Source organism: Erythranthe guttata, chromosome 4, assembly GCF_056151865.1.
Source record: "Erythranthe guttata isolate IM_541 chromosome 4, IM_541, whole genome shotgun sequence".
Lineage (NCBI taxonomy): Eukaryota > Viridiplantae > Streptophyta > Magnoliopsida > Lamiales > Phrymaceae > Erythranthe > Erythranthe guttata.
The window spans coordinates 13,318,710-13,462,888 of record NC_142536.1 but is presented as its reverse complement, the minus strand read 5'-3'; the positions used below and the strand labels follow the sequence as shown (position 1 = coordinate 13,462,888).

The window sequence follows — 144,179 nt, the reverse complement described above, 5'->3', positions numbered from 1 at the left end:
TGCACTACAGAGAAAAGATGAGCTGGGGTCTTGGCATATTGTTTGTTGATGGCGAATTGGTTGGTGAACCGGGTCGACAACCGAGCAAATGTGTCAATGGACCCTATGGGTAGGGAGTTGAACCAATTCATTGCCCTCTTGGAGAGAGTGGTGCGGAACATCTTGCACATCGCAACATCTGTTGGGCCATATAAATCCGCCATGGCACTGAATTTCTCTATATGTTCCTGTGGGTCGGTGGTCCCTTCAAATTGAGGTAACCCTGAGATCTTTACTCCTTGAGGTAATACCTCGTTGAGAATATCTATGGTGAAGGGACTGCGTCTTGTTGGGAGAGGCATTCTCTCACCCATTTGATTATTTGGTTGAGAGAAAAGGTTTTGGCGAGACATTCGGCTGTTTACCTCGCCTTCTCCCTCATTAAAGAGAGGGATTCTCGGTGGTGATGCATTCCCCCGTAGGGGTGAGCGTCGACGTTGTTGTCTGGGTTGTGCTCCTCTGTGATTAGTAGATAGCTGCACTCGGGACCGTGGGTCCGACGTAGATGAGGAGACACTTATTTGATTCTGGATCGGCGGTGGGGCCACTGGTGGTACTATAGGTGGAGCTTGTGCTGGTATCGCATTGGGAGCGTTTGCTCCCATCGTGGCGATATATTGAGTTACGGCCTCCGTGGCGGCGCGAGTAGAAGCTTCCGCTATCATACATTGGAGTGCGTCCTCGGTTATCTGAACCGTTCGAGGAGCAGGGAGTGGTGGATCGGCGAGTGGTGGGTCCCGAGGGGGGATCACCTGAACCTCGCGAGGTGGATCTGCAGTACGTGGAGGAGCTGGCTCCGTGGCACGTGGAGGAAGTTGCTCCGCGGCGCGTGGAGGAGGTGGGATGCCAGATCCTCCACGAGCGGGGAGGTTATTAGCTGTGTCGTTTTCTCTTCGAGCTGACGCCTCAAGAGGATCTTGTTGGCTACGTGATCTGGTTTGCATCGTTCCCACAGACGGCGCCAAAATGATGATGCTAAAGTGTAGCTCACCTAGGGGGTATGAAAAAATGAGTTGGGAGAGCAAAGCGGATCAGTAACTGGATAACTCGATGATTCTGAGATCCCTACAAAATAAACACACGTGAACTAAGCCGGGGGTTGATCCGGCGGAAACCCCTCCGACGCTCAAGTCAGATGTATGGATCGTAGAGAGAGTAGAGAGAATAAACTCGTGGTCGATTATCAATAATGAGAACGTACCTTTTCGAATGAGTAAAACACTTATTTATATATCGTTGAATGGGTTGGGCTTACTTTGTTGGGCCCAAGCCTTATTTTGAAGGAGTTTGGGCTTTCGTGTAATGGGCCCACTTGTATGTGATTGGGGTTTCGTGTATTGGGCCTAATTATTAGATAAATTTGAGGGCCCATTGGGCCGGCCCATTTAGGTATATCATGTGTCATCAATAAAAGTTATTATGTTATAACTAATTTTATTGATGATGGAAGATCTCAATTTCTGGGCATGCCTTTTTGCTTCAAATGGTGTCAATATTATCAACCATTGACATATAATGGAATCTAAATTTATGGCATACCTTTTGGTATCGAACTGTATGGATGCCTCATCATCTATTGTTTTTGCCAGCGAATAATGAAGCATCCACACAATCTGAACCATGTCAAGCTTCAAAATATATGATTGAGCAAGAATATGTTGTAATTAGTTAAGAACAATATTGTTGAATTCATTAAGATATCACAATCAATTGTACATAAAGTCAACATGTTTCATGTTGAAGTTAGATTTTACACTCAATATGTTTACTTTACGTGAATCTTTTGTTTATAATTAATTATATTTGTGCTTTAATTGATTATTTTTTGTGTTTTATAGGTGAAAAACGAGAATTAAGAGTCCATCAAGGAAAAAAATCAAAAATAAAGGAAAAAGTTGCAAATAAGAAAATAAATCAAATTGGAAGAAGAATCTCGTCACAGCTTTGGCAGTGTCCACCATTTCGAGCACATCTCTCTCATACGAACTCCACATCACCTGATTCTAGCGGCATTCGAAAGCTAGGTTCAAGGGCTACAATTCTTTTTTCACGCAACTTTCCAACATTCAGACTCCAACATGGTCAAACTCAAATAACAGATCCTGGCGGGGGAAAGTGGCGGAAATTGATTCCTATTAGGTTTTCACTACTTCCTTATCAAAAAAAGCGTATAAAAGCAACAAGTCTCTATACCATAAGCACGAAAATTTTTACACCACAAAACTCGAAGAACAAAGATCGAAAACTCAAGCATAGTATTTCTCTTATTTCTTTTATTAATTGTATTTTGTTTATCATAACAATTACGAGTAGCTAAACTCTTTATTCCTAGGATTTTATTCGGACACTATGTGGAATTTGTGAACCTAATTCTATGATTTTATGCAAGTATTAATTTTTTATTATATCTTCTACTTGATTTATTAAGTGCATGAACTTGATCAACTTATGTGCTTTATTGTTAGATTTGAATGCATGAATCGAAAGATCGGTTTAACAATAAGAACTGTGGTAGACGAGCTTTTCTGGTGTTACCATAGGAATATAGTTAACTTGTTAGGTAGCTGATGATGCTAGAGTTAGATCACCTTAGAGAGTTGAGATATGATGAGCCGGAAGAGCAGAGTGGATCACTGGCTCACGAGCTTGATGACCTTGAGATACATGCGATCATAGAACACGTGAACTAGGCCGGGGGTTGATCCGGCGGAAACCCCTCCGACGCTCAAGTCAGACGTGCGGATAGTGGAAATAGTCCAGAGAATACAGTTAATAGTATTGCTCAGATAATAGGACGTACCTTAAGGAATGAGTTCAAACGTTTATTTATAGCTTAGTTGAGATTGTTGGGCCCAAACCTTATTTGAAGGTGATTGGGCCTTGATGATAGTGATCTTCAATATTGGGCTCGTGGCCCAGTATGTAAATAAATTGTAAGCCCATTGGGTTGTCCCAATTGGGCATATCAGTAGCCAATATTGAGATTTGTTCTTAATGTTTTGTTCTTGATTGAATTGCGTAGAAATACATTAATTTAGTCTAGAATAATAGAATTATAATACTCGCGGAAGCGGGTTATGATTGAATTAGCATCTCAAGTTAGTAATCAAAATTATTTGCTTGCATAATTGAAGGGAATTGGGGGATCGATAATCACATGCGGGAAGATAAAATCCTAGGCTCGTTTAATTTGATTAATCTTCGTGCTATTTGCTTACTTATTTTTTCTTGCTTTTTATTTTTTTATTTTTTATTTTGGTTTAATTTAGTTAATCCTAGACCCATGATGTGAGACGGGCAAAAACGACGGCGAAGCGGCGCACATGGACAACAACGGCGTTTTTCACTCGTTGATGCGGGGGTGGTGATCTGGATATAGTTGCGGGGTTTGGCGGCGGCGTTAGCGGTGGTCTAGGTGGTTGTGGATATTTTGGAGGACGTGATGGTGGTGGTGGCGCTGATGGTGGTGCAGGTGTAGGGCCGAGTGGTGTTAACAAGGCTGGTGGTGGAGTAATGGTGGCAGATCTAGGGTTTTTGTGCAGAGCACAACGCCGGCAGAGGAAGTTCACGCAGGTTAATCGACTACGTGTCATAGTCGATTAGGGTTAATCGACTGTACTTTTTTTTAATTCATTTTTGGATTTATATTTATTGATTCATTTTTTAGCCACATGTAGTTGGACTTGGGGCATTGTTGTGGTGTATTTTTGCTCTGTCATTGTCAATCCACCATCCAATTTGTATAAAACAATTATATTTTTTGTATATTTGTTTAAAAAAGAGTTGATTTTTTCATTTTTTGGTAGTTGTGTTTTGTTATTTTTGCGGTTGGTTGTTTGGATTCTTTTTTGTTGAATCGTATTGAATTTCATCGACAAGTTGCGGTTGTTTTTGTTATATTTAATATTCAATGATTTTAGTAGTCTGTTGCTTAATCAATTGTACATTCGTTGATAGTCGATTAATATACGCGACATCGAAAAAAACAATTAAAATAACGAGAAAAAAAAAATTAAAAAGAAAATTATATAATAAATGTTAAAAAAAGTTGTTAATAAAATAATAATAAAAATAGAAAATAAAAACAAACATTAATTTAAAAATTAAAAGGAAACGAAAATGGGGATAAAAGTAGTGGTAAAAAGATAGTGGAAGGACAATTTTAGGATTAGAAAAAGGCTGCAGATATTTGCAAGACGAAAATTACTAAGTGCAAGACCTTAGTTCATGCAAGACCAAAATATAAATAAATTTACTAAGATCAACACTGGAAATTACAAATATAACCCCAATAATATTTTAGATATTATTAATTTAAATTAAGCTAATTGCTATTGCAAGACCAAAAAAAAAATACAAAAAAAAAATTAAAAAAAAAGGAAAAAAGAGAGGGAACTCACTCACCCAACAAAACACCAACATCTTCTTCTTCACCCTCATTTTACACATTTTTTTCCACAAAAAAATCTTCCATATTCTCCAAAACTCTTATCACATAAAACCCTCAAATCTTACTAAAACTTGAAAAGAAAGACATTATGGATACACAAGACATAAATATGGAGGATTCTAAGGTCGAAGAACACACAGAGGTAAGAAATATTGTACTTTGTGATCGTTTTTCTCGTTTTTCGCACCTCATTTCACGTACAAAAAATTCGACATGTACAGGTCGAAATATCCGCTTAATATCGACACAGTAGTGTCGAAAATTTCAACATAATTCGACACTCCTTAACTGTCGAATTATATTGAAATTTTCGACATTATGGTGTCGATATTAAGCGCATATTTCGACGCTGGTCTGTCGAAAATTTGCCAAAAAATCGACAAGTACAGGTCGTTTTTTTTTTTAAATCGCAACTCCTTCAACAATAGTGCTACAATCGAACCCTAGAATCATCAACTATGTTCTAAAATGACTTGAATTCATTATTCTAACAATAAAATCATGTTTATCATATTGATTTCTCAAAAAAAAGTTAATTCAAAAAGTAATTTCCTTACTTGCTTTTCGTGAGATTGTTGTGGCGGGGTTGGGGCAACAACGGACTTCAACGGCGACGGGGAGGTGGTGGACTTCAACGGCGACGGGGCGACGGGGCGACGACGACGGGGCGACGGCGACGGGGCGACGATTGAGTGATGCAATTGATTTTTTTGTTTTCTTCTTCCCTTCTTCCCTCCTCGTTTTTCAATTCTCAATTCAATTTCTTTTTTCTTTCTTTTTTTATTAATTTTTCTTTTTTAAATTGGTCTTGCAAAAGGAAATTAATAAAATAATTTTTATTTTGTTTGTATTTTATTAAGGTTATTATAGTCTTTTTATACTGAATTTAATAAAAAAAATTAATTTGGTCTTGCCCTAAGTAATTTTCGTCTTGCAAATAGTCGCTGCCTTAGAAAAAATGTGAAAGGAACATCAGTTTATCTAAAATACTGAAATATGAATTATATTTCTCTCTCTATTAATGAAAGGTTTGAGAGAATTTTCTCAAAGAACCCCAACTGTATTTGGTGAGTTCAACTTAAAAAATATGGGCGAATGGCAAATAGGCCCATCACATGGGACTTAAATGCACATTGGTCCAGAAAAAAAAAAAACAGTCTATCAAATAAACCCATCCCCATATTTTTAGTCTAAAGTACCCTCCATAATATAATTCTTATCAATTCCATCCATTATGCTCTAACTTCCTTAATATTACACATTAACCCCTGATTTAAACAAATATAACACATTAACCCCCAAAATAATAATTTTTTGAAAAAATATTTTTTTTTTCAGAAAACAATTTTTTTTCTGAATTTTTTTTTCCTGCCAGATTCCGGCGTTGACTTTTTTTTTTTTTTGAAATTTTTTTTCCGGCCGGTTAACCACCGTTGACCGCCGGTCTCCGGCGTTGACTTTTTTTTTCGAATTTTTTTTTTCGAATTAATATTACTATCTTGGTTACTAAATTACTGTCTCAGCAGTAATATTACTGTTTGGGACAGTAATATTATGAATATTATTTTCCCGAACATTAATATTATTAATATTACTGTCTGAGATAGTTAAAATACTGTTGGAGACAGTAATTTAGCAGTCAAGATAGTAATATTAATTAAAATAATCGTTTTTAAGAAAAAAATATTCAAAAAAAAAGTCAATTAAATGTTAAATTACTGTCTCCGACAGTTAAATAACTGCTGGAGGCAATAATGTAGCAGCCAAGACAGTAATATTAATTAAAAATATTATTTTAAGAAAAAAAAAGTCTATTAACAGTTAAATTACTGTCTTCGACAGTTAAATAATTGCTGGAGACAGTAATTTAGCAACGAATACAGTAATATTAATTAAAATATTTAAAAAAAATTCAATTAACAGTTAAATTACTGTCTCCGACAGTTAAATAACTGCTGGAGACAGTAATTTAGCAGACAAGACAGTAATATTAATTAAAATATTTTTTAAGGAAAAAATAGGTCAATTAACAGTTAAATTACTGTCTCAGACAGTTAAATAACTATTGGAGACAGTAATTTAGTAGCCAAGACAGTAATATTACTCCATCCGTTCCTAAATAAGTGTCTCTTTTCACTTTTCACAAAAATTAAGAAATTCAATAAATGTAGCTTGATTTTAGGAAAATCACATAAAAATGACTAAAACAACCTTTAACAATTAATGATTTATAAGGGAAAATTAATGTTTAGAGATGTATTAATAAGGTTAAAACATGAAAAATGCATTTAATGCAGTATTATAAATCTAAAGTGACAGATAATATGGAACAAAAATATATTTAAAAAGAGTTTAAAAAGAGACAGTTATTGTGGAACAGATGGAGTAATTAAAATATTAAATATATATATATATATATATATATACATATATATATATATATATATACATATATATATATATATACATATATATATATATATATACATATATATATATATATATATATATATACATATATATATATATATATATACATATATATATATATATATATATATATATATATATATATATATATATATATACATATATATATATATATACATATATATACATATATATATATATATATATATATATATATATATATATATATATATATTGATACGGGCCAGTTTGACAAATAACGAATAAGCGTAAGCCCATTAGGATAAGCCCAGCATGATAAGCCCATGATGAAGAGTCCATGATGACTTAGCTCGAAGTTATGGGCGAGGTCGCTGAATTGTGCAAACCTCGGGAACTACATGGGAATACAATTAACTCGCCTGTCCAATACCAAAACGAGGTAAGGCGGGCCCAGGGCAATACAGGCCCAAGATATGTGACTTGAGGGTAAGGAAAAACCCTAAAAAGGGAAAGCCTTGGAGGCCAAGGCTTCTTCATCTATAAATAGGAGAAGGCATTATATTCTTACACACATGCTGCTTACGTATTTTTCATAAATCTACTCTAAAAACCCTATACTAACTTGATCGTCGGAGCTTTCCCGCCGAGAACCCCTCCCGGCGTTGCATGTCTCTCCACCGGAATCCGGACCAGAATCTAAGGAGCTCGAGAAGAAGTCCCACGGACCAAATCATATATATATATATATATAAGTCAACGCCGGAGACCTCCGGCGGTCAATGGCGGCTGACCGGCGGTGTCTGGTGGTGGCGGGTCAAAATTGAGGTCAAAATTAAAATTAAGGTTAAAATTGGTTAATTGATGAAATTGGGCTAAGTTGGAGTGTGGTGTAAATCATGAAATTGGAGTTGAATTGGGTTTCAATGAATTGGGGTAATTTTGGTATATATAAAAGGATTTTCCTTATTTGCAAAAAAGTTTGAATGTGGTGGATTTATTTGAAAGGCAAAAAAATTGAATGTCCCTCTTTTAATTAAGTGCAGTTGTCATGAGCCTGTTTGCCATTTGCTCATAAAACTAGTAATTCACCCGTGCGATGCACGGGATTAATTTTTTCAAAAAAAATATTTTGGATAAAATAAAACGAACGAAAATTTTGAACAGTTGACATACATGTAAATGATACCCAAAAAAAATGTTTTATTGAATCAAAATATTCATTTGTTTGTGATTTACCTTCATATTCGCTGAAAATCTTTTGTGCACACAACATTGCTCGTAATTTTAGTTATATCGCCCGATTCTGAGTTGATAAATATATTTATCTCAACTCTACTTTTAACACTGGACATTGTGGCGTACAATTGCCTATCCACCCTAATATTAACACTAATATTACACTAACAACAACTACTACTACTAATACTAAAACCAACATTGATAATACTAATACCTATACTAATATTAATACTAAAACCAACACTAATAATACTAATATTATTACTAATCCTAATATTAATACGATGATTAATACTAATAGTCTAATACTAATATTAATATCAACACTAATATTAATAATAATAATACGCCACTTCTAATACGAATATTTAATGTTTAAACTAATACGCCAATACTAATAGTCTAAGACTAATACTAATACTAATACTAATACTAATACTAATACTAATACTAATACTAATACTAATATTAATACTAATACTAATACTAATACTAATGTTAATGCTAATGTTAATGTTAATGCTAATACGCCAAGACTAATATGAATTTGAATACTAATAATGATAATAATAATAATTATATTGGTATTGATATTGATACTGATATTAATATTGATACGAATACTGATACACATACACATATTGATGCCGATACTGATACTAATACTATTATTAATATTAATACCAATACTAATACCAATACTAATACTAATACTAATAGTCATACCAATACTCATACCAATACTCATATAGATATAGATATTGATACATATATTGATACTCATACTCATACTGATATTGATACTACTGATACTCATATTAATACTAATACTAATACTAATACTAATACTAATACTAATACTCATACTAATATTGATGCCGATGGTGATACTAACATTGATGCTCATACTAATACTAATATTGATATTAATATTGATACTAATACTAATACTAATACTAATACTAATACTAATACTAATACTAACATTAATACTAATACTAATACTAATACTAATACTAATACTAATACTAATACTAATACTAATACTAATACTAATACTAATACTAATACTAATACTAATACTAATACTAATACTAATACTAATACTAATACTAATACTAATACTAATATTAATACTAATACTAATACTAATCCTAATGCTAATACTAATACTAATACTAATACTAATACTAATACTAATACTGATATTGATATTGATATTGATATTGATATCGATACTGATATTGATATTATTATGATATTGATACTGATATTATACTGATACTTATACTGATACTGATACTGATACGAATACTGATACTGATATTTATACCCATACTTATACTTGTACTCATATTCATACCCATACTCATATTCATTCTCATACTCATACTCATACTCATACTCATACTCATACTCATAGTGATATTGATATTGTAATTAATATTGATACTAATATTGATACTAATACTAATACTAATACTAATACTAATACTAATACTAATACTAATACTAATACTAATACTAATAATAATACTAATACTAATACTAATACTAATACTAATATTAATACTAATACTAATACTAATACTAATACTAATACTAATACTCATAGAGATCTTCCTCAAATTTCAGTTTGCAATCTCAACAAATCCGTAATCGAGACCTACTTCATAAAAATCAATCTCGTAATATTGTAAGTCGATTTCTTTTCATTGGAATATCAAACCATTTTGTTTTAGGGAAATAGATAATTTCTCTAAAATGTTTTTTAATGATCCAAAGAATACACACGCATAATGTCCTCGTTGGATTGACAACATCCATTTTCACATATGTATATTTTACTATCTATTTCGCACATTATTTTTAATGTGTTTTTTCCTTCCCTGATCAATGTAGAATTTTTGCTATATAATTTATATATTTCTCTAGTTAGTATAGATTTTTCTGCAAGAGCAGTACTTCTAAATTCTAATATGCTTGCACAAGCAATTATTCCTATTTCAAGACATACAAAATCAAACATTGTCACAAATACATCTAGGCACAATGTTGCTAATATATCATAATATTGGAATTAATGTGAATGAAGAAGAGTGAATCTAATGTCATGTACATAAAGATTCAAAAGATTAATAGCAAAAAAATATTATGAACGTACAAACTAATAATATTTTACGTAAATATTAAAAAAATGATAAAAATAAAAGAATTATTACGATACGTACAAATTAATATTGTAACATGAAAATATAAAAACTAAAGAAGATTTATTTAAATATATTCAACAAATCATATAAGAATCTCTATTACAAATAACGAAATACATACATGAGTTACTTTAGTATTTTTTTATTATATTATCACATTCATTAAACTCAACTTCTTCTTCATCGAAACTAAACTTACAATTGTTGAATGTATAATCAAAGATGGAAAAACAGAAGTAAACGTTTTTAAAATCCATCCATATAATATATCTAAATCATATCTTTGCATTCTACACAACGCCACAATGCTTCTCTCTTGCGGACGTCGCCGCATATAACACACATGATGTTATCCATGGATCTGAAAATTAAAAGGAAAGCAAAACAATGATTCGTTAGATTATTATACGCATACATAATAAACGTATAACGTAATAAATATTTGACGATAAATAAAATGCTTCAAAGCGAGCATGCACTTCAATTACAAAACATATTGATCGCATTATGAAATTACAAAACATAAATATGACAAAAAAAAGTTTTAAGGTGAGGGAGGACCTTGGTTTAGCATGATAATAACAAAATGTGTTGATAAAGAATGAGATAAATGAGTTTGTGTTGATGGTATTTATACTTAATTTTCACATACTAAATAAGTTAATAAAATAACTTTAAGCAAACAATATATTTTATTATTTTTTGTGTTACTCGGTTAGAACAAATCAAACAAATTCAAACAATTAGAATTAATAAGAATCCGAAATTATTGAGATGCATAATAAATAAATGCGATTGTTAGGGGTTACTAAAAAAATATTCAAATCACATGTATTGATTTGATAATAACATTAAATAGTAATGTATTAAACATAATCAGAAATAACATAATCAAGGAAACATAACAAAAATAACCAAACAGTCAAATCAATTAATCTACCTCGTAAAAATTGGCTAATGGATATAACAATTAAATTAAAGATACGAAAGCATGACTTTTAAAATATTACCATTTTTACGTGTTTATTAGGTACAAAATATTATGCTCATAATTTATTTAGCATAATACACACATTGATTTGATACAGTAATAAATAAAAACCTAAATAATATCAATTTGTATATAACAAAGACAAACATAAAAAAAAAAAAAACAAATAAAATCAAGTGATCAGTCATATCCTTAAAATTAATACTTTTAATAAGAATATCAAACAAATCAATTCAAGTCATTAATCATATCCTTAAAATCAATATTTTTCATAAGAATATTAAACAAATCAAATCAAATTATTATTTTATATTAACGTAAGACATTATTTTTTTTCTTCTAAATATAAGTTGATAAGCAAAATAATCATTACAAAAATTAAATAAATAAAGTAATTTATATAATTAAAAATTATTAAAATAATTAATTCGTAAATAAATGTAATAAAAAATAAAAATCTAGTTAATAATGCATTTTATTAACTAAATAATTCATTAAATACTTAATGGAATAATATTGAAATATATTACTTATATATATACCATTTATTAAATTATTTATGACAATTTAAATATATTTCATTCCATTAATTGACATATTACTATTCCATTAATATTTGTATAATTTCCTAAGATTGAGTGTCTAAAAAGGACAACTCGATACTATATTTCATTCCATTAATTGACATATTACCATTCCATTAATATGATAATGCATTAATAAAATAAATTAATGTAAAATTATAAAACAATATAATTACTATAATGAATTAGTGATGATATATTAGTACTCAACATTTCAATGTAGTTAAGTGAAACAAATCAAGAAAAAAAGACGAAAACAATAAGTTTCCAAAACAAAAAACGAACAGGTGATCCAACTTTACACAAATTAAAAAATGAAATATATAAAATTTTAAATAGCGAAATTGCATATATAACCATATAATAAATGAGCTTGATGAAACAATATTAAAAATAATTACAGACATATATAAAGAATAGAAAATTGTTAATTACGTACATATCATGTTTTACATTTATCACTTCGATGACGGTCTTTTAAGGAATGAAAAAAATGAGTATTTTTTCTCGCACAATTCATATGAGATTCACGAAATTCTTTCTATTCCTTTGACGCAACTGATGTAGTCACACATAGCACATAGGTCGATGTTATCCATAATATCTACAAAAATAACATGAACAAACAACAAATAACATGTTAGACTAAATACATGTATATGTGTAAATAACCATTACACACATTCATTATATCAAAATAATAAAATAAAGAACATGTAAAACTATGAATATATGAACAACAAAAAAATACAACATTTCCTTTTTGCAGCCATTTCGGGCATGACCTATTTTTTTTATTTTTATGTGAGTGTAAAATTCGGGTAGAGAGTATGAGTGGGTAAAATGGATTGAAATAAGGGGTATTTATACTTGGGTTTTATAAAATAAAAAAGTAAATAGTAAGTTATTATGGAAATACACATTTAATGTTATAATTTTAACCAATTATTGTTGATTAGATATTTCCATGAATTAATTAACTATATGAATCAAAACCAATCAACTTAAATAGGTAAGAAATCAAATTATATGACATAAAATTGGGGAATTGATTGATAATTTATAGTAAAAAAACATTTGAATTCAAAATTTGGAATCCGAAAATATAGATTTCAAAATTTAAATGTTTAGTTATTAATATTTATAAAATTAAATTAATACATATACATTAAGTTGGCAAAATATTTAAACAAAAAAAAAATCCATGTATGGTGATTAATTAATTTATTGGTATATTCATTTGAATTATTAATGATTTGTAAAAATAATAATTATTAGTATTATTATTATTTTTGAATATTATTATTAAAAAAAACTAAATTCGAAAATATATATCATCAAAAAATAAGTGCTCTGTTTTAAAAAAAAGACATTCGACAAATATATTTCATAAAATTAAATTAAAACGTGCGATAAAAACAATTAATTAACCGTGTATAAGTAATTAAATATAATTGTGATTATTTTGCAATTAAAAAATAGTGTGTAAAATATGATATAAACAATCGAATACTCGTTAAAAAATTGAGTGTTCTGAATTTTTTAAAAAGAACAGGCGAAAAATATAGTTCAGAAAATTAAAATTATAAAACAATATAATATTTTTAGAAATGATAGGATATTAAATTCTTGAAATATTATATATAAATATGTGGTAATTAATAAATGATTGTGTAAATGTGAAATAGGAAAGAACTTAAAAACATACCTAAATAAAAATGTCACATAATCAATTGAAGAATCCACCTCATCAATTGAACTCCAACTAAGCAATTTTGATAAATGACATCATCATTTGCCACATGTCAATCATTGAGGGCATAGATCCTCTTTTTATATTATATATAGATATTGGTAGGAAGAAAAAAAAAAAAAAATCAAACTCAAATCGTGAAAGGAAGGAAGTCAAGAGTAAATTTGTCTATGCGTTCTTTCAGAGCACCATGTCCACATTTTATTACAAGCAACAAGGTTTTCTCCATAATTAGTAAGTTTTTCTCCACAATTATGAAGAACATCAACTTAAAAAATGACTCAAAATAAATTATACTATCATGAAATTATAATAATAACATTTTTCAGCCACCTGATTAAAACTTACTTTACAAATAAAAAAATTAAAAAAAATAAAATAAACAAGTTGGGACATTCGGTATAATTGGGGGGTGGCTTGATTTCAAAATGGAGGAGTGAGTAGGTGCAAAGATCCGAGTTTGGAATATAGTTCAATTCTCTTTCTTCTCTCTATCTTTCAACACTCACTGCAACAGATCTCTACACATTCATTCATTCATTCATTCATTGTTCATACGGCGGAAGAAAGGGTAAAATTTCTATGCCCTAATTTTCTTCATTTTGTATGATTTTTCTATCAATCAATCACCTTTCCCGATTCTGTCTGGTTAATGCGTATCTCTATACATTGATGGAAATATTTCAGTTTTGTTGGATTTGTTTCAGGGATTACATGTAGTTGTGCTGAATTATTTCATTTGAATTGGGCTTATTTGTATGTTAATGTTAATTTGATTGTTCGACAATTTTACACCTTACAAATGTGATTTAGCTGCTTTCAAAATATAAGAGTATAGTATATTTGGATGTTCTGACCAAAATAATTTAAGGTGTGATTGTGGGTTTGTAGATGTTTGGTGTAACATTGCCCCAACTGCTTTATCTCCTGTTATTAAAACTGACCTCTTTGTGATAGCAGACTGCAATAACTATTAGGCACCGTTTGGTTGGCAAGATAAGATTAAATAGTCTAATGAAATCCAATTATTTTATTGGAGCTCGCGACGTCCAACAAAAAAAACACACTAGAAGGCAAGATAAGTCAAGATAAGCCATGATTACATAATTTTGGCGGGTCGAACCGGCAATTTATTGGGGATACCAAACATCAAATTAAGTCGAACTATTTAGTTAATCTTAGCTTATCTTGGCAACCAAACGGGGCCTTACTATTTTGAATTAAATATTAGAAGTTTCCTTCGTGTGAGTGATTTCCTTTTGGAAAGCTCTTTTGCTTAGTTAGCTCCCATCTCTATCGTCTAGTAATGGTTACCTCTTTGTTTTAAAAGAATATCATGTAAATAAGATCGACATACTGCATGTATATGTGCTGCATGGTCGTGTATACACAGTTTTGCATACTTACCCTTCTGATTATGCGGATGTTTGTGATTGTTGATTTTCGAACAATCTACTCCAAATATTTTGCTTGGTTTTGGATCTCGATTGTAGAGTAGTTCGTTTGATTTATAATCGTTGCAAATAAGTATTTGTTGAGCAAGTTCATGTTCGGAGTTTGGTGGTGTGCAACTGAAGCTTAACCAAGATCGTGTAATACATGCTTTACTTTGTTTACGAACAAAATTTGATTCTTGTCCACTAATTTTCATGTTAAGTTCTCAATGGCAATAAAACCTTCTATACGTGCGTGAATATAAATCCTCACGTATATTAGTAACTTGCATTTACATAAAAAAAATTCATTCATTGGTTTTTGATGATTGTGTTTGTGGTTTGTGCATGTGCATTCAGTCCCGATACGTAAAGAGCAGATAATTTGATGGAGGGCTTGACGATTGCACAAATCAAATTGAAACCGATACACTCTTTTTCTAGGCAACATAATAATACGATCAATATTCCTTCACTCGGTCCGAAAATTACGAGGAAAGTGTTGTTTAGTCCAGCTAGGGTTATGCGGATTCCAAAATCATTTAATTCAGTTTCTGCTTCTGTTCAACCATTGGAGGCGGGCCGTTTTGACAACACCTTACCTTCCAAAGGTACGTCTTCTCTTATGTGCCTTACGTTCATCATTTATCTCAGATTATTACCATATAATAACACCAGGTGGAATATATGTTTGAATAAATTGTATTTTTTTCTTCTTGTACATGCTGCTGCTTACGTTATTTGTTTTTTATTTTTATTTTTCATTAAAGAGGTGCTCGAGGTGTGGGGAAACGCCGATGCTGTATGCTTTGATGTGGATAGTACGGTGTGCTTGGACGAGGGGATTGATGAGCTGGCAGAGTTTTGTGGAGCTGGACAGGCTGTCGCGGAATGGACTGCAAGGTCTAATGAACATTTGATTTATTTATATTTATATTTTTATTCAGTTTCTGTTACATTTGTACGTCATTTTAATTTGTTCTGTCTGACAGGGCAATGAATGGTTCAGTTCCTTTCGAGCAAGCCTTAGCCGCAAGATTATCTCTATTTAATCCATCTCTTTCCCAGGTGCAGGAGTTCCTTGAGAAGAGACCTCCGAGGTACAAAACTTTTTTTATGTTTGTATTTTTTCATATTTATTTTTACTACAACAAAGAGATTTTTCATCGGTCATTAGTTTCATATTGACTGCTTTCTATGTATGTATGTATTTCGAGGAAGTAGTATTAGAATATGATATTTGGGCATCTCATTCATTAAGTCTTCATGAGATGGTCATCACTACAAGGGTTTTAAATAATTTTCTACATTGAAGCATATGAAAATCATTTTGAAAACTATTAGAGAAACCGAGTATTTCTTTTTCTTTTTATTTTTATTTTCTTGACATGGTTGGCTTTTTTTTTTTTTTTTTTTTTTAATAGACTTTCTCCGGGAATTGATGTATTGGTTAATAAGCTGAAGGAGAAGAACAAGATTGTGTATCTGGTTTCTGGAGGTTTTCGTCAAATGATAAATGTAAGCTGCTTAGTTTGAAAGTCTTCTATTCATGATTGCTTGTAGTTTTATGTTCATGAAAGCCGTATGTGCAATATGTATTAATGGAATCTGAGAAAATAAAGTGATAAATACATTAATGATGAAAGACAAAGAATACGAACAAAGTGCCGTACATATTTTAAACAGAAAAGATGAAGAATACGAATGAAGAGCCGTACATGTCGCTTTGTGCAATTTGGCAATCATGGTAACCATTATGTGTTAACTTCGTGCTCTACTATTCGGTGAATAGAAACAATTTTAAATACAATGCATGTATAGATTATGGTTCAAGCTCCTAATTTTGAATACATATATCTATTTATATTTGAAGCCCATTGCGTCAATTCTTGGTATACCGCTGGAGAACATATATGCCAATCAACTTTTATTTAAAAGCTCTGGGGATTTCTCGGGATTCGATACTAACGAGCCGACTTCAAGAAGTGGAGGGAAAGCCATTGCCGTTCAACAGATTAGGAAGGTCAGACTACTGTCATTATCATTTATATTTATCTTGATTTTGTAAAAAACAAAAAAAATTATTAATTTTTATTTCCAGGCTAAAGGGTTCAAGTCCTTAGTGATGATTGGAGATGGTGCAACTGATCTTGAGGTGAGAATTATTCATCTTCCTTTGTTGGATAAATTTTGTGTTACGCATTTCTGTTTAGGTCAACAAAAATCGACTCTTCTAGCTATTTTGTGTAGTTTGCGCTCGGTAGATTTTTCTTTAAGTTGATGGATTTCTGTTTCTTCTCTCTCATAATAATTACGGTACAGGCTCGTCAGCCAGGTGGAGCTGACTTGTTCGTATGCTACGGCGGAGTTCAGCTTCGAGAGCCCGTTGCAGCTAAAGCCGATTGGCTCGTCTACAATTTCAAAGACTTGATCAATTCGTTGGACTAGATTTTCTGCCCTGAGTTTCCTCATTGATTTTTTTTCCTTCCATTCTTGCATAATTTCGTGCATTTTTTTTTCGTGTATAAGTTCAGTCTGATGAGAGTACTGAATTTGTTTGTTTCGTGCATAAGTTCGGTCCGTAACAAGGAATCTAGCTAATTTGATTACAGTCTGATTCGGCGGCTGTAACGGATAAGAAATATAGTAAATTCCTCTTTTGCCCCTGCATATTGGAGTTTGTTTTTCTTTTTTTAAGAATTATAAAACTTTAATTTCGAAATTATTGAATTTGCTATATTAAAGAAATAGTTTTCTCCAATGAATAATAGCTTTTTTAAGAATATTGAACACCTTTTAATCTAGGGGCTTTTGTGCATAAGTCCCCAACCAAGCATCTTTATTATTCTAGGTTTAGGGGCTATATCTCTTTCACCAATAAGCCCATTCCTTTAATATTTATTATAAATAAAGGAAATATTCATGTATATGTCAATATTACCCTCAACTATTTATACCCAATTCTTAATTGTAACCCTAATTTAATCAATTTTGTCCACAAAAGTTCAATTTTGACTTTTTTGGAGCATACTTTAATATACTCAAATTTCATCCTTAACTTAATTTAATCTCAATTTGACCCCAAAATTCACAAATTATTCATTTTTGACCCAAAACCTTTTTCTCTTTAAAAAAAAAAAATTCAATTTTTTTTTTTTTGCCACTTTTCAATATTTTTTTTCTCTTTTTTCTTTTCTTTTCTTCCGGATTTTTTCGCCGGTTTCCGGCGGTCTCCAACGTTGACTTTTTTTAGTGTTTTTTTAAGTTTTTTTTTTCTTTTGTTTTTTTTTACGTCCGCCGCTAAACGTTGGCCGTAATTGTGCTGTCACTGACAGTAAATTAACGTAATTATACTATAATGACAGTTAATTAACGTAATTGTATTGCCATTGACAATACATTTATGTAATTGTGCTGCCATTGACAGTAAATTAATGTAATATTATTATTTTTTATTTTTTGTTGTTTTTTTTATTTTGTTTGATTTGTTGACAAGTCAACGTAATTATATTATTGTCGTTGACAGTAAAATAATTGTAAATACAATAATATTACTGTCAACAACATCAATATTATTATTTTTTTTGGGTTTTTTGTTTTGTTTGAGTCATTCATGGAGTAACGTAATAATATTACTGTCTATTATTGTGATATTACTGTAAACACAATAATATTACTGTGGTTGACGGTAATATTACTGTTGTTGTTATAGTAATATTGTTGTCAACCACATCAATATTATTATTTTGTAAGGATTTTTTGTTTGTTTGAGTTATTCACGGAGTAACGTAACAATATTACTGTCTATTATTGTAATATTATTGTGGTTGACGGTAATATTACTGTTGTTATAGTAATATTACTGTCACTCACAGTAATATTAATTCTTTTGGTTTTTTATTATGTTTACATTTGTTGAACGGTTAACATAGTAATATTACTCTATTACACAATAATAATGAGTTTTGTTGTGTTAATATTACTGTGCTAGAGATTAATATAGCAATATTACTGTGTTAAACTGTAGTTTAGTTAATTTTACTGTGTTTAACAATAATATTGTTAATATTACTGTCAATCACATCAATATTGTTGTTTAAATGAAAAAAAAAGTTACAGAAAGAAAGAAAAGAAGAAAAAAAAAATCGAAAAAAATAATAATATTGATGTGGTTGACAGCAATATTACTATAATAATAGTAATATTACCGTCAACCACAGTAATATTATTGTGTTTACAGTAATATTACAATAATAGACAGTAATATTATTACGTTACTCCGTGAATAACTCAAACAAAACAAAAAACCCAAAAAATGATAATATTGATGTTGTTGACAATAATATTATTGTGTTTACAGTTATTTTACTGTCAACGACCGTAATATAATTACATTGACTTATCAACAAATCAAACAAAATAAAAAAAATAACAAAAAATAATATTACGTTAATTTACTGTCAACGGCAGCACAATTACATAAATGTATTGTCAACGGCAGTACAATTACGTTAATTAACTGTCATTGACAGTATAATTACGTTAATTTACTATCAGTGACAACACAATTACGGTTAACGTTTAGCGGCAGACGTAAAAAAAAAAAAAAAAACCCAACAAAAAAAAATCAACGCCGGAGATCGCCGGAAACAGGCGAAAAAAATCCGGAAGAAAAGAAAAGAAAAAAAGAAAAAAAAAAAGTCAACGCCAAAAACCGGCGAAAAAATCCGAAAGAAAAAAAAAACAAAAATAAATTTTTTTTTTGAAAAGTCAACGCCGAAATCTGGCAGCAAAAATTGTTTTTTTTGATAAAAAAAAATTTTGGGTCAAAATTGAATAATTTGGGAAATTCTCAAATTGAGATTAAATTAAGTTAAGGATGAAATTGGAGCATATTAAAGTATGCTCCAAGAAAAAGTCAAAATTGAATTTTTGTGGTTAAAATTTGATTTTTGTGGACAAAATTGATTAAATTGGGGTTATAATTAAGAATTGAGTATAAATGCTTGAGGGTAATATTGGCATATACATGAATGTTTCTTTTATTTATAATAAATATTAAGGCCGAATGGCAAAAAGGCCCATTACATGGGACTTAAATGCATTTTGATCCACAAAAAAAACAGTCTTTCAATTAAATTTATACTCATGTCTTTAGTCTAAAATACCCTCAATAATATAATTCTTATCAATTCCACCCATTATGCTCTAATTTCCTTAATATTACACATTGACCCCAGATTTAAAAAAATATATCACATTAACCCCCAATTTTTTTTTTCAGAAAATAAATTTTTTTTCGGAAATATTTTTTTTCCGGTCAGATTCCGGCGACATTTTTTTTTTTTTGAAAACTTTTTTTTTTCTTGAAATTTTTTTCCGGCCGGTCAACCACCGTTGACCGCCGGTCTCCGGCGTTGACTTTTTTTTTTTAATTTTTTGAATTTTTTTTCTTAGTAAAATTTTTTAATTAATATTACTGTATTGGCTACTAAATTACTGTCTTAGACAGTAATATTAATGTTTGGGACAGTAATATTTTGAATATTATTTTCCCGAACAATAATATTGTTAATATTATTGTCTAAGACAGTTAAATTACTGTTGGAGACAGTAATTTAGCAGTCAAGGCAGTAATATTAATTAAAATAATTTTTTTTTAAGAAAAAAAAAACAAAAAGTCAATTAACAGTTAAATTACTGTCTCCGACAGTTAAATAACTGCTGGAGACAATAATTTAGCAACGAATACAGTAATATTAATTAAAAATATTTCATTGAAGAATAAAAAAATCAATTAACAGTTAAATTATTGTCTCCGACAGTTAAATAACTGCTGGAGACAGTAATTTAGCAATGAATACATTAATATTAATTAAAAATATTTTTTTAAGAATAAAAAAGTTAATTAACAGTTAAATTACTGTCTCCGATAGTTAAATAACTGATGGAGACAGTAATTTAGCAACGAATACAGTAATATTAATTAAAAATATTTTTTTAAGAATAAAAAAGTCAATTAACAGTTAAATTACTGTCTCCGACAGTTAAATAACTGCTGGAGATAGTAATTTAGCAACGAATACAGTAATATTAATTAAAATATTTTTGAAGAAAAAAAAAAGTCAATTAACAGTCAAATTACTGTCTCCGACAGTTAAATAACTGCCGGAGACAGTAATTTAGCAGCCAAGACAGTAATATTAATTAAAATATTTTTTTTAAGAAAAAACATAATTATAAAAAATAAAAAAAAAAATAGTCAACGCCGGAGACCCGGCGGTCAACGGCAGTTGACTGGCCGGAAAAAAAATTATAGGGAAAAAGAAAATATCAAAAAAAAAAAAAAAAAAAAAGAAAGTCAACGCCGACGGTCTCCAGTGGTGGCGGGTCAAAATTGGGGTCAAAATTGAAATTATGGTTAAAATTGGTTAATTGATGAAATTGGGCTAAATTGGGGTGTAACTCATGAAATTGGAGTTGAATTGAGTTTCAATGAATTGGGGGTAATTTTGGTATATATAAAGGGATTTTCCTTATTTGCAAATAAGTTTGAATGAGCTGAATTTATTTGAAAAACAAAAAAGTTGGATGTCCCTCTTTTAATTAAGTGTCCTTGTCATGGGCCTATTTGCCATTTGCCCAAATATTAAATGGATGAACTTATTGGTGAAAGATATATAGCCCCTAAACCTAGAATAATAAGCATACTTGGTTGGAGACTTATGCACAAAAACCATTTATGAATAAGTGCCCATTGATGGGCTTATTTGTAATGACCTCTTTAATCTACTACTCCATTAGGAGTCTCTACTCCATTAGGAGTCTCTTTGTATCATAAAAAAAAAAAAAAAAAAAAATCACTTGCCAATTTTATCAACTCACAATAAAAAACCTCGTATTATATATACATGGTATTATTACACATAATAATCATTTATTTTCAATAATTATGGAGCTTAGAATAATTAATATATTCCTCCATAAATTTCTTCTAGGATGTTAGTAGAGAAAGAACGTATTCAAACATGGAGTCCATGCAGAAGTATACAATGAAGAAATCGGCGAAGAGGGCGAGGATAACTATGTCATTCGGATTCCAGTGCAATAAATGCCAAAGGCATACGGACAAAGATGAAAAACCTTGGTGTTTCAAAAGAGGAATCGGAATGGACTCAAGTGTCGAAGTTGAAATTTACCGATTTGAATTTTGGTGCCAATGTTGTCAAACTGACTTTTCGATCGTTACAGATCCTGGCAGATATGATTATGTTCTAGAATCGGGTGCAACTTTCGTTGCTAAAAGGTTTCATAAATTGCGATATGATGTATAATTTATATTTAGCTTTTATTTTGTTCTCACTCCAGATGAGAAGATTTATTATGTTTCTGAATTTCAATTAATTTTTTAATAGCAATTTTTCTTTTTTTGTAATTATGGTGATTACTGTTTTTAATAGCAGGTTTATTTTATTTTATTTTTTCCATGATTCTACGTACCGGTGTCGAATGCTTTGTCAATTGTATTAGCTTTAGAACTCTAAAAAATTCCATTGCAATGTACTACAAAATTTTGGGGGATTTTAGTCATTCTTTGAAATTTCATAAAAGAAATTCAAATTCTGTCTACTTTCAATTTTTGAAATTTTGGGACTTAGAAACTTGTTTCGACAATATTCGATGAACAACAACAATTATTCGAATGACCAATCTAGATTACAATTTTGAGTTAAAAATTAGTTATTCGGATTTTATTTTTTATATTTCTAAAGTTTTTGTGTTTCGTGTTGTTGAAAAAGTTCCGTGTTTCATCAGCACGAAACAATAAAACAAAAGAATACTAAACTTATGCACAAATTTCGTGTTGAGCACTAAACCCTGGTTTTTTTTTTGAAGTTTATAGTTCGTTCTCTAGAGCACAACTTAATTCTATTTTGCACCCTTAAAATGTGGTATTTTGTTACTTTGAACCTTGAGTAAATTATTCACAATGCACTCTGAATTGAGTATTCAAAAGTTGATGATGGTATTTTAATTTTTATTGATTTTTTTTATTTTTATGGTGCATAACAAATTAATTTATTATTTTCTTACCCAACATAATTTGAAGCGTACAAAATGCGAAAAAACAAAATCCACAATGAATTACAGAAAAATATATATTTTCTTACAAAAAACTATATTTGTAACTAAATTATTTGATTGATGAATTTTTTTATTGTAATTAGTGAAAATATTTGGTAGAAATAGTTGGAAGAAAATATAATTTTCAAATAACTTGATACCTAAATAGGTGAAGGGTATTTTTTGTTCTTTTTGTTCTTTTTGTTTTCCGCAAACTATATTTTGTGAAAAAAAAGTAGTTTAATATGTTTATAAGATGTATTTTTATTTTTGCACTTTGTAATTTCGAAAGGATTAATGAACAAAAAAACATCAATTTGACATTTGGCATCCTAAAAATACCACTGAAAATCTGAAATATACACTTCCATCTGTTTTTTCCTTTTTTTTTTTGTTTTTCTCTTTTTTTTTTGTTTATAATCTGAAAATATACACTTCCATCTGTTTTTTCTTTTTTTTTTTTAATCGAAAGTGTAAATATTACAAATAAAAAATACTCGTAGACAATTACAACAGGCATATAAGCCACAAAGCTAAAATCGCATAAACAAACGTAAAACAAAACGAAATGGGGTTAACCCCCAAAACAACCATCATCAGCGAACCATAAAACCCTCATCAAGCCGCGTGCATTAGTCTTCTGGGTAGCCCTCCTCCGCGCGTAGTAACCAGTTCCGGGTAATGGACAAACATTGCCGAGTAGACGTGTGTTTGTATCTTCTTCGTTAGCTCACTCGTGTAGTCTGGATTTGATCAAATCTGCACTTGTTTCCCAAATGTGGTAAACCAAACTAGCCAGCACACATCTTTGCACCTTACTTTGATACGATTGTCCATGGACATCCTTCTTGAGCCATTTAAGTGCCGCATCTAAGGTGGTCTGCCGCCTAGCAATCCCTAACCAAACCCTAATCCGATCCCACACTTTACTCGACAAGCTGCATCGAAAGAAAAGATTCTTTCTGTTTTCATCAACAACACCACATAACACACATTTGGAGTTGAGGAGAAGATATCCGGTCCACCGTGTGGATGCAATCAAGGGCTGCCATCCAAAGGATAAACGAATGCTTTGGATTCATCGACGTAGCCCAATAGTAGTTCACCCCAAGGCTGTATCGGGGCCTTCACCCTCACCCAATCGTAAACCTTACCCACGTTGAGTTCGCCCAGCTCCGTAAAAGTATTCAGCTTGGCAATAAGTATCGGAATCTAGATAGTTTGATTATAGTCACATACAATAAAACTAGCTCGGTAAATTTGAACCGTAGATCAACACATAATCACGCAGACTCATCTGTATGCATGTTTTATAGTATTGAATTTGTTTGTTTCGTGCATATATAAGTACGGTCCATAACAAGGAATCTAGCTAGTTTGATTATAATCAGATTTGGCGGCCGTATCGGATACGAAATATAGTAAATTACTATTTTGCCCTGCGTATTTTTCTTCTTTTTAAGAATAATTATAAAACTTAAATTTTGAAATTATTGAATTTGCTATACTAAAGAATTTTTTTCCTCCACGGACTAATAGTATTTTTAGGAATATTGAACACCTAGATTTCTTCTAGGGTTTTAGTAGAGAAAGAACGTATTCGAACATGGAGACCATGCAGACGAAGAAATCGGCGAAGAGGGTAAGGATGACTATGCCGTTCGGATTCCAATGCAATAAATGCCAAAGGCATACGGACAAAGGTGAAAAACTTTAGTGTTTCAAAAGAGCAATCGGAATCGACTCAACTTTCGAAGTCGAAATTTACCGATTTGAATTTTGGTGCCAATGTTGTCGAAGTGACTTTTCGATCGTTAGGGATCCTGGCAGATACGATTACGTTCTTGAACCGGGTGCCACTTTCGTTGCCAAAAGGTTTCATAAAGTGCGATATGATGTATAATTTATATTTAGCTTTTATTTTGTTTTCACTTTAGATGAGAAGCTTTATTATGTATTTGAACTTTCAATTAATTTTTTAATAGTAATTTTTGGTGATTAATGTTTTTAATAGCATTTTTTTTTATCATGATTCTATGTAGTACTAGTGTCGAATTCTTGTCACTTGTATTAGCTTTAGAACTCTAAATAATTCCATAACAATATACTTATCATTGTTATTTATGTCAAAATTTACTACAAAATTTTGCGGGATTTTAGTTGTTCTTTGAAATTTCATAAAAAAAATTAGATTCTCTCTACTTTCAATTATGGAAATTTAGACACACTTTAATTTGAAACTTGTTTGGATAATATTTGAAGAACAATAACAATTATTTGATAAGCAATAATTAATAAACTCTCTTAAATAATATTTTTTTCCGATCCCGATTCGGGGATAACGTGTGAAATTAATCATTCGCTAAATTTATAAGATAATACACATTCAAAATTTTTAAGAAGCCTTATATAAATTACATAGTACAATACATATTTTATAGATCTATGAAGGCTTAACAAAATATGATATAATTATGGCTTGTTTCTTGTTGAAGTTCACATCACCAACAATCATACTATAGTTGCTTTAAAAACTTCCGTTCGAGAAACGGACTCTATATATAGTACATTGAACTAATGGTACAATGAACAATATATATACGTAAAAAAATTATAAAAAATGTATTTGTTGGAAATAATAATAAAAATAATTTAATAAATTAATATGTTATTAATTAGTGTATAAATTAATAATTATCAATTTACCGATAACTTAATATTTCGCTAAATTAATAAGATTTTGATGGTTGCAACTATATTAATTTATAGTGGTTTAGCTTGTAGATTACATTTTGAGGTAAAAATTAATTGTTCGGATTCTTTTTTTTTTCTAAAAATTTATGTGTTTCGTGTTGTTGAAAAAGTTTCGTGATTCAACAACACGAACAAAAAAAAGCAATAGAACACTAAACTTATGCACAAAATTCGTGTTGTGTAGAACAAAACCCTGATTTTTTTAATATCACTTTGCATCCTTAAAATGTGACATTTTAGCACTTTGCACCTTAAAAAAATGAATAGTATGTTATACTATCAAAACTCAATTATCTGAAATATTTCACGACTTTTAATTTTTCTCTTTCAACAATGAGACTTTTCATTTTTCTTTTTCCGCGTATGTAACCTGTTTATTTCTATTTATTAGGTTGGATGTAAAGCATTTTAATGTTCTTTTGATTATGATAAACGAACTAAAATTTGATGTTATTATTATATAATTAGTAAGAGTTAATTTGTCAAGTAATATTTCCCAGAACAATTCATTGAAGTACATATTTTATATAAACATTTATTAACTCAAACTATTATCCCAAGAACACATAAAATTGATTAAATAATTTAATTTCAATTTTATATCTCCTCATCATCAAAATACTTTATATTCTTCTAAAAATATATCCAGTTTTTAATAATTTAACTTTTATGCCCCCATTGTATTTTATATATCTAGAGTGATCAAACGATTTCTATTTATTTAATGCATGTTATAAGCGCTGCTTAAAAAAATGCACGTTACAAAAAAAAATAGTTTATTTATGTACGCCTATTCCTGTTCCTACTAGGGGTGGTAAACGAGCCGAGCCGATCTCGTGAGCTCGACGAGCCGACTCGTAAAAAGCTCGAACTCGGACTCGAGGTTTTCGAGCTCGAGCCGGTTTTTAGTTGTTCACGAGCTCGCGAGCCGGATTTATTATTTTTTTTTATTTTTTTTTTATTTTTTTTTATTTTTATATGTTATTTTTATTAAATAATGTAAAATAATATAAAATATTATAGAAATAAATACAAATATTAAAAATATATATAATTACAATTTAGTTTTTATTTTGTATTTTTTTAAAATAATTTTTAATAATAAAATAATAATTAAAAAAATATTTAAAAAAAAAATAGAGCTTGGGCTCGAGCTCGAGCTCAAGCTCGACAAAATTGTCACGAGCTCGAGCTCGAGCCAAAAAAAAGAGGAACTTGACGAGCTCGAGCTCGACAAAATAGACTCGAGCTCGAGCTCGAGCCAGCCAAAAGAGGCGAGCTCGACTCGAGCTCGGCTCGTTCACACCCCTAGTTCCTACACATATTTAAGGTTACTTATATGCTACACCTGGTCAATGTTACATCGGGTGGATGTTTACTGTTGACCTACACTAATTAATTTATATGTGTGTATTTATGTGCTTATAGATGATAAATATCTAGTAGTGTATTATTTTAGAAGACTTCTAATAATTTTTTTTTGGTACTACAACAATTGACAAGGTCCAATTCTTCTAAGCACAACTCATATTCTTTTCTTTTATTTGTTGCTTATAAGAAAACTTCATGTTTTTCATCTGCTTAATTAACAAAGTTCAAACAAAGGCAATTCAACTTTGGGTTGCTAGTTATTAAACTAAGCAATATAATGACTCGTTAGCACGTTCAATTAAATATGGGTTCGTACTATACTACACCGGCTAAACTTGTAGGAAAATGCATAAAATCTAATAATTCATATATGGGGTCCTCAAGTTAGAATACTTATCTGAGTAAACTGCAAAAACTACGCCTGTGTAATCTCGAAATAACAAAAACCCCCATTTGATAAATAAACTAGCAAAAACCTCCTCTGTGAAATTATTTAAATAGCAAAAACCCCCCTATGGAACTATTTGAGGGTTGACTTGATATAAAAAGACACTAATACCCATGGAGTCTTGCAATTAATAAATTCTTATATTTTATAAATATTTTAATTATTTTATTTAAACAATAATCAATTTAGTTGTTTACTATTTTTTTTAATTTCTAAACAAACAAATTAAAAAGAATAAATATACATATAATATGTATATATATAAATACATTTTGAGGGACAATTTTGTCATGTCTAAAAAATCAGCTAGGGAGATTCTTCCTTTGACTAAATTTCACAGGGGGGTTTTTGCTAGTTTATTTATCACAGGGGGTTTCTGCTATTTCGAGATAACACAAGGGTGGTATTTGCAGTTTACTCTACTTACCTACATATCCATATGTTAAACCTAATCTTCATAGTAGTTTGCAAATTAATTCAAATTCTTAAGACGAAAACAAAAAAAAAGTCGCACAAAATTTTGCAAATTATTAATTATTTTAAACTATTGCGATGAAAATAAATTAAACATTGCAAATATTTGTTATAAAAAAACAAATGCGACATCTTGTAGAATAATCGTCGCACACTATTGCGACAATTGAATTGATTTGTCGCAAATGCTCACAAAATTCTTTTACCTGCTCTAGTGCGACGATATTTGCGAAGCAATTTTTTATCGTCACAATTCTATTTATGGATTATTATATTTTCGGTATTTTAAACGTCGCAAAATTGAAACAAATCCATTGTAGTCGCAAAAAAAAAAAAAAACAATTGCTTGAAATACATTTGGGTTTAGTGGTATTAACTTCAAAACACAATAATATGGATTTAATTTGGTCTAAATAACCTTCATATGCTTGATTTAAATAAGGGTGCATTTTTTTTTCCGTGAGCTTGAAACCAAAACTTGAGGTATTTAACAAAACTTGTACCAAAAGACGAAATCCCTCATCTCCAAGGTTCTCTATACCTTGGCCTGATAAATATTAGATGGATGAATGTAAATCATAATAATTCAACGGGGATAATTGGCATTTTGCACGATCGAATTACAAGTGTTTGGCACTTAGAACCATTAAATTGCAAAATTAGCATAATGCACCCTCTAATTATAGTATCCTTGGCAAAGTGCACCCTAATTCAATTTTTAGCTTAAAATGTGACCGGCAACCTGTTTGTGATATTAAAGTGGGGGCAGATTTCTCTTTCATGCATTCATTACTCACCAACACCAGAAACCCGCAAAAAGAAATTGCATCTGCATTATAGAAGAGTTGTCGGATATTGGAGATATTTATATTAAATGAAATATTATATTAATAGCTTAAACTTTTGGTTGTGATGGTCATTCAACATGGTATTAGAGTCAGACCAAATCAAAGGTCATGCGTTCGAATCCTACCACCACCCATTTCAAATATTTAAAGTGCAAGGTTTCAAACGAAAATCGTCTGCCGTGGCCTTAGTATGATTTCCATGTAGATAAAAACCTAACAAATTCACATGCATTGTAGAATGAGTGAGATGGAAATTATAGTTCGCCACAATTAGGTGTTTGTTGTATTGACTACCGTGCAAAACTTGCATTGTAGTTAATTACACTTATCATTTTTCTATTTATTTCATCAAATACTAATTAAATTTTTACATTTTCTATATATGTGGTGTTTGGAGTTGATGCTCTTTTCATCAAATGGCTATCTCGGATATACTTTGTCCAAAGTTTTTGATTTGGGTTGAAAAACAATCTTTAAGCCACACTGCTCAAGAACCATTTTTCGAACCACCAAAAAAGAAAAGAAAATTTACAATTGTTATCTTAAGTCCAAACATGCAAGTATTAGAGGGAGAACATGTTCACAATTAGAATACATAACAGAAATCAGCTCCCCATTATAACAATAATATATATGGAATTATTATCAGATATTGCGTACGGATTTTTTTTTGTTTTTTTTTAGTTTTCTTAACTTTTTTTAAGTATCAGTTTTATTAATCTTATTAATCGACTACGAAACATAGTTGTTTTAATAAATTCTTTGATTTAAAAAAAAAAATTAACTTTTTTTCATTTTTTTAGTTCTTTTTTTTTTCTCTATTGGATATATTAATCGACTATGAAGCATAGTCGATTAAGAATTTGATTACTAAAAATAACAAATCACTAAGCACAAAAAATGCAAAATCAACTATATTTTACAAAAACAAAAAAATATACAAACATTATAATTGATTTATACAATTGGAATCAATAAACAAAAAATCCAAAATAAAAACAAAAACAAAAATTGGAGTCGATTAACCTTAATCGACTACTGAATATAGTCGATTAACCTTTAATCGACTATTGAACTCGTACATAGTCCATTAAGGGTTCAGTCTGCGTAAATTTCTCTATCCATGCTGTCTTCCGTCCGATCTAAAAAAAAAAACTCTAGATCTGTCTCCCTATGCCGCCGCAATATCACACCATCCCATAATCATTGCAACTTTATCCCATACCTTACGACTTCATCCCACCCACAACCCTTGAACCCAGACAAACCATTTTTCCTTCTGCAGATCACGGAAACTTGAATTTTCTTCGAGTTTCCGTGCTCCAGAAAACGGGAGCTTCAAAAAAAAAAAAATTCAAAATTTTGTTAGATCTAATCCTAAACATGTGTTTTTACCTAAATTGGAAATAAAACTAATTAAAAATAGTAGGATATTGAAAATTTACCGGAATCGAGCCGCGTTTGCTACGGTTTCAAAGTCGAAAAAATTTACGAAATTCAAATTTCTAGAGAGAGTTTGGGAATAGGAGAGAGAAATTAAGAAAAAAAATTAAATGAAAAAGATTCCGCTGCAAATAAGCCAATCTATCTATATATATATAAAAAGACAATACCTTACCTCATCTTCTGACACGTGGCAACTTAGGGTTTCTAACCCTAGGGTAAGTTTTATAATTTTTATTACTTTTGGGTGCCAAAATGAAAACCCAATATTTCATCTCCCCTAAATTCTATCTGCCGTTTTTTTTCCCCTAAATTCTATCTGCAGTTTTTCATTGTCATCTCTAAATTTCTTCTAACTGCCGATTGAAATCAGTTTTTCATCCGTTTTTCCCATCGATTTAATAACTTCTCATCTCCAATTTCATGTCTCATCTCTATATCAACACAAATCTTTCAACAATTATTACTTCCTACAAAATTGAAGCTCTTGCTTTCCACAAAATTGAAGCCCTAAAATTCACTGGACAAAAGTTCAAAAAAAATCGTCCGGGAGTCAGATTGAAGAACCCATTGCTGCCAACGAGAGCCACTGCCGACGGATTAAATTTCAAGTAAGGAATTTTTATTCCACAATTTTTTCTATAACCTGTATAAGTGCTTAAATTATTAAAAGTAATAACTGGGACACGTGAATTATTCCTTCAATGTTTGGCCTAGCAAAGAGCCTCAATTCATGTATTTTCTCTTTTTCTGAAGCATGTGTTGTTTGTTTAATTTTTTTTTACTTTTTATGGTAATATGATTCAAGAGAGAGGGCCGTCAAAAGGGAAAGATGTTTTTCGTTTTCTTGGTCGATAGAATGTGAGGGAATTGTTTCCCCCCGTCTTTGCTGTATCTCCATCTCATAGCCGATTTCCAAAATCAATTTATTTGTACTCCACGTTGGTTTTTTTGATCAGATTGTTCGAAGTTATCAAATTAAAAGTTGTTCCGTACTATATAACAATATCGTACAAAAATAATATCAGATTTGAATGAAGCATGTGTTGTTTGTTTATTTCTATTTTAATTTTTATGGTAATATGATTCAAGAGAAGGGGCCGTCAATAGGTGAAGATGTTTTTCGTTTTCTTGGTCGATAGAATGTGAGGGAATTGTTTTCCCCTGTCTTTACTGTATTTATTTGTACTCCACGTTGTCATATAATTGATGCCGTTTTTTCGTGCAGATTGTTCGAAGTTACCAAATTAAAAGTTGTTTCGTACTATATAAAAATGTCTTACAAAAATAATATCAGATTTGAATGGAGCATATAGACTGATTTTCTATTCCATATATCATGTAGATATGGCGCCGCAAGTAACATTTTTCAATGATATAACACCGGACCGCTTTAACTGGAAAGTGGTGGCTCGGGTCATTCGACTTTGGAAAGTTCCTAGCAAGATCGACCATACTATTATTAATAGTATTGATATGATCTTAGTCGATGGGCAGGTCATTATTTTTTTACAAAATTTATTTCTCTTATGGCTATTTAAATTTTGTTTATCGGCCTATTGATATTGTGGCATATATTTTTTCAGGGAGGAAAAATTCATGCGTCTATAAAAAAGACTCAATTGAACAATTTTTATAATATTGTAAAAGAAGGTAATACTTATGTCTTTCAGAATATTTTGGTAGTTCCGAACGATGGGAAGTACAGGGCTACTCGCAATGCTCACAAGATCATATTTATAAAAACTACTCGCGTAACTAATTGCAAAGCCGAGAATATTCCAGGCGTCACTTATGACTTTACAAATTTTCTTGACATCATTACTGACGGGGATGACACATGGCTTATTGGTAAAATATTTTTAAAATATTAAAAAATGTGTTTTCTTAATTTATTATACAAACATTGCAATATTTTTTATGCATATACTTTTTTTTCTTTCAGATGTTATTGGACATGTTATAGAAAGAGATGAAGTGAAAGATATTAACAAAAGTGGACACATCCACAAGATACTAGAGATCACTCTTCAAGACTTATCGTGAGTATTTTTAGATTATATACAGTAAATTCAATTGATGCTGAATGGTTTCGTATTTATGATCTTCTAATTTATGTCATGTGGTTCTCAGAGAGAACCTAATAAAATGCACTCTATGGGACCAATACGCCGATCAAATGGCTTCGCATATTAGTAATCAAAACTCTGCTGACCCAGTCATCATTATTCTGGAGATGTGTTTGGTCAAAAATTTTAATGGTAATTCCTATATTTAATTACATTTAAATATTGCATTAAAGTTTCACTTCATTTGATTAATTCACATATTTATTTTATTTTGTAGGTCAAAATAGTATTTCTAATGCTTTCCACAACTCAAGATTGTTGATAAATGAAAACTCCGAGGAACATAGGGCGTACAGAGAAAAGTTAGTTCGTTTGAAACTACCATTTTTATATAATTCTTACTAAATCATGTTATAATGTACATTGCAATTTGTTCTTCACTATTTGTACGTATATACAGACTCATTAGGCAAGATGGCACATTTACACAATCAGTCAGCGTGTCATCAAATCATCGATCGACGGGGATTGCGGATGATTTGTTGCTAACGAAGCAAATGACGATAAATAATTTGAGAGATTGCACTACTGTAAGTAAATTATTTCTCCTCGACTTATTTTACAAATTTAACAAAACTAATTGTAAATTATATTTTTAGGAACGCGCTGTTGTTGTACTTGCCAAGGTAATTGATATCGATCCTGATACCAAATGGTGGTATGATGCCTGTCCGAAATGTTTCAGAAAGGTAGAGCAAACAAGCACACAATTTTGTTGCCCAAAATGTCCTAAGGATGTTGATCCAATCCCACGGTAATTTAAATAAATGAACTGATTTTTTTTAATTTTTTTTTAAAGTATTTATTATAGCATTATTATTATAATTTATTATATATATATTATTTATAGAAAAACTCAGTTTGTCAGCACTTGAACTATTTTAGCACTTGAACAATTTAAAATAGGTGCAAGTATTACTCTTAGTAGCAAAAAGTCTTCCATAATTCATTATTTTTTTCCAAATTATCGGAAGAAAGTAATTAAAATATTTTCTATATTTCATTATTTTTTTCCAAAACGGGCTAAGGATGTTCATCCAATCCCACGGTAATTTAATTTTCTATAATGGGAGTAGCCCTATAAGTATAAGTATGGTGTTTCACAAGTACATACATACAGGTATAGGCTTCAAGTACTGGTATTTGACACTACCGGATGCACTAAGTTTGTCATGTTTGACAAATTTGTTAGTAAAATCGTGGGCAAATCAGCGACCGAACTTATTGGTGACGTGCATAAGGTAATATAAAAACCACATTCATATGGAATGCTGAATTACTTCTATTTATATTTAATTATCAAAAAATCATTGATCATTGCATTTTGGTAGGATAATTTGACCGATACAATTCCTAAAGAATTTGATGCCATCATCAACAAAGAATTTCTGTTCAAAGTCGAAATCAGTGCGATGAACATATCAAAAAGTTGGTCAGTTTATACTGTAAAAACAATGACGGGTGAACAAGAACTTATTCGACGGTTTCGAGCTATGCATTCTATCGAGGTATAAGTCCACAAATATAATTTATATGTTGCATCATTTAATTATATTAATTTTTGTTAACTACAGGAATTTGTTGATGAGGATGATCACTCATCCGACAACAATGCTCAACAGCAAGGCGACAATTTGGATGTAAGAGTTGTTTATAACTCAAGTATTATTTTCATTTATACACAAGTTAATGAAATCTACCTTCCTCCAATAATATTTGTAGGATTTTGTCGAACCCGATGATGAGACGACACCAATCAGTAAATTACGTGGTAAAGGACTTGGCAACAGCAACTTAAATGTAAGAATTATTTACAACACAACAATTATTTCTATCATTTATATACATATCAATAACATCTACCATCCTTTAATGAATTTTGTAGGATTTCACCGATCCTCATGATAAGACGACACCAACCATTAAATTGCGTGGTAAAGGACTTGGTGTAGAAGCTACGTCTTCTAATTTATCCGATGATGAAACTACAAAAATGTCAACTACCAAGTCATATAAGAGGATCAAAACGGAGAAACCATGACATAATGGTCTAGCACATTATTGTATTGTTGGCGGCAATACAATAACATTAACTATTGTGCTGTTTTCACTTGAAGAACACCTTTCTCTGGGTGTATGTTTCAAGATTTTTATTTATGTGGTTGCTATGTTAATTTTACTTATGTTGTTTTCCTAGATTTTTAGAATGCAGCTGCCACTTCTTTAAGACTTGCAATAGGTGGTTGCTATATACTTTGCATTTTATTGTTGAAGATATTTATGTTTTTTTTAATTATTCCACATGGCTCCACGTAAGCTCTGCTTCTTCATTTTAAACATTACATTTCATAACTTCCATTCAATCATAAAAAGCTATTTCCTGTATCTCTTACTTACTGCTAAAATGGGGATCCCATCCTTTGTACAAGTGTGCCAATCTTTCTTTTTGTAATTATTTGCAAGGATTTATGAGATTTTCCTGAACTATTTCTTCAATTTGGTAATGCTATAATAAATGCGTACAAACAAAAAAATATAAAAAATCAGTTCATTTAATAAAATATTTTATTGTATAAAAAATAATAACAATTTTTGTATTACAAATCCTAAAAACTTCCTCTCACCCCATCTCCCACTACAAACTGACATCTCCCACGTCATATACGTCCATTAACTAAAATTAACCTCTCATATCAATAAATTAATCAAACTCCTTTCCTTGCCTATATATATTGCAAGGAACACTTCAATCTCAAATCAAACAACACAGGTCATTTGCGTGCACTTTCCCTTCATCTATTCCCGTTAATTGCAGTATCTCTTTCTCTCACTTTTCCCTAAATTACAAAAAAGTATTCTCTAATAAACTACTATTTTTGTAGTCATACATTTCATTGAACAAAGATATTTATTTATTTTTTATACTTCATTTTGCAGGTGGAAAATTACATGTTTAGGATGCATATATCAATGGATACTGACTTATGCACACTTATTGGTGTCTTTTCCCTTTTTGCAATCTTTGTTTTGTTATTTTTCTGCTTCAATCGAATTTTCAGTGGTTGCTCTTGCAAGTGTAAGTCTACCCCTCTTCTTCAATCCATTGACGGTGGAAACCATAGCGATCATATGGAGGAGTCTAACGGATCAATGATCGATGTCTGCATGCACTGCGGGCATCATGGGCCAAAGAATGAATTGTTATGTTGCGCTACATGTCACTACACAACTATGCACCCAAGATGTATTTGTGGCAAACAGTCCAACGAATTTAATATTAATTTCTCTGATGCTTGGGTCTGCCGGGAATGCGCTATTAACATTGCAACTTTTTATCAACTCTTCTAATTGGTGGAAATGTATTTGATTCTTGATTTGTTAGTAATAATTATTATATTACTATTTTCGTCATTTTTCCTTTCATCGACAATGTTACTATTTACTACTACATTATTATTTATATTACATCGTCAAATACACTATTGAGATATGATTTTTTGTGCTAATATCTGTTTCCACACGATTTCGAGGTATTCCAAAATGAAATGGATTTGAAATGGATTTTTTGTGCCGATTTTGAGGTATTCCGAAATTGAAATGGATTTTTTGGAACGAAAATTGAAACCTATTTTTAACTTTCGAAAAAAATTGGAAAATTTTCGAATAAGGTATTTCCGATTCATTCCGTCCAGTTTCCACCCCTAATATATATATATATATATATATATATATATTGAAAAAAAACAACAAAATCAAGTACTACATAACATAATTATTTTTCTATTAAATGATTGAACTTTTGCACCGTTTATAAATCTAAAAAATTATCTTAATAATGGATAACCACACTGTTTTAAAAACCATAAAAACTCATGCAGTTGGCAAAAAACCACTTACATACAACGTTTCCCACATTTGAATATAGTTGCATCTTTGTACTACTCCCACATGATATACGGTTACTAATTAATCATATCTCACAAAATCAACACCCTGCTTTATGTATATCTGTTTTCACTTAGAATTGTTCTTTCTATTCCTATTGGTGTCAATTAATTGTCTCAACATAATATACTAAAGTATATATTACAACTGAATCAGATGCTCGGCTTGAATCCAATTACTGAAAGTGCGTACCGTATTAGAATTGCTATTCTTCACTTCATCAATTCCTGAAGAAAAATTTCATCTTCTTCATCAATAGATGATAAGTTAAGGTATACTTCAAATAAATTTCATAGTCTAAAATCTTCTATACTGATGAACACTACGTTTGATTAATTTCAACAATGAATTGAAAATTCTCTGTCAATCCATATAATGTATAGTTCTGAGTCTCCTGTATAACATTTTCTTTCATAAATTATGAATTATTTATTTATTGTTATACAGTTAATGGATGAATCATCATCTGAAAAAATAAATTCCAAAAAGAGACAATATCCTTCAAGTTCCAATTGTCACCTGGAGGATGTAGACCCATTAATATATCGAAGACATTCCTTAAGAGACAACACAATATCTTGGTCCACAGTGAAAGAACAAACATTAGGTGAATGCACGCTAAACCGCCAATATGATATTTTAGGTATTCTTTTTTCTTTTTTTACAGCATGGCCTTTTCATTTGTTGTTATATTGTTTAAATATTAAAACTACGTTTATTATACTTCCATCTTCATACCCAGTAATTTTCGTATTTTATTTGTTTATAAGATTTCGAAGCAGATGAAAGTTGTGCACTTACTACCGGGTCACGTTATAATCGAAATGTTGGAATCAACAAAGTTGATCAAGATATACCGCCAGGTATTTAATTTCATAAATTGAGGAATGAGTGTGATGATTTATATAAAAAAAATATTAATAATCGATGTAATTAGCACATATATTTGTTTTTTACTAATTAAAATATATAACAATTTTTTTTAATAACTGTGAATTGTTTTTACAGCTACCGTGTGTGATTTATTTTATTCAAAGACTGCAAGATTGAACAGGAAACAATCGATGCATAATAAGAGGTCGTTCGAAAAAAAAGCCGGTAAAAAGTTAATTTTAAGACTTGCATTATCACCTAAATAAGATCTCTTATCATCCATGTTATATTTTCGTGGTTAAGGTGTCCTATCGTATATAATTTGCAGGCACTGCATCTTCCTTACTTGAGAAATGCAATAAGGTCGGTACAGCAAGGTCGAAATGCAACAATAAATATAAAAGTGGAGAGTACATTGTCAGCAACAAAACATTTGCAAAGTTAAAAGGGAAAATGCCAATGGACAACGAAGACAATCAATTCATTGGCATTCCCACAAAAAAAAGACCCTCCTTCCAAAAGATGAATACATCTGTTAGTAGGAGCATATTAGTATCTGAAGGCAAGTTTCAAAATTATTTTTCTGCATATTCATATACCACTTATTTTATGTCTTAATCATTTCTATTTGTATGTATACCAGATGGTACCAGACATCACCATGATATTAATTCTGGTGGCAGCGAAATTCCAAATATTTCATCAGATTCATATTATGAATCCAATAGAAGGTACATTTCTGATATTTATATAAAAAAATACATGATTGTTCAATATATTTAAGTATTAAATCAAATTTTAATTGTAATATTATTCTGTTATTCTATTATGTTTTTTGTATATTCAGTAATATTAGGAATTCTCTATGCAGTAGAAAGGGTAAATCCAATAGTAGAAAAATGATACAGTCTTCTTTGCATAACTTACATTTGGAATCTTCACCAAGCATTTTGGTCGACGAGGATTTAAGTACAATAAGAGAAATTACTTCGGATAGTGGAGGTAATCACTACTGTTTCAAACTTCATTTTTTACGTAAAATTGCTCGATTAGTACATGAGGAAATAGTCAACTTACATGAAAAATACCTTTCTTTGTATAGATTCTGAATATGTTTCAAACGACGACGCAAGTGATGATTCAGCTGATTATAATGGTAACAGTTTTTTTAATTTTAAACCATATTAGTATAACTTATTTAAACTAAATCTGTAACTAAATTTAGTATCAATTTAATTGGTATAAATATAAATTGCAGGTTACGATGATCTTGGAGATCAGTCATTTGTTTGTGAATCATGTGGTGCAATGATGTGGTATGGCGAAAGGCTTGACAAACACAAAAATGCATCAAAGCCAAAATTTTCGCTTTGTTGTATGGATGGTAAAGTTCAATTGCCTAACTTTAAAGAACCCCCAGCTTTATTGTCAAATTTATTGTTTGGAAGAGATAGACGGAGTAGACATTTCCAAGATAACATCAGATCTTACAATATGATGTTTTCGTTTACCTCTCTCGGTGGAAGAATAGAGACATCTATAAATAACGGGGCAGGTCCATATACTTTTCTTCTCCACGGTCAAAATTATCATTTGCTCGGAAGTTTATTGCCGGAGGAAGGTGCAAGGCCTAAATTTGCTCAATTGTACATTTTTGACACAGAAAATGAAGTACAAAATAGAATTAACGCCGTTAGGTATGAGATTATATTTGCTTATACATCTATTTTCAATATTTATTTTACACTAATATAAACTAATTATTAATTAATGGTATTTCAGGTCTCGAAATAATTCACATGATTTAGATCCAACAATTGTGTCTTCTTTAAAAGATATGATTGATAATTCCAACATACTTGCTCGATCATACAGAGCTGCTCGAGATCGTATTTGCATAAATAGAGAGCAAGGAGTAAAATTGAAATTGGTAAAGAGCCGAAGCACTGATGGTCGTACATACAATCTTCCAAATGCCAGTGAAATAGCAGCTCTTATTGTAGGAGACTTTGACAATCAAGAAGGGGTTAGGGACATTGTAGTACAGACACAATCCAAGAAGCTTCAACGTATTAGTGAATTGCATCCTCTTTATCTGCCATTACAATACCCCTTAATCTTTCCTTACGGGGAAGATGGATATAGAGAGGACATTCCTTTGAGGGAAACTTCAAGAAGTAATAGCAGAAAGCGAAAATATGTAACTATGAGACAATACTTTGCATACAAAATCCAGAAAAGAATTGGAGACAGCCCAGTACTCTTGAATTCAAAGAAATTATTTCAGCAACTTAATGTGGATGCATTTTCAATGGTTGAATCCCAGAGATTAAATTTCATAAGGCTTAACCAAGCTCAACTAAGGGTTGATAAGTACAGGAGCATTGAAGAAATGGTTGGAAGTGGAGATAATGATGGCAGATCAGTTGGTACACGAATTATTATTCCAGCTACATTTACAAATGGCCCAAGATATATGTTCAACAACTTCATGGACGCACTACAAATATGTAATTGGATCGGGTTTCCATCATTGTTTATAACTATAACATGCAATCCAAAGTGGCCCGAAATACAAAGAGTGTTGCAAGATACGAGTTTGCGCCCAGAAGATCGACCTGATGTTATTTGTCGAATTTTCAAGATGAAGCTTGACAGTTTGATTGCAGATTTGAAGAAAGGACATATTTTCGGACGAATTAAATCATGTAAGTACCAAAATAATATTGATTTCACACATTCAAATATTTTCCAGATAACATAATGTTATCTTTTATTTACTTATGGTTCAATATGCCACATCATAATTGCATGTTACAAAACTGATATTAATTTCTTTATAAATGTTAAATGCAGATGTTTGTACAATTGAATTTCAAAAGCGCGGACTGCCACATGCGCATATACTACTTTGGCTGCATAATGACGACAAACCCAATTGCTCCGAAGATATTGATCGAATTATAAGTGCGGAAATTCCTGACAAATTTTCTGATAGAAAAATGTATAAATTGGTCAAGAAATACATGATTCACGGTCCGTGTGGTCAAGCTAATATGAAGTCTCCATGCATGAATAATGGTGTTTGCTCAAAACAATTTCCGAAGAGGTTTGTTCAACGTACGGAGGCTGGTGAAGATGGTTATCATTCATACAAGAGAAGGGACAATGGGAGGACTGTTACGAAGAAGAATGTTGTACTAGACAACGGTTTTGTGGTCCCGTATAACCGTGATCTATTGCTGAAATACAGAGCTCACATCAACATTGAGTTGTGCAACCAGAATAAGTCCATCAAATATCTGTTCAAGTACGTCAATAAGGGGCATGATAGGGTTACAGTTGCATTTCATAAGTCTCAAAACACACATGGTGGTCCAGATATTCATGATGAGATAAAGATGTATTATGACTGCAGGTAATAATAATAATAATAATAATAATAATAATAATAATAATAATAATAATAATAATAATAATAATAATAATAATAATAATAATAATAATAATAATAATAATAATAATAATAATAATAATAATAATAATAATAATAATAATAATAATAATAATAATAATAATAATAATAATAATAATAATAATAATAATAATAATAATAATAATAATAATAATAATAATAATAATAATGGGTGTTTACATGGGTGTGTATAATAATAATAATAGTAATAATAATAATAATAATAATGATAATAATAATAATAATAATAATAATAATAATAATAATAATAATAATAATAATAATAATAATAATAATAATAATAATAATATTATTATTATTATTATTATTATTATTATTATTATTATTATTGTTATTATTATTATTATTATTATTATTTTATTATTATTATTATTATTATTATTTTATTATTATTATTATTATTATTATTATTATTATTATTATTATTATTATTATTATTATTATTATTATTATTATTATTATTATTATTATTATTATTATTGTTATTATTATTATTATTATTATTATTATTATTATCATTATTATTATTATTATTATTGTTATTATTATTATTATTATTATTATTATTATTATTATTATTATTATTATTATTATTATTATTATTATTATTACTACTATTATTATTATTATTATTAATTAACATCGAGTACACTATTCAAAACTATTATTGGTGTAGGTACCTATCGGCTTGCGAGGCCAGTTGGAGGTTATTTGGATTTGATATTCACTATAGAGACCCGGTTGTAGTGCGATTGAGTTTTCATCTGCCTGACTGTCAAACAGTTGTCTTCAATGATAACCAACCTTTACATAATGTGCTGAACAAACCATCTGCTAAACAAACAATGTTCTTAGCTTGGTTTGAAGCAAATAAGACGTATTCAGAAGCTAGAGATATTAAGTATGCAGATTTTCCACAACAATTCGTGTACAATGAAAACTCCTTGAGGTGGCAGCCTAGAAAAAGAGGGTTTGCAATTGGGAGAATTAGAAGTGTTCCCCCAGGAAAGGGAGAAGACTACTACCTAAGACTGCTACTTAATATTCAAAAAGGTTGCACAAGCTTTGAAGATATCAGAACTGTGAATAACTACATTTACCCAACATTTAGAGATGCATGCTATGTATTGGGATTATTAGATGATGATAAAGAGTACATAGATGCTATCAAAGAAGCAAGTATATGGGCAAACGGTGCTTACATCCGAAGGTTATTTGTTGTCCTGTTGATTTCAAATAGTTTAACCAGACCAGAACATGTTTGGGAAAGCTGTTGGTCAGATTTGTCGGATGATATTGCATACAAACACCAACAACGTCATAATAATCCAGGTATCTCATTTTTTAAATGTCCTATGTATAATATTTTCATTTGTTCAATAATTTAATTTTAACTTCTATTTTTTTTTACAAGCACACACCCTTGATAAAATATTATCATCTCTTCATAAACGCAGATTTGACTTTATCAGACGACAGCTTGAAAAATTATGCTTTACTTGATATTGAGAAAATCATGCAAAGCAACGGTAAGAGTTTACGTAATTATGACTCTATGCCGCTTCCAATTGAATCGTTGTTAAATGAAAGTGGAAATAGGTTAGTACTCGATGAACTAGAGTATGATGTGTTTGCAATGCGTGACGAACTTGCAAAGTATCTCTCTACTATCACCACAGAGCAGAAAAAAGTTTATGATACAATCATGTCTGCTGTAACAAACAAGAGTGGTGGAATGTATTTTTTGTATGGTCATGGTGGGACAGGAAAGACATTTATATGGAAAACATTATCTGCTGCGATTCGTTCCAGAGGAGAAATTGTTATTAATGTTGCATCAAGTGGTATTGCATCCCTACTACTTCCCGGCGGTAGAACAGCTCATTCTAGATTTGGACTCCCAATAATTGTGCATGAGGGTTCCACTTGCAGCATCAGTCAACAAAGTCCACAGGCAGAGTTATTGATGAAAGCAAATCTTATTATATGGGATGAAGCGCCAATGATGCATAGATATTGTTTCGAAGCACTAGATAGCACCATGAGATCTATCTTACAGTCGGACGAACCTTTTGGTGGTAAGGTGGTCGTTCTTGGAGGGGATTTTAGGCAAGTTTTGCCGGTTATTTTAAAAGCATCCAGACAAGATATTGTTCATGCCACGATCAATTCATCACCTTTGTGGAAAAATTGTAAAGTCCTAACGTTACACAAGAATATGAGACTTCAATCTTCTGCTTCTTCCTCTACTGTAGAGGAAATAAAGGAATTTGCAGATTGGATATTAAAAATTGGTAATGGTGAGGTTGGAGAGGAAAATGATGGTGAAGTTTCAATTGAAATTCCACATGATATGTTAATTCATGATTCGGACGACCCCTTTTCAGAGTTGTTGCAGTTTGTTTATCCAGATTTCTTAAGTAATATTTTTACTCCAAATTACTTTCAAGGTAGGGCAATTCTTGGACCGACTAATGAAAGTGTGGATTTTATTAATGATTATTTGTCGTCACTCATCCCTGGAGAAGAGAAGGAATATTTAAGCTCAGATAGTATTTGCAAAGATGAGGCAACTTCTGAAGTTAACGCGGAAATTTATTCAGCAGAATTCCTCAATACCATAAAATGCTCCGGACTTCCTTCACATAAGTTGAGATTAAAAATTGGGGTTCCGGTTATGCTCATAAGAAATATTGATCAAGCTAGAGGATTGTGCAATGGAACTAGGCTTCAAGTTACTCAAATGGGAACCCACGTTATTAACTGTAAGATTCTTTCTGGTAAACATGTTGGTGATATGGTATTCATTCCTCGAATGACTTTGATACCTTCAAATTGCACATTGCCAATCAAATTTCAACGACGACAATTTCCGGTGATTGTTTCATTTGGCATGACGATTAACAAAAGTCAAGGACAAACACTTTCACATGTCGGACTATACCTTCCACGCCCTGTTTTCAGCCACGGACAATTATATGTGGCATTATCTAGAGTAAAAAGTAGGTCTGGCATTAAAATACTCATCTCCTCTGAATCGGGAGAACTATGCAATATCACTAATAATGTTGTGTACAAAGAAGTGTTTCAACGAATTTGAGGTACATATTTATTAACATCACATTTTCAAACAATATGGTATCTTTTTTATTATTTTATTAATACATTTCATGCACGTACAGGTCTATTGCCAATAAGTACTCTCCAACATACATTCTCCCAAGGTAATTTACTAAAAATATTTTTTGGTGGATGTTACTTTAATAGTAATGGTTGATTTGAACCCAAAATTTATTATCATTGTGATGTTATTTTTATTGATGATGTAGGTGCATTGAAGAAGTGTTGTATCATTTGGTTAGAACAATATATGTATTTTAAGTGTACCATATAAGTATTTATATTACTTCATATAACTTTCTAATATCATTGAAAAATGTTCATCATATTTGTTTCACGACCACTACTAATATTCACTCCATATATATATATATATATATATATATATATATATATATATATATATATATATATATATATATATATATATATATATATATATATATATATATATATATATATATATATATATATTCACAATAAAAAAACCATATTTTTTTTTAAATTTGTTAGAATTATTTTTTCTCTATGTATTCGATTATGTGTTACAATATGACAAAACAATTATCATAATATTCACCGTGCATCGCACGGGTGTATTACTAGTTTTAAATAAAAGTCCCGCTGCAAATAGCAACACCCTAAAAATATCAAAAAAGAAATGGAAAAGACATTCTCCAATTTACATCGCTGTTCTTGTAATCTCACCAAATAATACATATACATATTTTAGTACCTTTTTAATATCGTTAAATCCCCAAACGTGGCTGTAGCCCCATTCCTCTTTCCCTTTTTCACTTGTTGGTGTGGTTCGGTGGGAAAAATATGGGTCCCTTGTGCCTTTCAGTTGGGCTTAAAATCTTGAAAGTAAATGGAGGGTTTCTGTGTGATTTGATTCTTCTTGATTCTTTTTAAAGACTTCATTTTTTTCTGGTAAGTTTTGAAGATTTGACGGAGTCCTCATTTGGGCTTTCGGCGTCAAAATTGAGGACTAAGGGTTTTTTGAATTTTCGCTGTTTAGCCACAGTGTCCTTGTTTGATAATTTCTGGGTTTTCTTCTCTTGATTGGTTCATAAGAATTTTGCGCGGTTGGGCTACCAATTTTTATCGAAGGTGGGGATTTGTTTGATTCTTGAATTGAATTGAATGCTGAGGTGGCGGTTTCCGATTGTCTAGGTTGACTGGTTTCTTGATTTAGTGTATTTTTTTTGAATCTTTTAAGCACTCAATCCGTAAAGGATTGGGATGCAACTGAAGTTTTCTTTGTTCAGCGGATTTGAAAATGGATGTTTGGGTTGTAGCTGCAGCTGCTGGTGCTGGATATGTAGCTCAACGTTTGAAGAATCTTAGCAAGGGCAAACGGTTAGATTCGTTCCCCGATAATCTTAATCTTGTCAAACCCGAGTCCTCAAGTGTTCGACAAAATGTCAAGGAGAAGAGCTCTCCACTTGTTGGGGTGTTTTCGAGGAAACAAATTGTGGAAGAAAGAGAAAACGAACAGCCTTGTGAAGAAGAAGCTGGTTGTTCGGCTGCAGAGAAGACCTCAATTAGTGGATACGAAGACGAAACTTTGGTGACGGTGGACATCTTCGGGAACGGGATGAATTCGAGTTCTTTATCGGGATTTTTGAGTAGCGAAGATTTTCGAGGGGATTGGGAGCATAGAGTACCTTCGGATGTCGACGAAGTTTTTACTAGTAATTCATTGCGTCGTACTTCTTCGAGTGAAGTGGGATTTTCGTACGGTTTTGGGAGGAATAGAAGTAGCCTTAGGTGTAGACGAGTTAACAGCGAAGCAATTAAGCCACAAACTTCTCTTGAAAGTTGTCTTATGGCTCAGTTATACGACCAACATGCCAAATTTGAAGAGTACACTTATTCTTCTCTCCATCGATTAAAGAAACCATCACTTAGGCCGTTTATCGTGACTGATGGAAGCAGAATAATCAGCTCACCCCCTCGTGAATTCAACGGGCCCACTGGAAAAGGGGAATGCAAGTTGCGGGACGATATATATTCGCAAGAGAATAATACTGTACTTGGTGTTCCAAAACTGCCTAATGTCGTATCGGGTAGAAACAAAAATGAGCAGGTTTTGAGAAGAAACGGCTCTACCGAAATGGCCCGTAGAAATCAGAATAGCCCTCAAGGTGGTACTATCTAAACTCGTTTTTTCGAAATAATTTTTGTCATTGAGCATTATGCAAGGAAATATGTGGTTAGGCGAGTAAGATAAGAAGACTTGTTATTGCATAAGCATTACCAGATATTTCCATTATAATATATATTTTTTTTTGTGATGTGTTTGTTTTAAATGATCGAAACTGATTAAGTAAACTTACTAGTCCATCTCGTTGTCTTTACCATTTGGGAACGTTTAGGCATGCAATCTTGTTTAGAAGAAACATAGAAATCTTATCGTACTTTCACAATGGAAAAGAATCTGATTTTCTTTTATTTTCTATAATGTATAGTTGCCGAATGCAGAGTATTACAGATAATCGTAACTAAAAAACTGTTTTGCCACTAGAAAGAATAAAAAATATTTCTTTGCCTTCAGTTCCTTTGCATTGTCACGAATGAATGTCGTTAATTTTTTTTCTTTTCTTGATTTTTAATCCGGGCCGTTGTCGACTTTTTTCAGGAATATCCGACAGGGCTCTTATTTTCAATCTTGGATTGACAATGGGCATAGTCTCTTCTGTGATGGCGAATAAGCAAGAAATGGGAAAGCTGAATAAGTTGTTGAAGCAGACCGAGAATCTGGTACAGGATTTGCAAGAGGAAATCGAAATGAAAGATTCACTAACTGTCAAGGAGATTGCTGTCGAGGATTACGAATCAAAGGATGTGCACACTGATCATCGGTACTTTGACAATGACGTACTTGCTATATCCAGTGGACGCGATTATTGTGAAGAATATAAGAATCAGAAGAACGAAGAGGAATCTTTAAGTAAAATCGAAGCGGAGCTCGAAGCTGAATTAGAGAGGTTGGAATCGACCATCAACTCATCCAGATTGGAAGCAAAATTGTCCAAACTAAACGAGGTAAGCATACTTAACTCCTGCTTGCTTCATTTTGGAAAGTTGAATAATCAGGTTAATGTGCGTCACTTTTGTTATATATATATATATATTGTAATCTACCTTTTGCCGGGTTAAAATCTGTTGAAGGGAAGGAACTATATGTTCTTGTGTGCTTTAGTAGATCTTTGATGCTTAGAATTAAAGAAGATATAACACGTGAAAACAGACTTTCAAGAAAAGCATGTGGATTTTTGTGTGCTCGTCTGATTAATATATTTAACACTCCTAATTATTACCAGCAATGTCTGAACTTTCTGTCCAGACAATAGTAAAAACAATTCTTTGTATCTGTTAATGTAAAATACAAGCTGATATAATGTTTGTTGATAATGCATTTTAAGTTAGCCTATATCTTTAGAGGTGAGACTGTTATATTGACGGCCTCTATTTAACTGTGTTATTGCAGCTGGATCCAGATTCGATGTCCGATCGTTATGAAGGGGAGTTGAGATATGACTTGTTTGGTGCCAAAAAAACTGAGAACCGGGCTTATGGTGAAAGTGGTAGCAGCACACCTCGTTCGGTCAACTACGCAGTCTCCCCAAGAGAGCTGAGTCTGCGGTTACATGAAGTCATCCAAACGAGACTCGAAGAACGCATAAAGGAACTCGAGACAGCATTGGAGAACAGCCAGAGGAAGGACAAATACGTGGAATCTGAGGAGAATATACCCTCGGAGAACAAAACACAAACTTGTTCCACTCAAGAAAGCCCGATTACTTCACGAGATGGAGGAGAAGAAGAATTTGTGAGCCACCCCGTTGTTATCAATTTATCGGGGGAGGCTCTATCGGCGTATAACGAGGCGTATGAAGAGATGATGAAAGAGTCCGAGTCAGATGAAGAGGATTTGCAATTAGGGTTTGGGAATGGAGAAACGGGGTTTGATGGAAGAATGGAAGAAGAAGAAGATGTTTGTACGAATGATGTGATTGGTTGGAGCAGCAGTGCGGATGAGAGTGAAGACGATGAGGTGGAGAGGATGTTGATACGGCAAATTGTGGAGAAAGCTAAACAAGGCTCTCCTGCTGTTTTGAAAGCTCATAGGGAATTGTTATTTTCAGCTCATGCAAATTGAACATTCTAATTATTATTAATTCAAAACGGAAAAGAAAAAAAAAACAATAAACGAAAAACGAAAAAGAAGGGCGATTTTGCAAAAAGTTTGAGAGTATCTGGGGGTTATAGTTTGCTACTTGTTGTGGTTTCTTCTTCTCTATTCAAGATTGTTGAGTCAGGTGCTATTTCTTGTCGTACAAAAATCGAATAAAGTAAATTTGAAGTAGTGGTAGCTAGTAAAATCGAATGGTAAGATGTTTACCATTCATATACACACAAATACACACACCCACATTGGTGTGTGTAGATCAACGGTGAAAAATCACCCGATGTAGCATTCCTGATGTAGCATAGAAATAACCCAACAACCACAATGATTATTACTTTGCGCAATTAAATTTAATCCACTTCATTTTAACTAATCACTAACCAATTATCTAAAGTTCTCACTTTCCATCTCATCTCCTTCCCTCGTAAGAAGTTCCTCCATTTCCGCCAATTTATTCCTCCACTCTCGAATCTCCGTAGCACCCCTCATTTTCCGAGCCAACTCCATAATCCCACGTGGTGAACCCCCGTGGTATCTCACCACGCACTTCGCAATTTCCCGCACTTGCGGAGCAAGTGCACTAATCGCCTCTCGTCCGAATCTCTCTTCGAACAATTTCCAAGCCTCGTCATCTTCCAACACCGTCAATTCGAACATCTCTTGACAACCAATTATATTACACACTCTCCAAGATCGACTCGTAATTATCACTCGACAAAATCCACTTGCTCGAACAAGCGGAACTCCCGCACTCTCCAAATCTACATCTTCCCTCACATCATCCAATATGAGTACAACGACGCCTTTCTTTTGCATTAGCGCTCGATTCAATTCAACCGCTCTTTTGTCTTCGTCTTTCTTGTCCGTAAGTGTTAGCCCTATGGCTATGGCTATATCATCTTGGAGACCCTTTATGCTCAATTCTCGAGAAACTTTGACCCAATAAACGCAATCTTCAGCTCGTTCTAAAAGTATCCGATTATGGATATGCTTAGCCAAATTTGTCTTGCCCACTCCACTCACCCCGTAAATCCCGATAATCGGGACTTTTTCAACCACCAAGCATTCCCAAATCCTCCCGAAAATTTTCTCAACCGACTCACCGAAGAGCTCACTTGTCACCAATGGCTCCCCACTAGTTTCATTACAAGCATCGAATACAAGTCCATCAAAGTGTCGACTTTGCTCCACGAGCATTTCCACTTTCGCGTTCAATTTTTCGACGCTGCGAATACGCTTTACGATTTCTCCTCGTTGTATTCCGTTCTCTAACGCAAGAATACCCGTTTGATTTTCTTGCACCAACTGAAGCCATTTTTCCACTTCCCGTTTTCTTTTCTTTCGCCCTTGTTGCTCTTCGTTTTTGATTCGTGTCTCGATATCGGATGCCCTGTAGCTCAATGTTAATGAATTTTTTTTCAGATCTTGTAATTTGTTATCGAAATCGATGCACGCTCGCCCGGTTTCTACAGCATGATCTGCCGACTTATTTAGCCCAATGGTTACAACTTTATCGGCAAAATTCTTTGCTACCTCCATTGCCTTTGAGGAAACTGATTCTGCTACATTCTTTAGTGTTTCAAACATTATTTACTGTTTCTAACTTTCTTCCCTGCATAAATATTAAGCCCAAAAAAAAAAGAGAAAAAAAAAACGATTATGATTGGCTAAGACAATAATAACTGAAGGTGCTTTAATATTCAGACAAACTATGAAGAGGAAAAATACAGATTCAGTTACACCTGTTAATTGTTATCAACGGGTTCATTCAATTCAATTATTAAACTAAACAAAAAATCTATGTTGTTTCCGTAAACACAGCAGAACTCTGGATTGTGGTTTTTAGGGTTCAGAAAATAAAGATTTATGATTTATTCAGAATTGAATTACCTGGATATGATGCAAGTGTTGGGGGAAGCTTTGAGCTGTAAATTGTGCCTTCAAATTTGAGAAACTGAGATAGAATTATTATATATGAGTTGAAAATGGAGGGCATTTAATTATAAAGAAGAAGAAGAAAATACTACAATTTCCCGGAAGGAGACAAATTAAAAATGTCTGTTTCACTTTTTCATGTTGAAAATACTATTCCCTTTCCTGGAAGTAGACATGGGCATGGCCCAGTTTTGGGCCCGGAACCAGCCCGTTGACGGCTCAAACCGGCCTGTTGACCGGGTGAACCGGCCCGGACCCGTGAACCGGCCCATCCTACCTGGGATGGGCCCGGTTCTAAGAAATGGTGAACCGTGAACGGGTGAACCGGCCGTTATTTACTTTTTTTGAATCCCCTCCAAATTTTTCCTATAAATACCCTCATACCCCAACCCAATTTCTCACCAATTCACTCACAATTCTCTCTACTTATTCAATATCAAAGTTTAGTAAAGTTCAATTCTCTCTTTAGTTTTTGCATTCTCGAATTTCTTATCGGTTCTTAGTCAAAAAAAAAAAAAAAAAATTTCTTTTGCATTTTCGAATTTCTCTTCAATTGTTAGTAAAAAAAAAAATTTAAGTTAAATTAAGTTCAAGTATTTTCATTTATTTCGTTTTCCTTTTTCTATTTAAAAGTATTTCTTTTAATTTAATTATTCATCAAATATTTCAAAAAACAAAAAAAAAAAATTAAAAAAAAAATTCAAAATTTCCAGGCCGACCCGTGCATATTACCGGCCGGTTCAGGTTCCGGAAATGTGAACCGTGAACCGGCCTGTGGCCGTGTCTACCTAGAAGTAGACACGGCCACGGGCCGGGTTTGACCCGAACCCGACCCGAACGGGTCGGTTTCGGGTCCCGAAAGTAAATTGTGCCTTCAAATTTGAGAAACTGAGATAGAATTATTATATATGAGTTGAAAATGGAGGGCATTTAATTATAAAGAAGAAGAAGAAAATACTACAATTTCCCGGAAGGAGACAAATTAAAAATGTCTGTTTCACTTTTTCATGTTGAAAATACTATTCCCTTTCCTGGAAGTAGACATGGGCATGGCCCAGTTTTGGGCCCGGAACCGGCCCGTTGACGGCTCAAACCGGCCTGTTGACCGGGTGAACCGGCCCGGACCCGTGAACCGGCCCATCCTACCTGGGATGGGCCCGGTTCTAAGAAATGGTGAACCGTGAACGGGTGAACCGGCCGTTATTTACTTTTTTTGAATCCCCTCCAAATTTTTCCTATAAATACCCTCATACCCCAACCCAATTTCTCACCAATTCACTCACAATTCTCTCTACTTATTCAATATCAAAGTTTAGTAAAGTTCAATTCTCTCTTTAGTTTTTGCATTCTCGAATTTCTTATCGGTTCTTAGTCAAAAAAAAAAAAAAAAAAATTTCTTTTGCATTTTCGAATTTCTCTTCAATTGTTAGTAAAAAAAAAAATTTAAGTTAAATTAAGTTCAAGTATTTTCATTTATTTCGTTTTCCTTTTTCTATTTAAAAGTATTTCTTTTAATTTAATTATTCATCAAATATTTCAAAAAACAAAAAAAAAAAAATTAAAAAAAAAATTCAAAATTTCCAGGCCGACCCGTGCATATTACCGGCCGGTTCAGGTTCCGGAAATGTGAACCGGCCTGTGGCCGTGTCTACCTAGAAGTAGACACGGCCACGGGCCGGGTTTGACCCGAACCCGACCCGGACGGGTCGGTTTCGGGTCCCAACCCGAGGGCCCAACCCGGGAACCGAGTTTTAATACAGCTTTTTTATTCAAAAATGGGCCCAACCCGGGAACCGAGTTTTAATACAGCTTTTTTATTCAAAAATGGGCTAGAGGGATTCGATCTCAGGGCAAATTGGAAAGATTGGGCATATCTTTCCACTGGGCCAAACACAACATTTGATAATATTTAGGCAATAAATATATATAATATAAACTCCGGTAAAATGATTTAATTGGCATGTAAATATGTTAAATAAATTATTAATTTTCTTATTAATTATTAGTAAATATGTTTAATTAAATTATTAGCAAATGCAAACTTTAAATATATATATATATATATATATATATATATATATATAAAAGCACGGTTCAATACTTCAAAACATCCATTATTAATTACTATATCAACATAATCTCCACTATTGAAAAATATATAGGATTGAATCAATTCAATATTTATTCAAATGAGTATACTTAATACAAACTCACTTTTGTTATTAAAATCTATAGTGTGAAAAAATCGAATGAAAAATTAAATAATATGTTTATTTAAAAAAAAATAGATTATAACTCATTTCAATGAATTTAAATCGATTAACCTCAATTGTTGACAAGCACTTATTAATATTATTGAGTATTTTATCATAAGATAATTATTTAAAAATATAAATGATGTTTATTTTAACAAAATAGATTATATCTCAATTCAATTAATTTTCTTACTTTAAAAATAATATTATATATGACTACTATATTCAAAATATTATAATGTAATTTCTCTTTTAATAATTGGTTTAATTTGTAAAAATCGTAAGAATTAAATTGTAGATCATATGATTTAATCCTTTTTTTACATATACATTTTATTCAAATATTAGAATTGAATCGTAAGATTTAAATGGATTAAGCTCAAGTTCTTTCAATTTATTTTAATTTTTTTATTAGATTATATTTGTTAATAATTTAATTAAAATTCTTTAATAATTATGAATATGATAATTAATAATCCATTAAACATTATTTTTATAATCGTTTTACACTATCTGTTATTGTTATTTATATTTCTTGCAAGTAATTTCACAAACAATTTCCTTGTCTCACTGGTTTGGATTTGCATATACATGTGAAGGGAACTAGAGTTCGAACCCCATTCCAAACGGTTCGGACCCGGCCTGACCCGCACATAGGTGAGTGTTGGAATTTTTATTAAAAGAAAATTATTTTAGTGTGAATGAAAATTATTTTGTAAATGTGTCTAGACATCCATTTAAAATGAAAAGGTGTTGTGCGTTGTCAAATGAAATTTTTCATGGGATTGTCTTGTCATGTCACACCCTTTTAACATGTACAAACAAAACTCCCATTAATCATTATAAATATACAATTCAATTCCATAATTTTATTGAGGGAATTGCTTTTTGCGGTTTGAAAATTGCTATTTGCGGTTTCTAATAAAACCCCCCAAAAAAACTCTTTATTTCACTAGAACCCCAAAACTTTCCAAAAAAAACCAAAAACACCCCCCAAAACGCGTAAACGCCCATCTTGGGCGTTCGAACATTTTTTTGCGAAAAAAAAAGCCCTACAAATTGATTTGTAGGGCTTTTTAACATGAAATTGGTTCCGTAATCGACCTACCCAATGCATGTTACACATAAAAGAGTCGAAATTACATCAAAAAATCGAAGCCCAACCCTTCTTCAAGCTTGATTTCGAATTTTCGATTTTTTTTTTTTTTTTTTTTGCTATTTGCAGTTTTGGGGGGTTTTTTGATATTTTTAAAAGTTCTGGGGGGTTTTGTTATAAACCGCGAATAGCAATTTTGTGACCGCAAATAGCATTTTCTTTTTATTGAATGGAATTATTCTTTCTTTAGTCCGGAAATATTTTTTTGTAGAATATTTTCTTTCGTATTCGATTCGAGAGTTTGAGACATAAAGTAACGTTCGTATTTCGAGTTTAGCCCTTGTATCTTGAGAGACGATTGTCAAATAACCGTAAGCACTGTAGCAGGTCAATTTCGTCTTAAGGAAAGAGTTTACTCGGCTTGACAAATCTTTTCGTATTTTTTCACAAACTAATTTGTACAACCATTTTGCTAAATTCACTACCGTTTTATACACCGAGAACAACAATCTTAAGACGAAATTTTATGTAATTTAGTAAATTGAATTTTCTGCACACATTGGTAAATGAAATATGTGTAAACGAAATGGAGAAAAAGATGATCGGCCAAAAATCAAGAGTTACATAATCAAATTGGCCGGAAAAACAAAAGTTACAGGGAAATGAAAATATCCAATGAAATGGAACCACATGTATATCTTCGTACAAGAACATTCTGCTTCAAAGAAATACATGAAACAAAGAAAAAGAACTTTATACTAGTGAGAATCAAATCCGTACATAACTAGAAGATTACAGAATTGCAGTTATTTTCGATATATGAAAACTTTAAATCTATGACATTGATTAAGTAAGAATCATGCATCCATCTGTAAAGTACCAACGTGCCCAAGAATCGTGCAGAAAATCAGTGCATAAACGAGAAAGCGCATTAGCGAGAAAGACGTATCTTGAGGATTCCCATTTAGAAGCAACGTTGAGGAGAGCTTGGGACAAATTGGAGACGGAAATTCCTCTACGCCAACGTGCATCAACTACATTTTCCTAAAAAAAATTCGGCCATTTCATCTTCAACCGGAATTTCTTTGAAAGCGGGGTTTCCTGCATTTTCACCTTGAGTGATCTTCAAAGCCATGCCTCTTACTAGATTGTGCATCTTCACGCAATCCTCACCCTCCGTCTTTTCCAGTAAGCAAACATTCACTAATTTATCGAGTATCGAGTGGGCCTCATCGACTTGTTCGGTCTTGCACTTTGTTTTGTCCACCAAATCCTCGGAAATGAATTTTCTAACTAGTTCCTCTCTTTCAATTCGGTGACCTTTCGGATACAAAGAGCAATACAAGAAACAACGTTGTAGTGGTGTGTGACCGTTACTTGTTCCTCGCATTTGACGCTTCGGATCCAGTGCATCAAAACTATATCCAAGTACTTTAAGAACCTCGTCTCCCAATATTTCATCTTGTCCCATAATAACGCATTTCTCGAGTTTTGCCGACGCGTTCCTCCACGCGTGAATGGCATTCTCGCCCCTCATGCTCTTAGCTAGAGCGATTATCCCAAGAGGCAAACCGTCGCACAATTTCACCATGGACTTTGCAATTTCTTCCACTTTCGGATCCAATTTTGTTTTTCGCCCCAACGCTTGGGTGAATAACTCACATGCTTCATCCATATCTAGTGGCTTCACTCCAATAACTTGTTGGCAATCCATTTCATGACAAACTTTCATGGATCGAGTTGTGATAACCACCCGGCAACCCGCCAGACGTGACAAATCTCCGATCTTGTCCATGCTTATAAATTCCCACACGTCATCCAATATCAACACAATGTTTGTTGTTTTCTGGGACAAGGCGAGTTTCAATCTAGCCGCTCTTTTGTCTTCATCGAACTCATTCTCGAGATCCAAACCTACCGCATGGGCTATTCTATCTTGTAACGTCATTATACTGAACTTTCGAGAGACCGTGACCCAAATAACACATTCTTGACCGGATCTTTCTAGAAGCCGGTTGTGAATGTGCTTCATCAAAGCCGTCTTGCCCACACCACCCATACCGTAAATCCCGACACTTGCCACTCGATCTTCCACCAATAACTTCAATATTTTACTCAAAATGTCGCCATAGGTGTGACCTACAAGCTTAGTTTCGGCAAACGGCGCCTCCTTAGTCTGGTAAACATCGAGCACGAGTTCACCAAAATGTATACACTGCTGAACATGTGTGTCGAGTCTTTCGTTCAGCTTCTTCGCTCGATCCCCACCTAGGAAAATTTGAGCAAATCCTTGTGTTTGTACTTCACTGTGCAGTTCGCGAAGTTCACTTCTAATTAGTTCCACACCGGACAACCAGTTGGCAACTTCTCGTTTTCTTTTCTTTTTACCCAATAGCTCCGCATTCTTGATGTGATCCTCGAAATCCGATGCTTTAGCATGCAATAAGTAGACTTTTGCTTGCAGAGAGTTTAAAATGGACTTGAGTTCGACTATGGTCTTTATCTCGTCCCCTGCGTAACCTACGATCTTCTCCCCGACCGTTGTTACGATGGACGCCATAAGCTGGTTTAACATCGCTGCAGTTTCACCAAACAACATTTAATGTCAGGATTCATATAGCTTAGTATGATTTATTTTGGAGATTGGGGTATATTGGCTGACATGTACTATTTTCGTGAATAATTTGAATATATGTCGTGCTTGATATTGAGTACCGTACGGACACATAAAATTGGGGTATAAATTTTGTATGGGAAAAATTACACTTTTCGTCCTTCAAGTTTACCTCGATTTCACATTTGGTGCCCCCATGTTCACACACAAAAAAAAAATTATATTTAATCCCTCTTGTTTCAATAATTTAATATTTTTGGTCATTTTCTGTAACTACTAACGGAATCAAGCTTGTGTTTATCCCTGTCTTAACAGTAATAGAAAATTGGCGGACATGACCAAAAGTGTCAAATTGTTGAAATATGAGGGACCGAATGTGTATTTTGTGAACACGAGGGACTAAATGTGAAACCAGTGCAAATTTGAGGCATAAAAATTGTAATTTTCCCGTGTTGTATATGTGTGTGTCAAAATACATTTTACCAAACTACACTTACTTTTCTTTACAAACTCCAGTTTAAAATAGGGAAAAATACAGTTCTCGTCCTTCAAGTTTGCATCGATTTCACATTCGGTCCCCCATTTTTACAAAAAAACATATTTAGTCCATCATGTTTCAAATTCAACATTATTAGTCATTTCCATCAATTTTTCATTCCTCCAACAGAATCAAATGTGTTATCATCGTTGTCTTAACTGACGAACTAACGGTAAATTGACAGAAATGACCGAAAGTTAAATTATTGAAATATGAAGGACCAAATGTAAATCATTGAGGGATGAAAACTTTAATTTTCCCGTTTAAAAATATAATGTATATGAGGGTAATATACTCCTCCTTTCCTTTCCAACATAATGAACAACACTTGCAATGGAAAATCCGAGTTCGTTCAACAGAAAGGAGGAAACTCCCAATTCCTGTATCCAAACACCCATGAGATCTATCAAATCCAATTTTTTTTAATTCAAATTCTTTAATCCAATCTTCCTTTAAGTGAGCTTATTATGCCATTAATTAGAAGAAAAAAAAAAAGAACAGAAGGAACACAAATGGATAGGGAAAAAGAAGACAAAGTGCAAACTCAGAGAATATATTAATTAGAATTGGGAGAACAGAAATGGAAGAAATTATGGACTCACCTTAAATCTCGTTTATAGCTCTATTCCACAAGCACAGAGGATTTTAGAGTTTGGTTTTGATAGTTGACTTCCAAACACAAATTGCGGACTACATTCCAAGAGTGGTTAAAGTGGAGACAAAAATAATAATTTTGAGACACTTTTCCACTTTAATTATTTTAATATTTTCAAAACCAAACCCTCTCGATCAACTTTCAACACAATTTAACTCAAAAATTCAATAATTAACATAATGAAATTTCAAGATTTTGTGTAGATCCACATGAAATATTGCCATGTTTCTATGCATTGCTACACGAAATTTTGACGATATTTATGTTGTCCTTTTGATCTCGTGTGTAACAACACAAAAATCTACCTTTATTTCACGTAATATAACACGGAATTAATTCAGGTTTTCCTGGTGTTCCACACGAAAGAATACGATTTTTTTTTTCTCTTTAGTTATTCTTTATTTTAATTATATTTATCTGAGTAGATGAAGAAATATACATAAATGTTGATAGAGAAGATATGGATACGTTCGATTTACATGATTATAGTCTTTTAAGATCGTCCCATAATTCTAGCCCAACTATTACATATTAATTTCAAATTAAGTAGGTAAAGTCAAATACTTATTCAAGTTAGATTATTAGGCTGGTTGCAAACAGATCCTTCTGACCCTGCTTTATTCTCCAAGCTAAGAAGTCCACCTTCACTTACTTTTGCATCTTCAAGTAGTATTCTTCTTTTCTTGTGAACTGACAGCTCTGCATTCTTCGTTGGTTTCTCAATTACATTAACTTTTCTATATGCATCGACTAGAACTTCACTAAAATGTGTACTTTCCTCAACAAGTGTTTCTACTCTTTGATTCAGTTGTTCAATATTTTCCATATTTTCCTCTAATCCTTGAGACTTCACTTCGTTGTCCAGTTCAAGAAATTCAGTTTCGAGTTTCTGTACCTCCACCAACCAATTCGCAACTGTAACAGACGAGTCACCGGAAGTGATTGTGCTATCCAAATCGTGAGATGACAGTGGCGGTGGTGGTGGTGAAGAAGATTTCTCTTTATCATCATCAAAAGAGTTGATGAATGAAAAAAGTGTGTCATCTATTGTTGCGGCAGCGTCTATGATGACGGAAGAAGAATCCTCCGGTGTTGCGGCAACAACATCCATGTTTATTTGATCGGATGACTTGAGAAAATCGTTGCATGAGTGTTGACCAAAGCATGTTATCCTGAAAAGAGGTGGATCATCTTGAATCTTTTGCACTTGTTTCGTAGCTAGGCATCCTTCAACATATCTGCGGGCACACCTGAAGTAGTTTCTGCATTTCCTTTCTTCATTAATTAGCATTTACGTACACATAATATTAAGTGTAAATTACGGCCACCCTTGAGGTAAGGTATAATTACCAAAAAAACCCCTTTTGTTTGCATAATTACAATCACCCGCAAATATATATTGTCTTATACGTCCACTCTTATGAAATTTACCTAGGGATGCTCATTTGCCCGGTAAACCGATCGAATTGAACCGAACGAAAATTCGTACATGTCGATTACCGAACCGTTAATTCGGTTAAACTAAAGATCATTAAAAAAAATTAGAAAAAAATAACAAAAAAATAATATTTTTAATAAAAAATTGGTAATTCAGTTATTTATCGAACCAAAAACTATACGGTATGAAATTTTGGCATACCCCGCAATTTCTGTACAATTTTACCGAATAAACGCCCCTAAATTTATCAACAGGAGGGATTTTTTTTTAAAGATAATACATAGTTGGAGAAGGGTGCTTGTAACTATGCAAACATGAGTCGTTTTTTTTTCCTAATTTGACCTTACCTCAGGTGGTGGTCGTAATTTGCCATAATATTAAAGCTAGCTGTTATATTTGTATTATAAACTATATAAACCTACAATACAATCGAACAAGAATATGATTTTGAGCTAATAGCACAGACCCCCCTATGTTATTTTTAATTGGTGAAAAACACCTCGTATTAAAAATATTAGCAAGAAACCCCCTATATTGTGTTTTTCAAAGCACACCAACCCCTATTTCGAAATTGAATGTTGACTTATATGAAATGACTGAAATACCGTTACAAAATAAATATTAAAAACAGAAAACATAAAAAAAAATTCGAAAATTTGGCGGTGGAGGGTCAGGGTGTCTGGGAGGAGACGTGTGGTGGAAGGAAATGGTAGCGGCGGCGGCGTGAAGAAGAATTTTGTGGGAGACATGTTTTTTCTCTCTGTTTGGAGGTGGATGCTTGACGAGGTGATTGGCGGTGGTGATTTTTATGGGGGAAAAAATAATTTTGGGGAAGAAAGTAATTTTTCTCTCTCGTCTTCTTCTTTTTCCTTTTTTTCGTGTTATTTTTCTTTATTTAAGAAGTTTTAAAAATTGCAATTTGATCCAAAGTTTTGTATTATTTATATTTAAATCAAATAGGATTTTCCTTTTTCTTTTTACAAAAAAATCAGAGGGTATTTTCAAATTTTCAAGTAAAAAAACACACTCCTAGTCGCACGATTCGCGTACGATGAGTTGTTAAGGTTTTTTTTGGCTTTGACTTATTATCATAAGGGGGTCTTTGCTAATTATTTTAACACGATGGAGTTTTTAGCAATTAAAGATTACACAGGGGTAGATTTTGCAAAAAACCCATATGATTTTATCTAAAATTTCAAGAATATATATGGGACTAATACATTTAGTATACCTGGGGTGTTTGGAACCAAGGACGGTTTTTTGTCCAAATTTCTTCCATGCATGACCGTCGTCCTCAAGAAAAGCAGTGACCTTGCATTGTCCCGTATTCTTCCTACGCCATAATTTTGGAATCTTGATTTCCCGTTGAACAGCTGAGGCTTTAGCAATCAACGACTCCACGTTTCTTTGCAGAGAATCTAATGTGGACTTGAAATCCTTTATCCTCGACAAGGTGTTAGCTGCTTGTTGCACCAGCTGATTCTCTAAATTAACGAAAAACGAGTCTTCAATTTCAAGACAAGGTTGCAAGTCCTCCAGTGTAGTACTGTTAGTGTTGTGTGCATCGTAATCTGCCAACTGCTCCCCCGACATGGAGTAAGAGGATTCCATACTTGCCTTGTCCAGCATTTTAACACCTAAAAACAACTGCTCCCCCGACACACCTAACAAGAAATTCTTCATCAAATTAAATACAAAGCAGAAAAGAAAGATATTCAGCACTCACTCATTCATACATACATACATACTTTCAGTAAAATTATTTATATATCGTTTCTAATTTCATTGATTAAATTTAGCACAGGAGGCATTCGAAACCTCCTTCAAAGTTTACATGATGATACTAAGACGGAGAACACAATGTATTAAATGCTAACCCCAATACCCGAATCCTTCCGTCTGACTTGGCGACTATTGCCTAATAAACGTTATCATCTTTCCCTAAGAAGAAGGATTGGTTCATTGTGGGCACCAGGTCCGGGTACGCTACCTTAACAGGCCGTTGAGTTACCATGATTTACATTCCTCCATCAATCCTTGTCGGGCCAAGGGATGGAGGCCCTGGGGGCGAGGGAATTCGCCTTTTTGGTGCAAGGGTGTTGTTTGTTTGCTACTAATAAAAGTTATCAGTTACATCTGAACAAGTGGAGGGTCTTAGCCTAACCTCCAAAAGTTGTATGGGCTTTTGGTTCCAAAAAAAGGTTCATGGAGGTTGTTTGGATTGAGTTATTTAACAAGAGATTTCAAATCCATAGCTCTCATATTTAGTAGTTTTTTAAGCAATTACCCGGATTTCAAATTATTTCACATTTGGAATCATTTCAAATCATTCCAAATTTGGATTCATTTCGAATCCTTCAATCCAAGCGCAGTCTTAGGTCTTTAAGTTCTAAAGAAAGAGTTGAGATTGCTTAGGTTCAATATACGATCGGGTAGAATTAGTTCATACTAACACATCTAAGGAATATGATAGACTTGTAACAAAATAAGTCCATGTTTGTCAAACTTTTCAAAGAAAAATTTCCTAAATAATTTCAATATTTATATTTTTTTCCTTCGGACACAATCTGACAAATATTTTCCACTGAAAACAAACAAACACCACTTAATTTTCGAACTCTCTTAGTATTGTATATGTTTCAAACATGTTGACATGATTTGATTGAAGATTATAATTCAAATCAAACCAAAAGAAATACGATGGACATGTAGATCTATTTTCTCAAAAATGTTTGTTTACCCATTTTCAAATTAATTTAAAATTCAATTCTCTCAGTTTTATTTACATCCAAGTCCCTTTTACCGATTTAAATTTGTTATCCAAACACAACATCATTTTAAATTCCCTCATTTCATAAAACACACACACACGCGCACATATATATATATATATATATATATATATATATATATATATATATATATATTAAAGACCTGCAATTATATATATATGTACTGGGTAAATCCGGCAAACAAATTTCAGGTATACTTTTCATTCAAGCAAAATTGCACAAAGTACAAAACAAATATTGATAATATATGAATGAATAAGAAGGAAAGAGAAGATAAATGCATAGATGAAGAACATGGAGCAGCGATGAAAGAAGGAATTGACTCACCTGCAGAAATCTCCTTAATTTATATATAATAATAGCTATTCCTCAAAATAATGAATGTTTGGTTTTGTATTCTGATCAATCTCTGATGGTGGTTGAACATTGACTTCATAAATCAAATGTGTAAGTTGACCAAATAGTTATTAGGTGGGACTACGTTAATCCAATTAATGGAGGATGCACGAAACTGCTTAGAAACTCACGACCAATTAGAGTTATTTTATTATATTATTTTTTTAAATTGAATTTTTAAAAGCTATCTAGTCATATCTTGTCTTTTATATATAAAATTATATAAATGTAAGAAACACTAAAAGTGACATATTTGTAATCTATATCTTATATATATAAAAGAAAGAAACGCTGGGCAACCCTAAAAAATCCTAATGGTATTTCTGTAATTAAATATTTTTAATATTTTTTTCTCTACTAATTTCTAAGTATAATTTTTAAAAATTATCAAAATTAAAACTAAATCATGAAGAACCCTATCTAAAGGTACTTTTGTAATTATTTATTTTCAATATTTTTTGTCTACTACTTTACTAACTATAATTTTCAACAATTATCAATCTCCTATTTTTCATCACTATATCTCAAATCTTTAGAGATAAAGATAGAAATTTTATTAATCTATATATTTGGATTATAAATCTTAATATGTCAGATTTAAAAAAAAATATAATGTTATATAAAATATGAATAATAATACATTATTAAATTTTACTATGTTAGTATACTACATTTTCTTATTATGTATTAAATTTTCAATTGATTATTTTTTTTCACTTTTGGTTCGATATAGTTCCTCGAGATACAATGAATCGAAAAACAGAGGATGAAAATAGGATCGTATTGTCGAACAGGCCTGCACAACGTATTTTTCCAATCAGAAGAATATACAATAGATGCTGAAATGGTGAAATACCATATATATACGTCAAATTACTAGTACAATGAGATTGCTAGAGAAATACCTCAGTCATAACTGTAGAACTAGTTCCTCCATTGACAAATTCGTTGTAAGGAAAATGAAGCACAGTTTGAGCACACATGTTAGGGTCGACCGGAATATTCTCTCTGAATTTAACCTTCTGAAGTTCTTCAAAAGATTAGGTGTTTTTCAAGTCAACAGAATCTTTTCTCATCTTTAGAGAAGATGGTCCCCATATATAATCCGTTTGAGCAACAATCCCAGCACTCGACTTATCATTAGACTCAATTTCCAACATTAAATTATATATTTCCTTATCAACTTCACTACACGTCGCCCCATATGAAGACAAAAGCAGATAGACCAATTCTCTACAATTTATACCCTCCTCATCTCCAACATTTGCTTCTTCTCTTTGCTGCACGTAGATCTGAAAAAGTACTCTGACAAGCTTAATAAGTTCCAGCAAATTTAGATCTGGCTCACTTGTTGATTTCTTGTTTTTGAAGTACAAGGAATCTAGATTAGTACAAGGAATAACGAGAGATGTCATAATGCTACGCATAGGTGTGAAAACCAGCCCAAACTGAGTCGAATCGAGCGATTGGTTAGCAGAATGAATGGACTGTGCAAACTTCGAATGAGCGAGCAAAAGCTGGATTACTGAAATGCATGAAAATTTCCCACGAGATAAAGAAGTTAGAACAGTTCGCAGCATCTTCAGAGTCACGGAATCTTCGAACCTATAGAGAAGAAACGATTTCACGAGCTGTTCTGTGAAGGGAAGAGAATCCAATTTGATAAGACAATTTTGAATCTCTGTAGTCAATTCCGACACATTGTGCATTACAAAGAATTCCAAAAACCTAAACAACGAAAGATTCTCCCCATCAATATTCCCCGAGTAGGCATTATTTTCTGGAAACTTCTTCACAATCAACATCCAGGTACTGATCAACATTCTAAGAAACTGGATTCTTGACTTCTCTAAAGGCGGAGATTCACTTCCATTACAGTCGAAAAATAATAGTATCCTACAAAAGTTGATATACGCAACAACTTTGTTCACAAACTCTAAAGGCTGTTTAAGCGAACGAAGTCCAGTCTCACCACAACAGCAGTCAAAAATATCATCTGCATTAGAGGGGCACACTTGATTAAATAGACTCAACCTCCAATCAAGCTTCGATATATCTTCGTTCGATGCCAGATGATCTCGTGCAATAAGGATTGCCTTTCCTAGAAGACTGTCTGAGAAAAGATTTGAAAATTCTTCTCTTGATGCAGTCAAGAGTTTATCAAGTCTAATCTCGAAAATACTACTAGAGACAAAGATCTTCCACTTAGAGAAACCACCAAAGAGTAAACGACCGTACACCGAAAGTATAACTTGAAATGGCTTGGAGGACTGTCCCTCAAATCTTTAGAGATAAAGATAGAAATTTTATTAATCTATATATTTGGATTATAAATCTTAATATGTCAGATTTAAAAAAAAATATAATGTTATATAAAATATGAATAATAATACATTATTAAATTTTACTATGTTAGTATACTACATTTTCTTATTATGTATTAAATTTTCAATTGATTATTTTTTTTCACTTTTGAAATAATATCCCGTGCATCGCACGGGGAAAAAATGCTAGTATAATATAAAAAGAGGATCTATGCCCTCAATGATTGACATGTGGCAAATGATGATGTCATTTATCAAAATTGCTTAGTTGGAGTTCAATTGATGAGGTGGATTCTTCAATTGATTAGGTGGCATTTTTGTTTAGGTATGTTTTTAAGTTCTTTCCAATTTTACATTTACACAATCATTTAATAATTAACACATATTTATATATAATATTTCATGAATTCAATATCCTATCATTTCTAAAAATATTATATTTTTTATAATTTTAATTTTATGAACTATATTTTTCGCCTGTTATTTTTTAAAAATTCAGAACACTCGATTTTTTAACATGTATTCAATTTTGTATATCATATTTTACACACTATTTTTTTAGCGAAATAATCATAATTATATTTACTTATTTATACACGGTTAATTAATTGTTTTTATCTCACGTTTTAATTTAATGTTTCAAAATATATTTTTCGAATGTCTTTTTTTTTAAAAAATAGAACACTCATTTTTTTATGATATATATTTTCAAATTTAGTTTTTTTAATAATAATAAATAATACTAATAATTATTATATTTACAAATCATTAATAATTCAAATGAATATGCCAATAAATTAATTAATCACCGTACATGGATTTTTTTTTTGTTTAAATATTTTGCCAACTGAATGTATATGTATTAATTTATTTTTATAAATATTAATAACTAAACAACATTTAAATTTTGAAATTTAACTTTTCGAATTTCAAAATTTTAATTTCGAATGTTTTTTTTTACCATCAATTGTCAATCAATTCCCCAATTTTATGTCATATAATTTGATTTCTTACCTATTTAAGTTGATTGGTTTTGATTAATATGGTTAATTCATGGAAAATATCTAATGAACAATAATTAGTTAAGATTATAACATTAAATGTGTATTTCCATAATAACATACTATTTACTTTTTTATTATATAAAACCCAAGTATAAATACCCCTTATTCCAATCCATTTCACTCACTCATACTCTCCACCCGAATTTTACACTCGCATAAAAATAAAAAATAAATAGGTCATGCTCGAAATGGCTGCAAAGAGAAAATGTTGTATTTTTTTTATTTTTTTTTTTATTTTTGTTGTTCATATATTCATAGTTTTACATGTTTTTTATTTCATTATTTTGATATAATGAATGTGTCTAATGGTTATTTACACATATACATGTATTTAGTCTAACATGTTATTTGTTGTTTGTTTATGTTATTTTCGTAGATATTATGGATAACATCGACCTATGTGCTATGTGTGACGACATCGATTGCGTCAAAGTAGTAGAAATAATTTCGTGAATCTCATATGAATTGTGCGAGAAAAAATACTCATTTTTTTTTCATTCCTTAAAAGACCATCATCGAAGTGATAAATGTAAAAGATAATATGCAATTAACAATTTTCTATTCTTTATATATGTCTGTAATTATTTTTAATATTGTTTCATCAAGCTCATTTAGTATATGGTTATATATGCAATTTCGCTATTTAAAATTTCATATATTTCATTTTTTAATTTGTGTAAAGTTGGATCATTTGTTCGTTTTTTTTTTGTTTTGGAAACTTGTTGTTTTCGTCTTTTTTTCTTGATCTGTTTTACTTAACTACATTGAAATGTTGAGTACTAATATCATCACTAATAGTAATTCATTATAGTAATTATATTGTTTTATAATTTTACATTAATTTATTTTATTAATGCATTAACATATTAATGGAATGGTAATATGTCAATTATGTAATAAAATGTAGTATCTGAGTTGTTCGTTTTAGATACTCAATCTTAGGAAATTATACATATATTAATGGAATAGTAATATGTCAATTAATGGAATGAAATATATTTAAATTGTCATAAATAATTTAATATTTGGTATATATAGAAGTAATATATTTCAATATTATTCCGTTAAGTATTTAATGAATTATTTAGTTAATAAAATGCATTATTAACTAGATTTTTATTTTTTTATTACATTTACTTAAGAATTAATTATTTTGATAGTTTTTAATTATATAAATTACTTTATTTATTTAATTTTCCTCGCATCTTTCATTATGATGTTTTTTTTTATATTTTCGATAATGTTGTAACATATATATTTTCTTTGTCCACCGGAGATTCCTCGTTTTTCAATTGTTCCGACTAAGGAGTCTCTCACTGGCTGCAGTCCTAAAGATTCGATGACTCGTTCCACTACAAGTACCTTGTCTGCTTTCGGTAAATCTGCCGACAATCTATCGAGAAGAAAAATGGAACTAATTTGTTAGCACAATAAGATTGAGGTATTAGCCAAGATAAAGATTATTGCAATCTTGTCTCGATAGTATAGTTTGGGCCTTGTTTGGTTCCTAAGATTAGCCTAAGATAAAGATTAAATAGTCTAATGAAAACCCAAATATATTGGACCATGGAACCGAATTAGCGAAGATATAAAGCCATTTTTTCCACAATTGCGGGCCAGCCCGAAAAGTTATTCCTAACCAGTTATTTAATTAATCGTTGCTAATCTTACACAACCAAACGAGGCCTTAAAAACTTAGTAGACATCCAAGAAAAGGGTCAAACACACATTCTCACTAAACCAAGAAAAGGGTACATTCTTCCCAAATTCCGGCCCGGCCCGAAAAATCAGTGGACTAACCAAATACTTCAAATAAAGCTCAATTCGTTAAATTAATCATGAGTTATCAAGCCAACCAAACAAGACCTACGTAGATTGTACGAAAAATCCAAGGCATATCGATAAATTGTTCATACCTGCAATTGGCACTGAACCAAATATTCTCTTCGACAGTTAGATTCCCATGCACGACATCATCCTGCGGTACAAATCCAACAATCTTCTTATACGACCTAACGGACTCCACTTTCCCGTTTATAAGAATTAATCCACTTATCAAACACCCGACCGTTTTTCCAGCCAATGCCGAAAGAAGAGTCGTTTTTCCAGCGCCAGAGGGTCCCATCAAAGCCGTTATTCTCCCCGGTCTAATTTCCCCTGTTACAGATCTCAAAAGACACTTCTTTTTCTGCTTCAAAGTTACCGGAGGGACCTTCTCGTTCATCGAGACCGAAGGGATAATCCAAGACGCCTTCGCGCAGTGCATTGGTGGACTATTGAGCGTTGTGGTTAAGGATCTTCGTTTGGGGATCGAGTGCGTGGGCCCCACGGTTTATATAGGATCTTTAAAAGCAGGGAGTTATCACAACCGGGTGATGCCCGATCGACGGACGGGATCGATTGATGTTGGAGATCTTTACGCGGATGAGGAGAGAGACTTTTTGGTTTCCGTAAATGTCCCTGTCGAAGAAACGTCGATCTTGAAGGTGAGTTGTGTGTACACCGACCCTGTGACGAAAGAGTTTGTGAAATTGGAAGGTGAGGAAGTTAGAATCGAGAGAAACAATGATGTGGCAAAAATATCGATCGAAGTGGACAGGCAACAGAACAGAATTCGGGCGGCAGAAGCTATGGCGACGGCACGAGCCCTGGCGGAGAACGGGGATCTGGCGGGGGCGGTGTCGGCGCTCGAGAGCTTCCGGAAGGTTCTATCAGAGACCGCTTCGGCGAGGTCAGGCGACAGGCTGTGCGCGTCGCTCGAGGCGGAGGTGAAGGAGATGGAGGAGCGAATGGCGAGCCGACATGTGTACGAGGCGTCGGGGAGGGCTTATATATTGTCGGGGCTTAGCTCGCACTCGTGGCAACGAGCGACAGCTAGAGGAGATTCGACGGATGGATCGAGCCTTGTTCAAGCCTATCAAACACCGTCGATGGTTGAGATGGTGACTCGTTCGCAGGCTTCCTTGTTAGGTAGCCCGTCGGGTCAAAGGCTTCTTAGGCCTATGTGGTCGTCGTTCGGTTCACAACCGAAGCCGAGGTAGTGGTTTGTCGGTTTTATTGTCGTTCGTCGCCTTCTTTTTTATCGTCTAATTTTGGTGGAGAAATAAATTATGTAAAAGATGGGGGGTATATTGGGAAAGGAATGTGGGGAAAGTTTTAGCTAGTGGTTTTTTTGTAATTTGTGTGATTGTTTGGGGGTGATGTAGATAATGGTATATGGTTTTTTTGGGACAAAAGGGGTATTATTGGACTGTAATTGTTGGGATACTGTCTAATGTACTGTCCACTTCTTATTATGAGAAATTGCAATCCAGTCCCCACTTCTAATTGAACCGTGCTTAAGAGCTTGATTTTAATTTTTCAAGAGCTCATAAATTGGCTTATTATTATTTTATTATTTATTATGAAATATTTTTAATAACACTTAAAATTAATAAAACCAAACTTACCTAGATATTATGAAAACAGGGTTGTTAAAAATAAAATAAAATAGTAACAGTAATTTTTTATTTCTATATTGAAAGAAATAACAAAAGGAAAAATACAGTTTTCATCCCTCAAGTTTGCACCAGTTTCATATTTAGTCCCCCATGTTCACATAAAACAGATTTGGTCCCTCATATTTCAAAAATTCTACACTTTTAGTCATTTCCGTCAATTTTCCTTTAAAACTAACGGAATCAAGCGTGTGTCCATCGCTACCGTAACTGACAGACTAAGAAAAAATTGACTGAAATGACGAAAAGTGTCAAATTATTGAAACATGAGGGACCAAATGTGAAATCAGTGTAAACTTAAATGATGAAAACTGAAAATTTCCAATAACAAAATATAATATATATATAAAAATATTTAAATTTAGAAAATGAAACTAGCACATGAGGATGTTCACCGGTGAGAATGAGCTCTGAAAAAAAACAGCCTCGAGCGAGCTCGACTCAACACTCTTACTGATATTTCAAGTTCTTCGACATTTTGGAAACGGAATTGAAACAAAATATCACCATTTTGTTTGAGTGAAAACAAGTACAGATTGACCAAATGTGTAATCAATTTCTTGTTACAACAGCCAAAATTGAATAACTAATGTTTCAAGCTACTCACGAAACCGAAAACCAATGCAAGAAATGCATATGAGATGAGCTTATTCTCTCTATATGTCACAAAGAAACAAGTAAGAGACGTAAATCTTAGCTTCATTTACCTTCATTCAGCTTGGGAATTTTCTTGTATTCGTAATTTTCTATGTCGACCTTTCGTTGCAGAGCCTGCAAAAAATGAACGTCTCTTCGGTATGAACAAAATCACTAAATATTCTATGTTAATACACGAGCAATAATAGTAGGGCTTGATTACCTTAAGCTCTTCCTCGAGAGAAATATTTTTCGGTTTGTAGGCATCCACGGGTCCTGTTCTGGACAGTGCTTTTCTTGTCTCGATAATCTCCCACTCTTGATCATCCTTCACTTTTGCAATATCCTTGCTAAATTTTCGATATTTCACTCCATCAGATTAAATAGAAAAAAATCAAAGGCACGTGAGAATAAAATAGTAAAATACCAGATAAATTATTTAATCCCGTTTTCCTATGCCATCAAAACGGAACTAAAATCAAAGGAGCAATCATTGAATACATGATCCAAAGAGTTGAACAAATCCTTGTAAAACTCAAAAAAAATCCAAAACATGCAACCGTAAAAACAATTATGATGCAATGCAACGGCAATTCCTACATACTGCAATTTGGAGCACTCGATTCATGGGCATAAACAAAGTCAAAGAATGATGATTTGGAGAACTCAATTCATGGGCATAAACAAAGCCAAAGAATGATGTCCAAATAATCTTCCGGAAAAAAAAATGACTTCTTGGATAGATCATGTCCGTTTGTTTCTACACAGATACAATCTTTACGCAGCTTAAAATTAAATATGCCTCAGAGATAATATATCCGAAGCGGAGAGAATAAAACACAACTTTCTCGAAAGATAATAAATTTTCAAACATCTAACCTTCCTTGAAGTAGATGGCCAAGTCCTAGAGCTCCAAACACAGTGAGTGAAATCATCGGAAGACCGTATCTAATAAACGGAGATCTTCTGCCCCAACGTTTGAACTTTGGAGCCGAAGACTGCCAGCTGGCGGTGGACGATGCTGATTGGTTATCGACCTTCTTGGGCGGCTGAACTGCTGCCATATGAACGCTCGTCATTTTTTCCTCAGACCATAGAAACTACCTACATCACAAAGTCCAACAATATTTCTATGTAGAAGTGAACGGTGTATATTTCTTACACTAATACGAGATCAAATTCGCAAGCTATATAACATGATTTCGGTTCAAACCTTTTGTCGCATAATCAAGCTAAATAAACAAATTACTAGTTAACAAATTCTCTCATCAATAAACGGGGCAGACGTTTTAGCTTAACTGGACACATAGAAACCAAAATAACTATTTACGATAGGAATAAAAACCAAGGTTTGGTACTTTCATTACAAATGTGGAGTTGCTAAATTCTTATAAAGTTGATAATTAATCCGTCCGCTCGACTATGTATATAATGCCTAAGATTAAATTACATTTTTCTGTACAACAGAGACAAAGAAAAATAAATAAAGAAAAATACAGGTGATGTAAATCAAATTAGGGCAATAGTTTCAATCCAACTGCCATGGCAGTCAAGCAAAATCTGTACCGAAACTGTGTGAAAATATGTGCCGAATGTTTCTGCGTAAATCGATGATCGAATTTTTCGTTGAGAATCTGAAACGAATATGAGTTCGAAAATTTGCACCGGATTTGATATGAAAATCTGCATCTATCGTCTTCTTCACACAATTGCTCTGTTTTTTTTTTTACGGATTTCCACCATTTTCTATGTTTTAGGTTTTGGAATTCGATTTAAACACAAATAAATCAAAAATCATGAACAATTTTCAATTTCCAAAGGTAAAAATATAAATCTCGATTTTCAAACCAAACCTATTTATTTCGATTGGAAATTTAATTTGCTTACAGTAGTTCTTGTTTTAGCCGGACGACGATTTGATGACGGCTGAAGGCGGCGTACGGCGGAGGACGGTAACTTGCGGCGGACGATGTGCTTCAGCTTAGTTTTCCAAGTCGGACTTTCAGTGGAATGTTGCAATGTTTCTTGCGTGCTTTCCTTCAGGCGCGTTTGCCAACTTTCTTAGCTTTTGATTCTCTAAAATAAATGGGAAAATTACAGAGTTCGTCCCTCAAGTTTGCATCAAGTGATCACTATTTCAAATCCCAACTTTTGCTTACCTGAATACCAAAAAAATAACATGATTTCGGTTCAAACCTTTTGTCGGATAATCAAGCTAAATAAACAAATTACTAGTTAACAAATTCTCTCATCAATAAACGGGGCAGACGTTTTAGCTTAACTGGACACATAGAAACCAAAATAACTATTTACGATAGGAATAAAAACCAAGGTTTGGTACTTTCATTACAAATGTGGAGTTGCTAAATTCTTATAAAGTTGATAATTAATCCGTCCGCTCGACTATGTATATAATGCCTAAGATTAAATTACATTTTTCTGTACAACAGAGACAAAGAAAAATAAATAAAGAAAAATACAGGTGATGTAAATCAAATTAGGGCAATAGTTTCAATCCAACTGCCATGGCATTCAAGCAAAATCTGTACCGAAACTGTGTGAAAATATGTGCCGAATGTTTCTGCGTAAATCGATGATCGAATTTTTCGTTGAGAATCTGAAACGAATATGAGTTCGAAAATTTGCACCGGATTTGATATGAAAATCTGCATCTATCGTCTTCTTCACACAATTGCTCTGTTTTTTTTTTTACGGATTTCCACCATTTTCTATGTTTTAGGTTTTGGAATTGATTTAAACACAAATAAATCAAAAATCATGAACAATTTTCAATTTCCAAAGGTAAAAATATAAATCTCGATTTTCAAACCAAACCTATTTATTTCGATTGGAAATTTAATTTGCTTACAGTAGTTCTTGTTTTAGCCGGACGACGATTTGATGACGGCTGAAGAAAGTTGGCAAACGCGTTTGCCAACTTTCTTCAGCCGTCATCAAATCGTCGTCCGGCTAAAACAAGAACTACTGTAAGCAAATCAATTGAATGAAGATTAAATTTGAATCAATTAAATTAGATTTATTCTAAAAATACCCGATAGAGAGAGCGGCTTTGCTGGTGGTCGTCGGAGAGCCGGGAGGCCTGGTTGCGATGGTGGTGGTTGGAGAATCGGGAGGCGCAAGTGGTGGTGGTCGTCGGAGAATTGGGAGGCGCTGCTGGTGGTGGTGGTGGTCGTCGGAGAGCCGAGATGCGCTAGTGGTGATGGTCGTCGGAGAACCGAGAGGCAGTGGTGGTGGTGGTCGTCGGAGAAGGCGCTGGTGGTGGTGGGGGAGAAAGAACGGTCGGATTGCTGAGAGAGAGAGTCGGGAAATTAGGGTTTCGAAGTAATTTCAATAAATGTTGAGTTTTTGACTTTTGTATGTTTTAGAAAATTAAAAAATAATAATAATATATATGTATATATTATTATTATATATATAATACTATTAATTAGTACAGGCGGATAGATATATACATATATTATATATTATATATAGTAATAAATATTAATATTATAATTGAAAAAATCGGAATAAATCGGAAATAATCGGAAATAATCGGAATAATTTCGGATCGGAAATCGGAAATTCCGAAATTCTGTAATGTATTTCCGATTCCGATCCAATTTTTTTCGGAATTTTCGGAAATCGGAATTTCGGAATTCGGAATTGAAAAAGTCGTTCCAAAATCGGAATATTTCGGATCGGATTCGGCGGAAATCGGAATTTTCGTTCCAATTTCCACCCCTAAGTACATTAGACAGTATCCCAACAATTACAGTCCAATAATACCCCTTTTGTCCCAAAAAAACCATATACCATTATCTACATCACCCCCAAACAATCACACAAATTACAAAAAAACCACTAGCTAAAACTTTCCCCACATTCCTTTCCCAATATACCCCCCATCTTTTACATAATTTATTTCTCCACCAAAATTAGACGATAAAAAAGAAGGCGACGAACGACAATAAAACCGACAAACCACTACCTCGGCTTCGGTTGTGAACCGAACGACGACCACATAGGCCTAAGAAGCCTTTGACCCGACGGGCTACCTAACAAGGAAGCCTGCGAACGAGTCACCATCTCAACCATCGACGGTGTTTGATAGGCTTGAACAAGGCTCGATCCATCCGTCGAATCTCCTCTAGCTGTCGCTCGTTGCCACGAGTGCGAGCTAAGCCCCGACAATATATAAGCCCTCCCCGACGCCTCGTACACATGTCGGCTCGCCATTCGCTCCTCCATCTCCTTCACCTCCGCCTCGAGCGACGCGCACAGCCTGTCGCCTGACCTCGCCGAAGCGGTCTCTGATAGAACCTTCCGGAAGCTCTCGAGCGCCGACACCGCCCCCGCCAGATCCCCGTTCTCCGCCAGGGCTCGTGCCGTCGCCATAGCTTCTGCCGCCCGAATTCTGTTCTGTTGCCTGTCCACTTCGATCGATATTTTTGCCACATCATTGTTTCTCTCGATTCTAACTTCCTCACCTTCCAATTTCACAAACTCTTTCGTCACAGGGTCGGTGTACACACAACTCACCTTCAAGATCGACGTTTCTTCGACAGGGACATTTACGGAAACCAAAAAGTCTCTCTCCTCATCCGCGTAAAGATCTCCAACATCAATCGATCCCGTCCGTCGATCGGGCATCACCCGGTTGTGATAACTCCCTGCTTTTAAAGATCCTATATAAACCGTGGGGCCCACGCACTCGATCCCCAAACGAAGATCCTTAACCACAACGCTCAATAGTCCACCAATGCACTGCGCGAAGGCGTCTTGGATTATCCCTTCGGTCTCGATGAACGAGAAGGTCCCTCCGGTAACTTTGAAGCAGAAAAAGAAGTGTCTTTTGAGATCTGTAACAGGGGAAATTAGACCGGGGAGAATAACGGCTTTGATGGGACCCTCTGGCGCTGGAAAAACGACTCTTCTTTCGGCATTGGCTGGAAAAACGGTCGGGTGTTTGATAAGTGGATTAATTCTTATAAACGGGAAAGTGGAGTCCGTTAGGTCGTATAAGAAGATTGTTGGATTTGTACCGCAGGATGATGTCGTGCATGGGAATCTAACTGTCGAAGAGAATATTTGGTTCAGTGCCAATTGCAGGTATGAACAATTTATCGATATGCCTTGGATTTTTCGTACAATCTACGTAGGTCTTGTTTGGTTGGCTTGATAACTCATGATTAATTTAACGAATTGAGCTTTATTTGAAGTATTTGGTTAGTCCACTGATTTTTCGGGCCGGGCCGGAATTTGGGAAGAATGTACCCTTTTCTTGGTTTAGTGAGAATGTGTGTTTGACCCTTTTCTTGGATGTCTACTAAGTTTTTAAGGCCTCGTTTGGTTGTGTAAGATTAGCAACGATTAATTAAATAACTGGTTAGGAATAACTTTTCGCGCTGGCCCGCAATTGTGGAAAAAATGGCTTTATATCTTCGCTAATTCGGTTCCATGGTCCAATATATTTGGGTTTTCATTAGACTATTTAATCTTTATCTTAGGCTAATCTTAGGAACCAAACAAGGCCCAAACTATACTATCGAGACAAGATTGCAATAATCTTTATCTTGGCTAATACCTCAATCTTATTGTGCTAACAAATTAGTTCCATTTTTCTTCTCGATAGATTGTCGGCAGATTTACCGAAAGCAGACAAGGTACTTGTAGTGGAACGAGTCATCGAATCTTTAGGACTGCAGCCAGTGAGAGACTCCTTAGTCGGAACAATTGAAAAACGAGGAATCTCCAGTGGACAAAGAAAATATATATGTTACAACATTATCGAAAATATAAAAAAAAACATCATAATGAAAGATGCGAGGAAAATTAAATAAATAAAGTAATTTATATAATTAAAAACTATCAAAATAATTAATTCGTAAGTAAATGTAATAAAAAAATAAAAATCTAGTTAATAATGCATTTTATTAACTAAATAATTCATTAAATACTTAACGGAATAATATTGAAATATATTACTTCTATATATACCAAATATTAAATTATTTATGACAATTTAAATATATTTCATTCCATTAATTGACATATTACTATTCCATTAATATATGTATAATTTCCTAAGATTGAGTATCTAAAACGAACAACTCAGATACTACATTTTATTACATAATTGACATATTACCATTCCATTAATATGTTAATGCATTAATAAAATAAATTAATGTAAAATTATAAAACAATATAATTACTATAATGAATTACTATTAGTGATGATATTAGTACTCAACATTTCAATGTAGTTAAGTAAAACAGATCAAGAAAAAAAGACGAAAACAACAAGTTTCCAAAACAAAAAAAAAACGAACAAATGATCCAACTTTACACAAATTAAAAAATGAAATATATGAAATTTTAAATAGCGAAATTGCATATATAACCATATACTAAATGAGCTTGATGAAACAATATTAAAAATAATTACAGACATATATAAAGAATAGAAAATTGTTAATTGCATATTATCTTTTACATTTATCACTTCGATGATGGTCTTTTAAGGAATGAAAAAAAAATGAGTATCTTTTCTCGCACAATTCATATGAGATTCACGAAATTATTTCTACTACTTTGACGCGCAATCGATGTCGTCACACATAGCACATAGGTCGATGTTATCCATAATATCTACGAAAATAACATAAACAAACAACAAATAACATGTTAGACTAAATACATGTATATGTGTAAATAACCATTAGACACATTCATTATATCAAAATAATGAAATAAAAAACATGTAAAACTATGAATATATGAACAACAAAAATAAAAATAAAAATAAAAAAAAATACAACATTTTCTCTTTGCAGCCATTTCGAGCATGACCTATTTATTTTTTATTTTTATGCGAGTGTAAAATTCGGGTGGAGAGTATGAGTGAGTGAAATGGATTGGAATAAGGGGTATTTATACTTGGGTTTTATATAATAAAAAAGTAAATAGTATGTTATTATGGAAATACACATTTAATGTTATAATCTTAACTAATTATTGTTCATTAGATATTTTCCATGAATTAACCATATTAATCAAAACCAATCAACTTAAATAGGTAAGAAATCAAATTATATGACATAAAATTGGGGAATTGATTGACAATTGATGGTAAAAAAAAACATTCGAAATTAAAATTTTGAAATTCGAAAAGTTAAATTTCAAAATTTAAATGTTGTTTAGTTATTAATATTTATAAAAATAAATTAATACATATACATTCAGTTGGCAAAATATTTAAACAAAAAAAAAATCCATGTACGGTGATTAATTAATTTATTGGCATATTCATTTGAATTATTAATGATTTGTAAATATAATAATTATTAGTATTATTTATTATTATTAAAAAAACTAAATTTGAAAATATATATCATAAAAAAATGAGTGTTCTATTTTTTTAAAAAAAAGACATTCGAAAAATATATTTCGAAACATTAAATTAAAACGTGAGATAAAAACAATTAATTAACCGTGTATAAATAAGTAAATATAATTATGATTATTTCGCTAAAAAAATAGTGTGTAAAATATGATATACAAAATTGAATACATGTTAAAAAATCGAGTGTTCTGAATTTTTAAAAAATAACAGGCGAAAAATATAGTTCATAAAATTAAAATTATAAAAAATATAATATTTTTAGAAATGATAGGATATTGAATTCATGAAATATCATATATAAATATGTGTTAATTATTAAATGATTGTGTAAATGTAAAATTGGAAAGAACTTAAAAACATACCTAAACAAAAATGCCACCTAATCAATTGAAGAATCCACCTCATCAATTGAACTCCAACTAAGCAATTTTGATAAATGACATCATCATTTGCCACATGTCAATCATTGAGGGCATAGATCCTCTTTTTATATTATACTAGCATTTTTTCCCCGTGCGATGCACGGGATATTATTTCAAAAGTGAAAAAAAATAATCAATTGAAAATTTAATACATAATAAGAAAATGTAGTATACTAACATAGTAAAATTTAATAATGTATTATTATTCATATTTTATATAACATTATATTTTTTTTTAAATCTGACATATTAAGATTTATAATCCAAATATATAGATTAATAAAATTTCTATCTTTATCTCTAAAGATTTGAGATTTAGTGATGAAAAATAGGAGATTGATAATTGTTGAAAATTATAGTTAGTAAAGTAGTAGACAAAAAATATTGAAAATAAATAATTACAAAAGTACCTTTAGATAGGGTTCTTCATGATTTAGTTTTAATTTTGATAATTTTTAAAAATTATACTTAGAAATTAGTAGAGAAAAAAATATTAAAAATATTTAATTACAGAAATACCATTAGGATTTTTTAGGGTTGCCCAGCGTTTCTTTCTTTTATATATATAAGATATAGATTACAAATATGTCACTTTTAGTGTTTCTTACATTTATATAATTTTATATATAAAAGACAAGATATGACTAGATAGCTTTTAAAAATTCAATTTAAAAAAATAATATAATAAAATAACTCTAATTGGTCGTGAGTTTCTAAGCAGTTTCGTGCATCCTCCATTAATTGGATTAACGTAGTCCCACCTAATAACTATTTGGTCAACTTACACATTTGATTTATGAAGTCAATGTTCAACCACCATCAGAGATTGATCAGAATACAGAACCAAACATTCATTATTTTGAGGAATAGCTATTATTATATATAAATTAAGGAGATTTCTGCAGGTGAGTCAATTCCTTCTTTCATCGCTGCTCCATGTTCTTCATCTATGCATTTATCTTCTCTTTCCTTCTTATTCATTCATATATTATCAATATTTGTTTTGTACTTTGTGCAATTTTGCTTGAATGAAAAGTATACCTGAAATTTGTTTGCCGGATTTACCCAGTACATATATATATAATTGCAGGTCTTTAATATATATATATATATATATATATATATATATATATATATATATATATATATATATATATATATGTGCGCGTGTGTGTGTGTTTTATGAAATGAGGGAATTTAAAATGATGTTGTGTTTGGATAACAAATTTAAATCGGTAAAAGGGACTTGGATGTAAATAAAACTGAGAGAATTGAATTTTAAATTAATTTGAAAATGGGTAAACAAACATTTTTGAGAAAATAGATCTACATGTCCATCGTATTTCTTTTGGTTTGATTTGAATTATAATCTTCAATCAAATCATGTCAACATGTTTGAAACATATACAATACTAAGAGAGTTCGAAAATTAAGTGGTGTTTGTTTGTTTTCAGTGGAAAATATTTGTCAGATTGTGTCCGAAGGAAAAAAATATAAATATTGAAATTATTTAGGAAATTTTTCTTTGAAAAGTTTGACAAACATGGACTTATTTTGTTACAAGTCTATCATATTCCTTAGATGTGTTAGTATGAACTAATTCTACCCGATCGTATATTGAACCTAAGCAATCTCAACTCTTTCTTTAGAACTTAAAGACCTAAGACTGCGCTTGGATTGAAGGATTCGAAATGAATCCAAATTTGGAATGATTTGAAATGATTCCAAATGTGAAATAATTTGAAATCCGGGTAATTGCTTAAAAAACTACTAAATATGAGAGCTATGGATTTGAAATCTCTTGTTAAATAACTCAATCCAAACAACCTCCATGAACCTTTTTTTGGAACCAAAAGCCCATACAACTTTTGGAGGTTAGGCTAAGACCCTCCACTTGTTCAGATGTAACTGATAACTTTTATTAGTAGCAAACAAACAACACCCTTGCACCAAAAAGGCGAATTCCCTCGCCCCCAGGGCCTCCATCCCTTGGCCCGACAAGGATTGATGGAGGAATGTAAATCATGGTAACTCAACGGCCTGTTAAGGTAGCGTACCCGGACCTGGTGCCCACAATGAACCAATCCTTCTTCTTAGGGAAAGATGATAACGTTTATTAGGCAATAGTCGCCAAGTCAGACGGAAGGATTCGGGTATTGGGGTTAGCATTTAATACATTGTGTTCTCCGTCTTAGTATCATCATGTAAACTTTGAAGGAGGTTTCGAATGCCTCCTGTGCTAAATTTAATCAATGAAATTAGAAACGATATATAAATAATTTTACTGAAAGTATGTATGTATGTATGAATGAGTGAGTGCTGAATATCTTTCTTTTCTGCTTTGTATTTAATTTGATGACAAATTTCTTGTTAGGTGTGTCGGGGGAGCAGTTGTTTTTAGGTGTTAAAATGCTGGACAAGGCAAGTATGGAATCCTCTTACCCCATGTCGGGGGAGCAGTTGGCAGATTACGATGCACACAACACTAACAGTACTACACTGGAGGACTTGCAACCTTGTCTTGAAATTGAAGACTCGTTTTTCGTTAATTTAGAGAATCAGCTGGTGCAACAAGCAGCTAACACCTTGTCGAGGATAAAGGATTTCAAGTCCACATTAGATTCTCTGCAAAGAAACGTGGAGTCGTTGATTGCTAAAGCCTCAGCTGTTCAACGGGAAATCAAGATTCCAAAATTATGGCGTAGGAAGAATACGGGACAATGCAAGGTCACTGCTTTTCTTGAGGACGACGGTCATGCATGGAAGAAATTTGGACAAAAAACCGTCCTTGGTTCCAAACACCCCAGGTATACTAAATGTATTAGTCCCATATATATTCTTGAAATTTTAGATAAAATCATATGGGTTTTTTGCAAAATCTACCCCTGTGTAATCTTTAATTGCTAAAAACTCAATCGTGTTAAAATAATTAGCAAAGACCCCCTTATGATAATAAGTCAAAGCCAAAAAAAACCTTAACAACTCATCGTACGCGAATCGTGCGACTAGGAGTGTGTTTTTTTACTTGAAAATTTGAAAATACCCTCTGATTTTTTTGTAAAAAGAAAAAGGAAAATCCTATTTGATTTAAATATAAATAATACAAAACTTTGGATCAAATTGCAATTTTTAAAACTTCTTAAATAAAGAAAAATAACACGAAAAAAAGGAAAAAGAAGAAGACGAGAGAGAAAAATTACTTTCTTCCCCAAAATTATTTTTCCCCCCATAAAAATCACCACCGCCAATCACCTCGTCAAGCATCCACCTCCAAACAGAGAGAAAAAACATGTCTCCCACAAAATTCTTCTTCACGCCGCCGCCGCTACCATTTCCTTCCACCACACGTCTCCTCCCAGACACCCTGACCCTCCACCGCCAAATTTTCGAATTTTTTTTTATGTTTTCTGTTTTTAATATTTATTTTGTAACGGTATTTCAGTCATTTCATATAAGTCAACATTCAATTTCGAAATAGGGGTTGGTGTGCTTTGAAAAACACAATATAGGGGGTTTCTTGCTAATATTTTTAATACGAGGTGTTTTTCACCAATTAAAAATAACATAGGGGGGTCTGTGCTATTAGCTCAAAATCATATTCTTGTTCGATTGTATTGTAGGTTTATATAGTTTATAATACAAATATAACAGCTAGCTTTAATATTATGGCACGAAATGAACACTTTATTCGTGTTTTCCAGTCATTTCGTGTACAATACTACGAAATTATACCTATTATTTCGTGTAAAGTCACACGAAATAGCAGTAAAACTGTTTTGTTATTCATTTCGTGCAGTACTACACGAAATGAGATTTTCCCTAAATAAGCAGCCCCTTTTCTTGAAAGCTGGAACAGAGAGAGAGAGAGAGAGAGTATAGAGAGAGAGTCAAGCACGCAAACCAAGAAAGAGCAAACAAGGAGAGCTGCACACTTATTATTGATTTTGCAAAATGATTATTACCAAGGTAGTAATTAATTAGTAACAAAGTAGTTAATTAGTGCTGCATTTTAAACTTTGAGAATGAAGGAGCATTAATTCATTTTCTTGGCAACTGATTTTTTTGCAGCTGTATTTTTATAAAAGCATTTTGAACTCGAATACCTGCATTTAAATAACTCGAAAATTAATTAAAAATATATATTATATAAAAATTACAACACCAATTAGATTGAAATTTTAATGCATTTAAATAACATTACCTAAAAGTTTTTTATTCAGATTTGAATGAGACTTCTTTCCCAGTCATAGACATTCAAGTTTTCGACATCTTTAAGCTCGAAAATGTGAGAAAATCCCGATTTCTTCATGAGAATATTAGAAGCCACCATCACAAGTCTTTCACAGGCATGAATTTCATCCAGTTTCTCAGCCGCACTAATTTCATTCGATACCTCTCCCCACTTCTCGTCATATAACCTTTTTTTTTTTTGAGGATAACTCGTCATATAACCTGTCCGGAAAAAAAAAAAAAAAAAAAAAAAAAAAAAAAAAAAAAAAGGGAAAAAAAATGCAGATTTTATCAATTTAATCTTGATTTTTTAATTAATTATTTTTTTAAACAAAAAATAAAATAAAAGGGATAAGAATCTTACCATCTCCAGGCAGGATTTGCTTCGGCGGGGCAGTGAATCTTTGTACATAGTGATAGCAAAGAAGTCCCGTCACCGATCAAAGACTCCAACTCTGGTGTAGTAAAAAGAACAGAGTTAAAAGGCACAGACATAACTATTTAATCAATTAAATAATTACAAAGTAATTAAGACGTAAAAGTGTACCTGAAGAACTGGGAACGAGTAGAAGACAAAGTGCAGAAACAGCCGAAGGAAGCAAACTATGGTTAAAGCCCAGAATTTGTAGCAGGTAAAATATAGTGGCAGCCAATACGTCATCGCATCCATTTTCTTCAAACACTTTCTCGTTTTTCGAACTTAACCAAGACTGCAAACTGTGGAAGCTCTCTCTTTTGGAGAAACTATTATTATCATTATCGATCAATTTACGAGAAATTTTTCCACGTATAACTGATGCAATCAGCCAACGCAAAAGCTTCGATACAATTGACTCGTCTTCAGGTTTTGATTGGATAGCAGTTGCGACTGCCCATCTCAAAAACTTCGAAAGATTTTCCTGCCCCTGTGTAATAATATAAACGAAAGAATTTAGTTTCACATATATATATATATATATATATATATATCGGAGAAGAAAAGGTTGTAATAAGTCGAAAATACCATTCGACGAATAGTGACTGGAGGAGTTGTTGTGAGAACAGCTTTGAGTGCCAAACACGTACTAGGATCGGACTTTGTTTTGGAGCATGATTCTACGGTTTTGTAGAGCTGAAATAAACTATCTTCTGATAATGTAAAATGCGGTTGACTAATCTCCCTCTTTTGTGATACCTTCAGTAGTAAAGTCAATGTTTCGAGTATTGAGTTGCAGAGGGTGCTTTCTTCTTTGATTAGGTCGAAACTACTGACTAGGAGTTTGAATAGATTCGATGAAAGTTCTGAAAGCTGCTCCATAGCATGTTTTGGCAGCCACTCGATATTATTTCTCGGTGATGTTATATAACTTACAACCTAAATTAAAAAATTTAAAAAAAAACACAAGGGAAAAATGGTTAGTTATGATGCATTTGCTGTCAGAATTCATGCTTCTCCGACAAACATTAAATAATAATAATAATCTGAACAAACAAGATGATGAAACAAGGGAACCAGTACCTTAAATACCATTGGCAATTGTATGAAGGCAGCCCTTTTCTGTTCTTGGCATTTAATCAAATACAGAGACGAAACAATAGATGACAACCATAAAATCAAACCGCCGTGTTCGACTAAAACCCGAACTGCTCTATGAAATTGGCAAGCCTTCTCCACTATCTGCACCACACAATCATTCATTTCAATTTATATCTTCCACTCAATAAGCCAGTTGTAGAAAAAATAAAATAAACAGAAAAAGTAAACCAAGCACACCTGGATAATAAGTTCCTTTGAATCATTATCCGAAAGAGGTGAGCAATAAAAACTCATGAGTGTCTTAAAAATGTGATTGCCGAGATATATTTGAGCATCATCTTCAGTATTCAGCCCAACATACAACAACCGAAGCATCCACAACCGGTCCATTTTAAACTTATCGGAACTACTCCAGAAAAGAGTCGAGAATAATGGAATATCCTGTCATCATTTAAGACAATGTGTCATTAAAGTGTATTTACCTCAAAACAAAAGGAAAAATCAACACAGAAAAAAATAGCATATATTTTAGAGCAAACATACCTTCATGTTAACACAACGGGACTTATTGAAATACTCGTATATGGAAGAATGATTGGCGTATGATTCGTCCAACAGTACCAAAGAAGCCTCTGCGCAGAATATGGCAATAATGGATGGAATTCTTCGCCATTGCCCTTCTATTCCATTTTGCAAAGATGTCATCAACAGACCAAGTCGTTTCACATCCTTCTTCTTTTGACATTTCTGTTAGAGGTTTTATGTTTTTAATATTTCAAACTGATAAAAGATTGAAGTGCATACATTCATAGTGCATAATGTTAAATAATTTTCTTAGACACCAAAGAAAAGTATGAAGTCCACGGCTCGAAGGAAAGAACCATTTGCACTTCATGGAAATCGGATGGCCCGGATCGGAATAAGCACGTTCGGAAAAAATATGGTTTTTTGCGAAAGTGGAATATCTATTCCAATTCTGTTCCAAAATAATCGAAACAAAACAGAAATCGGAATTTCGGAAATTGGAATGAAATAAATTTGTTCCGAAATCGGAATTGTTTTGGTTGGAATCAATAAATTCAAAAAATTCCAACTTTTTAGGCACCTAAAACTAAAATATAAAATACATAATAATATTGATATTAGAAGTGTAATTTTGGAAAAAAAATGGAAATTTCGGAATTTTTTTGGAAATTAAAAAAGAATCAGAAATCGGCAATCTCATATATATTCCTATTACCATCCAAAAAAAATCAGAAATAATAGAAATCGGAATTCTACCTCGAGTGCACTGTTGAATTTTGAAAGCGCTTCGTACCCCAATTTCCTAGTAACCTCGTCATTTGAAGACATACTGACAAACGTAATTGCAAGCAAGCCTAAACTAGCAAACTCAATTGGTTCGATATAGTTCCTCGAGATACAATGAATCGAAAAACGGAGGATGAAAATAGGATCGTATATCTGTAGCTTATCAGTTGTCGAACAGGCCTGCACAACGTATTTTTCCAATCAGAAGAATATACAATAGATGCTGAAATGGTGAAATACCATATATATACGTCAAATTACTAGTACAATGAGATTGCTAGAGAAATACCTCAGTCATAACTGTAGAACTAGTTCCTCCATTGACAAATTCGTTGTAAGGAAAATGAAGCACAGTTTGAGCACACATGTTAGGGTCGACCGGAATATTCTCTCTGAATTTAACCTTCTGAAGTTCTTCAAAAGATTAGGTGTTTTTCAAGTCAACAGAATCTTTTCTCATCTTTAGAGAAGATGGTCCCCATATATAATCCGTTTGAGCAACAATCCCAGCACTCGACTTATCATTAGACTCAATTTCCAACATTAAATTATATATTTCCTTATCAACTTCACTACACGTCGCCCCATATGAAGACAAAAGCAGATAGACCAATTCTCTACAATTTATACCCTCCTCATCTCCAACATTTGCTTCTTCTCTTTGCTGCACGTAGATCTGAAAAAGTACTCTGACAAGCTTAATAAGTTCCAGCAAATTTAGATCTGGCTCACTTGTTGATTTCTTGTTTTTGAAGTACAAGGAATCTAGATTAGTACAAGGAATAACGAGAGATGTCATAATGCTACGCATAGGTGTGAAAACCAGCCCAAACTGAGTCGAATCGAGCGATTGGTTAGCAGAATGAATGGACTGTGCAAACTTCGAATGAGCGAGCAAAAGCTGGATTACTGAAATGCATGAAAATTTCCCACGAGATAAAGAAGTTAGAACAGTTCGCAGCATCTTCAGAGTCACGGAATCTTCGAACCTATAGAGAAGAAACGATTTCACGAGCTGTTCTGTGAAGGGAAGAGAATCCAATTTGATAAGACAATTTTGAATCTCTGTAGTCAATTCCGACACATTGTGCATTACAAAGAATTCCAAAAACCTAAACAACGAAAGATTCTCCCCATCAATATTCCCCGAGTAGGCATTATTTTCTGGAAACTTCTTCACAATCAACATCCAGGTACTGATCAACATTCTAAGAAACTGGATTCTTGACTTCTCTAAAGGCGGAGATTCACTTCCATTACAGTCGAAAAATAATAGTATCCTACAAAAGTTGATATACGCAACAACTTTGTTCACAAACTCTAAAGGCTGTTTAAGCGAACGAAGTCCAGTCTCACCACAACAGCAGTCAAAAATATCATCTGCATTAGAGGGGCACACTTGATTAAATAGACTCAACCTCCAATCAAGCTTCGATATATCTTCGTTCGATGCCAGATGATCTCGTGCAATAAGGATTGCCTTTCCTAGAAGACTGTCTGAGAAAAGATTTGAAAATTCTTCTCTTGATGCAGTCAAGAGTTTATCAAGTCTAATCTCGAAAATACTACTAGAGACAAAGATCTTCCACTTAGAGAAACCACCAAAGAGTAAACGACCGTACACCGAAAGTATAACTTGAAATGGCTTGGAGGACTGTCCCTCAAATCTTTAGAGATAAAGATAGAAATTTTATTAATCTATATATTTGGATTATAAATCTTAATATGTCAGATTTAAAAAAAAATATAATGTTATATAAAATATGAATAATAATACATTATTAAATTTTACTATGTTAGTATACTACATTTTCTTATTATGTATTAAATTTTCAATTGATTATTTTTTTTCACTTTTGAAATAATATCCCGTGCATCGCACGGGGAAAAAATGCTAGTATAATATAAAAAGAGGATCTATGCCCTCAATGATTGACATGTGGCAAATGATGATGTCATTTATCAAAATTGCTTAGTTGGAGTTCAATTGATGAGGTGGATTCTTCAATTGATTAGGTGGCATTTTTGTTTAGGTATGTTTTTAAGTTCTTTCCAATTTTACATTTACACAATCATTTAATAATTAACACATATTTATATATAATATTTCATGAATTCAATATCCTATCATTTCTAAAAATATTATATTTTTTATAATTTTAATTTTATGAACTATATTTTTCGCCTGTTATTTTTTAAAAATTCAGAACACTCGATTTTTTAACATGTATTCAATTTTGTATATCATATTTTACACACTATTTTTTTAGCGAAATAATCATAATTATATTTACTTATTTATACACGGTTAATTAATTGTTTTTATCTCACGTTTTAATTTAATGTTTCGAAATATATTTTTCGAATGTCTTTTTTTTAAAAAAATAGAACACTCATTTTTTTATGATATATATTTTCAAATTTAGTTTTTTTAATAATAATAAATAATACTAATAATTATTATATTTACAAATCATTAATAATTCAAATGAATATGCCAATAAATTAATTAATCACCGTACATGGATTTTTTTTTTGTTTAAATATTTTGCCAACTGAATGTATATGTATTAATTTATTTTTATAAATATTAATAACTAAACAACATTTAAATTTTGAAATTTAACTTTTCGAATTTCAAAATTTTAATTTCGAATGTTTTTTTTTACCATCAATTGTCAATCAATTCCCCAATTTTATGTCATATAATTTGATTTCTTACCTATTTAAGTTGATTGGTTTTGATTAATATGGTTAATTCATGGAAAATATCTAATGAACAATAATTAGTTAAGATTATAACATTAAATGTGTATTTCCATAATAACATACTATTTACTTTTTTATTATATAAAACCCAAGTATAAATACCCCTTATTCCAATCCATTTCACTCACTCATACTCTCCACCCGAATTTTACACTCGCATAAAAATAAAAAATAAATAGGTCATGCTCGAAATGGCTGCAAAGAGAAAATGTTGTATTTTTTTTATTTTTTTTTTATTTTTGTTGTTCATATATTCATAGTTTTACATGTTTTTTATTTCATTATTTTGATATAATGAATGTGTCTAATGGTTATTTACACATATACATGTATTTAGTCTAACATGTTATTTGTTGTTTGTTTATGTTATTTTCGTAGATATTATGGATAACATCGACCTATGTGCTATGTGTGACGACATCGATTGCGTCAAAGTAGTAGAAATAATTTCGTGAATCTCATATGAATTGTGCGAGAAAAAATACTCATTTTTTTTTCATTCCTTAAAAGACCATCATCGAAGTGATAAATGTAAAAGATAATATGCAATTAACAATTTTCTATTCTTTATATATGTCTGTAATTATTTTTAATATTGTTTCATCAAGCTCATTTAGTATATGGTTATATATGCAATTTCGCTATTTAAAATTTCATATATTTCATTTTTTAATTTGTGTAAAGTTGGATCATTTGTTCGTTTTTTTTTTTGTTTTGGAAACTTGTTGTTTTCGTCTTTTTTTCTTGATCTGTTTTACTTAACTACATTGAAATGTTGAGTACTAATATCATCACTAATAGTAATTCATTATAGTAATTATATTGTTTTATAATTTTACATTAATTTATTTTATTAATGCATTAACATATTAATGGAATGGTAATATGTCAATTATGTAATAAAATGTAGTATCTGAGTTGTTCGTTTTAGATACTCAATCTTAGGAAATTATACATATATTAATGGAATAGTAATATGTCAATTAATGGAATGAAATATATTTAAATTGTCATAAATAATTTAATATTTGGTATATATAGAAGTAATATATTTCAATATTATTCCGTTAAGTATTTAATGAATTATTTAGTTAATAAAATGCATTATTAACTAGATTTTTATTTTTTTATTACATTTACTTAAGAATTAATTATTTTGATAGTTTTTAATTATATAAATTACTTTATTTATTTAATTTTCCTCGCATCTTTCATTATGATGTTTTTTTTTATATTTTCGATAATGTTGTAACATATGTATTTGTACTAATTATTTTGCATATCAATTTATACTTTAGAGAAAAAAAATAATCTCTTACATTAACATAAAATAATAATTTGATTTGATTTGTTTGATATTCTTATGAAAAATATTGATTTTAAGGATATGATTAATGACTTGATTTGATTTATTTGATATTCTTATTAAAAGTATTAATTTTAAGGATATGATTGATCACTTGATTTTATTTGTTTATTTATTTTTTGTTATGTTTGCCTTTGTTATATACAAACTAGCATTTCCCCCGTGCGATTAGTAAAAAAATATAGTAAAAAATAATCAATTTAATACATAATAAGAAAATATAGTACATTAGTATAGTAAAATTTAATAATGTAATATTATTAATATTTTTTATAACATTAGTTTTTTTAAACCTTACATATTAAAATTTATAATCCGAATAAATAGACTAAGAGTTAACAAATCGAATTTCTAGCTTTATCTCTTAAGATTTGAGATATATTGCTGAAAAATAGGAGATTAATAATTGTTGAAAATTATAGTTAAAAAATTAGTAGAGAAAAAAAAATTAATAAGTACATAAGTACCAATAAGGTAGGATCCAGGTTAGTTTTAATTTTGATAATAGTTAAAAATTATAATTAGAAATTAGTAGAGAAAAAATATTAAAAATAAATAATCACAAAAATACCATTAGGGTTTTTTAGGGTTTGCCCAGCGTTTCTTTCTTTTATATATAAGATTGATATTATTTAGGTTTCTATTTATATTGTATCATATCAATATGTGTATTGTGCTAAATAAATTATGAAAATAATATTTTCTACCTAATAAACACGTAAAAGTGGTAATATTTTAAAAGCCGTGCTTTCATATCTTTAATTTGACTTTGTTATATTCATTAGCCAATTTTTGCGATGTCGATTAATTGATTTGATTGTTTGGTTATTTTTGTTATGTTTCTTTGGTTATGTTATTTCTGATTCTGTTTAATACATTACTATTTAATGTTATTATCAAATCAATACATGTGATTTGAATAATTTTTTAGTACCCCTAACAACCGCATTTATTTATTATGTATCTCAATAATTTCGGATTCTTATTAATTCTAATTGGTTGAATTTGTTTGATTTGTTCTAACCGAGTAACACAAAAAATAATAAAATATATTGTTTCCTTCAAGTTATTTTATTAACTTATTTAGTATGTAAAAATTAAGTATAAATACCATCAACACAAACTCATTTATCTCATTCTTTATCAACACATTTTGTTATGATCATGCTAAACCAAGGTCCTCACCTTAAAACTTTTTTTTTTCATCTTTATGTTTTGTAATTTCATAATGCGATCAATATTGTGCAATGTGCATGCTCGCTTTGAAACATTTTATTTATCGTCAAATGTTTATTACGTTATCCGTTTATTATGTATGCGTATGTATAATAATCTAACGAATCATTGTTTTGCTTTCCTTTTAATTTTTATATCCATGGATAACATCGTGTGTGTTATATGCGGCGACGTCGGTAAGAGAGAAGCATTGTGGCGTTGTGTAGAATGCAAAGATATGATTTAGATATATTATATGGATGGATTTTAAAAACTTTTATTTTTGGTTTTCCATCTTTGATTATACATTCAATAATTGTAAGTTCAGTTTCGATGAAGAAGAAGTTGAGTTTAATGAATGTGATAATGTAATAAAAAAATACTAAAGTAACTTATGTATGTATGTATTTCGTTATTTGTAATAGAGATTCTTATATGATTTGTTGAATATATTTAAATAAATTTTCTTTGGTTTTTATATTTTCATGTTACAATATTAATTTGTACGTATCGTAATAATTCTTTTATTTTTATAATTTTTTAATATTTACGTAAAATATTATTAGTTTGTACGTTCATATTAATTTTTTGCTATTAATATTTTGAATCTTTATGTACATGACATTAGATTCACCCTTCTTCATTCACTGTAATTCCAATATTATGATATATTAGCAACATTGCGCCTAAATGAATTTGTGACAATGTTCGATTTTGTATGTTTTGAAATAGGAATAATTATTTGTGCAAGCATATTAGAATTTAGAAGTACTGCTTTTGCAGAAAAACCTATACTAACTAGAGAAATATATAAATTATATAGCAAATTCTACATTGATCAGGGAAGGAGAAAACACATTAAAAATAATGTGCGAAATATATAGGAAAATAAACATATGTGAAAATGGATGTTGTTAATCCAGCGAGGACATTATGTGTGTGTATTCTTTGGATCATTAGAAAAACATTTTAGAGAAATTATCTCTTTCCCTAAAACAAAATGGTTTGATAGTCCAATGAAAAGAAATCGACGTGCAATATTACGAGATTGATTTTTATGAAGTAGGTCTCGATTACGGATTTGTTGAGATTGCAAAATGAAATTTGAGGAAGATCTAAAACCTCAATAAAAAAATATTAAATGTATATTAATATTAATTTTCATTATATATTACAAATTAAGCATATAAGTAATTAATTAAATCGTGTTTACAGTTCAATTAAAATATACCATATATGCCAAACTTTGTACTTTGACCATACTTATTTTTTATAGGTTTTGTTTTGATAAAGTTTTTTTTATATATTGATTGAAACAATGTTTTTTTTTTTTTTGGAATTAGAATTTAGTTTTTATATCACATATATTATATTTTATCAAACATTTTGAATTTGAATTTGAATTCTAAGAGTATGCATGATTATTAGAATCTTAATTTTGAATATAAGTTTGTAAACATTCATATATTAGATTTAATATAGTTGAAATGTACTTAAATGTACATAAAATAATATTTACTATTCTTTATGTTTATCTTACTCTCGACTCCAATGAAATTTTATTTTTTTAATTAAGGTCATTTAGTATAAATTATATTTATTTCTTACACTTTTAGGTGATTCATGTTTCAGTAATGTGTATCACTGATTGTATTTGAAGAATAAAAAATGTGCATGTTATTCGCAAGGAATTAGACGAGTTATAGGCGATGTCAATGCATGTGTTGTAAAACACTACTTTGATAATTAAATTTCATGTTAAGAATTCGAGTGTCTTGGACGAGATAGTTGTACCATTTGAGTCAAATAATGTTTAATTTTTGTATCACAATTTTATAATTTTTTATATTTTATTTTATCATTTATTTTGTTTAACTCGGTACTTAAATCAAATGAAACATATATTATTTTTTTAAGTTTTTGGATTATATTATATTTTCATTTCTTTAAATTGTCCCCAAGAATCGTATTAGCACACCCTTTTTTTATGCATAGAGGTATTCGATTTACATCATCAACGTGTTTTAGTCATTAATACATTTTAATCTTAGAATAGATTCCCGTGCATCGCACGGGTGAGTTACTAGTTTTATTAATATCAATAATTAGTATTTTTGGTCCATTCCTAAAATTCTTTCTTTGACATACAACCCTAAAGAGACAAAAGTACTATTGTGTTCTTTTAATGCAATTTTCGCCCAACTGCATTCAGCATTTCCACCAACTGCATTCAGCATTTTGGGTCTGCATTTATAATTTTTTTGATTTGTTATTTTAATAAATTTTGTTTTTTGTTTTTTATACTATATATTATTTTACTGTTATTATTATTACAATTATTGTATTTTTTTATGTATTATTTTTTTTAATCTTTTGATTTTTTTATTTGTTTTATTTTTTATTTTTTATTTTTTTTTTCATTTTTTTTAATTCAAATTTGAAAAAAATTACTGTACTGAAAGCTACACATGACTATAGAGTACTACATGTTTTATAGTCATGTATAGTTATGTAGCTAGTTATATACTGTCTTTTTACCCCAAAATTATAGTCGACTGATTACGTAGACAGCTGATTATATATAAAAAAAAAAAACCTTCATTTACACAAACAATAAGGGTCCATTTGGATGGAGGGATTTGGGGAGGGATTTGATTTGGGGAATGGATTTGAAATGACTCCAATTTTGAAGTCATTTGAAATCCATCACTATTGCTCCAAAATCAACTAAAAAGGAGGGGTGGGGATTTGAAATCCATCTCCAAATCCATCAATCCAAACAAGTCCGAGGGATTTGTTATTATGGATTTGAAATCCCTCCCCCAAATCCCTCCATCCAAATGCACCCTAAAATTCACGATTTGAATCTTGATATTGTAAATCAATTGTTACCCAACAAAAAAATGGAATAATACAACCATCAACATCACTATACATAAAAAAAAAAACCACAACTTACATATAACTATATATTACTACATGTTACTACACGTGACATGTATGACTATATGTATATGACAACATGTGACTATATATGACGACTATACGTATATGACCACATGCGACTATATATGACTATACGTATATGACCACGTGTGACTATATATGACTACGTATATGACCACATGTGACTATATGAGTATAGTCATATATAGTGTAGATCGTAGTTTATAGCTTCAATTCCCTCTTTTCAATACGGCAACAACACCGATTTATCAGTTGCAAACAAGCTATTTTGAATTGACGAACACCATGTCTTCCGGACAAAAACTTAGTGCATAGAAGTTGTTCAAACACTAAGACCTGTGACAAAAAATCAACTTCAGTTTAAGACATTTACATTATAAATCAACAAATACATATCGAAATGCAGACTTACATAATTTTTTCGAGAAATTTTCTCCACTTTGAGACACAGAATAAAAATTAAAATTTGCTTCTTCTACACCAAAAAAATCCGACAGTTTTCAGATCTCAAAAATGCAATAATCAAGCTGAGATAGGAAACCCAAACACAGAAAATTAAACACTTGATTCCAAAAAAAAATGATCCTTTCACCGAGAAAAAAAACAAAACCCTAACGGTTGATTTCTTCCCTCGAACCAAATAAACCTTCAAAAATCCACAATAACAATAATTTTTCCCAATTCTCAATACGAGAGCAATTAACATACATGTGCATAAAGAAAAAAAATAGGAGATCAAACAATGGCTGCCTTGCATCGACGCCGTCACCAGATCTGGCGAGAGAGAGTTTTTTTTTTTTCTTTTTTTCGACCCAAATGATTCGTTAAGCAAACGATTAGAGGATTTAACAAACATGACTAGAGAACATAGGAAATATAAAAATGAAGCACCTTGAAGATGTAGATCTTGTACGTCTCCACGCTCTTCTTCGTCCCCTTCTTCGTCTACTCTCCGCCGATGGCTGCCTTCGTCTTGGGGAGCTTCTTGGCAGCCATCGGTTTCTTCTGCGCCGCCGCCGCCGGAGACTTTGGGCTTTTGTATATTTTTTTTTGCCATAGAGAGTTAGAGAGAGAGGGGCAGAGAACACGAGAGATGAGAGAGAGAGAGAGAGAGAGAGAGAGAGAGAGAGAGAGAGAGAGAGAGAGAGAGAGAGAGAGAGAGAGAGAGAGAGAGAGAGAGAGAGAGAGAGAGAGAGAGAGAGAGAGAGAGAGAGAGAGAGAGAGAGAGAGAGAGAGAGAGAGAGAGAGAGAGAGGGGCAAAAAAGACGAGAGATGAAGAGAGAGAAGCGCAGATACAAGATGAAGAAAAGAGAGAGAGTCAGAAAAGACGAGAGAAAAAAGAGAGAAATAAACGGTGGTAGTGGGTCAGTGGAAGAGAGAAGATTAGGGCATATATTAATTAAAATTTAAAAGGGCGAAACTGGTATTTTAGGTTGTCCAGGGGGGTCTCACAAATTAAGATTAGAATTTGAGTTTTTGACTAGGACATAAAAATTTATTGGACCTCCTCATATATATTTTCAAAACTAGGGGGTTACTCATTTACCCTAGTATTTTTCTATCACCTATTTCTCATTTTTTTTCTCTAATTAATGACCTTCATAGCAAATCAGATTTAAAAATTAAATAGCAAAATTCTAATCCGTTTGGATAGTATATTTTTTTTTTTTTATCTCTCTCTCTCTCTCTCTCTCTCTCTCTCTCTCTCTCTCTCTCTCTCTCTCTCTCTCTCTCTCTCTCTCTCTCTCTCTCTCTCTCTCTCTCTCTCTCTCTTATACACACCTATGTGAATTTATCTAATACAATTTAATTATCATATATTTAATTTTTTCTTCCTTTTTGCAATCCCGCACGAGGAGAATTGCTAGTTATTATAATATTGAGATAATAGCACAGACTCCCTCTGTGTTATTTCTAACTGCCAAAAAAATTCTCGTGTTAAACATATTAGCACAGACTTATCGATGTTGCATTTTACATGGCACATTGCCAATGACATGACTATACTTGTTGACTTTGTTGAAAATGACAAATCTACCCTTTGATTTAAAATTAAGAAAAATATACAAAACCTACAAATTTTAAACCACGAGTGGATTTTGAGAAAATATGATTAATTTGTTGGATTTTCAGATATTTTTTGTTTTGGCTCTTTTTTCCCAATTTTTTTTCTTCTATATACCTTTTTTCACAGCTACAGTCCCATGGCGTGCTCGAAGAAATAAATCCCAACTCCGTTGAATAACATCGGACGAACGGTAGGTACCTTCTCTTGACAACCAATTCTACTACACACTCTCAAAGATCGACTCATAATAATCACTCGACAAAATCCACTCCCACGAACAACGCCTTCCCACACTCTTCAAATCTATATCTTCCCACACACCATCTAATATGATTACAACAACGCCCTTCTTTTGTCTCAGTGCTCGATTCAATTCAACCGCTCTTAAGTCTTCGTCTTTCTAGTCCGTAAGTGTTAACCCTATGGCTATGGCTATGTCATCTTGGAGACTCTTAATGCTCAATTCTCGAGAAATTTTGACCCAATGAACGCAATCTTCAGTTTGTTCTAAAGGTATCCGATTATGTATGTGCTTTGCCAAATTCGTCTTGCCCACTCCACTCACCCCGTAAATCCCAATAATCGGGACTTTTTCAACAACCAAGCATTCCCATATTCTCCCGAAAATTTTCTCAACCGACTCACCGAAAGCTCACTCGTCAACAATGGCTCCCGACTAGTTTCATTACAAGCATCGAATACAAGTCCATCAAAGTGTCGTCTTTGCTCCATGAGCATTTCTACGTTCTCGTTCAATTTTTCGACGCTGCAAATACGCTTTACGAGTCCTCCTCGTTGGATTCAATTCTCTAACGCAAGAATATCCCTTTGATTTTCTTGCACCAACTGAAGCCATTTCTCCACTTCCCATTTTCTTTTTCTTTCGACCTTGTAGCTCTTCGTTTTTTATTCGTGTCTCGATATTAGATGCCCTGCAACTCAATGTTATTGAATTTGTTTTCAGATTTTGTAACTTGTTATCGAATTCGTGTTAGTTTTATTTTATGTAATGGTCCATTAACCTTTGTATTTAATTAATTAATTGTGGGTAATTCAATTATGGAATTAATGCTGATTTTATGGTAATTGATTATAACGTATGATGGCAATAAAATACTATGATGGGTGAGATTTGTCTTCTGTCGTTACAAAGAATCGTGGTCCTCTTCTCTCGTCTATAAAAGCATCTACAACTCTTCTCCTCAACAACAGACGCAATTTGAGAATTCTATCATTATAGAATACTTACGAGTTGTGATATTAGAGAGATAAAGAGAAAAATATGTGCTACGAATAAGGTTCTCACAAGGAGATTCAGAGGAGGCCTGGCTATGCTTGGCTTGTAGATTGCTAACGTTAATCGTTCATCTTCTCTATAGGAATCCATGGCGAACGGTATGTCGATAATCTCTATTATGTGATTGTGTCCTTGAAATGAATTTGATTTCAAGATTTTGTAATTAAGGTTTTCCGCATAAAGTTAAATAAAAGTCTTTCAATTGGTATCAGAGCAGAGTTTTAAAATCGATTCATCTTAGAACTCAAATATGTTATATATTAATTATTTTATTTTTTTATTTGGATTTGTCACACTATCGATTTAATAACATAAGTGGGTTTGGATTAAGTTATGCATTTTTTTATATTTAATTGAGCATCCTTTACATTTTTAAATGGTGAGTTTATTAATATTTCTAACATTATATAATTAATGATACATGTTTGGCGTATTGGATCGCAATTCTTTATATTTTTCAAAGTTTATTATATTAAATTTGTTAATAGTTTATTTAATATCATTTAATAATAATGAATGTCGCAATTAATATTTTATTTAACAGTATGTATACAATTATGGTTAAATATATCATAGTAAGTTAATGTGCGTGGATGGTTAGGAGTGATGAATGTACTAAGATGTCACAAGTTCTATCCTAATTAATGCATTTTTTCGATTATTTATCAAATAAAACTCGGTCACAATGAATTTAAATTAATTATTTAATTAAAAATATAGTAGGGGGTAAATTAGTTAACTCGGATGTAATTTTCCATTTTTTCCCCGAAATTTCAAGATTTCGTGTAGATCCACACGAAATATTGCCATGTTTCCATGAATTACTACACAAATTTTTGAAGATATTTATGATATTCTTTTGATCTCGTGTAACAACACAAAAATCTACCTTAATTTCACGTAATATAACACGGAATTAATTCAGGTTTTCGTGTTGTTCCACGCGAAAGAATGCAAATTTTTTTTTTTAGTTATTCTTTATTTTAATATTGTGTAATTTATATTTATCTGAATACACGAAGAAATATACATAAATGTTGATACATAAGATCAGTGGTGAGGCCATAAATTTTGGTGGAGGGCTTAAACACATGGTTGATACATAAGATTAAAATTCGATACGATTGTTTTTTCCCCACTTTCAGAAGATAATACCAAAGTCCATTATCAATTTTACACAACTTCTAATTGATATCCGATCAGAAAATTAAGATGAGAGAGAAGTTGTCAAATGTTAAAGGATCGCCGGTGGGTGGCAAATGCAATTCAACCGCTATTAGTGCGACTGTGGAAGAGAACAAAGTTTTTTTTTTTTTTTTTCAAGGAACATAACGAAGTTGAAAAGTAGAAGATGAGTGCAAGTTAGACGCAAGGGAGCTTTAAATAAGTAGGCTTAAATAATATATTTAGGTAAAATAAATAAATAATATATATATATATATATATATATATATATATATATATATATATAGATATGTATGGGAAAAAAATTTGAAAGTGACGGGGGCCTTGAGTCCACCCTAGCCCTTGGGTGAACTCGCCCATGCATAAGATACGCATACGTTCAATTTACATGATTATAGTCAATATTTTAATATTTCGACTGAGTTTAATAGTAAAGATGCGTTAGTTGAGTTGATAATGAACGCAACACTTAGTCATGGACATGAGATTAGATGTCATTAATAAATACAACTTTTTTGCCCAAATCCTTTTTTTTTTAATAATTGCACTCGTTCGGTTAAATTCATACATCAATTATCTTATTTCAGGGCTAATTAACTAGACTAGTTAAAGTTAATTACTCTTCCCGTCCCATAATAAAGTCACTTTAGAAAAATATTAAGTCCCTTTAGATTTTTAATACTACATTGAATGTATTTTTTCATGTTTTAACCCTATCAAGTAAACTATAAGTATTAATTCTCTCTTATAATATCATTAAATGATAAAATTATTTTTTTTTATTTTTTTATTTTTTGATCAAACCACGTTTATGGTCCAGTTGGATAGAAGGATTTGGGTGGAAAATTTGAAATCCATAATAAAAAAATCCTTTATTGATTTTTTTTGATAAGCGTGGAAAGGTGAAAAGAGACGTTTACGATCAAAGAGGCGGAGTATTATCTATTGGAATTTGGGCTAAATAATTTAACTAAAATAAAAATCCCAAATTTGAACATTTTTTGTCCAAAATAAGACTCTTCGAATCCCAAGCTCAAGCCCAAACTCGTGACGACCCTGGTTGGTAGACATCGACTTCTTCGACCCTACACCCGGTGATAAATACTGGGTTGATATTCGGCTGCCACGTATTTTTTTTTGTTTTTATAATATATTCCCCGCTAGGTTTTACCTTTGGGGTTTTAGAAAAATAAAAAAAAGGACACGTGCAGTGGCGGATCCACCTATGGTCTAGGGTGTGCAGTTGCACACCCTTGAATTTGGACAAATAATACTGTTATAGATAATTTCACAAGAAAGGATGTTGGCTCACGTGGTTAAGGTATTCTATGTTCACTCATAGGTCGCGGGTTCGACTCCCAACTCTTGGCAGCGGCACATGGCACGCGTCTATTTCGACCCATGACCGTCTACTTTAGGGCAAATTCCACTCAAACTTACTTCATGTTTTGCGGTAAGTAAATGTATGAAATTAATCTGCTCACGTATAATTAATATAACTCAATATTACTTAATGAACATAGTATAAACCATGTAAGTTCCATCAACGTACGTTACATGAAGACTATAAATTAGGTGATAGCATTTTACATATTAATTTCAAAATAGATTAGGCTGGTTGCAAACAGATCCTACTGACTCTCCTTTATTCTCCAAGCTAAGAATTCTACCTTCACTTACTTTTGCACCTACAAGATTTATTCCTCTTTTCTTGTGAACTGATAGCTCTGCATTCTTCGTCGGTTTCTCAATTACATTAACTTTTCTATATGCATCGACTAGAACTTCACTAAAATGTCTACTTTCCTCAACAAGTGTTTCTGCTCTTTGATTCAGTTGTTCAATATTTTCCATATTTTCCTCTAATCCTTCAGACATCACTTCGTTGTCGAATTCAAGAAATTTAGTTTCGAGTATATGTACCTCCACCAACCAATTCGCAACTGTAACAGAACAGTTACCGAAAGTGATCATGTTATCCAAATCATGAGATGACAGTGGTGGTGGCGACGGTGAAGAGGATTTCTCTTGATTATCATCAAAAAAGTTGATGAGGTAAGGAGAGTCCTCATGTAATGTACTGGCGGCAGCGTCTGTGATGACGGAAGAAGAATCCTCCTGTGTGGCGGCGGCGGCAGCGTTTATGTTGATTTGATCGGATGACTTTATAAAATCTTTGCATGAGTGTTGACCTTCGTATGTTGTCCTGAACAGAGGTGGATCATCTTGAATCTTTTGCACATGCTTCCTAGCTCGGCATCCAATTTTGTGGGTGCACTTGAAGTAGCTTCTGCATTTCTTTTCTTCATTAGCATTTACTTACAATATAAATATTAAAGTTGTTACATATACAAATTACAAACCTAGCTAAGATTAAATCAAACAAGAATATGATTTTATCTCAAATTTCAAGAATACATTTAGTGTATACCTGGGGTGTTTGGAACCAAGGACTTCTTTTTCTCCATATTTCCTCCATTAATGACCGTCGTCCTCAAGAAAACTAGTGTCCTTGCGTTGTACTGGTAATTTTGGAATCTTGATTTCCTCTCGAACAGCTGAGGCTCTAGCGCTCAACGACTCCACGTTTCGTTCCAGAGAATCTAATGTGGACTTGAAATCCTTTATCCTCGACAAGGCGTTAGCTGCGTGTTGTACCAGCTGCTCCTCTAAATTAACGAAAAACGAGTCTTCAATTTCAAGACAAGGTTGCAAGTCCTCGAGTGTACTGTTAGTGTTGTTTTGTGCATCGTAATCTGCCAACTGCTCCCCTGACTTGGAGTAATAGGATTCCGTACTTGCCTTGTCCACCATTTTAATACCTAAAAACAACCGGACATACATACGTAACAAGAAAATTTATCATCAAATTAAATACACAGCAGAAAAGATATTCAGCACTCATATATATTGTTTGTATCAGGTTCGTTCTTGTACTTTCAGTAAAATTATTATATATTGTTGTAAATTCATAGACTAAATTGAGCATATATAGGATGCATTAGAAACCTCCTTCAAAGTTTACATGATGATACTAAGACGGAGAGCATAATACATTAAATGCTAGCTAACTCGAAAACCCGAAACCTGAATCCTGACTATTGCCTAATAAACGTTATCATCTTTCCCTAAGAAAAAAGGGTGTTGTTTGTTTGCTACTAATAAGTATAATTGACTAAATAGGGCTTACATATATTTTGATTGGTAATATCTAGCATGACTAGAGCGTGAACAAAATTTGAACTATGTAATAAACTATCGTTATCCAATATAATTAGTAATGACTCTTCGCCTGCCGTTAATTTTTTAAATGGACATTACAAAAGGAAAAAAAATTATCCATTCGATTATTGTTATAATCTAAAATCATTATGGAGAAATCACATCTTAATTTTAAAATTCCATAGTAGATTCTAACAATTTAATAGTACATCTTCGCCAACACCGTTTGGAGAGAGTTATGAAGAGTGTAGAATTGATGGAAGTGATAAAAGTACGGCCAACTCATTAACTAATGAAAGTGTTGGGAAATGGGAAGTCAAAAGGACTTGAGATTAAAAGCTCGAACACAAAAAATGTTAGAAAATCAAGATTTTCTTCAAATAGACAAGAAGAAATGGAGGCCCGAATGGAGTTCTTGCAAGAACAATTACAAATTACGGATGATAAAATGGATAAACTTAAAGAGCAATTGCAAACTAGAGATGGTCAAATGGAACAATTTTCGACAAACCATGCAAACTAGGGATGGTCAAATGGAACAACATCAACAAACCGTGAACACCTTGCACAAGAGTTTAAGACAACAATTTAAAGATACTATGTCAAATGATGATGGAATATAAAACATGGATTAATTCGTGTTTATTCCCTTTTTGGATTCATGTTTGTGTGCGACTCTAATTCATTTTTACGTACAACTTTAATTTGTGTTTATGTATTAATGTAATTTTGAATTTGAATTCATGTATGCGTGTTACTTTAATGTTTAATTTTAATGTTAGACATAAATTTTAATGAGTATTGATATCTGATGCAATAGCTAATTTTGATTTATTGCAATTCATGATACATGTAGGGGTGAAAAACGAGTTGAGCCGCTTGTGAGCTCGATGAGCCGGCTCGAACTTGAACTCGAGTTTTTCGAGCTCGAACTCGAATTTTTTGACGAGCTCGAGCTTGTTTTTAGTTGTTCGTGAGCTCGCGATCCTTATTATTTATGATTATTTCACATTTGGAATCATTTCAAAACATTCCAAATTTGGATTAATTTCGAATCCTTCAATCCAAGCGCAACGTTAGGTCTTTTAAGTTCTAAAGAAAGAGTTGAGATTGCTTAGGTTCAATTCAATATACGATCGGGTAGAATTAGTTCATACTAACACATCTAAGGAATATGATAGACTTAATGACAAGATAAATCCATGCTTGTTAAACTTTTCAAAGAAAGTTTTCCTAAATGATTTCAATATTTGTATTTTCTTCTACAATTTTTTCCACTAAAAGCAAACAAACACCACTTAATTTTTCAACTCTTAGTATTATAAATGTTTCAAACATGTGGACATGATTTGGTTGAAAATTATGATTCAAATCAAACTAAAAGAAATACGATGGACATGTAGATCTATTTTCTCAAATATGTTTGCTTACCAATTTTCAAATTATTTAAAAAAATTAAGTCTCACAAAGTTCTATTTTCATCCAAGTCCCTTTCACCAATTTAAATTTGTTATCCAAACACAACCTTATTTTAAATTCCCCCATTTCACAATACATATATATATATATATATATATATATATATATATATATATATATATATATATATATATATATATATATATATATATATATATATATATATATATATATATATATATATATATATATATATAAAAGACCCGCAATCATATATATGTACTGAGTAAATCCGGCAAACAAATTTCAGGTATACTTTTCATTCAAGCAAAATTGCACAAAGTACAAAATAAATATTGATAATATATGAATGAATAAGAAGGAAAGGGAAGATAATTGCATAGATCAAGAACATGGAGTAGCGATGAAAGAAGGAATTGACTCACCTGCAGAAATCTCCTTAATTTATATATAATAATAGCTATTCCTCAAAATAATGAATGTTTGGTTCTGAATTCTGATCAATCTCTGATGGTGGTTGAACATTGACTTCATAAATCAAATGTGTAAGTTGAAAATGGATGTACGACACTGCTTAGAAACTCAAGTCATATCTTATCTTATATATAATAGGCTTAATCTAAAAAAATGCATAGGATAAGGGTACTTGATTAAAAAATTGACATCCAATTTTTTTGTTTTTCAAATATTTCCAACTTATTCAAATTTATTTATATATAAGGAAAACTCTTTTGTATATATACCAAAATTACACACAATTCATTGAAACAATTCAACTCCAATATCATGATTACATTTGACCATAATTTCAATCTTGACCCGCCACCACCGGCCAACCGCCGTAGACAGGCAGTTCCGGCGTTGACTTTTTTTTTTCTGAATTTTTTTTCGGTAGGTCAACCGCCGTTGACCCCCAGGTCTCCGGCGTTACTTTTTTTTTCTTAAAAAAAATATTTTAATTAATATTATTGTTTTGACTCCTAAATTACTGTCTCTAGCAATTATTTAACTGTCGGGGACAATAATTTAACTGTTAATAGATATTTTTTTTCTTAAAAAAATATTTTAATTAATATTACTGTCTTGGCTGCTAAATTACTGTCTCCTGCAGTTATTTAACTGTTGGGGACAGTAATTTAACTGTTAATTGACTTTTTTTTTAATATTTTAATTATTATTACTGTATTGGCTGCTAATTTACTGTCTCCAGTAGTTATTTAATTGTTAATTGACTTTTTTTTTTTTTTAAATTTGTTTTATCTTAGAAAAAAATATTTTAATTAATAGTTACTGTATTGGCTGATAAATTACTGTCTCATACAGTAATTTAACTGTCTCAGACAGTAATGTTAGTGTATTAATTGATTTTATCGTCTTGGCCTGCATTTTTGTTTTCTTCGGTAATATTACTGTATTCGACCGTAATATTACTATCTCATGCAATAATATTACTGTTTGGGACAGTAATATTAGTAATATTACTATTCGGGAAAATAGTATTCATAAATCATAATATTATTGTCCCAAACAGTAATATTACTGTCTGAGACAGTAATTTAGCAGTCGAGACAGTAATATTAATTAAAATATTTTTTATAAGAAATAAAATTTCAAAAAAAAAAAAAAAAAAAAATCAACGCTAGAGACCGGCTGGAAAAAAAATCAGAAAAAAAAAGGTTTTCCAAAAAAAAAAAGGCAACGCCGGAATCTGGCCGGAAAAAAAATATTAGAAAAAATATTATTTTCTGAAAAAAAAATATATTTATCCAAAAAATTATTAAATGGGGGTTAATGTGATATATTTGTTTAAATCTGAGGTCAATGTGTAATATTAAGGAAGTTCAAGTATAAGGGATGGAATTGATAAAAAAATATATTATGGAGGGTATTTTAGACTAAGAGCCTGTTTGGCTAAGCTTATAAGTTCCTAAAAACATCTTATAAGATGTTTAGGAGCTTATAAGTTGTTAAAAGGTGTTTGGTAAAAAAATTGCAAAAGATCTTATTTTTTCCAAAAATAAGCTGTTAGGGAGCTTATAAGATGTTTTTAAAAAAGTACCTCTACCCCACCTTTTTTCTTTAAGATCTTATTAGCTTCTTTACTTAAACACTTAAAATACAAAATTACCCTCAAATACTTTATTATATTACATGAATACTAATAATATTTATATTTTATCAAAACAACGTATTCTTGTAATCAAGATTAATAATTAGTTAAATATAATTATCGTAATTATCATAATAATTGTAAAAAAATTATTCTCTATTTATATTTTATATGTATATAAAAATACACGAATGTTCTTATTATCTCCATAATAAATTATATTTCTTTCATCTATAAAAAAAATATATTTCTTTTACAACTTTTATTTTATATTATTATATAATTTAATATTATTATTATTATTTGAAAAAATAATTTGTAAATATTATAATAATATTTTAGGAACAAAAGTATTTGAGTCAAATAAGTTTAACAATTATACTGGCGTCATGTACTTTTTTGTCATTATAGCAATTAACAGACCTTTTATTTCCAAACACCTTAACAACTTATAAAAACAAAAAGTAACTTATAAGCTACATATCCAAACACCTTAAAAAATAATTTTTAAAATAAGATCTAACAGCTTATCAGCTCTTAAAACATCTTATCAGATGTAGGAGCTTATAAGATGTTTTAAATAAGCTTAGCCAAACGGGCTCTAAAGATATGGGGATGAGTTTATTAGAAAGACTGTTTTTTTTTTTTTGTGGACCAATGTGCATTTAAGTCCCTTGTCATGTCCGTTTTTATCATTTGCCCTATATAATCTTATATATAAAAGGAAGATATTTTGAACTAGAGCCTCCACCTAAACCTAGGGGTAATTTTGGTATTTAATGTGTGGTAAGTTTTTTTTTTTAGTTTTGTTTTCTTCCACGCTCAGTTGATTTCTTCAAAATAAAATTACAGCTTTTTTTGGATAGTTATTTCTCTACGTATAATAATAATAATAATAATAATAATAATAATAATAATAATAATAATAATAATAATAATAATAATAATAATAATAATAATAATAATAATAATAATAATAATAATAATAATAATCATCATAATAATAATAATCATAATAATAATCATAATCATAATAATAATAATAATAATAATAATAATAATAATAATAATAATAATAATAATAATAATAATAAAAATAATAATAAAAAAATAATAAAAATAATAATAAAAAAAAATAATAATAATAATAATAATAATAATAATAATAATAATAATAATAATAATAATAATAATAATAATAATAATAATAATAATAATAATAATAATAATAATAATAATAATAATAATAATAATAATAATAATAATAATAATAATAATAATAATAATAATAATAATAATAATAATAATAATAATAATAATAATAATAATAATAATAATAATAATAATAATAATAATAATAATAATAATAATAATAATAATAATAATAATAATAATAATAATAATAATAATAATAATAATAATAATAATAATAATAATAATAATAATAATAATAATAATAATAATAATAATAATAATAATAATAATAATAATAATAATAATAATAATAATAATAATAATAATAATAATAATAATAATAATAATAATAATAATAATAATAATAATAATAATAATAATAATAATAATAATAATAATAATAATAATAATAATAATAATAATAATAATAATAATAATAATAATAATAATAATAATGGGCAATTTGCTATAGGTCCTCTTATAAGAGATTATATGTGTTAAAATCCATCTATTAAATTCTAATTTCCAGCAATTATTTTTATTTATAATTTGTCAAAAGTACCCCTATCAATATCCCTATCAATATACGGTAAAATAAATCTTCAAAATCAAATCCCCTATTTTCTCCCTTTTATACTGCAAATCCGAAAATTAGAATTGCAAAAATCAGGAAATCGATTTCTTCCATGTTTCTTCGAAACCAAAATCTCTCCACAAATTCTGAAGCCTTCCATAGGTTTGGGTGTCTGAGCGTTTGCAGTTTTACCAGGTCGTTTGCATTTTGCCTTCGTTCGAATTGTTGTTTCCCTATTTGCCTTCGTTTGGTTTGTTGTTTACAAATTGTTTGTTCTTCGGAAACAACGGCTCGTGTTTAGGGTTTGTTGTTTGAGCGTGTGAGTGTCTGAGCGTTTGCAGTTTTACCAGGTCTGAGCATTTTTCCTTCATTCCGTTTGCCTTCGTTCGATTTGATGTTTTCCAATTTGCCTTCGTTCCGTTTGCTGTTTACAAATTGTTTTTTTTTCGGAATCAACGGTTGGTGTTTAGGGTTTGTTGTTTGGAGTTCGTACGATGGCCAAAACACGATTAAGTCTTGGTAAGCAATGATCCTTTCTGTAAAATTTTATTTGCATGTTGGATTTTTAATTTTGATTTTTTTTCTTTCATTATTAATTTTGTATTTTGTTCCTATTTTGCTTTTGCATTTTGTTGTTTGCTATTTATTTCAAATATTTCAATAATAGTTTGAGAACCCCTTTTTTTGTGCCCCTTAACAGCAAAGGATGATGATGATTTCCAATCCCCGAAATCAGGTAAAAAAATTGAAGGGTTTGTTTATGTTTATTCTAAAACAAAACGTGAACTATTTGCTGTTTGCACATTTTACAATTTGTTGTTTGCACATTTTATTTTTCATTTGGGTAATCATTTAACTAAGGTGGATGTTTTGAGTTAGGTGTTTGCAATTTGTTATTAACTGTGGTTTGCACTTTAGACATGAATATTTGTCTTTTGTTATTTAAGTTTAGTGTGTCTATTGTGACGTTTACATTTTATATTTGTGGTACTTATCATGTTGGTTTTTTGCAATATTTTTTTGTAGTTTGGTGTTTGCAGTCTGTTATACAATGTTTGTACATTTAAATTGTAGTTAACATTTGCATACCGTATATTTGTACGTACATTTAGATATTTTCTCATATTTGCCACGTTGATTTATTTTTGATTCGAAATGGTTGGTTATTATGGCATAAGCAGATAATGGACTCTTGTGCGTACCTTTTGATGAAACAACAAGATGAAGAGCATTTTGCAAGCGACGTAGACCCCACACGTATGGGGAATAGTCTGATATTCCCCAGCTTGCTTCTGGTATATATAATCTAATCTTGTTTATAAGTCTTAAACACAAAATTGGTAATGTAAGTAATATCTTATGTTTTTTCAGGGAGTTATACGAAAAAATATGAAACCAACTCAAATGGTACAACACTTCATGACGGGAAAGGATGTGATCAATTTCCGTTACTTACTTTTCCCGTTAAATTCAGGTGAAGGTCCCATGAACATAATACCCCACTGGACTCTACTTGTTTATGATAGGATTAACTGCTCGTGGGAGCATTTCAACTCCTCATTGCCTAGAAGAATGGACGGAAAATAAGATCCATTCTTGGTTGATGCCAAATAAATGAAGAGTTTCATGCAGATTGCAAATGGGGAGATGAAATTTGGTATTAAGTCAAAGGCCTAATTAGTTTCCGTTTTGACATCACCACAGCAAAAGCCTGATTCAGTTGACTGCGGGATGTTCGTCCTTTATATCGCACGACAATTTTGTCGCCAACAACCCTTAGACATTAAAGATGCAGAAAATGGGGTATATGCATTACGAAGTGACTTTGTTCATCAATTCTTAAACGATGAACACACTGTGAAGTTAGATTAGCGCATAATGATCAAATTTTAGAAACTACCTTGAACTCTTGCTATTTTGGATATTTAGTTTTGTTGCATTTTGATACAATTATAATTTTGCAGTTGGTAAAACATCCTTGTATTATCCTATAATTTGACGTACTCTACTAGTTGTTGCTATTTTGGTACCTGAATTTAGTTGACGTACTTTTCTCGTTGTTTATGTTACTTTTTTTATGTTTGCAATTTGAATTTTCGCTAATTACTAAGTAGGACAGTTTAAAAAATAAGACAATTACTAGTTTTACACGTTTGCTCCTTAAAGTATAATATTATGCGCTGTGTTTTACACATATTGTTTGCTAACTAGTGCAACGAGCGATGTAATGAACCAAACAAAGTCGGCAGTTTCACTGAACGCTGTAAAAGTTTATAGTTTGTTATTTGCTATTTGTTGTTTGTTGTTTACAACATAAAAGATGGAGGTATGTATTTGTTGAATAACTTCGTGTTTGTTGTCCGTAGCAAATTTACCATTTGCTAAATGGTAAAAAATGAACATAAGCTAATCAAAACATGAACATAAGCTAATCAAAATTTACCATTTGCTAAATTGTTCATTTCATTATAAATGGTAAAACATCAACATAAGCTAATAAAAAATAAACAAAAAAAAAAAAAAATTCAAAACTAGAAGCTTGAAAATGATAGCACAAGTTCTTAAATGAAACATAAAAAGCATAACCAAAAAGCATCACCCCTAAGTATACATCGGATTTGTACAAGACTTCTTGTTGTGTTTACCGAGTTCTTTACATCTCCCGCATCTTATTTTCCTCTTTATCTTCTCGCCAATAGACGGTATCCTCTTCTTCTTTGGTCTACCATGACGTGTTTTAAATTCAGGAGGGCAAACACAATACATCATACCTGAACACCAATTTTGTGGAGAACGATAAACTGCAAACAATATTGAACGAAAATTAAGTTGTAAAAACGACAATTAATAAATCGAAAATTCAAAACAACAAACATCAATTGACAACCCTTTGCGTATAATTCAATTTCATGTTGATTGCATCTGACACTTTCTTCATCGATACCAATACATCATACCTGAACACCAATTTTGTGGAGAACGATAAACTGCAAACAATATTGAACGAAAATTAAGTTGTAAAAACGACAATTAATAAATCGAAAATTCAAAACAACAAACATCAATTGACAACCCTTTGCGTATAATTCAATTTCATGTTGATTGCATCCGACACTTTCTTCACCGATACCAATACATCATACCTGAACACCAATTTTGTGGAGAACGATAAACTGCAAACAATATTGAACGAAAATTAAGTTGTAAAAACGACGATTAATAAATCGAAAATTCAAAACAACAAACATCAATCGACAAACCTTTGCGTATAATTCAATTTCATGTTGATTACAGGCCAAAAAAAGGATTCACTAATTATCAACACCGACTCTCGCGTTTAATTGTAATACGATCGTATTGGTTTCTCGAACTCTTCATGATGATCTCATATTTCACTTGAATCGACTAAGATCTGTTTTCCAAGCGTCTCACACGATACTCTGCATTCAATCGTGATTAGTGGGATTTGATTTCCCAACTTTACGTAAATAACTGAATCCCCTAAAATATGTTTATTCAATAAGGGTACTTATGTCTATATATTCCTTTTATTATTTAATTTTTATTATTTTTTTATGTGAAAGGACCTAGGCCTATATTCATCTAGCAACTAGGACTTCTACCTATATAAGTCCAAAATAAGGGGTGTCTAGCAAATTTCCCATAATAATAATAATAATAATAATAATAATAATAATAATAATAATAATAATAATAATAATAATAATAATAATAATAATAATAATAATAATAATAATAATAATAATAATAATAATAATAATAATAATAATAATAATAATAATAATAATAATAATAATAATAATAATAATAATAATAATAATAATAATAATAATAATAATAATAATAATAATAATAATAATAATAATAATAATAATAATAATAATAATAATAATAATAATAATAATAATAATAATAATAATAATAATAATAATAATAATAATAATAATAATAATAATAATAATAATAATAATAATAATAATAATAATAATAATAATAATAATAATAATAATAATAATAATAATAATAATAATAATAATAATAATAATAATAATAATAATAATAATAATAATAATAATAATAATAATAATAATAATAATAATAATAATAATAATAATAATAATAATAATAATAATAATAATAATAATAATAATAATAATAATAATAATAATAATAATAATAATAATAATAATAATAATAATAATAATAATAATAATAATAATAATAATAATAATAATAATAATAATAATAATAATAATAATAATAATAATAATAATAATAATAATAATAATAATAATAATAATAATAATAATAATAATAATAATAATAATAATAATAATAATAATAATAATAATAATAATAATAATAATAATAATAATAATAATAATAATAATAATAATAATAATAATAATAATAATAATAATAATAATAATAATAATAATAATAATAATAATAATAATAATAATAATAATAATAATAATAATAATAATAATAATAATAATAATAATAATAATAATAATAATAATAATAATAATAATAATAATAATAATAATAATAATAATAATAATAATAATAATAATAATAATAATAATAATAATAATAATAATAATAATAATAATAATAATAATAATAATAATAATAATAATAATAATAATAATAATAATAATAATAATAATAATAATAATAATAATAATAATAATAATAATAATAATAATAATAATAATAATAATAATAATAATAATAATAATAATAATAATAATAATAATAATAATAATAATAATAATAATAATAATAATAATAATAATAATAATAATAATAATAATAATAATAATAATAATAATAATAATAATAATAATAATAATAATAATAATAATAATAATAATAATAATAATAATAATAATAATAATAATAATAATAATAATAATAATAATAATAATAATAATAATAATAATAATAATAATAATAATAATAATAATAATAATAATAATAATAATAATAATAAGAGTAAAAAGCAGTTTACCCCCTAAATTAAAGCCCGTTTTGCACTTTGCCCCCCAAACAAAAAAAATTTGCACGTTTTTACCTGAACTCGTTAATTCGTTGCACGATGCCACCTGAACTCAATTTTCCGGCAATTTTGACCGAAAAGTTAAAACATGTGACTTGCACGTGACATTTGCAGGGGTATATTCGTCCATTCACTTACATGCTATATATTAAATATAAATTAATCTTTAAAAAACAAAAAAAAAAAAGGGAAAAACAAAACAAAATTACCAAAACCACAATCAGACGTCACATTCGAGGATATGACCTCAAGCTTCAAAGTCTCACCGGAATCTCGCCTGCGACAAGCAACGAAAGACGCTGGTGGAATCGCCGGCCTCAACGTCCTCCGTATCATCAACGAACCCACCGCCGCCGCCATTGCCTACGGCCTGGACAAGAAAAGCTCCGGATCCGGCGAGGAGAACATCCTCGTCTTCGATTTAGGCGGCGGCACTTTCGACGTTTCATTACTCACCATAGAAGAAGGCATGAAGGCATATAATTCGAAGTGAAAGCCACCGCCGGCGACACTCACCTCGGCGGCGAAGACTTTGACAACCGCCTGGTCAACCACTTCGTCTCCGAATTCCGGCGAAAGAACAAAAGGGACATAAGCGGGAACGCCAGAGCTCTAAGGAGACTCAGAACCGCCTGCGAAAGAGAGAAAAGAACCCTCTCCTCCACCACGCAAACGACAGTCGAAGTCGATTCGTTATTCGAAGGGATCGATTTCTACGCCACCATTACTAGAGCGAGATTCGAAGAACTATGTATGGACATGTTCGTGAGGTGTATGGAGCCCGTCGAAAAGTGCTTACGGGATAAGAAAATCCATAAATCTACGGTGCACGAGGTGGTTCTCGTCGGCGGCTCCACCCGAATCCCGAAAGTCCAGCAGCTGCTGCAAGACTGCTTCAATGGTGGTGCCATGGTGGTCTACGGGATGAGTGGATGACAACTCATTTTTGTTCTTTTTCCTTTTTATTTATTTATTATTATTATTACTATTATTTTGTTTTAAATATTAAAATATATAATGTAAGGGAAATGACCAATTTGCCCCTGCAAATCTCATGTGCAATACACGTGTAGTCATATTTCCGTCAAAATTGCCGGAATATTCCTTTTAGGTGGCATCGTGCAATGAATTAAGGAGTTCAGGTAAAAACGTGCAAATTTTTTTTGTTTGGGGGGCAAAGTGCAAAACGGGCTTTAATTTAGGGGGTAAACTGCTTTTTACTCTAATAATAATAATAATAATAATAATAATAATAATAATAATAATAATAATAATAATAATAATAATAATAATAATAATAATAATAATAATAATAATAATAATAATAATAATAATAATAATAATAATAAGGGACTAAGGTTGTTGGATGAGTCTAGCGACGAACTATCTGGAGTTAATTCAGATTCCGATATTTTTGAAGTTCGGAATTCCAAAAATCTTGATAGCCGGGTTGCAAGAGGGCGAAATTTGGAGTCCAAGAGTACCATTTTTTCGAAATTCGGAGTTGTGAGGGAGAAGTTATGTGCGAAACAGTGTAAAAGTGCGTTGTTCGAGGAAAAAATCAGGTCTGGCGGCTCGGGCATGGAATTTGGCGTCGAAAAGACGGTTGTGACGTCAGCCCTAGGTGGCATGACGTCACTGGGCTTCGAGAAGCGTGTCCAATGGGGGCTTAGCTGGTTGACTCGTCGGACTGGGCGAGTCAGGTGGCCGAGTCGACTCGGGCAGGCGGGTAGCTCAGTCAGCTTGGTCGGGCGAGTGAATCAACTCGGTCAGAAGAATCGTACGGGTCAACTCGGTCGGACGAGTCAACTCGGGTGGTAGTGGAACATGATGTCAGCGTGACGTCACGACGTAAGGGGGCAGAGAGGGCCGCGCGCGCGTGGGAAAGGGCCGTGAGAGGCGCGTGGGGCGCGTGGAACCTACTGCTGGGGGCTGCTCCGCGCGTGGGAGCGCGTCCGGGTGCTCGGCGGCGCGTGGGGGCGTGTGTAGGAGCGTTCCAAGCCCGTTTTTTTCCGCCGAACGTCGTGTTTCTGCTGCCAACGACGATGTGGGTTCGGGGTTTTGTTCCGTGGAGTTATAGTCTAGTGATCCTGAGACTTGGGCGTGGTCTCGACGTATTAATGTGTTTGGGACGAACCGAAATCTAAAAAATTTTGTGCGCCGTGAGTCAAAGAAAAGACTTGAAACCGAGGTTGATGAGAGCTTCTTGATTGATGAGGAGGAAGGACCAGTCGACCTTTATGGCGGTAGTTCTCCTGGGGAAAATTCAGAAATATTTTCCGAATTAAACTTTGATTCTTCCTTTAGAGTCGGTCAACTTTCCGAGATTTTCGATCATCTACGTGTCGATCGTGCTATAGAGATATTGGTTCCGGGTGAGGGAGGAAGATGTTACGCACATCCTGATGGCTACTTTACGGCCTACCTTGCTTCATTTTCGGTGGGATTTACTTTGCCACCCGACCCAGTTCTTGTTCAAATTTGTCGCGATGTCAAGGTAAGCCTTAGCCAATTAACGCCGAACGCATTTCTCTACTTCAAAGGATTTTGCCATCGCGTCGAGTCTGAGGGTTTTCCAATTTCGGCGAATTTGTTTCACTCTATGTTTCTTATGAAGCGGCTTAGGGACAAAGCTCCTAATTTTCATTTTCATCCTCGACTTCATTTATAGGTGAATGAGTAGGTGGAACTTTTGTAGAAATCCGATGTGGGACAATATGTTGTCATTTTAAGGGTAAAATATATGCTAATTGAGTTTTCACACACAATTAGATAAAATAGAGTAATTTCGGGCAAATCCTAATTAGGTTATGGGCCTAATTATGATTACCCATAATAATAATAATAATAATAATAATAATAATAATAATAATAATAATAATAATAATAATAATAATAATAATAATAATAATAATAATAATAATAATAATAATAATAATAATAATAATAATAATAATAATAATAATAATAATAATAATAATAATAATAATAATAATAATAATAATAATAATAATAATAATAATAATAATAATAATAATAATAATAATAATAATAATAATAATAATAATAATAATAATAATAATAATAATAATAATAATAATAATAAAAAGAAAGAAAATCAAACAAAATAAAATAAAGGGCAAATTACCAAAACCCCCCTGAGGTAAGGCTGAATAACGAAAATCCCCCCCATGTTTGCGTAATTACGAAAATCCCCCTGAGGTATGTTGTCATCTTACAAATTCCCCCTACGGTGTTACTTCTGACGGAATCTTTTTGATTCCATGGAATATTCCTCCGAAAATGACATTCTTGCCCTTGAGGGGTAATTGTAAGCATATTAATTACTTAGGGGGTAAATTGTAATGTATTTAAAAAATGTAGTTATTTTAATTTTAAAACTATAATGTATTTCTTCATTTTATAATTATTAAAAAGATAAAATGTATATAAAATAATTAAAGATAACATTAAAAGTTTTTATTTCTTTTTTAATTTTTTTATATATTTTTTTATTCAATAAAATCGAGGTTACGTATTTTTGAAATACTCTCGTATTTCTTATTTTATGCTACAAATATTTTTAATAGTTTTTTAATATTATGGTAATTGTCAATGTTTTATTATATTTTTTCGTCAAAAGTAACACCGTAGGGGGGCTTATAATACTTAAAAAACGTAGTTATTTTAATTTTAAAACTATAACGTATTTCTTCATTTTATAATTATTAAAAATATACAAAAAGAATATATAAAATAATTAAACATATCTTGTAACATAATTTTTTTTACTTGTTTTGTATTTTTTTTTATATATTTTATATTTTTTTATTCAATCAAAACGAGTTTACATATTTTTGAAATATTCTCGTATTTCTTATTTTACGGTAAAAATATTTTTAATAATTTTTAATATTTGTTTAATTATATTTCAATTTTAAACAAACGAAATGTAAAAAGTATATATTAAATACAAATAAATCATAATATTCCATTGAGGGGGATTTTCGTAATTACGCCTTACCTCAGGGGGGTTTTCGTAATTTTTCTTTTTTCTTTTATTTTTTACATATTTAACAGAAGGGTATAATAGACTTTTCACGTTTTCTGTTAAAAAAAATTGGTCAACCGTTAGTCAAGGGGGATTTTCGTAATTACGCAAACATGGGGGGGATTTTCGTTATTCAGCCTTACCTCAGGGGGGTTTTGGTAATTTGCCCTAAAATAAAAACTGAATATACACGATCTTCAACTGCATCACACGATTCGTAACCTCTCTCAAAATTCCAATTTAAGTAGACGAATCTACCAACGCCCCGTTTTGGCCTCTTTGACGTTGTCTGTTTCGGTACACCATGGCTATGATGTCTCCGATCTTCCGCTTTCTCATGCAAGGTTGTAATTTATTGCATATTATTTATCTAATATAGGTGTATGTGTTTATGCCTCGCAATTACTGGATTGTTTTGTTCTATTTTTTGTTGGATTATTTTGCAGAAAATAGAAAATTGTGTGTTACATGGATAATTAATTAGATATATGCTGCAGTTTTGTTTTTTCATTCAGATTTTTTTCACAACTTAGAACTCCATTTATTTTGACGTTTGAGAGACAATCGGAGTGTACAATGTCCAAATTCGACCATCATTGGAGTCTGTCCATTCAAGTGTGTACCCTCCGATTATTACTACGGCTTGACTATCTATGGCCAGCAGTGGAATGCTTGAAAAAAAAAAACAATGGATTGCTTGAGAAGGAGAATTCTTACATAATTACTTAAAAAAATGCTAACGAGTAGGCAAAGCGATTGGAAATAAGGTGCATTAGTGTGTGTGTGTGTGAGTAGATACAGTTATTGACCTAAAAATCCAAGTTGTAATTAATATGTATAAAATGTGTAAATTTTCAATGCTTACGGGTATTCTGCTCCAAATTTATAGCATCTATATTTTGAGATTCAGAAAGCAGATTACCATATATATGGATTTGAGAGATTAAAAATGAGCCAGAATGAAGCAAACTTATGATGTATGTATGTGGTTTAAACTTAAGGGATTTGATTGAAGCAGGGTCGGTCCAACGAATTTGGGGGCCCAAAGCAAGTTTTGAAAAAAATCGTACATTTTTTTTTTCGACAATATTATATTGAACTTTTCCCCTCAACCGCGAAGATTAAAAAATGAACCCTTCCATCACTAGTTTCATTCTACAAGTGTTTATTAAACTATCAAAACAAAAGTAATATATTAAATAAGGGTAAATTACAAAAAAACCCCTCTTGTTTGGATAATTACATCTACCCCCCTCAACTATGATTTTTTCTTACACCTCCACCCTTATGGTGCCAAATTCAACATAATCATCTAGATTCCGTAAAATGTGCTCTAGTTTGTACTCGTTTTGTGTAAAAATACAGTTTCCGATGCACCACAAACTGATATATACAAGCTAAAAATCACATATTATGATCATCTTGCTTCATAATGTAGAGTTTGAATGGGATAAAACGGGTACAAAAGTGATAATATTCTATATAATCTCGAAGATTCCACTAAATTTGAGTTGAGGGGGTGGTTGTAATTATCCAAACAAGAGGGGTGTTTTTGTAATTTGACCATACCTCAGGGGGGTGTTTGTAATTTACCCATTAAATAATAAACTAAATTGAGCAAAAAAGCAAAAAATAGTAGACTATGAGTAATTTCGATAAATCAAAAGAACCTATTTCGTGCATAAATTATTACATCAGTAGAGGAGGGTTAACCTTCACTTAAGTATTGTTTAATTGTATAATAGGTTTTTTCAATTGTTTAAGTTGTTTGCTAATATATTGTTTAATTGTTTAAGTTGTTCGCTAATTTTGTTTAATTGTATGATAGGTTTTTAATTGTTTTAAGTTATTTGCTGGCATCGTTTGTATCACATGTGAATACAATTTTATTATTTTTAATTGTTGTTTGGATTTTGGAACTTTGGGCCTCCAAAAATTAAATACGAAAATATTAAATATTGGAAACATTGTATTCCGTTTATTGGAGAAAAATTCGACAAAGATCTATGAATCATCATAAATGATTTTTTTTAATAATCCGTATTGTAACGGCTTGATTTAGTTTCATGATTTACATCTCAAACCTTAGAATGTTTTTATTTATTATTTTTTTAATTGATAATCCGTATTGTAACGGCTTGATTTAGTTTAATAATCCGTATTTTAATAATCCGTATTGTAACGGCTTGATTTAGTTTCATGATTTACTTCTCAAACTTGTAGAATGTTTTTATTTATTATTTTTTTAATTGATATAAATTTATAGTTTTTCTTTTATCAAAAATTATAAATTAAATAAAAATCTTTACTAATAAAGAAATTATATGAAACTTTTATAACCCGTAAAATGAAACTACATTTGATTTAGTATGTCTTCTTATGAAAAAATATATGATAAGATCGATGATACTTTCATAAATGATATGCAAGTGACAAAACAAATTGTATGATGTTATAAAAAACAAACATTGAAAATTTTGGTATTAATATGTCTATTTTGAATATTATATCATATATTGTTTGGGGTTTATTGCATCTACACCACCCATGTGTTTACTCTAATTGTTAAAAAAATCCCTGTGTTATAAATATTATAAAAAAAACCTCCATGATTCAATTTATTAAGCAATCTACCCCTTAAAACATACTATTCACGAGTTTGTGAGCTAAAAAAATGCATAAGAGTTTTGGTTTCTTATATTTATAACACAAGAAGTTTTTACCAATTCAGTATAACATAGGGTCATTAAATTCAATATAAAATATTCAACACGCTTTGTTAGTTGGCATGACTTGTAGCTATTGATTGATTATTAAAAAAATTAGATCATTTGTTAAGTGTGCTCACAAGATTAGAGTTCACTTTCTAAGCAAATTAGATCCTTAAATGAGAGCTCAAGTGAGCTCTTTAAGTTTGGTTCTCTATTCCTTTTAACATATAACTTTTAGTAAAATAAAACATATGAGTACCGACCTTTCAAAAACCTCACTCACATAATTAGGGTACTCAACAAGCGGATAAATCGTAATGGTTGAAGAAATTGTTTTCATATTTAAAGTTATTGCTTCGTAATTCCGTGCGTTCATAATAATTTTAATTGCTTTACATAACATATTTTAATGTGGATAATTTTTTTTTTAAAATATAAAATTCGTTACGGTAAATATTATTTTGTTGGTAAAGGACCTTCAAAAACAAGTTCCATTATTTGAAGTTATCTTTAACATTGTTTGTAAATTAATTTAAACTAATTAAAATCTAGCTAATTGATAAATATATATATAAATATATATATATATATATATATATATATATATATATATATATATATATATATATATATATATATATATATATGAAAAGTATCAAAATTAAATTAGATGGAAATGTAGTGATTAAATTGTTATCCAAAATCTTGGACTATGAAGTATGAACCACATTTAGGGGTGGAAATCGGACATAATGGATCAGAAAAAGCTTTTTCGAAAAATTTCTATATTTTATCGGAAGTTAAAATATGTTACAATTTTCGTTCAATAAAAATTAATATTCAAAAATCCATTCTGATTTCAAAATGCCTCAGATCACCATAATTTTGGAAATTTCAGAAATCGCATTAGTTTATAATCTCTTAATCCAGGTTCGGACATAACGAGAATTTTCACAATGTTTTCACTCTTTTTCGAAATTTTCTAGCGAAACGCATGAAAATCCAAAATAGAATTCAATAAAATGCAATAAATAAAACCACATGTAGAAATAATATGCAACACAGAAGGGTTGTAAATCGGACGGAATGGATCGAAAATGACTATTACCGAAAAAATTCCAATGTATTTCGGAAGTAAAAAATAGGTTCCAATTTTCTTTCCAAAACAATCGGAATGCAAAATTTCAGTCCGATTTCGAAATGCCTCGGAATCGGCAGAATTTCGGAAATTTTGGAATTGCATTAGTTTATAATCTCTTGTTCCAAATTTGGATATAATGAAAATTTTCACAATAGTTTTCTATCGTTTTTTGAAATTTTGCAGGAAAATGCAAGAAAATCTAAAAGAGAGTTCGACAAAACACAATAAATGAAAAAAAGACATGTAGGAACACCAAATTGAAATATAGATTTTCTTAAAAGGAAAAATGCAACATAAAGTGTCTGATACCAATTAATCTTTTCAAGGTTTTAATTTACTTGACCCTTCGATATTTATGTTTTTCATATAAAATATAACATAAGTTATATTATGGAATTACAAAATATATCTTAAAATTATATAATATATTTCGAAAAAAACATAGAAATATTCGGAACTAAAATTGGATCGAAAATCGAAATTCTCTATAATTTTATATACCATGCCGATTCCGTTCCAAATAAATTTGGAAGAATCGAAAATCGAAAGTTCTAAAATCGGAATGAAAAATACAATTTCAAATTCGGACATTTTCGAATCGAAATAGGCGGAATTCGCAAATTTCATTCCGATTTCCACCCATAAACACAGAGTTTCTAATATAAGAAAAAATGCAACAGATAGTTTTAATACCAATTAATGTTTTTATGGTTTTTGATTTATTGGGCTCTTATTCATATTTTTCATATAAAGTATAACATATATTACATTATGGTATTACAAAAATATATCGTAAAATTATATTATATATTTCAAAAAACAATTAATATATCCGTAACTAAAATCGGATCAAAAATTGGAATTTCCGTTAATTTTATATACAATTACAATTCCGTGCCAAACAAAAATTGGAAATTGAAATGAAAAATGCGGTTCTAAATTAGGATATATTTGAATCGGAATCGACGGAATTTTAAAATTCCATTCCGACACCCCTAACCACATTGCATTTTTTACTTTTCTTTTTCTTTTATTTTATATTACGAGACATATGTATGATGATGTTTAGTGATGTTAATTATAAACGTATTAAGATTGCCAATACTAGCTTATTATCAAAGCAAGTTAATTAACTGTTTAATCTTTAGTGTATTAAACATTAAAATAATTAACAAGGATCACCTAATTAATTTCCTAAACTTGATATTATCCATTTATTTATTCTTTAATTTTATGATAAAATTTATTAGTTATTTGAAATATGAGTTAATATCAAAGAGGCTCACAAGGGAAGTTAATTAAAAAAACAACATCCAACTTTTTTGTCTTTCAGATATTTCTAACTCATTCAAACTTATTTGCAAATAAGAAAAACTCTTTTATACGTACTAAAATTACCCAAAATTCCTTGAAACTCAATTCAACTCCAATTTCATGATTTACACCCCAATTTAGCTCAATTTCACCAATTAACCAATTTTGACCATAATTCCAATTTTGACACCCATTTTAACCTGCCACCACCGGAGACCGCCAGTCAGCCGCCGTTGACTGCCGGTCTCCGGCGTTGACTTTTTTCTTTTTTTTGAATACTTTTTTTTCCCGGTAGGTCAACCGTTGACCGCTGGGTCTCCAACATTGACTTTTTCTTTTTCTTAAAGAAAAATATTTTAATTAATATTACTATCTTATCTACTAAATTACTGTCTCCAGCAGTTATTTAACTGTCGAAGATAGTAATTTAACTATTAATTAACTTTTTATTTTAAATTATTTTAATTAAAATTAGTATCTTGACTGCTAAATTACTGTCTTCAGCAGTAATTTAACTGTCGGAGATAGTAATTTAACTGTTAATCGACTTTTTTTTTTTTTAAATTTTGTTTTTACTGAAAAATAATTATTTTAATTAATATTACTGTCTTGGCTGCTAAATTACTATCTCCAACGGTAATTTAACTGTATGAGACAATAATTTTACTGTATTAATTAATTTTATCGTCTTGGCTTGCAATTTGCTGTCTTCGGCCGTAATATTACTGTCCACGACCGTAGTATTACTGCCTCATGCAATAATATTACTGTTTGGCACAGTAATATTAGTAATATTATTGTTTGAAAAGTAATATTCATAATGTTACTGTCCCAAACAGTAATATTACTGTCTGACAGTAATTTTGTAGTCAAGACAAAATACTTTTTTCTAAGAAAAAAAACGTCAACGCCGGAGACCGACAGTCAACGGCGGTTGATCGACCGGAAAAAAAAATCAGAAACAAAATGTTAAAAAATAAAAGAAAAAGAAACAGTCAACGCCGGAATTTGGTCGGAAAAAAATTCTGAAAAAAAAAAATTATTTTCAGAAAAAAAAATTATTTTTTCAAAAAATTATTAAATTGGGGGTTAATGTGACATATTTGTTTAAATCCGGGGTCAATGTGTAATATTGAGGAAGTTAGAGTATAATGGATGGAATTGATAAAAAAATATATTATGGAGGGTATTTTAGACTAAAGACATGGGATGGATTTATTTGAAAGACTATTTTTTTGTGTGGATCAATGTACATTTAAGTCCCTTCTCATGTCCCTCTTTACCATTTACCCTTGAAATATATATTAAACATTGTATATTAATGTACATTTTAGTAGAACTTTATACATAATATACAAAATAATATATTTTTAAAGTTAATTAAGGATAATTTAATTTAAACTTAATAAATTATTCATATCTTGAATTTCTTTTACACACATAAATATTCTAACCATTAACGCAGACAAGATCCCATACAAAGATTAAATTATAATTTTAGTGAATTTTATTCGAATATTTTATTTGATCATTCATATTATACAATAACATGCAACTTATTTTATATAAAATTAATCACATGTAATTCTATTTATTTAAAGAGCAATTAATAATGTGAAATTTTAATTAATTAAATCTTAAATAGTGTAAATTATTGACTAAAATAGTAAGAATTACGTGCATTGCATGTGGTACTAACTAGTATGTGAAAAAAACATAAACAATTTGAGAATTCGTTCCAAGTTACGTCTAGAATATTATTTTTTTTAATTTTCATATTCTAAATTAATATTTGGCAATTTTCTTGTTTGACTTTTAGAGGGAGGGGTTGCATCCGAGATGTGGGAGATACATTTACTTTGATAATCTGCATAGTTGTATACCCATCTTCACATATTCCAAACAATCATCAAAAAAAATAAAAAAAAAAAAAAAAAAAAAAAAAAAAAAAAGGAAAATTTTGAAAGTTGGTGTGAGTGTTGATTTGTAGAGTATGGCACAGGCGTTCGTTAAAATTGTTCTTGAAAAACTGATCTCATTGATCGAAGATGAGATTGGAATGATTATGGGCGTGGACGAAGAGATGAATAAGCTCTCCAGCACACTCACCACCATTCAATCTGTACTCGAAGATGCCGAAATGAAGCAACCCGAAAGCAGAGCCATTCAAAACTGGCTGATCAAGCTCAATGATCTTACCTATGAGATTGATGACATTTTGGACGAGTGTGCAACTGAATTCTCGAAACTGAAGCGCAAAAGCAGCAAATTAAGTCGTTATATTAGTTTGAAGGCGATTCTGTTGCGGCACAAGATTGGAAGAAGGATGAACCAAGTCACTCGAAAATTGGACGCGGTTGCTGGAGAACGCGCAAACTTCCATTTACGTGAGATGAGTATTAATGCAGAGAGGTCAACCGAGTTCACTGCTACACGTGAGACTGGTCCCGCTTTGAACGAGTCTCATCACGTATATGGCAGGGAAAGAGATACAGAGAAGATTGTAGAGATCTTGGTCAACCAGGTTCGCGGAAATGAAGAGATCTCGGTTCTGCCTATAAATGGTGTTGGAGGGCTTGGCAAGACCACCCTTGCTCGATTAGTATACAAAGATCGACGTGTCATTCACCATTTCGACAAAAGAATTTGGGTTTGTGTCTCTGACGATTTTGATCTGAAAACTTTGTTGAAAGCCATGATTGAATCCGGGGGTGGAAGTGCTTCAGATTTAATGCACTTGGTTTCCTTGCAGCGTGTGCTATGGGAGTTGTTGAACCAAAAGAGATTCTTGCTTGTATTGGATGATGTTTGGAACGACGATCAAGACAAGTGGTCTCAGTTAAGAGATGTTTTGGCTTGTGGCTTGAGTGGGAGTTCGATTATCGTCACCACACGATTAAAAAAGGTTGCTGAAATAATGCGAACACTTGCACCACATTACTTGGCTGGATTGTCGGAAGAGCATTGCTGGATGCTTCTCCGAGAACGTGCATTCGGCCAGGGTAATAAAGAGTTATCTCCCAAGCTGGAAGCCATTGGTAGGCAGATAGTGAACAAGTGTTCTGGTGTCCCTTTGGCTGCCAAGGCGCTTGGAGGTTTGCTGCGATTTAAGAGGACAGAAAAGGAGTGGATTTACGTAAAAGAAAGTGAAATGTGGGAATTACCTGAAGAAGAAAATTTGATACTGCCAACCCTGAGATTGAGTTATCATCATCTTCCCTTAGCATTGAGACAATGTTTCGCTTATTGTGCAGTATTTCCCAAGGATTCTCGTATTCAGAAAGAAGAATTGATCTTTTTGTGGATGGCGCATGGATATATTTCATCAAAGAGGGTAATGGAAGTGGAGGATGTCGGGGAAGAAATATGTAACGAGCTAGTGTTGAGATCACTTTTGCAATGTGATACAGATCCGGATACAAACAAACCCACTCTCATTATGCATGATCTTGTTCACGATCTCGCCCTGTCAATCCTGGAGAATGAAATTCCTAGAACACAAGTGCTAAGGAATGTCAGAAATGCATCTTACAGCAAAATCAGGCAAGTAAATTTGCGAAGAAAGTTGATGGCATTTCCAACAAGTAATAAACCTGAGATGGACATGTCTTTCGTATTAACAAACTTTTGTCGTTTAAGAATATTAGATGCTAGTTGGACAGGGGTAGTAGATTTGCCCCGTGCACTAGGCAAACTAAAACACTTGAGACACTTGAACTTGTCTGGAACTGGAATTCGTACCCTACCAAAATCATTGTGTAGTCTATTGAATTTGCAGGTCTTGAACTTGGATGATTGCAAAGAGCTTGTGGCTTTACCCAAGAAGATGAGATACTTAGTGAATCTCCGTCATCTGTATTTGGAATCATGCACGTCGTTGAAGGAGATGCCGTCTAAAATTGGAAAACTTATCGGCCTTAGAACATTGAGCCTGTTCATAGTGGGTCGTAATAGAGGTAATCGACTTGAAGAACTGGAATGCTTGAAGCTGTGTGGCGATCTTAAAATCCGCCATCTGGAAAGAGTGGAAAATCCAACAGATGCAAAGAAGGCAAATCTTGCTGCAAAAGAAAATCTTCGTGTGTTGTGGTTACTTTGGGAACGTGAGAAAATTGCATCCAAATCAGGAGGAGAAGAGATAGATGAGAAGGTGCTTGAAGCACTCGAACCTCACTGAAATCTCGAGTATTTAGTGATAAAGGGCTTCGCGGGTAGGTGTTTTCCAGTTTGGATGTCAAGTCCGACTCTGGACAAAGTGGTCGATATTTATATATCAGATTGCCGGAATTGTTCGCATCTTCCACAACTAGGAAATCTACCCCATCTTAAATCCTTGCTCATACGTAATGTGGCGGGGATCGAGTACATTATTGAGGATCCATTAATAAGTGCCCGAGTCCGACAGTACTTCCCATCTTTGGAAACACTGCATTTGAAGTCTCTCCCCAATCTGAAAGGGCTGCTAAAAGAGCAAGCGATGAAATCAGCCGAAGCATTCCCGAATCTCGAGCAGCTCGAGATACAAAGCTGCGCTTCATTGATACTCCCATCACTCTCATCGTCGTCTCTTAATAAGAAGTTGAAGAGATTGTGTTGCAGTAGCTCAAATATGGCATCGTTGTCTACGGTGGACCTGGACACACTTTCTGACCTCTCCGTGGAGATCGACAAGAATATGACACGTACCGCAGTTGAGACGCTGCGGAGCCTCCATAACATCGTGTCTTCGTGGTGCATATACGAAGCAGACGAAGGCTCTCTACCAGAAGAGGCGCTGCGAGGCTTGAATTTTGTTAAGCATTTGGAGATAGCGAGTTGTGATACGGTGACGTGTTTGCCTCAAGGGTGGTTGAGACACCTCACTGCCCTGGAGGAATTGCATATAACAAGCTGCTCGGAAATCGTAGAGGTGCCGGAGGGGATTGAATACCTCAACACCTGCCTTAAAAAGTTGTTCCTATGTGGCCTCCCGAAGATGGTGTCTCTACCCAGAGCCTTGCGACACCTCTCTTCGCTGCATTGCATGTATTTGATCGGCCTTCCCCAGCTGAATTTGCTGCCCGAGTGGTTCGACAAATTGACTTCTCTTCAAGTTCTGTATATTTCCGAGTGCCCGAAGTTAGCGTCGCTTCCAGCCAATATCCGAGGAATGACGAATCTTAGGTGTCTGTTTGTGGATAAATGCCCGGAATTGGAAAGGAGATGTGAGCGAGGAAAGGGGGAGGACTGGCACAAGATTGCACATATTCCAATACTCAACATCGGTAAATGGCTTTGCTAATCGGCGGCAGCTGTTTCAGTTTCTCCTCCGATAATTAGCAAATGCACACTCAAAACCATGTGTCGATTGAAGCCTTCGATTCGGGTCAGATGTAACGACATTTTAACTGTCATTACTCAATACGTCGTCGTTCGGGGAGCTGATGTCGCGATTTACTTATAGAAAGGCCTACTTGCTGGAGTCTGTTAGGAAGTTGTTATATGAAAATGATACTAACTATCTCTAAATGCTTGAATTTTTCTAAGTGAAGTTGTTTGATCGTGCTCACCAGCACCATCATTTTTTTAATTGTAATTTTATTTTTCTGAATTTTAAATATATATATATATATATATATTTCACTTAAAGTACTCATCGGGTTAAATATAATTTACACCCCTAAAGTATACCATCTATAACACTTACCCCATTAAAGTATCATTTGTAACAGTTACCCCTCAATCACAATTCAATTTGCATTTTAAATTCTAATACCTAATTTTTTTCTCTTTTATTGAAAGGAATAACTAGAAGAATAATTAAATTATATGAATAAAAATATATGTTGAAAAATGCAATATTTTTAAAATTTAAAAATATTAACTTGCGTTGGGTATATAATTAATAAATAAAATTTAATTGTTGTTGGACCATTTAATCGAATACTTTCATATCGATAAATTTTAAGAAATAAATACCTAACTAATAGTAATATTAAGTATTTAAATTTATTGTAGTTCATTAATTTCTTAAAATATATTTCCGTTTATTACTATACAATATATATTACTTTTTTATTATTTTCCAATGATTTAACTTTAGTTACTTTTCACTTTTATATGATCCAATAATTATTAGATTGTTATGTTTATAATATTTTAAATGTTAAGGGGATAAGTGTTACAAATGATTTTTTAAGCGGATAAGTGTTGCATCCTTATGATCTTCAAAGTAGCTAGGGGTATCCAAAATTAATATTCAAATGAAGGGGGTATGCACCAAGATGTAATATACTTGACGGTTGGTTCAAAATTTTTTCCTTACGAGGGAGTACAAATAATCCCTATAGTAATATACTCCTCCATCCCAACATAATGAATTGCACTTTCAAAGCCCCTTTTCGGAAAATCCCAATTCAATAGAAATGAGGAAATTCCCAATTAGGGGTAGAAATCGGACGGAATGGATCGTAAATAGATTTTTCGAAAATCTTCCAATTTTTTTCAGAAGTTAAAAATAGGTTCAAATCACCACATAGGGTTCTAATAAAATCCTAGATTAAAAACCTAGCTACTCATGTTCTCTACAAAAAACATCATAAAAATAGGAAAATACATAGAATTAGAAAAGCGAAATATAAGAACTATGATGAAGATTCGTCAGGTCTTCATCTTCGATAGATGCTCGACTTGGTAAAAAATCCGGGTTTCCTTGTGTGATTAAAACCCTCAAAAGTTGTCTTCCGCGTGTTTTCACACGGCCGTGCCAGAAATGAACTGTTTTTCACACGGCCGTGCCAGACCAAATTCAGCTTATAATTGTTTTCTTCCGTTTTTGCCCGTTTTTAACCCATTTTTGCTCGTTTCATCCTTGTAACTCCCGTATTTTCAAATTGTACCTAAAATACAATAAACCAGTAATTAAGCACCATTAAATCGATAAAAGTTAATAAAAATCCTCATAAAAGTATATATTGCGTATAAAATCTACACTCAACGATGGTATAGATATTCTAAAAGAAAGTATCAATCAACAAACAAATAAAAAATAAAGGATAGATATATATATATATATATATATATATATTTTTTGATAAATAATAAAGGATAGATATGATTGATACGTACTTTGATGTTTTGTAAAGAAAATAAAAGGCCAACTAGTTCACATTAAAAGACACTCACATGATCGAAACAACTGTGCACCTAAAAAAATACGTTTGTTTTTAGATGAGTTTGGCCATCTCTTTGACCAAAGTTAAAACGGTAGCTAACTGACAAAATGGTGACTGTATTGCATGTGTTTGATAGGACAGCATTGACCCATATATATATTTTTTAATTCATTATTTTATTGTTTGATGAGTAATCGATAAAACTTTGAGATGCTTTTCAACTCCAGATAATATATTAAAGAGTAAAAAGCAGTTTGCATCCTAAACTAAGGGCCGTTTTGCACTTTACCCCCCAAACAAAAATTTTTTGCACGTTTTTACCTAAACTACGTTTTTCGTTGCACGGTGCCCCCTAAACTCAATTTTCCGGCAATTTTAACCGGAATGTCAAAACATGTGCTTTGCACGTGAGATTTTGAGGGGTAAATTCGTCTCTTCACTTGCATCTTCAATATTAAATACAACTAAATATAAAAAAAAAGAAAAAAAAATAAATAAATAAATGAAAAAGAAGCTGTCATCCGCATCCACATCATCTCTTCTTCTCTTCTCTATCGTCTCTCCTCTCTTCTTCATCTTCTTCCCTTCTTTTATTTTTCTGAACAAATTTTCTCCAAATGTTCATTAATGGAGAAAACGTTTATACATACTCACCCAAAAGGAAGCCGATTGTAACCTGAAAAACGCGGCCCCTTCATTTCCCAATGGGCTCCTCACGCCGGCATCAATAACCTGACCGCCGGTGAATTCATCCACTAATACTCCTCAGTCCTCACACAATTCATCACCAATAATAATAAATAATAAATACATTTATGTAACTTTCTTAAACAGATAGAATATTTTTATGACAAAATTAATTAATAATTAGTAACGGATAAAAGAGAAGGAAATCTCTTTGCAGAAAATAGAAGAGCAGATTTATTTCATTTTCGTCACACAATTATCACCATTTTCCGCTAAGCTACTGCCGCCAATTCCTCATTCTTCAATCCCACGCTACACGCTCAGAGATTTCAGTAATTTCTTCGAAACAGTTAGAATTCGAATTTTGTTTTCGTCGTTTTTCGTTTCTATTTTACATATATAAATCCACAATTTTGGGTTTTTTGGAGGACCGATTTTTGGTAGCAGGAACCGCCTATTTTGGTAATTGGAGTTTGTATGATTCGGTCGGAATTCGGATCCTTTCGGTGTCGGGGCGGATTTGGATTCTCCTCCGCCTCCCGATCGGACCAATCGCCGCACTCGCCATTTCAACAGTCCCGGCGGCAGTCACGCTCGCCGCGATCGGCTCGAGCCCGACGGATGCGATCCTTTCCGACGGTCGATTCACCAGCTCAGGCAACCCCCACACCGCCGTCCTTCACATCCACCTCAAGTGAGAATCCTATATTCGGATGTTGAAGGTGAAATCCCTGCTGCAAATTCACCCCAATTTCATCAAATTGATAAATCCTGAAAACTTATATTCGGATGTTGAAGGTGGAAAGTGGGTTTCAATAAAGGAAGCATTTCTTGTCCAGTTGAGAATACCTATTGTTTCTTTGCCAGGTTACTGACTTTAGGAAGACGATGATAATTTCTCTTTTCTCTTTTCTCTTTTTTTTTTTTTTATTTTTTTTAATGATTTATTTATATTTAATATATAGCAGTTAAGTGGATTGACAAATTTACCCCCATAAATATCACGTGAAACGCACATTATTTAACATTCCGTTCAAAATTGCCGGAAAATTGAGTTTAGGGGGCACCGTGCAACGAAAAACGTAGTTTAGGTAAAAACGTGCAAAAAAATTTTGTCTGGGGGGTAAAGTGCAAAACGGCCCTTAGTTTAGGGGGTAAACTGCTTTTTACTCTATATTAAATTACGAAGAAACGTAGGAACACGAATTATTATCAATTTAATATGTTTAAATTCAATAATGGAATGCTGTTTACATACTGCTTTGTCCTGTACCTAACTACTTACTATAATAATTATTTAATATATATCAATAAACTAACTAAAAATAAATAATATTGCATAGCTAACCTTAAAATTTTAGCAATCTAACGTCCATTCTTAAGGGCATTTTAGTACCTAAAAAAATGAAAGACACTATTCTAGGATTCATACTTTTATATTCATCATTCATCATTCATACTTTTACTTTATAGATAAAAATAGAAATAGAAAATAGAAATAGAAGATGGGTAAAAAGGCCTCTCATGGATTGTGGTGCCTTACCATGAAAAACTGGCAATCATAATTATAATCATAATCTATTTTATTCGACTAGTCGTTTGACTCAAGAGCAGTATGAAGTAACAAAGTCAATGAAAGAAAATTCATGTAAGGCCGGAAGAAATTATACATCATTTCAGAGTGGCTAATCCGAACACGCCTGCAGGCTTGAGGGTACAATACATCTGCAAAAATAAGACGAGAGGAAACAAAGGGAAAGACAGTTGTACGACATATGTGGCACAAACTCAATGAAAGCGAATATAAAAAATGGCATCGAACAAACTTAGTATATTTGTGCACCCTGATTCAATCAACCTTTTGCATTTATTTATGTACGTTATACTAATGGATTGCACTTAGAAAACAAATATGTAATATTTATTTAAATATTAATTTTTATATACTATAATTTATTCGGTAGACGATAAAATGATAATTGCATTTGATGTAAGTATCAAATGTCTCTATTGTAAATAATTGGCGTTATTTCGGTAGGAAGGAACTTCACCATTTTTTATTTTATTTTTGTGACGTGAAAATGACACACTTTCATAAGCCGTAAGATGGCTAAGAGATATTTTCCACTCGGAGTAGAATCTGTAGTGATCCTGTCCGATCGTGAGTACTGAAAGCATTGACTAACGTGTTTCCACAATCATATTGTTATTAATTAAATTCCACATTTTGCATCATAAACAAGTTTCTTGAGTTTGTTGGATCCAACTTGTAACGGTACAGGACGACAAGCTTTTGTGTCGAATAAGCCTCGACCTTCAATTCGTCTTCAATATTTACAAAATATGCATCATCGTCTATCAAATTTCGGATTAAAAGAAAAAAGAGAAAACACAAAATACAAAACAATTGCAGACTTAACAAATGAATTAATCCAAAAGGAACTTAAAACAAGAGAGAATATAATACAACACAAGGATACAATACAAGTACAGTTTATCGCGGCATTAACTCCATAAACGCCCTCCACTCTTGTATATTACCTTTTTTTTCCTGATCCAATCTCGGAGGATCGATTTTCTGAATAATTTCAAGAATTTCTTCGGTCTCGCCAAAAAGAAGAGCCGCTTGTCGGACACTCTCCTCCCTTTCTTCAATGGTATTGTTATAACACTTGGAGATTATTACAGACACTAAATTAGTGAGACAAGCCGCCACTATGTCTGCGATCATTATCGATAAACTCTCGAACAACTCCTCGTCCGTTAGGCTAACGTCGTATTTGCGCGCCAGCAGAAGTGTTTGAGTTACTCGGTACATCGAGCGTGCAGCTATGACTTTCACAGGCCAGTTGTTGATCAGAGAATCTTTCTTTTCTGTTACAGTTATTTCATCCGTACTACTAAAAAAATCTCCAACAATCTTTTCGGCAATGTCCGAAAGATTCTGCAGCGTCGCCTTGTCGGAACTACCTCTGACACTAGCACCCGAAAGATCCTTACCATGCCATTTCTTCGAAAATTCAACTCCGACCCACGCCATGTCTGCCGCATGGCGTACGGCTGTGGTCGAATCTCCGTTTTTATCCGAAGATTTCTCTATGAGCTTCACGTAGTAGAGGGCTTTGCTCACGGCACTCAATAAATTATTACACTTGCGATCGGAGATGTTGGGAAGCGAAATTGCAATGCTTGTTAATGTCACGACTGGCATAGACCAGCAGTTTGCAGGTTCTTGATATAAGATTGGAACTTCGATTGAGTCGAATTCTCTGACACCGTTGAAGCTGACACATTTCTTTACAAGTTTGACTAGGTTTTTCGATTGATTCTTTCGACCTATCTTCATCAACTTATCGACCTCGTTGCATATATTTTTCAGTGTCCCCTGAGGCAGCTCTGGCTCTCCCTCAAGCAGCAGCACGTAACGGCTATAATCCGACTGATCCGGTTCAGCCATTGATTCCACTCCTCTCGTGTAATCCGATTCCTCGGAAATATGACAGCACGACTTTTTTAGACTAGTACTATTAATGTGGCCGAAGCAAAAGAAAAACGAAAGTCCCTTCACAAAGACAGACGAAGCGAGCAGGACTAATTTGCTGGCAACAACAATCAAAATCTGAACCCCGATGCACAAGTTGAGAAGCAATCCTTTCGCATTGTAAACAAGTTTTCTGAGCGTATGTGATCGAATATGTACAGAGACGGGTCTCTTTTTCCAATCGACGAGCTTTTGAGTCCAGTAGCTCTCGACCTTCATTTCTTCTTTGAAACTCTTGGTGCCTATATCGGAACTCTTGAATCGGGCGGCAACGAACCATCTCATGAGTGGAGCAATAGTACCGATCGCGACTCCGATAGACTGAACAACGAGAATCACTTTGGTGGACCACTTGTAGTTAGACGTAGTCGTATATTTCGCAGCGTACATCATAGGCAATCGAACATGAGCTTCGACTAGAACTAGACCGGTCAATAGACATATTAATCCCGAAGCGACGCACGTCGCGGACCGCGCGATCACAAACTGCGAGCTCCCGGTTTCCGCCATCACCCAATACCTCCTCACAGCGATCCGGAGTTCGTCGACGCTTGTAAATCCCTCCCACTCCACTCTCTGCGTATTCTTGATCGATATTCTGTTGTGGAGGTCGCGGTACGCGAGGTCGATCTGCGCCTTGGCGGCGGGGACCATGACGCCGGAAACACATAGTATCAGTAGCAACATAAGCACGGCAGCACTCGATCCGGCTACTTCGGCCACCGTATCGAAGAAGCTCAAAAACGAGAACATCTGGACAGCGCTAATGACGACGTTTCCGATGATTGTGAGGACGAGAATCGACAAGGCGGCTAAGTTGAGCGCAATGTCGTTGTTGGTCATTGAGCCGAGAGATGTGGTGAAGTTAGAGAGAGAAGTTGACATGAGTACGAGGCTGTTGATGCGCACGATTTTGTCGTCGACGCCTAGGTGGAGGTTTGTGAGGTCGACGAGCAGCTTCATCGAGACGCCGAGCAGTGTGAGTGAGAAAGCGTTGAGAGAGAAGTACTTACAGGGGAGCCAGGGCTTCCTGCGGCGGAACCCTAGCACGGCGTCGGCGGCGATTGCTAGAGTGCAGACGGCGGAAGCGGCCGCGATGTAGAGGCCTATCCATGGCATCGGTGCTTCGAGCTCTTCTTGCACCGCGTCGCCGTAATCCAAGTTTCGGAAGTCCTGGCAGATGCCCAGGCACTCGCTCCTAGTGTATAATTGGCCGCCGCAGATTGATGTAGCCATGGTCTCTCTCTCTCTACTCTCTCTCTCTCTCTATACTAATTTTCGGCAAAATTAATCAGTAATATAGATAGATCCGTGGCTAATTAAGTCAGTAGGTGAAGATTTTGGTACCCCAGCCTTTGTTGAATAGTCAAATATTGTTTACTTCCCCACGCGCCTCCGCCAAGGACCAGCCCCGGCCGCCGGGTTGAGGAATTGCGGTTGAAGACAAGAGCTGTTGGAGCAGAAGCTGATGCGGAAACCGACCGGTCAAAGAAGACGGTTTTAATTTTATCAAAATATTTTAAAGAAAGAATAAACAAATGAATGAAAATCGTTACTCTTATAAATTTGGTATTTAATGATATGTTTAATTTGTTGTTTATAAAATCGTTACTCTTATCCACTGGTATGGGGCAATTGATTTTTTTTTTTTTTTTTTTTTAATATTTAGGTCAAATAAATGACAATCGTTACTCTTGTCCACTGATATGTGTATAAAATTCAATTATATATTTATTTGGTCGAAAATTGAAATTGTTTATGTTAGGTTTGATAAAAAGATTTAGATTTATATATTTTAGGGTTTATTTGAGATAGTCCCTCACCAACCTACTTAATGAGAGGTTGGCCCAAGACTTTTGATATTTTTGACATAAACCTACTGTAGTTTCAAAGTTTAAGTTGATATAAACTCTACTAGTTTTATTATACTCATTTTACCCCTTTCAAACTCTAATTAGGGCTTTTTTTATCTTATTTATTTGGGACAATATGCTATGACCATTAAACAAAACCCAATTTGAATTATATGACAAGTCAAAATTCATTCTTTTAATTAAATTTTTAGTTTGAAATAATATATGAGTCACATCCCTAATTTTTTATATCCCTATCTCGCTATTATACCCTAAATTTTCAAATTTACATATTCACGTTTCTCCAATTCAAATTTATTTTGTTCTTTGGCGCTCTCTTTCTATTTTTGAGCAAGAGCTAAAGTAGCTCCTAATAATACTATAATGTCTGTCTATCAACGAGATTAATTTCATTATATAAGGTATAACTACGAAAAGAGGAAGAAAGCGAGCTACAAGAAAAATCCACGCGGCTACCAAAGTAGCCGCATGTATAAGAGCAGAAATAGGAGTGGGTCCCTCCAAAGCATCGGGAAACCATACATGAAGGGGAAATTGTGCTCTCTCTCTCTCTCTCTCTCTCTCTCTCTCTCTCTCTCTCTCTCTCTCTCTCTCTCGTCTCTCGTTTTTTTCTCTCTCTCACCTGTATATCTCTCTTGTTTTCTCCAGTAGTAGCACGAGGCAAGGGGTTGTGGTGCACGAGGCGGTAGGGGGGTGTGGAGGTCGAGGCAGCGGCGGGGATATGGTTATGAGATGTGGTTATGGTGGAGAGTTGATTAAAAGTATATTCTTTACTAGTTGCATCTGATTTTCTTGATCTTCAAGAGATTTTGCTTGATTTGGGTTCAAAATGGTAAATCTAGGTTTCCTCAAAGTTGGTAGGTGACTACGGTTGCGACAGCTACAAATATTGGTTGCTAGGGTTTGGCGGCTGCTGCGTTGACTGCTAGGGTTGGCGAGATTGAATGTTTTTTTGCTGCTAGGGTTTTGTAGTACACTGTAATTCATCATAGTAGTATACCATAGTCTACTACAATTTTGACAAAAAATAAATTAAATTAAAAAAAATTGTAGGTTGAATTAAAAAAAAAACGAAAAACTTGTTGTTTTTGTGATTTTAAATATTATGTAGATGTTTTTTTAATAACAGTTTAATCTATAATACAACATAGTCTACCATAGTATACTATATAGTACACCATAGTATCTTTTAAAATATGTTATATTATTTAATAAAAAAGAAAAATATTGTTTTTCGTAATTTTCAAATAAAAAATAAGGAAAAGATAAGTTGTTTATAATAATGTCAAAAATGCTAAAGTGAAAAACAAAAAAATAAAGATGAGTGGAAGGACAATTTTGGAATGAATTTAATAAAGGATGCGAAACAAATGTTTAGTTGAGGTTGTCAATTAATTCTATTTAGTTTTGTCACCAGGGACCTATATCTTAAGACCCCTATTTATTTTGATTATTACTATTTTCATGTATTTATTATTAAAAAAACAATTTTTTTTGAAACTTGGATTTTTTTCCGGCAGTGTCCTGGATGGGCGGAGCTCCGGTTAGTTGACTCAGCATTAGTTAACTTCAATTAGTTGACAATCCATTTTTTTTTACTTAGATCATTTTTTTTTTTGCGGCGGGTCGACGAAGCTCTGGTTAGCAGCATTAGTTAACTTCAATTAGTTGACAATCTACTTTTTCCCTTTTTTTTTCTTTAAATTTTTTTTTTCTGGCGGCGAGTCGTTGGAGCTCTGGTTAGCTGACTCATCATTAGTTAACTTTAACATTTGTTGACATTTCATTTTTCTTTACCGCTCAGAACTCCAATTAGTTAATTTCCATTAGTTGACTCAGCATTAGTTTAAATTCATCAAGAACTCCAAGATTCAAGTCGCAAAACCCTCGGGAATGTTCGTGAAGGCCAAATTAAGATCGTAGGAGGATTGAAATGGAAAACCCATCAAGCACTCCAAGATCATGATTTATCCATAGATTCTCATAAATGACCAAAATAAAGAAACTTTATTTAAAATGAATTATTTATGTAGATAAAAGCAAGGTTTTTAGTTTATTATCCTAATAATGTGCACATAAATACCATGCATATATTATATAAGGATAATTAGTGAGAACCACCAACTCTTTTACTTATATTAAGGTGGATATAAGGAATTTTCAATCTTTCTTTACGGAGGCAGCATCTTCATCCTCAGCTCCTTTCTCGACAGGTTCCCAAGCATCATAAGCTCCAAGCAACGCCTTCATTCGGATGCACCAAGTTCCATAATTTTCTTTTGTGAGTTTTGGAACTTGAAATGGAATTCCATTTGACATTATTTTCTTCAAACTTACGTCTCTCCAAACATAAGTTGGCTTTTGATACCACTTTGTTAGAAAAATTGAGAGCACACTCACTCAACACTCACACGAGAAGTGGAGGAGAATATCTGAATTCTATTAAACTTGAAAACTTGACTTGTTACAAATGGCTAGAGTTCATGCGGTATTTATAGGATTTTTCCCAACATGAAATCTAGCCTAGTACATGTATTACTATTTAATTTAATTCTTCCCCTCTAAATAGTACATGAACTTTAATTAAAACCAAATACATGAATAAGCTAATACATGAATCATTCTAATACATTATTAACCTTCTAGAATATTCCCTAATACACACTTAATCTAGTTTATTATTTCAACGTTAAGAAGAAGCGATATTTCTATGATTTTTCTACCAATGGAGGACGGGTGCGAAAAAAGAACCATTTTTGAGTTGTTCGGGACATATATATTCACAGTTACTCGTGTCGTTTATTAAGTTTTGCTTCTCCATCTCCACCTAGGAACCTGCTAACAGATACTTATGACTCTGCTTGATTCTTCGTCGGTTTCTCAACATCAGCTGCTCTAGCATCGAGTCGAAATTTACCAAAACGCCCACTTTCGTCGACAAGCATTTCTACTCTTTCATTTAGTAATTCAATCCTTTCCATATTCTCCTCTACTCCTCGAGACTTCACTTCGTTCTCCAATTCAAGAAATTTAGTTTCGACTATATTTACCTCCACCAACCAATTCCTAACTCTAACAGAACCGATCAAATCTCCGTGATCCGTCCCGATTGATGAAAATGCATCCCAATTACCGGAATCAAGTGGAGAAGATTCCACTCGATTACAATCTTCCATCGCTTCTTGTTTGATTAGGGTTTTGTCAGATCTTATCACCGCGCTCTGCTTCCAGATTACGAAAGAATCCTCCTTCGTGGCGGCAGCCACCATGACGACGGATGAATCATCCTCCTGTGCGGCGGTAGCGTCCATGATGATCTGATGGGATGACTCAGAATTGAGAAAGTCTTTGCACGAGTGTTGACCACAGTATGTCGTCCTAAACAGAGGTGGATCCTCTTCAATACGTTGCACGTGTTTCAATGCTCGGCATCCTTGAGAAAACTTATGTTTGCAACGGTAGTGGTGCCTGCATGCATTTCCATTCTTCATTAGCATTTGCACATAATATTAACAAAAGCAAGCTCTTATATAGTAATATATAAGAGTTTTTAGCAATTTGATTTATCACAAGGGTACTAAATGCAATAAACTACGTAGAAATAATTTAGTAGTGTACCTGGGGTAACTGGCATTAAGGACTTTGTATTGTCCATATTTCCTCCACGGATTACCGTCCTCAAACAATGCGCAAGTGTAGATTTGTTGGTATATTTTATTTTTAGCCCTTGCATTCTTGATTAATCCTTCTCGGATAACAGTGGCTTTAGCTCTCAACGACTCCACATTTTGTTGCAGAAAATCGAACGTGGACATGATTTCGTTTATCGGCTGCTGATTCTCTAAATTAAAGAAAAAAGAGTCTTCAATTTCAAGAAAAGGTTGCAGCATGTCCAGTGTAGTATTGTTGGTATTGTGTGCATCAGAATCTGCAATCTGCTCCCTTGGCTCGGACGAAGACGATTCCATACTTGGCTTGTGCAGTATTTTAATACCTAAAAACAATGAAAATAAATAACAAGAAACAAGAACCTCTAGTTCTAAAGAAAGAGTTGAGATTGCTGAAGATTCAGTCTACGATTCGATAGAATTAGTTCACATTAATTTTGAGTCGTACACATCGAAGGAATATGATAGAAGATCACGGGGATTTGGAGAATTTTTCGTCAAAAGAATCCCTCTCAATCGTTTTCATTTTGTTCCTACTGTAGCCCTAAAATCAATTCATCTTTGTTAAACTTTTCAAAAACAATTCCCAAATTTGTATCTGCTTCAAACATAATTAATTGACAAGTAGTTTCACTGAAAAACAAACAAACATCACGTTATGTTTCAAATTCTTCTTCTAAGTACTATCAACTATCAAATAAAGTACTATCAAACGTATAGACATGATTTGGATGCTACAGTAGTGTTTTAAACCCCCCAAACATTGCCTAATTATTTCAATCGCGGAAAATATGAAGTTGCGGATCATTTTGAATGCGAACTTAATCTTCTATTGAATATTATAATTCAAGCTAAAAGAATACAATCGACGCCTAGATCTATTTTCTCTATATATTTTGACCCATTTTTCAAAATAATTTATAATTGAAGTCTCTTGAAAGTTCTTACATCCAAATCACTTCTACAAATGTAAAATTTGTCATTCAAACACAACCTCGTTACACCCCTTCTTGCACAAAGAGTATTCCCTCTTTCATGTATTCTCAATCCTAATCATGTGATATATATATATATATATATATATATATATATATATATATATATATATACTGGGTAAACTCAGCAAACTAATTTAACGTATACTTACAAAAAAGAAAAATTAACCTGAAGAAGGAATTAGAGAACATGTGAGCAGAGATGGAAGAAGGAATTGACTAATTAACCTGAAATATCCTTTGTAGTTGATGGATGATGATGAAGAGGAAAAACACAGAATCAAAGTTTTGGTTCTGAATCTGTGATATATAGATTTAGATAAACTGATTTTTAATGTCCAAAGTATACGTTGACTAAATTTGCTTTGACTAAATCTGTGCACACTACCTTATTACAGTTAAACCATCAAGTAGGCAGGATGCTGCTTCGAAACTCACCAACGAATAATAATTATCATGTCAATTTACGAAAAAACATCTCTTGTTTGGATAATTACATTTACCCCTCAACTATGATTTTTTCTTACACCTCTACCCTTATGGTGTCAAATTCAACATAATCATCTAGATTTCGTGGAATATGCTCTAATTTGTACTCGTTTTGTGTAAAAATACAGTTTCTGATGCACAACAATCTGATATATACAAGTCAAAAAAACACATATTATGATCATCTTGCTTCAAAATGTGGAGTTTTAATTGAATAAAACGGGTAACAAAGTGATAATATTCCATATAATCTCAAAGAATCCACTAAATTTGAAACCGCAAAAGTGAACGTGTAAGAAGATTTACAGTTGAGGGGGTTGGTTGTAATTACCTAAACATGAGGAGGTTTTCATAATTTGACCATAGGAATTGGTTGTAACGTACCCTTATTATTTTGGGTAAATTACAAACACCCCCCTGAGGTATGGTCAAATTACAAAAACACCCCTCTTGTTTGGATAATTACAACCACCCCCTCAGCTCTTCAAATTTAGTGGAATTTTCGAGATTATATGAAATATTATCACTTTTGTACCCGTTTTATACCATTCAAACTCTACATTGTAAAGTAAGATGATCATAATATGTGATTTTTAGCTTGTGTATATCAGTTTGTAGTGCATCGGAAACTGTATTTTTACACAAAACGAATACAAACTAGAGCACATTACACGGAATCTAGATGATTATATTGAATTTGGCACAATAAGGGTGGAGGTGTAAGAAAAAATCATAGTTGAGGGGGGTATATGTAATTATCCAAACAAGAGGGGGGTTTTTGTAATTTGACCATACCTCAGGGGGGTTTTTGTAATTTACCCTATTATTTTATATACTAATAATTATTGTTAAATGTATTTTGCACCTTCGTATTATATTTGATTTTCTACCCATTACCAAAAAAAACCAACCCACCAAGTAATTTACAATCCCATTTTGATAGTTACTAACAACTTTTATAGTAGGAAACACTAATTGCTTATTAGTCATACCAAGGGATATAACCAAAATCTACATATAACCACGCACAGTAAATAAATAGGTGTAACATCTAGCTCCACAGCATACTAATTATAGATATTGGATCCTGTGTTAAGTCAACCTTTGTGTAGTTACATTATTAACATTATTCAGGCAAATCCAATAGCAAAACAGACGAAAAACATTCATACAAACCCAAATATAACAATCCAAGGAAGGCGGCTATAACCAAATGCTCCAAGGAAACTTGAACAAAAAGTTGAAAGCATAATAAATAAGTAGATAGTCCAAATAAAATAAGCTGGTTTTGTTTTCACTCCACTGCAGCTTTTTCACTAACTTAAACACTCAAATTAACTACGATCCATTAAAAGATGGAGCTTCTTCGTTTATCCCCTCCTATCGGCATAACTATCATTGTCAGCAACACCTGAATTCTGACCTTCACCACCATACCCAAAGCTCCCACCACCCCCGCTTTCTCCACCAGCAGCAGGATACGAATCAGTCGCAGCTTCGTTTCCATAACCACCGCCGCCGCCACCATAACCGCCACCACCACTGTAACCGCCACCGCCACCACTGTAACCGCCGCCACCACCACTGTAACCGCCACCGCCACCACTGTAACCACCACCACCACCACTGTAACCACCGCCGCCACCATAACCGCCGCCGCCACGTGCCCTTTCATTTGCAAAATTCACTCTTACCATACGACCATGAAGATCCTGAAGCAATGTTGGAAATGGCAAAATAATTAACATCTAAAATACAGTACCGAAAGAAAAAAGAAAAATAAAATTTACGGCCAAAACAAAGATAACGACACCTGTTGATCCAAAGCTTGGATGGCAGCAGATGCCTCCTCAGTCGAAGAAAACGTAACGAAGCCAAAGCCCCTTGATCTACCAGTTTCACGATCAACAATCACCCTCGCTGAAATTAATATAATATTTAGTGACCATTTATTAAATTAATTGTGCATTTTAAAACTAAGTCGACTACGCTTCAAAACCCGAAATAAAAACAAAGTAGAAACAACTAAACATCAAACTCTAATACTCCAAAATATGATTAGTGCATTTTACGAAGTATAAGGATGCAACATAAATATGTGAAAAAAATAATTTCGTAATATTACCTTCAGCAACTTCTCCGTATTTATCGAATGCCTCTCTCAGGCTAGTGTCATCCGTACTGTACGAAAGTCCTGCAATATCAAACAAGACGTTACACAAAGTTTGATGCAACAAAAGAAAACTAAACTCACAAAATGGATACACACTAAAAAAAGATATAAAAAGAGAGCGCTGGTATTATTAAACCTCCGATGAAGAGTTTTGATGTCGACATGCATCTTATTGCTTGTAAGAACGATGGCTTGGACAACGAGATTTCTGAATTGATGATGTTAGTGCTCGCGATTCTTCCCAATATACCCCCAGCTTTTCTAAGGAAAGCCATTGCTCTGACCTGCAACTGCGATTAAGAACTTGTAAATATTGAAAACAGCGACGCAAAGAAATCAAATTCAAAACTTCAGACATTTAAAAGAAGAAATGCCAAAGAAACCCATAGCTTCTTAAAAAGCCCATCACTTCACCAAACTATTTTAAAATCATAATCATACAATAATCACTCATTTAAATAATTTAAATTTACAGAATAATTTTAAAAGGCACAGAACCATACAAGATCTATATTTACTGCAAAAGATCTAAAAACAAAAGCCAAAAACTAAACATTTGGTTCTATAAACACTTGCTAATTTGCAAACAAACCACTACAGAAAGAGCACGGGAACAAATAACACAAAACTTTAACTCGGTTTCCAACTCATTTCCTTAGCTAGGAACTCAGTAAATCCCAGAAACTCAGATTTACACCAAATTCGAAACCCAGTTCAAATCCAAAAATCAAAATCAGAAAATGATACTACAATAAACGAAGAAACGATAAATCTGATGCATAAACGAAGGGTGTTAGTGAAATATTTTCTACCTTTTGATGGGTTTCTGTTGTTGTGTAGGCTCGTTCAAAGACCGAAGAGTGATGTAAAACCCTAGAAGTGAGAAAATGGGAAGGGTTTTAGACAGAGATCGAAAATGGGGAGCTTTAAATAGAAAGGGCTTGGATGGGCTCAGCCGTCCGTTTGTTTCAGATCGAGTCATTTCAACCGTTGGATGGAGAGCCTTTTGGTGGTAGAGATATCTATTATGTGATGCGACTTTGTTTTAGGTTAAAAGAGTAAAATGTATAAAACTCTCATTTCTACAAGTCACGAATAGGGGTAAAATTGGTGTTTCACTTTTTTCAGTTGTGGAGGTAGTACTTTTTATTTCCGAATTCTTTTTTTTTTATTTATCAAAATTAGAATACATATGATTCGAATTTTCGATTCCATTTTAATTATTAAAAATACTTTTGAAATTCTGTCTTTTTCTCGAAAATTACATTATAACTAGTACTTCACCCGTGCGTTGCACGGGGTATTCATCGTAAAAATAAATATTTGGTTTTAAAAAAAATATTGATATAGTAAGATCAATGATATGCAATACAAAGTAATAAGTAGAAAAGTAAAAGAAAAAAAAAATATATTCCGTATTGTGTAAGTAATGAATACCAGTACCAGTACCAGTATCAATATCAATATCATTACCGTTCCGATTACCATTACCATTACCATTACCAATACTATTTACATTACCATAACCATGACCATTACTATTGCAGTTACCATCACCAATACCAATACTATTACCATTGTCATTATCATTATCAATACGAATATCAATGCCTATAGCAATACCAATCATTATCATTACCATTACCATTACTAATCCTAATACTAATACTAATATGATAATAATACTATTACTATTAGTGTTAGTAATCCTAATGTTATTGATAATCATAATCCTGGTATTAACTCTAATCTTAATTCTAATACTAATCTCAATCATAGTTCTAATCCAAATTGTAATCTTAATGATAATATTAGTCTTAATCTTAATACTAATTCTAATCCTTATAGAAATGCAAATATGATAATTCTAACTTAATACCAATATTTTTATGCTAATGCTAATGGTAATGCAAATCCTAATCCTAATTCTAATTATTATTCTAATCATAATACTGATCTTAATACTAATTCTAATCATAATGCTAATCCTAATACTAATATTCATACTAATATTAATTATAATATGCTAATGCTAATACTAATATACTAATGCTACTACTAATAGTCTAATACTATTACTAATATTAATTAGCTAATGCTAATATTAGTATACAAATGCTAATGCAAATACTAATATACTAATACTAATATACTAATACCAATGCATACCAATATCAATACCAATACCAATACCAATACCAATATCAGTACAATTATTAATACCAATACCAATACTAATATCAATATCAATACCAATATCAATACAATTAACAATTCCAATACGATTACCAATACCAATACCAATATAATATCAATACCAATACATATACTAATATCAATACCATTATCAATACCATCATCGTTACCATTACCATTACCATTACCATGACAATTTTCGTTATTACCGTTACTATTACCATTACCATCACCAATACCAATATCATTAGCATTACCACTTCCATTATCATTACCATTACCAATACTAACATCAATCCAATACCAATACAAATATTGATACCAATATCAACCATTACCATTATTACCATTACCATTACTAATACTAATATACTAATATTAAGACTAATCTGATAATAATACTATAACTATTAGTAATTTTAATGATAATCCTAATCATAGTATGAACACTAATCCTAATCCTAACACTAATGCTAATGCTAACCCTAATTGTAATCCTAATACTAATTTCAATCATAATTTTAATCCTAATTATAATCATTCTCCTAATCCTAATGGTAATGCTAATCTGAATTCTAATATTAATTCTACTTATAATCCTAATTCTAATAATAACACGAATCATATTTCTAATCATTATAGAAATGCAAATATGCTAATGCTAACACCAATTTTAATATTATTCCTAATATGATAATGCTAATGCTAATGTTAATGCTAAAATTAATACTAATTTTCAATAATAATTCTAATCATAATGCTAATACTAATATGCATCATTATCATAATGCTAATATTCATACTAATATGCATACTAATAGTCATATTAATATTAATTCTAATATGCTAACGGTAATGCTAATGTTAATTCTAATCTTAATCCTAATGCTAATACAAATTATAATATTAATAATAATACTAAAGTGATACTTATATGCTAATGCTAATGCCAATGCTAATGTTAATCCTAATATACTAATGCTAATGTTAATCCTAATATACTAATTCCAATCTTTATATACTAATGTTAATCGTAATTCTATTTTTACTGCTACTGCTAATGGTAAGGCTACTACTGATACTGATGCAACTCAAAATTGCTAATACTAATTTTAATGTTGATATTTATGGCAATGGTAATATGATAATGCTAATGTTATTCCTAATACTAATTCTAGTCCCAATTGTTATGTTAATTCTAATCCTAAGCATAATTATAATGTTACTT

The 144,179-nt window shown here is 31.9% G+C and overlaps 14 protein-coding genes, 4 long non-coding RNA genes, 1 other non-coding gene and 1 pseudogene across 30 annotated transcripts; 8 read left to right on the top strand and 12 right to left on the bottom strand.

Annotated features, from left to right (window-relative positions):
• Window positions 1-14,018: 14,018 nt before the first annotated feature.
• Window positions 14,019-17,783, top strand: PSP (3-phosphoserine phosphatase). 4 transcript variants are annotated; one of them, XM_088816914.1, is made up of 8 exons: window positions 14,019-14,252; window positions 15,475-15,725; window positions 15,885-16,017; window positions 16,107-16,214; window positions 16,539-16,632; window positions 16,988-17,137; window positions 17,216-17,269; window positions 17,437-17,783. In XM_088816914.1, exons 2-8 carry the CDS (start codon window positions 15,503-15,505, stop codon window positions 17,560-17,562), a joined length of 888 nt encoding a protein of 295 aa, XP_088673040.1. In that variant the 5' UTR covers window positions 14,019-14,252; window positions 15,475-15,502; the 3' UTR covers window positions 17,563-17,783. The 4 variants fall into 4 exon arrangements, with proteins under 4 accessions (XP_088673040.1, XP_088673039.1, XP_088673038.1 ...); XM_088816913.1 differs by having other exon boundaries at window positions 14,069-14,252; window positions 15,495-15,725; XM_088816912.1 differs by having other exon boundaries at window positions 14,087-14,252; window positions 15,490-15,725.
• Window positions 17,784-30,845: 13,062 nt separating this feature from the next.
• On the top strand, window positions 30,846-41,005 carry LOC105953724 (replication protein A 70 kDa DNA-binding subunit A-like). 2 transcript variants are annotated; one of them, XM_088816906.1, is made up of 13 exons: window positions 30,865-31,187; window positions 31,922-32,073; window positions 32,163-32,427; window positions 32,522-32,618; window positions 32,710-32,837; window positions 32,923-33,007; window positions 33,106-33,235; window positions 33,305-33,459; window positions 33,826-33,946; window positions 34,037-34,213; window positions 34,280-34,345; window positions 34,428-34,505; window positions 34,591-35,016. In XM_088816906.1, the coding sequence occupies exons 2-13, from the start codon at window positions 31,924-31,926 to the stop codon at window positions 34,744-34,746; spliced, it is 1,608 nt and encodes a 535-aa protein (XP_088673032.1). In that variant the 5' UTR covers window positions 30,865-31,187; window positions 31,922-31,923; the 3' UTR covers window positions 34,747-35,016. The 2 variants fall into 2 exon arrangements, with proteins under 2 accessions (XP_088673031.1, XP_088673032.1); XM_088816905.1 differs by lacking the exons at window positions 32,522-32,618; window positions 32,710-32,837; window positions 32,923-33,007; ... (5 more) ...; window positions 34,428-34,505; window positions 34,591-35,016 and adding exons at window positions 38,626-38,679; window positions 38,782-39,220; window positions 39,306-40,231; window positions 40,380-41,005 and having other exon boundaries at window positions 30,846-31,187.
• Window positions 41,006-41,701: 696 nt separating this feature from the next.
• Window positions 41,702-44,157, top strand: LOC105961772 (uncharacterized). Its single transcript, XM_088816904.1, has 2 exons — window positions 41,702-42,351; window positions 42,477-44,157. Exons 1-2 carry the CDS (start codon window positions 41,865-41,867, stop codon window positions 44,117-44,119), a joined length of 2,130 nt encoding a protein of 709 aa, XP_088673030.1. The 5' UTR covers window positions 41,702-41,864; the 3' UTR covers window positions 44,120-44,157.
• Window positions 44,158-44,774: 617 nt separating this feature from the next.
• On the top strand, window positions 44,775-48,392 carry LOC105973473 (uncharacterized). Of its 2 annotated transcripts, none has more exons than XM_012998501.2 (3): window positions 44,775-46,289; window positions 46,784-47,190; window positions 47,636-48,392. In XM_012998501.2, exons 1-3 carry the CDS (start codon window positions 45,422-45,424, stop codon window positions 48,305-48,307), a joined length of 1,947 nt encoding a protein of 648 aa, XP_012853955.2. In that variant the 5' UTR covers window positions 44,775-45,421; the 3' UTR covers window positions 48,308-48,392. The 2 variants fall into 2 exon arrangements, with proteins under 2 accessions (XP_012853955.2, XP_088673033.1); XM_088816907.1 differs by having other exon boundaries at window positions 44,801-46,292.
• A 120-nt stretch (window positions 48,393-48,512) lies between these two features.
• Window positions 48,513-50,364, bottom strand: LOC105973474 (disease resistance protein RFL1). Its single transcript, XM_012998502.2, has 2 exons — window positions 50,228-50,364; window positions 48,513-49,949 (listed from the first exon to the last, which is right to left on the bottom strand). The coding sequence occupies exon 2, from the start codon at window positions 49,922-49,924 to the stop codon at window positions 48,722-48,724; it is 1,203 nt and encodes a 400-aa protein (XP_012853956.2). The 5' UTR covers window positions 49,925-49,949; window positions 50,228-50,364; the 3' UTR covers window positions 48,513-48,721.
• A 3,892-nt stretch (window positions 50,365-54,256) lies between these two features.
• Window positions 54,257-57,662, bottom strand: LOC105973475 (disease resistance protein RFL1-like). The gene is made up of 2 exons (XM_088816908.1): window positions 57,378-57,662; window positions 54,257-56,200 (listed from the first exon to the last, which is right to left on the bottom strand). The coding sequence occupies exon 2, from the start codon at window positions 56,196-56,198 to the stop codon at window positions 54,654-54,656; it is 1,545 nt and encodes a 514-aa protein (XP_088673034.1). The 5' UTR covers window positions 56,199-56,200; window positions 57,378-57,662; the 3' UTR covers window positions 54,257-54,653.
• Window positions 57,663-57,852: 190 nt separating this feature from the next.
• Window positions 57,853-62,201, bottom strand: LOC105973575 (uncharacterized). Its single transcript, XM_088816910.1, has 3 exons — window positions 61,988-62,201; window positions 60,100-60,532; window positions 57,853-58,692 (listed from the first exon to the last, which is right to left on the bottom strand). The coding sequence occupies exons 2-3, from the start codon at window positions 60,495-60,497 to the stop codon at window positions 57,999-58,001; spliced, it is 1,092 nt and encodes a 363-aa protein (XP_088673036.1). The 5' UTR covers window positions 60,498-60,532; window positions 61,988-62,201; the 3' UTR covers window positions 57,853-57,998.
• Window positions 62,202-67,819: 5,618 nt separating this feature from the next.
• On the top strand, window positions 67,820-68,485 carry LOC148771169 (putative E3 ubiquitin-protein ligase EDA40). The gene has a single exon (XM_088817523.1). The coding sequence runs from the start codon at window positions 67,820-67,822 to the stop codon at window positions 68,483-68,485; it is 666 nt and encodes a 221-aa protein (XP_088673649.1).
• Window positions 68,486-69,352: 867 nt separating this feature from the next.
• Window positions 69,353-72,768, bottom strand: LOC105973443 (uncharacterized). 5 transcript variants are annotated; one of them, XM_088816900.1, is made up of 5 exons: window positions 72,630-72,768; window positions 71,465-71,614; window positions 70,457-70,681; window positions 69,801-69,927; window positions 69,353-69,712 (listed from the first exon to the last, which is right to left on the bottom strand). In XM_088816900.1, the coding sequence occupies exons 3-5, from the start codon at window positions 70,654-70,656 to the stop codon at window positions 69,641-69,643; spliced, it is 399 nt and encodes a 132-aa protein (XP_088673026.1). In that variant the 5' UTR covers window positions 70,657-70,681; window positions 71,465-71,614; window positions 72,630-72,768; the 3' UTR covers window positions 69,353-69,640. The 5 variants fall into 5 exon arrangements, with proteins under 5 accessions (XP_088673026.1, XP_088673029.1, XP_088673024.1 ...); XM_088816903.1 differs by having other exon boundaries at window positions 70,457-70,677; window positions 72,630-72,762; XM_088816898.1 differs by lacking the exon at window positions 72,630-72,768 and adding an exon at window positions 72,447-72,495 and having other exon boundaries at window positions 71,465-71,736.
• A 796-nt stretch (window positions 72,769-73,564) lies between these two features.
• LOC148771168 (uncharacterized) lies at window positions 73,565-75,266 on the bottom strand. The gene is made up of 2 exons (XM_088817522.1): window positions 75,185-75,266; window positions 73,565-74,652 (listed from the first exon to the last, which is right to left on the bottom strand). The coding sequence occupies exons 1-2, from the start codon at window positions 75,264-75,266 to the stop codon at window positions 73,565-73,567; spliced, it is 1,170 nt and encodes a 389-aa protein (XP_088673648.1).
• Window positions 75,267-78,184: 2,918 nt separating this feature from the next.
• On the top strand, window positions 78,185-80,344 carry LOC148771167 (uncharacterized). Its single transcript, XR_016030860.1, has 2 exons — window positions 78,185-78,312; window positions 79,782-80,344. It is a non-coding gene; the product is annotated as an uncharacterized LOC148771167 (long non-coding RNA).
• Window positions 80,345-81,494: 1,150 nt separating this feature from the next.
• LOC105955325 (uncharacterized) lies at window positions 81,495-87,352 on the bottom strand. Its single transcript, XR_016030985.1, has 10 exons — window positions 87,336-87,352; window positions 84,754-86,131; window positions 84,435-84,644; window positions 83,697-83,900; window positions 83,391-83,594; window positions 83,136-83,294; window positions 82,641-82,991; window positions 82,185-82,542; window positions 82,002-82,092; window positions 81,495-81,825 (listed from the first exon to the last, which is right to left on the bottom strand). It is a non-coding gene; the product is annotated as an uncharacterized LOC105955325 (transcript).
• Window positions 87,353-92,688: 5,336 nt separating this feature from the next.
• Window positions 92,689-93,872, bottom strand: LOC105976368 (uncharacterized). 2 transcript variants are annotated; one of them, XR_016031044.1, is made up of 3 exons: window positions 93,673-93,872; window positions 93,194-93,308; window positions 92,689-93,117 (listed from the first exon to the last, which is right to left on the bottom strand). It is a non-coding gene; the product is annotated as an uncharacterized LOC105976368 (long non-coding RNA). The 2 variants fall into 2 exon arrangements; XR_016031043.1 differs by lacking the exon at window positions 93,194-93,308.
• A 4,965-nt stretch (window positions 93,873-98,837) lies between these two features.
• On the bottom strand, window positions 98,838-102,572 carry LOC148771166 (uncharacterized). Its single transcript, XR_016030861.1, has 3 exons — window positions 102,419-102,572; window positions 99,763-100,153; window positions 98,838-99,621 (listed from the first exon to the last, which is right to left on the bottom strand). It is a non-coding gene; the product is annotated as an uncharacterized LOC148771166 (long non-coding RNA).
• Window positions 102,573-108,423: 5,851 nt separating this feature from the next.
• Window positions 108,424-109,468, bottom strand: LOC148771165 (uncharacterized). The gene is made up of 3 exons (XR_016031042.1): window positions 108,945-109,468; window positions 108,759-108,858; window positions 108,424-108,672 (listed from the first exon to the last, which is right to left on the bottom strand). It is a non-coding gene; the product is annotated as an uncharacterized LOC148771165 (long non-coding RNA).
• Window positions 109,469-110,928: 1,460 nt separating this feature from the next.
• Window positions 110,929-112,085, top strand: LOC148771164 (heat shock 70 kDa protein-like; annotated as a pseudogene).
• Window positions 112,086-122,086: 10,001 nt separating this feature from the next.
• LOC105976248 (disease resistance protein RGA2) lies at window positions 122,087-125,696 on the top strand. Its single transcript, XM_013001530.2, has one exon. It carries the CDS (start codon window positions 122,168-122,170, stop codon window positions 124,349-124,351), a length of 2,184 nt encoding a protein of 727 aa, XP_012856984.2. The 5' UTR covers window positions 122,087-122,167; the 3' UTR covers window positions 124,352-125,696.
• Window positions 125,697-129,606: 3,910 nt separating this feature from the next.
• Window positions 129,607-132,792, bottom strand: LOC105973329 (uncharacterized). The gene is made up of 2 exons (XM_088817521.1): window positions 130,557-132,792; window positions 129,607-129,740 (listed from the first exon to the last, which is right to left on the bottom strand). The coding sequence occupies exons 1-2, from the start codon at window positions 132,790-132,792 to the stop codon at window positions 129,607-129,609; spliced, it is 2,370 nt and encodes a 789-aa protein (XP_088673647.1).
• A 3,057-nt stretch (window positions 132,793-135,849) lies between these two features.
• On the bottom strand, window positions 135,850-138,532 carry LOC105973466 (uncharacterized). 2 transcript variants are annotated; one of them, XM_088816895.1, is made up of 3 exons: window positions 138,322-138,532; window positions 137,049-137,424; window positions 135,850-136,898 (listed from the first exon to the last, which is right to left on the bottom strand). In XM_088816895.1, exons 2-3 carry the CDS (start codon window positions 137,396-137,398, stop codon window positions 136,280-136,282), a joined length of 969 nt encoding a protein of 322 aa, XP_088673021.1. In that variant the 5' UTR covers window positions 137,399-137,424; window positions 138,322-138,532; the 3' UTR covers window positions 135,850-136,279. The 2 variants fall into 2 exon arrangements, with proteins under 2 accessions (XP_088673021.1, XP_088673023.1); XM_088816897.1 differs by having other exon boundaries at window positions 135,892-136,898; window positions 137,049-137,731; window positions 137,805-138,375.
• A 1,142-nt stretch (window positions 138,533-139,674) lies between these two features.
• LOC105973469 (glycine-rich RNA-binding protein 4, mitochondrial-like) lies at window positions 139,675-141,693 on the bottom strand. Its single transcript, XM_012998495.2, has 5 exons — window positions 141,568-141,693; window positions 140,892-141,039; window positions 140,708-140,776; window positions 140,396-140,502; window positions 139,675-140,294 (listed from the first exon to the last, which is right to left on the bottom strand). The coding sequence occupies exons 2-5, from the start codon at window positions 141,028-141,030 to the stop codon at window positions 139,953-139,955; spliced, it is 657 nt and encodes a 218-aa protein (XP_012853949.2). The 5' UTR covers window positions 141,031-141,039; window positions 141,568-141,693; the 3' UTR covers window positions 139,675-139,952.
• Window positions 141,694-144,179: the final 2,486 nt, after the last annotated feature.

Coding starts and splice junctions, on each gene's coding strand:
- LOC105973469 (XM_012998495.2), bottom strand. CDS start 141,030: ATGGCTTTCCTTAGAAAAGCTGGGGGTATATTGGGAAGAATCGCGAGC. Junction 140,777..140,891: donor ATCAAAACTCTTCATCGGAG/GTTTAATAATAC, acceptor TTGATATTGCAG/GACTTTCGTACAGTACGGAT. Junction 140,503..140,707: donor ATACGGAGAAGTTGCTGAAG/GTAATATTACGA, acceptor TATTAATTTCAG/CGAGGGTGATTGTTGATCGT.
- LOC105973329 (XM_088817521.1), bottom strand. CDS start 132,792: ATGGCTACATCAATCTGCGGCGGCCAATTATACACTAGGAGCGAGTGC. Junction 129,741..130,556: donor ATTGGATCAGGAAAAAAAAG/GTAATATACAAG, acceptor TTATTTTTGCAG/ATGTATTGTACCCTCAAGCC.
- LOC105953724 (XM_088816905.1), top strand. CDS start 31,924: ATGGCGCCGCAAGTAACATTTTTCAATGATATAACACCGGACCGCTTT. Junction 38,680..38,781: donor TGATTCAGCTGATTATAATG/GTAACAGTTTTT, acceptor TATAAATTGCAG/GTTACGATGATCTTGGAGAT. Junction 39,221..39,305: donor AATAGAATTAACGCCGTTAG/GTATGAGATTAT, acceptor ATGGTATTTCAG/GTCTCGAAATAATTCACATG.
- LOC105973443 (XM_088816900.1), bottom strand. CDS start 70,656: ATGACGAGCGTTCATATGGCAGCAGTTCAGCCGCCCAAGAAGGTCGAT. Junction 69,928..70,456: donor GGCCATCTACTTCAAGGAAG/GTTAGATGTTTG, acceptor TCGAAAATTTAG/CAAGGATATTGCAAAAGTGA. Junction 69,713..69,800: donor CTCTCGAGGAAGAGCTTAAG/GTAATCAAGCCC, acceptor CATTTTTTGCAG/GCTCTGCAACGAAAGGTCGA.
- LOC105976248 (XM_013001530.2), top strand. CDS start 122,168: ATGGCACAGGCGTTCGTTAAAATTGTTCTTGAAAAACTGATCTCATTG.
- LOC148771169 (XM_088817523.1), top strand. CDS start 67,820: ATGCCCGATCGACGGACGGGATCGATTGATGTTGGAGATCTTTACGCG.
- PSP (XM_088816911.1), top strand. CDS start 15,345: ATGGCAATAAAACCTTCTATAC. Junction 17,138..17,215: donor CCGTTCAACAGATTAGGAAG/GTCAGACTACTG, acceptor TTTTATTTCCAG/GCTAAAGGGTTCAAGTCCTT. Junction 17,270..17,436: donor ATGGTGCAACTGATCTTGAG/GTGAGAATTATT, acceptor ATTACGGTACAG/GCTCGTCAGCCAGGTGGAGC.
- LOC105973474 (XM_012998502.2), bottom strand. CDS start 49,924: ATGTTTGAAACACTAAAGAATGTAGCAGAATCAGTTTCCTCAAAGGCA.
- LOC105973473 (XM_088816907.1), top strand. CDS start 45,422: ATGGATGTTTGGGTTGTAGCTGCAGCTGCTGGTGCTGGATATGTAGCT. Junction 46,293..46,783: donor TCAGAATAGCCCTCAAGGTG/GTACTATCTAAA, acceptor GACTTTTTTCAG/GAATATCCGACAGGGCTCTT. Junction 47,191..47,635: donor AATTGTCCAAACTAAACGAG/GTAAGCATACTT, acceptor GTGTTATTGCAG/CTGGATCCAGATTCGATGTC.
- LOC105973575 (XM_088816910.1), bottom strand. CDS start 60,497: ATGCTGGACAAGGCAAGTATGGAATCCTCTTACTCCATGTCGGGGGAG. Junction 58,693..60,099: donor CTTGGTTCCAAACACCCCAG/GTATACTAAATG, acceptor AAGGAAATGCAG/AAACTACTTCAGGTGTGCCC.
- LOC105973475 (XM_088816908.1), bottom strand. CDS start 56,198: ATGTTAAACCAGCTTATGGCGTCCATCGTAACAACGGTCGGGGAGAAG.
- LOC105973466 (XM_088816895.1), bottom strand. CDS start 137,398: ATGGAATCGTCTTCGTCCGAGCCAAGGGAGCAGATTGCAGATTCTGAT. Junction 136,899..137,048: donor CTTAATGCCAGTTACCCCAG/GTACACTACTAA, acceptor AAATGCATGCAG/GCACCACTACCGTTGCAAAC.
- LOC148771168 (XM_088817522.1), bottom strand. CDS start 75,266: ATGACTCGTTCCACTACAAGTACCTTGTCTGCTTTCGGTAAATCTGCC. Junction 74,653..75,184: donor AAGAAAAATGGAACTAATTT/GTTAGCACAATA, acceptor TCTCTTCGACAG/TTAGATTCCCATGCACGACA.
- LOC105961772 (XM_088816904.1), top strand. CDS start 41,865: ATGTTCTTAGCTTGGTTTGAAGCAAATAAGACGTATTCAGAAGCTAGA. Junction 42,352..42,476: donor ACAACGTCATAATAATCCAG/GTATCTCATTTT, acceptor TCATAAACGCAG/ATTTGACTTTATCAGACGAC.